We start from the raw sequence: 144,179 nt of genomic DNA on the forward strand, positions 1-144,179 counted from the left end.
ATTTGACACCTCATCTAATAGTCGTTAGATCAAAAAAGATCAATGACTCTGATTTGTACGCATATGACGCCGTTAATCTTTTTTGATCTAACGGCTATCAGATGAGGTGTCAAATTTCAAATTTGACACTGGTATCAAAGGATCCTACCTCATATATATATATATATATATATATATATATATATATATATATATATAAGTTAAATATTTTTACAACCACTTTAGATAAGGTTGTCTACAGCTACCCCATTTTAACTAAGTCTGACCAGTAAGACATAAAAATTGCATTTTTTTTCTCTTCGTAACGTCTATTGTTATAACTATGTCTTACTGGTCAGACTTAGTTAAAAAAGGAGTAGATGTAGATAATGTTATCTAAAGTAACTGTATAAATACTTTTTCCTATATATATATAGGGTCCGATTTTTCTGCAATCACTGCAGATAAGTTGTTTGCAGTAAGCCCAATACGACGTTGTTTTGGAGCGAAAATCATGGTGTTTTTGTAATTTTAATTTATTTCAAGGTTATTATAGTCTTTAAATTATAATTTTTTAATCTTTCAACCCCAAAACGACGTCATTTTGGGAGTAAATGCAGATAATTTATCTGCAGAAATATTTTTCTAGATATATATATATATATATATATATATATATATATATATAGGGTTCGCTTTTTCTACTGTCAATGTAGATAACTTAAAACGACGTCATTTTGAGACGAAAATCAAGGTATTTTTGTAAAGGTAATTTATTTCAGGGTTATAATAGTCTTTTTATTATAATTTTTCAACTCAAAACTACGTCATTTTGAGAGTGAATGTAAATAACTTATCTACATTCACTGTAGAAACATTAAAGCCATATATATATGTACGGGGAGAAATCTTTTCATTCCACTATAATACTCTTACTCTTATTTCAGCTATTGATTTTCGTCTATTCAACGGTCGTAATTATTTTTGGAATTAATATATAATTAATTGGCATAACTCTATAAACTATAAATGTTAAATGGATGGAAATCAACTGCTTAGCCTGAGAGTATGACTTTTTAGTCTCTCATATATATATATATATATATATATATATATATATATATATATATATATATATATATATATATATATATAAAAAAGGGGAGGGTTATATTTACAAACTTTTTGTTTACAAACTCTTACAAACTACACTATGTTCTATATATACAGAGATAGAGGTAGGATCCTTTGACACTAGTGTCAAATTTAAAATTTGACACTTCATCTGAGAGCCATTAGATCAAAAAAAAAAATCAACGACTCTGATTTGTAAGTATGTGACATCATTGATCTTTTTTGATCTAACGATTATCAGATGAGGTGTCAAATTTCAAATTTGACATGTCAAAGGATCCTGCCTCATATATATATATATATATATATATATATATATATATATATATATGATGCATCTAGAGCTTGCCCAGAAAATGTCAAGCTTTGGTTTAAACAACATCCAAAATATATTAAACCAGCTGATCCAGAAAATTGTACTTTCTTGAATCAGAAGGCCAAAATTACAGCAGCACTATCTGCTTCAACCAGCAAAGAAAGCTTTGCAAAAAATTTGCAGAGCATCCTCCAACTCCTTCAAGAAGAAGAAACTGGAAATTCTAAACAAAAAACTGGTTCACCTTCTCCATCCATCTCCTCTTCAGCAGATGACTTCTACCAAAATGAAGATGACTGTTTTGCCTTAGATTTGGCAGAAGATTGTTGAAGTAGCTGATGTCAGAATGACATAAGCATGACGTCAGCAGAAATGACGCAATCAGTGATGCAATCAGAAGTGTCGGCAGACACTGTAGTCAAAAATCTCAAAAGTGTCGGCAGTTACTGTGCACTCAAACTTGCACTGTTGAAACAGTTCCGGTTTCATGACCCGTACTGTAGAAATAGTGTTTTTTAGTCTATATATAGGATTTCTTCAGATTGTTGAAGGCATCCTTTTTATTTGCTGAGTTTAGAGAGATAGTCTAGAGAGAGACTGCGAGGTACTTCTGAGTTTTCTCTTCTTCTCTGTTTTCTCTTTCAATCTGTAACTGTAATCGTTATGTTTCCTTATGTTTGAATAAAATATGTTTCTATATCTGCTGATGTAAAATCAATTCTTCTCTTCTCATCCCCTCACGCTAGTGGAATTACCCCAGCGTTCACCTTAAATTTATTTTATGTTTTAATTTCTGCATTTTAATTTCAGTCATTTATTTCATATAATAGTCCGTCTACTTCACCATTATCCAACATTTCATTGGTGATCCATCCTTATGGAAAGATCGTTCTGCTGAACTCCTATCCAATCTTAAATGTAGAACCTTAGGTGACTTTCGATGGTATAAAGATACCTTCCTAACTAGGGTTTACACTCGAGATGATAGTCAACAACCTTTCTGGAAAGAAAAATTCTTAGCTGGTCTTCCAAAATCTTTAGGAGACAAAGTTAGGGATAAAATCTGTCATCAATCTCTAACTGGAGATATCCCTTATGAGCAATTAAGTTATGGACAATTAGTTGCTTATATCCAAAAGGTAGCTTTAAAAATCTGTCAAGATGATAAAATCCAACGTCAACTTGCAAAAGAAAAGACTCAAAATCGTAAAGATCTAGGATCATTTTGTGAACAATTTGGTCTGCCTTGTACTACAAAATCTAAAAAACATAAAAAACACGAACAAAAACAGGTTAAAACTTTTAGGAATTTTCGTAAGAAACCCAATTACAATAAAAGGTTTAAAAATGAAAATCCTAAGCTAAATACTGAAACAAATAAATCACAAAATACATCCAAACCAATTAAGCCAACTATTTGCTACAGCTGTGGTAAACCTGGACATATTAGTAAATATTGTAGGCTTAAGAAAAAACTAAATAACCTAAACCTTGATCCATCTACTGAAGAACAAATCAATAATCTTCTAATCCAATCCTCTGATGAAGAATCTGGAAAAGAATCCTCAGAAGACTTAAATCAAGTTCATGAAGATAATTTATCTTCTAGTGAGGACTCACAATCCTCGCAAGAAATTAATGTCCTGACTAAAGAACAAGATCTTTTGTTCGAAGTCATAGATTCAATCAGTGATCCCCATGAAAAGAAAGCTTACTTAGCAAAATTAAAATCATCCTTGGAAACCAGTTCTTCTAAATCTAAAAAGTTGTTGGTTCCTAATAAGTTTAATCTTAAAGATACTCTTAAAAAACTAGAAAAGAGTATTACTGTCAAACCTATAACTGTCCAAGATCTTCAGTATGAGATCAATATTCTCAAAACTGAAGTTAAGCAAATCAAAGAACAACAACAAACTCATCAGAACATCTTTCTTCAATTACAAAATGAAGAATCAACAGGAACGAGTATGGAAAATACTCTGTCTATACTCTGTCTTTAATCATCAGAACATCCATAAGGAAACATATATATATATATATATATATATATATATATATATATATAAGAGAAAAATATTTCTCAAGCTGCTTGAGATATATTTATCTCCGGTCACCCCAAAACTACGTCATTTTGTTTATTTATTTCCTTATATTAATTGATTCACTTCAAATGGTTATGATTTTCTTTTTCTCTCTTCCTTCATCACCGTTGATCCATCTATATACGGTTATGATTTAGTAGCTGGAGATAAAATTATCTCAAGCAGCTTGAGAAATGATAAGCCTTATATATATATATATATATGAGAAAAATATTTCTCAAGTTGCTTGGGATATATTTACCTCCGGCTAGCCTAGAACTACGTCGTTTTGTTTATTTACTTCCTTATATTTATTGATTCACTTTTGAATGGTTATGATTTTCTTTTTCTCTCACTTCTTTTATCACCATTGATCCATATTTGTACGGTTATGATTTAGTGGCCGGTGATAAAGTTATCTTAAGCAACTTGAGAAACGATAAACCCTATATGTGTGTGTGTGTGTGTGTATTTATATATACATATATATAATAATAGTGATAGGCTCCTTTCACACCGGTGTCAAATTTTGAAATTTGACACCAAATTTCAACGGTTGATTTTCGCCAATCAACGATTATCATTTATTCGAAATCAAACATATTGATTAACTATTAATTCCCAATAAATGATAACCGTTGATTGACGGAAATCAACAGTTGAGATTTGATGTCAAATTTCAAAAAACAAAATCTAGTGAAAAAAGTGTCTAATGTTACTTTAGATAACTTTGTCTAATGTTCATCGAAACAACGTTATTTTGGGGTTGAAAAATTAAAAAATTAAAATTATAAAGACTATTATAACACTGAAATAAATTAAAATTATAAATACACCATAATTTTTGCCCATATATATACATATATATATATATATATATATATATATGTATGTATGTATGTGTGTGTGTGTGTACATCGATGTTAAATTAAAAATTTTACACCAAATTCTAACCGTTTTAGTTTGTCAATCTAACAATTATAATTTATTAAAAATTGTTAATTACTTAATAACTATAACCCAATAAATTATAACTGTTACATTCATGAAATGAACTATTGAAATTTGGTGTCAAAGCATCATCTATATATATATATATATATATATATATATGGGGCAGGATATTCTTACACTGGTGTAAGAGTTAGAAGTCTTACACTCAATCTTGACCATTGATCCACTTGTATCCAATGGCTCACATTACTAAAAAATTTGAGCCCTTAGATATAAATGGGATCAGTGGACAAGATTAAGAGTGTAACTTACACTGGTGTAAAATGATCCTAATATATATATATATATATATATATATATATATATATATATATATATATATATATATATATATATTATAATATATTATAATAACCCTAATTTCATAATTTCAAAATGAGAGGATTATTAGGAAGACTTTAGGGTCATAAATGGAATAAGGATGAAATTCTAAGAAGTTTGATATCCATATTGATGGTATTTTACACAGGTGAATTTTTATCTGTTATTTTTTACTGCTAACGCAGTAACAGTCAGTAGAATAACTCCAATTTAGAAAATTAGAGTTAGAGATCTATTTTGATGATATGATTGTCATAGATGAGGTTAGTATATGATTTATTGAAGTTTGATACCCATATTGGGGTATTTTGGAAAAGTCACTTCTGCCTGGTATTTTGTACTGCTGTTAAGGAAGCAAGAACACTTGTAAAAAAATGGAGAGTCGTGTCCGACACAGCGACACGCACCGACACGGTGTTGGACACGCGGTCAACTTTTTTCGACACGTTGACCATTCCGACACGCGAATTTGACCGTGTTCGACATGGACAAATGGCATTTTCGTAATTTTTTTTAAAAAAATTTTAAAATTTTTTTTTAATGTTTTTTTAAAAAATTTAGTTTTTAAAAAAATTAAAATATATTAATAAAGCTTCCACCTGATCAATTCAATTTTATTTTTTTGTCTTTTTTCCCCTTAAGTAGATGAGATCATCTCAGCATCATTGTTGTCAATTCCTATCACGCTCTTGTTGTATCTCCTTCTCTCTGATCTCTCTATCTGATATTATATCTCTTTCTCATCCCAGTTCTTATTTTTTTTATTAAAGCTTCCATCTTTATAACGTGTTGATGGGTATTATTAATTTAGTTTCATTTTTTTGTTAAATTATTAAATATTAAATGAAATATACACTATATAAATTAAAAATCTTATTTAATATTAAAACGTGTTCCAACGTGTCGAAATCCATAATTTTTTAGGATTGACGTGTCAGAGTGTCGTGTCGTGTCGTGTCACGTGTCGCGTGTCGTATCGGTGCTACATAGACTGCTGTAGTAGCAGCTGCTAGAATCCCGGAACTGGAAAAATAATAACCCTAATTATATGACTTTTAAAATAGAAGGTTATGATGAAGACCTTATGGTCATAAATAAAATGAGAATGAAATTCTAAGAATTTAGATACTCATATTGAGGGTATTCCAGTCAGGTGAATTTTCATCTGTTATTTTTAACTGCTGACGCAGTAATAGACTGTAGAATAGCTCCAGTACAGTGAATTTAAGTTAGAGAGCTATCCTAATGATATGAATATCATAAATAATGTAAGCTCCTAGTTCTAGTTGCTCCTCTCTTGTGGCCCCACCATGATGGTGGGCATTATGGTTGTATTGTGTGAAAGTACGTGGTATAACGTATATGTCCATTCATTCACATTCATATAGATGTTATATGATTCTTGATGTTATGATGATGCATTGATGATATATGCTATGAGGATCCTGGCCAATGATCATGGTATGTAAGCTGCCTATTACTTGACTCTGGGAGCTATTTCATATTGAGGTTGTGTTGACTGTCTATGGCTTGACCCTGAAAGTCACACATGTGTAACTATCTATGGCTTTGATCCTGGGGTTACACAAGGATGATATGATGATGCTATTTTTATGTTGTATGCCTGTATTATATGCTTTATATCTGACTTGTCATGCAGGAAGTGGGCTCAAGGGATTAGAGGATCCTTTATGAACCTTGAGCTTACTGAGATGTTGTTATCTCACCTCGTTTGGGGACATCATTTCAGGTACCCATAGTAGTGGTGATGCTTCTAGGAGCAAGTCCCTCGCATTGGAGTAGTTGATGATGCAGCTGATTATTTTATATTATTTTTAGACTTTATGATGGCATGTTGATGTGTTAACATGCCTAATTATTCTATGTGGAGATTTATGTCATGTATTTATTTATGCTCAGGATTGTATACTGAGAGCCATGGATTATTTACTGATGTTTTCATGTTTTAGAATTAATATAGACTTGAGATATGCATTCAGTTAATTTAGGCATGGAGCCTTATTATTTGTATTGACCCAAGAGAGGATTGCAGTCCATATGAGACTTGCGAGCTGTCTGTTTAAATTATTATATTTATCAGGGAAACTGTATGTGTGGGACCCATGTTCCCAGTATCCGAAATACAGCCGCTATGCTGTCCATGAGACTTCATCAGGAATGACACTTGATGTTATATCCGGATGGTCAACGGCCACTAATACTGGAGTAGATGTATGTTTTAGATTTACGCTTTCGCAGTATCTCACGTGAACATTTTTAGAAAGGTTTTCATAAAATGTTTTGGAAAAAGTTTATTCATATTTTCATAACATGATTTATTATTCTTTTAAAATAAAGTCTTTTGTTGTGTACGCTAAGTATCATAATAATAACAATCGGAGTACTATGGGGTGTTACAGGAAAAAGATGAGAGAATGGAAAGAAAGACTAGGGGTGTTTGCGGTCTGGATTGGATCGGTTTTGGAAGCAAAACTCATCCGATCCAATCCCTTCGTTTGATCATGTAATCATCCATTCGGTTTAGATTTTTTTCAAATCCGATCCGATCCAATCCAATTTTTTCGGTTTGGATTGGATCGGTTTTCGGGTTTTTGAATATCCTAAAATTAGTTTTATAATTATTGTGCAAATAACATCTTTTGTATATATTGGCTTTGTAAATTTTTTGTTTTTGAAATACAAAAATATCATTAAACAATACTATAGTTGATGAGACGTGACTAAGTGTTTTCTTGGGTTTAGTTGATAAGTTAATGGGTCTTGGGTTTAGAAATTTTTGGGCTATGATTGGGGAAATGACCAAGTAGGCAGAGGAGAATTAATATATTGGATCGGTTTTCATCAACCCATCCGAAAACCGATCCAATCCAATCCAATTAAAATTTGCGGTTTTTTTTCGATTTTCGATTTTTCGGTTTTCGGTTTTTCGGTTCGGTTTTCGCGATTTGAATCGGTTTGGATCGGTTGATGAACACCCCTAAGAAAGACCAATATATGCCTAACAAGTCATAATTAGACCAATAATGTTAAAGTAAGAAGATTATGAAATCCGAGTACAGTTAAGAACATCGGTAAAAACTACAGTGCAATTAAACAGCTGTAAGTGGATCTGTGATCTACTAATCAAATTTTTAAGTTATGAACATGATCATTAGACAAAATTAATAATAATTACTTAAAGTTAGAGTCTTGGGAGTTTTCGGGTAAAAATTTGATAACAGTTCAAAGAAAAATTACACCAAGTGTCACTAAATGACAGAAAGTCACTTAATGACATGACATAAACCCTAAAAACATAAGGGACCCTTCCCCCTCATTTTTTATCAGCACCCTAGCAGCCCCCTCTCTCTCTCTAAGTTTGAGTTTTCAAATTTTCTCCATTTTCTCTCTAAGATTCCACCACCAAAACTTCATCAAATCACCAAACTTCCTTCACATCCTCCTCTTCAAGAGCATATCATTTTTGTTCTTGATAGCCAAATTTTCGTGGTGAATCCCTCCCCAAACAGCAGCGGTTTTAGAGCTTTTTCATGCCATGGAGATGTTGTTTCGAGTTCTCTTGGAAGAACACTCCTTGGTGCTTATTTCCTTGACTTTTAGTGTAAGTTTCTTGAATCTTTTTCTTAACAAATCCCACATTTGAGTTGTGTTCTTGAGTTTTAACTTTGAGTCTTTGTTAAAGGCATGTTCTTGGTGGAAATGATGCATCTTTGTTTGAGAAAAGTGGAAGCTTGAAGCCTTGGAGCTAACTTGAAGAAGTAAGCATGGTTACTTGAAAAAATGGTGACCAAAACTCTCCCACACCCACCTATATGATTTGGCCAACATGATTTCTTTATGGGATTTAAGTTGTAATTTGATAAAAATGAGTTCTTGATGTTAGAAAGTGTGAAGAATCATGAGTTGAACCAAGGATAATGTTAAAAATGCAACATCTAAGCTTAAGAACACTAATCTTGCTTAAGGATGGAATTTAAACCCTAATGACACTATCATGTCAAATCTTCCCTAATGAGTATAATTAAGATTTTATGTTTAAAATTTAATTAAATAGTGGATTAGTTGACTAATTAAGTGTAGGACTTAATTAATTAAAGAAAAAGTGAAGTAGACAAGCTAAAAACCTTCTTCATAGCACCTAAACAATTCAGCCAATTAGGGATCAATTAGGGTTAGTATGTAAAAATTGGTTTAAGACCTAATTAGGATACTAATCAAGGGTTAAAGTGAGGTGGATCATGCATAATGGATTAATTAACTATAAAAACCCTAAAATAGACCTAATGAGGATTTAGAAGCACTAATTATGTAAGTAGTGAACCTAATGAACTAAGACCTAATGTGACTATGAGAGAATGTATAAGTTACCTAATAATAGAAAAATCCTAAAATTAAAGTGACTTAGAGTTCCTAACCAAAGATAATTAGGATTTGCTAATTAAACACACTTGGGGTTAAATGACCAATTTTTAGGCTAAATTTGGGAGAGCATATCTCCCTCCACAGAGGTCCAATAAGGATATGCCATACATCATTTTGAAGCTTGAGATTTCAGCTATGCAGTATCAAAATTTGGTACCCTTTGAAGATATGTAGCATTCTCTAGGTCAGATTGAGTGGAGACTACCCAGGGAGGCCATGTGCAGGGGCTCTATGTGGCTGCATCTTCCACGAATTTTTTTCTACCTCATTTCTTACTCAAATTAGGCTAATGATATATCAAATTAAATCTGAAGGTGTCTAATTTACTTTATAAAAAGTTTAGAATAATTTGTTTATTATATTTTCCAGAATCGCAGAAATGGTGAGGGATGTTTAGGGCTCTTTTTGGAGTTGGCAGACAGTTTTGCTTGTCCAACTTCAAACAGTGATAACCAGAGCTAGAGAACTCCAAATGAGGTATGTGATACTTTGTTAGAAATTTAATTGAGTCTAGATTAAAATACTAAAAGATGAGAATGTTATAACAAGTGGGTTGCGCACAGTGACTAAAAAAAGAAGCGTGTACAATTATAGAAAAACCGTAAAAGTGTGATTTGGGCTAAGTGGGTTTATGGGAACCCTTAGTAACTTATAATAATTAATATTCAAGGTTATGAATGAGATATATTGATGATAAATGTCTTGATTAGTTTTAAGTTAAGTGGGAAATGCCTTAATCTAAGAGAGTTTATTAATGGACTACGTGTCTAATGAGTTATTATGGACTTAGGGAACAAATGAAAACCTTATGTACCTTATGTATGTCACAGCCATGAAAGATATATATGGCTAAGATGAGTTGAAAATAATATAAGTTATCTTAGTTGCCTTAGAGTGTAATTTTAAGTTTATGTAAAGTGATTAACCTATATGGTTGATTGTGTAACTAGTGAACACTTCATAATGCACTAAAAACATGTAAATATAGAATAAATGGTCTAGACTTGTAATGGGCATATTATTGGAATATAAGTATGAAATGTGAAATCATTAAATGGTTAAGTCTTGTATATGACATAATTAATTACTATGTAATTAATGATTTGAATGGTCCCCACTCTAGGTGTGCCTAAAGAACCTTGCACTTGAGGATTGATTTGGAGCATACGTGTTTATATTAGAGTGTGGGCTTGTACTAAGCTCCTGGATTTGGTTGCTTTTTTCTCTTGTGGCCCCACCATGATGGTGGACATTATGGTTGTATTGTATGAAAGTATGTGGTATAATGTATATCTGCATTCATTCACATTTATATAGATGTTATATGATTCTTGATGTTATGATGATGCACTGATGATATATGTTATGAGAATCCTGGCCAGTGATCATGGTATGTAGGCTGCCTATGAAATGACTCTAGGAGCTATTTCATATTGAGGTTGTGTTGACTGTCTATGGCTTAACCTTGGAGTCACACATGTGTAACCGTCTATGGCTTTGACCTTGGGGTTGCACAAGGATGATATGATGATGCTATGTTTATGTTGTATGCCTGTATTATATGCTTTATATCTAACTTGTTATGCAGGAAGTGGGCTCAGGGGATTAGAGGATCCTCTATGAACTTTGGGCTTACTGAGATGTTGTTATCTCACCCCTTTTTGGGGACATCATTTCAAGTACCCACGGTAGCTGTGAGTATTCTAAGGGCAAGGGCCCAGCTACGGATTAGTGGACTGATGTTGTTGTTCATTTTACGCTTTTATTTGATTATGTGGCATGTGTAGTGTGTTGACATGCCTAGTTAGCTTATTTTGAGACTCTGTTGAAGTATGTAATAATGCTTAGGAATATTACTATTTGAGCCTTTGGATTATAGATGTATGTATTATGAGTTATGTTAGATGCATGTGATGAGTGCATAAAGACATGATGTATGGATTTGTTAAATTGGGCACAGAGCCAGTATGTACTGACCCATTGAGGGGATTGCATTTCGTGTGGGACTTGCAAGTGGTTTGTTATTTAACTTGTTTATCATGTGTGATTGTGTGTGAGATTCTTATCTCCTAGTTATCTGTTAAACATCTGTTATGTTGTCTGTGAGACTCTGGCAGTAATGACACTTGTGGTCACATCCGGTTAGTCAATGGCCACTAATATTGGCTAATGGGATTAATTAGTAGATGTAGGCTTTAGTTTTACTTTCGCAATATCTCATGTGAACGTTTTTAGAAATGCTTTCAGAAAATGTTTTGGAAAAAATTTATTCGTATTTTTACAAGACGTCTCTTTAATTATCTAATAAAATCTTCCGCTGTGTACGCTATAATATCATGATAATAACAACCGGAGTACTACGGGTGTTACATATATATATATATATATGGTAAAGTCATTTCTACAGCCGCTTTACGTACAACAGTGACAAGTGTATGGTTATGATTCCCCATATTTAATGATTTCATTTTTTGTATGGTTATGATTTTCCATATTTAATGCTTTCACGTATATATATATATAACAAGTATTTAACTGTTGCACGTACAACAACTGCAGAATTGTAAATTATATATATATATATATATATATATATATATATATATATATATATATATATATATATAAAGGGGCAAGGTCCTTTGACACTGGTGTCAAACTTTAAAATTTGACAATAAATCCTAACTGTTGATTTTCGCTTATTATTTATCTGGAATCAAACTTATTAATTAATTATTAATTCCTAATAAATGACAATAATCAAATTTATTAATTAATTATTAATTCCTAATAAATGACAATCGTTGATTGGCGGAAATCAACGATTAGAATTTGGTATCAAATTTCAAAATTTAACTCCAGTGTCAAACGATTATATCTCATATATATATATATATATATATATATATATATATATATATATATATATATACATATACATATATAAGTAGGGTTATATTAACAAACTTTTTTTTTTACAAACTTACAAACTACACTATGTCTGACCGATAATACTCTACTCAATAGTGTATTACCGGTCAGACATAGTGTAGTTTATAAATAAAAAGTTTGTAAATATAACATTTCCCTAAATATATGTGTGTGGGGGGAGGTTTATACTTACTACTAGCTAAACTTACCACCCTTACAACCAATCTAATTACCGTAAAATTAGAATTAAATTCTGGCTATCTGAGGTGCAATTTCTGGGTCATGTTATTTCTGCTAGTAGTGTTACGGTGGATCCAAGTAAGATTGAAGCGGTAAGTGACTGGGAACGACCTAAGACTGTGACTGAGATCAGGAACTTTCTAGGTCTTGCTGGCTATTATCGCAGGTTTATAGAGAGGTTTTTTGCTATGGTATTGTCGTTGACCCGATTGACACGAAAGGATACTCCTTTTGTGTGGACCCATGAATGTGAGGACTGTTTTCTGACTCTTAAAGAGAAATTGACTACTGCTCCTATGTTGACTCTCCCTGATCCAGAAGGTGAGTTTGAATTATACTGTGATGCTTCCAAGAAAGGTTTGGGGAGTGTTCTGGTGCAAGAAAGGAGAGTGGTTGCTTATGCTTCCAGGCAGTTGAAGCCTCACGAGGAAAATTATCCGATGCACGACTTGGAGCTTGCTGCTATTGTGTTTGCCTTGAAAATCTGGAGGCATTTTCTATACGGGATGAAGTTTGTTGTGTTCAGCGATCACAAAAGTTTGAAATATTTGTTTGATCAGAAGGAGCTGAACATGAGACAGCGGAGATGGGTTGAATTCCTAAAGGATTATGATTTCGAACTGAAATACCATTCGGGTAAAGCTAATGTGGTGGCAGATGCTTTGAGTAGGAAGTCTTTCAGTTTGTCTCATAGGATGATGTGGGATAATGAAGTGATTGAACAGTTTAGGGATATGAGAATAACAGATTTCTTTGCAGGTAGGATTTGTGAAATTGAGTTGACACAGATTGAGAATGAGCTACATGAGAAAATTAAAGAAACTCATATACGAAATGACAGTATCAAATACTTGAAAGGTCAGAGTGGCATATCTGTGAATGAACATGGATTGTTGTTATATCAGAGCAGAATTATTGTGCCCAAGGAGCTAGCAGAGGAGGTCATGGTTGAGGCCCATAAAGATCAGTATGTTATTCACCCAGGTGCTACAAAAATGTATCGAGATCTGAAAGTTAAGTTCTGGTGGCTTGGGATGAAAAAGGATGTGGCAGATTATATATCGAGGTGCTTAATTTGTCAGAAAGTGAAAATAGAACATCAAAAAACTGCTGGTTTACTCCAGCCATTGGATATACCAGAGTGAAAATAGGAGAGCATCTCTATGAATTTCGTTGTTGGGTTGCCTCGGACTCATGCTATTTACGATTCAATTTGGGTTATAGTGGACATACTTATGAAGTCTGCATATTTTCTGCCAGTGCGAGTGGATTTCTCTATGGAGAAATTAGAAAAATTGTATGTGAATGAGATTATAAGGCTCCACGGGATATCGGTTAGTATTGTCAGTGATCGGGACCCGAAGTTTACTTTGTATTTTTTGGGAGGATTGCAGCAGGCTTTTGGCACTCAGCTCAGGCAGAGTACTGCGTATCACCCACAGACGGATGGTCAGACTGAGAGGACCATATAGACACTTGAGGATATGCTGAGAGCTTGTACACTGGAGCAGGGTACTGCTTGGGACAGGTACTTGTCATTGGTGGAATTCTCGTATAATAACAGTTTTCACTCCAGTCTGGGCATGGCACCATATGAGGCATTGTATGGACGGAGATGTCGTACTCTTACTTGTTGGACTGAGGTAGGTGACAAAGAAAGATTTGGTCCGGATTTTGTGTAGGAGACTACAGTGCAGATTGAAATGATTAGAGAAAAACTTAAACAGGCACAGAATCAATAGAAGAGTTATTATGACAATAGACACAGACCGCTAGAATTTGAAGAAGGTGACCATGTATTTGTGCGGTTATCTCCGGTTACGGGTGTTGTCCGTGCATTGGGCGTAAGGAAGCTGAGTCCTTGGTTCATTGGGCAGTATCAGATTATGAAAAGAGTGAGATTAGTGGCCTATCAGTTTGCCTTACCTCCACAGTTTTTGAAACTACACGATGTTTTCCATGTATCTCAGCTACGGCGTTATGTTCCGGATGAATCACATGTGGTGATACCGGACGATATTGAAATTCGGGAGAACCTGAAGACTCATGTAGGTCCTATTGACATACTCGACCGCAGCGAAAAGAGACTGAGAAGCAAAAATATTCCAATGTTAAAGATTCAATGGGAAGGACGTACACCCGAGGAGGCTACTTGGGAACGGGAGGATGAGATTCTCCGACTGTATCCTGAGTTAGCGGACAAGTATGATTTAATTTTGCAGACAAAATTTCTAAAAGGAGGGATGAATATAACACCTCGTATTTCTAAAACATATATTTATATATTAAATGTGGATTAAAGGGTAGAATTAGTGAAAATCCAGAAATTAAGGTTAAAATACAAAGGAATGGTAAAATGGTAATTTGTCAAACGCGTAATCTTAGGAAAGTAAAATTGAGTAGGAGGTCTCAAATGGGAAAAATAACCCTGGAAATGGATTCATAACGAAAAATTGATTGGTTAGGTAAGTTTCTGGAAATTTGGTTAATAATGTTTTTATCGGATAAAAATAATGCGGTACAGTTGCACCGTAAAGTGTGCCGAATGAATTTTGAGCTCTAGGTTTGGATATAAGTTATAAATGAACCATAGGAATAGGAAATATGATTTCTGGTGAAAATTGATAAAAATTAGTGTGTTTGGGGAAGCGTGATCACAATACGCATAACAGCTTAAAACTACGATTTTCCCGAACGACCGGAAAACTTCGGATCCATCTGATCAAGGAAAATTAAAGGACAATGGTTAATGTTAAAAATTAGAGTTTCTAAATAGTTTATGAAATTATGGACGTGATGTGATGTGGTTGTAAATGGTGTTTCTAAATATTTGAGTTGTATGTGTAGTGGTACATATGAGGTACCGTGTCTCTGGCTAGTAGACAGTTTGCCTTCGAGCGTTACGAACTTCCACTGGATAGGTCTCCATGAGGGGTTCCAGTTGACCTGAGATCATAGTGTGTCATCCGTTGAGGAGCACACTAGGAAAGTCTCATGTGTATATGGCTGAAAGGTGCCTTGGTTGATGTTCCGGGAACACTTCCTTGGATTAGAACCCGTAGGCTATATGTCGAGGCCAATAGGCCGGATGTTACGTGGTATTGGCATCGACCATTCCAGCTTCATCGTATTTTATTCCCTATGCTTCCCTACTTCACTAAATCCCTTGCTTTATCCCGTTTTTAACGTTGTATTATATTATTGATATGCATCGAAGTTAATCATTGGGTGGAGTAATCTCCAGAACCTCTGGGTTACTGAGATATATCCGTATATCTCACCCCATTTTGGGAACTTTGTTTCATGTAGCAGTGGTATCGGAGCGGCGGGCAAGAGGCCCGTAGGATGAGCTTGGACATAGAGTCTATTTTGCATTTTGTGGCCATTGGGCCTAGGTTAGACTTAGGACATGCACATTACATGTGATCTAGGATTTGTTATTTTCATCTTTGTTCATGTCACATTTTGCCTAAGTTTAATCATTATTGCTCATGATTGATTTTGAGGACTTATGTTGTATATTTGAAGGTATTGTAATTGTTGTAAAGAAGCACTGTAATTTGTAATATTGAGACCTTGTGTAATATTGAAGCATGTTATATGATGAAAGGGAAATAAGCCTATTCTAGGATATGATTTATGTTTTATGCCAAAAGAATGCATGCAAAGGAATTAATGTGATTGAAATGGTTTAAGATTAATAATTAAATTGAGAGTAAAGACCCTTTTTGATCCCTAAAAAAAACACGGACCCCCACTTTAGTCCCTTACAAAAATAAATTAGTTAGTTAGTCCCTAACAAATTCAAGGTGGACCAATTTTAGTCTTTTTGAGAGACTAATATGGGTCTTTTTTGAATTTGTGAGGGACCATCAATTCAACTAAATGGATCCACTTTGAATTTGTTAGGGACTAACTGACTAATTTATTTTTGTAAGGGACTAAAGTGGGGACCGTGTTTTTTGTTAGGGACTAAAAATGGTATTTATTCTTAAATTGATGAGTTGTAAAGTAAGCTATATGATATAAATTGTGAAGGGTTGTAAGAGCATCAATGCATTGCTGGTCCTTGAGTGCCACCCATGTTTATTAGGTACCATTTGAGGTTAGATAACACACTTTGCAAAGTGGGATATGTTGGAAAAACAAAGGAGACTCTGGCAAAATTTCTATAAAATGGCAGATTTTGAGTGAACTTTGGGAGAACATATCTCCCTCCACAAAAGTCCAATAGGGACTTTCCATACAGCATTGTAAATCTTGAGATGTCAACTACCTTGTGCCAAAATTTAAGAACCATAGGAATAGTACACTGCCCTGTAGAAGCCGTGGAACACAGACTGCCCAAAATCCCGTGAACTTAGGGGCTGTCAGTGTCTGTTTTTGGGAAAACTATACTCGCTTCGTTTCTGGGTCAAATTAGGTGCATGATATGTCAAATTGAAGCTTGAGGTGTCTAATTCTCTGTATAAAAATTTTAAAGTGTTTGATGGAGTGTTTTGTCCGGAATCTTGCAAAGAGTGAGGGCTGTTTGGAGCCCTGTTTGAGATTGAGTGGCAGATTTGCTTATCCAAATTCAAACGGTGATATCCGAAGCAAAATAGAACTTTTTGGAGCGTGTGATAGCTTGTTAGAAAGATAATTTAGTATAGAATAACATACAAAAATATGGGAGGTTCGCGACACGCAGATTTTCTGCAGTAACCAGAATACAGAACCATGTTCGGATAGTTATAAAACGTAAAAGTGAGAATTTGGCTAAGAGGGTTTATGGGAACCCCTTAGTGACTTGAGAGAAGTATTATATGATATCTAGGCAATTTATATTATGATTCCGCAATGAGTTTTCAGTTACGGTCACAACTTTTATTCATTACGCTTTATTATTATTTTAAATGCTCGCGTAATGAAAAGGAAAAAGTTTACTCGCATTTTTATATATGAATTGTTCTTATTGTAACTGCGCTTAACATCATAATCAATGTTAACAATACCGGTGTACAACGGGCTTTTACATTTTATGGTATCATAGCATTTTACTAGGGAACTCTGATTATGTATGACTGTATTTTGTGTTGCATAGCTATCTGTGAACTCTTTATGATTAATGTATATGTGATTCCTCAGTGTGGGTCTGATCAGCTCATTCCTTTGTGTTGCATGTACAGTTATTCGTGGTCGTCGTGGAACACGAGGTGCAGATCCTCTAGTGCCTAAACCGGCGACTGCAGTTCTGAACACCCTTTGATTTTCTGAACACTGGGCTTGATCCACTTCACTTCTCATCTTTTAATATGTTAAACTATACTCTTTCACCTTTTCAACAAGGTATCACACACCTCATTTGGAGCTCTCTAGCTCCGGTTATAACCATTTGAAGTTAGACAAGTAAAGCTGCTAATCAACTACAAACAGGGCACCAAACATCCCTCACCATTTCTGTGATTCCCAACGATTTACTAAACCAAATGCTCCCAAATTTTTATACAAAATACTAGACACCTTGATATTCAATTTAGAGGATCGTAATCCTAATTTGAGTAATAATTGATGGAGATAAAAAAAAATTAAGAAAGGACCTGAGACAACCCCTGCACATGTCCAGTCTGGGTAGTGCTTACTCCCTTCAACCTACAGAGCTCTATACAGGTCTAAATGACCCCAAATGTTCGGACAACATAGCTGACATTATAAAATTTGAAATGGTATATGGAACGTCCCATTTGGACATCTGTGAAAGGAGATATGGTCTCCCAAATTTGTCTTAAAAACTGATCATTTCTTAGAAAATTCGACGTCATCTCTTTTGTTTTATTAACCAATTCCACTTTATCAAAGTGTGCTCTAAACCATGAAATTGTACCTAATTGACAAGGGTGGCACACAAGGCTCAACATATCTTGGTGCTCTTACAACCCACATCACATTTGCATTATTTCTTATTTAATCCACAATCCATCATTTAATCATTTACAACTTAGTAACCATTATACCATTTGATACTCATTTCAATCACATGATTCAATTACATGAATTTATCAATTTGAATACCATCATAACCTAGAATAGGACATTGTCCTTCCATCACATACGTTCAACATTAATTTACCAAGGTTCATGGTGCTTCAATACATTAATCTATTACAAATATAACTACTAAATCAAAATGCTCTAAATGACAATAATTACACAATCACTAGACTTAGCCAAAAAATGCTACATGAACAACAACATGCATGGTATACATCACTCATGCAGTACAAAATGTTTATGCACAAAGTCTAGCCTATCAAATAAATCCCAAAATGCAAAATGGCATGTTGTCATCATGTTCTCCAACATGTGCTACTCCTCATCATCAACCAGTGGACCTCTTGCCCAAAACTCTGACACCGCTACATCTACTTGAGACATTGCCCCATAACCCAAAGATTCTAGAGGATCATTTTGCCCAGTGGTTCACTCAGATGTAAAATGACAATAACATAACTATAATCATATCATACAAATCACACGGCCCAATGGCCCACGACATATGGCATATCAATCGGGTCCTCATCTAAGAATGTATCCGTGAAATATTATTCAAGGCACCCACAACTATAACTCCTGAGACATTCCTACAGTGCTCCCCTCAATGGATCACAACTCTATGGCCCCAGGCCAACTGGAACTCCCTACGAAGGTCTCTCCAGTGGAAGTCCCCTACGACATACGACAACTATATACTGGCTAGAGATACAATAAAAACTCACATTTAGCATTCAACAAACACATGAACGATCATGTTATAACTTATACTATTACATCAAACAACTTGCAACCATTACCCTAATGGACATGGTGGAGCACACACGAGGATTAACCCCAGTACCAAGAGATTACCTCTTTGAAGCTCCCAAGCTAGGTAGCTTCAATCGCAAGTTGCTCCAAGCTTCACTTGTACAAGAAATGCCTACAACAAAAGGTTATTTCCATATCATTTAGTGCCACAATGATAACCCATTTGGTTATCCAATCAATCATGCATACAAGTGATTCAACACTTACCAATATCCTTTTGGTCAAGGACCAAAGGCAATCCACACGCTCCAAGCTTTAATCCTCTAGGATTTCATCCGAGGGAGGCAACCTATAATGCTCACAACACATGATCATCAATCCACTTGTTAAACAAATCATAATTCAAAACAATGCACTCTCCTCCCAACATATACCCAATTCGGCCATTAACGCCATTTAACAAAATTCATGTTGTTAATTTTATACAACCATTCCAGTGGTTTCCTTAGCCAATTATAACACCACAACCATCCCACAATTATATCAATTCAAACTTAGTATAATTTTTCCCAAGAAATCCTAATATGGTCGAATTGTTGTCATATATGTGGCTAGGGATTTTTCTTGTATTTTCAAGGTTCAAGGCACTCATTTAGGTCCATACTAGTTCATCTAAGCACCTACTAACTTAATTACTCAAGTCAAACATCCAATTGATCAATCTTACCCTAAATTCCCTTACATGGCCGAATGCACATCATCACCAAGCCAAGGGATTTTTCTCTCAATTCACATGCATGGCACACTTATACAATCCATTTAAACTTGATTCAAATCATCAACCAATCCAATTTCTCAAAATCATGTTCATCCATCCAAAAATTCACTAAGTTACTAACCTTTTTCACAATAAATTTTATGATCTCAATCACTCTAATTCATCATTCTAAGCAACATTTATCAAATGCACAAAGTCCATTTGAGGTCTCCAACTACCTCTAATCACCACACATAGGCTTAGGTTTTCAAATTTTGGTCTACAGGAATAGCCAACAATAGGTAGGGAAACTTACCATAATTCAATGTCCATGACTCCTAAGAATGTTCCTCAAACAACAACTCAAGCATCAAGCTCCAATGGCTCCAAATCCTCCCAATTTTCACAAGATTTAGTGAGGAATATATCAAAATCTAAGGACTTTCAAGAGGAATGGAGATGTGAGTTAGGTTCATTGGGTCATTTTCTTAAATTTTTATGTGGAACTTAAGTGGTTTTGGTGAAAGAATTGGAAGGCACAAACTTGCCCTTTCTGAAGAGGAGGTTTCGATTTTTGAGAGAGAGAATGAGGGAGGAAGATAATGAATAGTGGCTGATGCACATGTCGCTTAAGTAACTCAGGTGGGGTGAGTCCTACATGCCACCTCACACAATTCAAATTATTTCAAATCATCCACTTATCCCACCAATCTCCAATTAATTCCTAAAATATCTATAAAATCCAAAATTTAACATTCACCAAAGTCCTTTAATTACACTTGAACAGATGAATCCGGAGTTTTTCGGTGATTCACCAAACCTAGAGTACTAATTTCACTTGGCATATTTTTCGGTGCAACGTTATCGCAGTATTTTCATTGGTTAAAACATTATTCATCAATTTTTCAGAAAATTGTCTAACCACTCAATTTTTCGTTCTGAATCCATTTCTAGGGTTACGTTTCTTATTTGAGGCCTTATTCTATCATTTTATAGCTTAGGGTTACGTTGCTTACATGATGACAAAGTCGATTGGTGCAAGAAAATTTGATGACGGCTATCAAGGTGTCGGATTGTTGAGTACCGAGAGGCAAACTCTAATTGCTTACGGTTAAACTGATCAACCCGATGCATTAAAGTCGAAAAAGGGAGATTTGTTTGGGTGTATTCCTCCATTTAATGCTTGGTGGCTAAGCATGCACTTCATTTATGGGTGCATGACTCAATATATGCTCAACCACCTCAATAACTGTTACCCGCTTATCATTGATGAAGATTCTAGAAGAAGGTATAAGGTTTCTCTTCACCCTATAAATCATTTGAAATCTCTTTAATCGGAAAGCTAAGTAAGAGAGCGGAGAGAGCTATTGAAAGCTGTGAGCCTAGCTTGAGAGTGATATGCTCTGAAGAGAAGTTTGAGTGTGAGACCTCTTTAGAGAATAATCTGTATACCACAATTGTTGGTGATGTTTGAGTGTGCCTCTAGTGTGACTATGGAAGTTCGAATCTTTTGTAATCCTACTATTCATATTGGAAAAATTTATAAACTAGTGTCCATGGTTTTTACTTCTTTGTATTAGAGAAGGTTTTTCACGTTAAAAATCTGTTATGTTTTTTCTTCATCTCTCGTCTTTTGCATTTCTCTATTTTCTTCGATTTAACCGTCCGGTATTAACTTATGTGTGTCGATCTGTAAGATTGAATTATCGATTGGTAAAACTGCTTCTATATGAGTTATTTAAGGGACCTTGTCCTAACAGTCTTGTTGAGCGGTAAGCTCAAATTACTGATTAGTAAATTTCTTCCGTGTGAATTATTTGAGAAACCTCGTCCCAACATTCTGTACGTTCTTATTATTTTATTAAATTTTTAAATATGAATTCATTATAATTATTTTAGAAAAATTATTTGAATTTTTACTCATCAACAATAGATAAGAATCCATCAATTTTTGTTAAATTATAGAGACCAAAGTGAAAATTTAAATAATATGCAGTGATTTATTTGGGACATAACATAATTAAATAGGTCCCTATATTTTATTTGAGTTTTCAAACATGTCATATAATTTGGCTTTTCGACACTTTTGTCTTTTATTAATTAAAAAATAACTATTTTATCCTTGTCCCAAAACTATACATCATTTCTCCCTTATTTAATCGATTAAAAGAGTCACTTAATCGATTAAGGGTCAAAATAATACAAGTAATCAATTACTATATTGGTTTAATCGATGAAGTGTTGAAATGAAGCTTATATTATATTTTTGCAGTTCAGATCTCTAATCAAGTTGGGTGCACCAGCACAGAATCTTCACCAACCATGGTCAATTACTTTGCTCATTAATTTGATTCCCCTTCAATGTAGAGGTTGATCATCACTAGCAGAGAACATCTCACATAAAGAACACACTGTCTCATCCTGCATCTGTCATAAAAAAAATTGTACATACAGTCAAATCTTTATCTCTGAATAGATATTAGGAAAATAAATGAACCAATAAAAATATAGAAAAAAAATCCATATAGAATTAAAAAAAACACATACATTTGAATCGACAGAAAAAGAGGCAAAGGATATTGGCACAACCTGTTTCTCTCCCTGGTCTTTTTCTTGCTCCATAATTATCTCTCCGGCCACACGCTCCACCTTCAAAGTGCCACCACCCATGTTCACAGAGACGGCGTCACCAACCCTCTGATTCTTTCATGGATTTGCTTTAGCTTCTCTTCCACATCAAGATTTTGCACATCAATGATAGAAAGAGAGAAAAAATTTAACATATTACATTACATAGTTTACAAGACAGATTTCTCCAGCAAAGAACATCTCAGGCTAACATGTCATTATAATAAAAATATTTCGTCCACATGTCATTTTAATAAAAATATTTCATCGACGTGTCACACGCCCTTAACATCCTTCTCCTTAATGTCCATGCACGATATGTATATATCATCAAAGACCCACTTCTCTTCTCTTCATTCATACATCTAAGAAATTTCAAAAGCAAGTTCTTATTAAAATTTCTTCTTTTACACAACAATTAGAGTTGGGTGAGATTTTGTTCAATCAGGGCATAAGATCAATGGCGTCAAGTGTTAGGTGAAGTAGTTAGTTTGTATGCACTTGAAGAATAGGTAGCTGTTAGCTGTAGTATGGTAGTTTCTGATGTAGTAGGCTTGTTGTAATATTGAGTAGGTCATATGATGAGCGGGAGGAAGTGATACGGTTAGAAGTGAAGGTGTGTATAAACGTACAACAAGAATGAGAGGATGTCCCACATGGGCAAAGGATTACGTTCAATAATAGGTGTTTAAAGGTGTAAGTGGCATGGTATAGTTCTGTCTGGTATGGGTAGAAACGTGTTAAGCATTTGAGAGTGATTTGTAACCATGTGTAAGGGAATAGGGTGTTGGACTCTGTACGTGGCATTGTATAGTTAGTGTCTATAAATATAATGGATTGGTATACTGTAAAGGCATGCAATTGAATAATAAAACAGTTTGTCATTTGTTACTTCTATATAACATTATGTAATGTATCATTGGTGCTTTCATCACGGTGGATTCACGATCTCAAAATTCCAGAGGCAACATGAAGATTCAAGAGTTTGCTGATCAATTTTCGAGAAATTCTTCCTCATGTTTCAAAAAAAACAGAGGAGAATAATCTTTTTGATGCTCCACATCAACAGCATCGTGTGGTTCATCATCAGGGTGGCTCAGCGGAGGATCCCCGAAACGTGTTGAAATTTGGGAAATCGGAGATTCCAAAGTTTGAGGGAAAAGAACCAAATTCTTGGATTTTCAAGGCAGTGTTATTCTTCAAAATTCAACAAGTTCCAGAACAATGGAAGGTGGAGTTAGCGGGGTTACGAATGGAAGGAGTAGCTGCTGATTGGTTCCAATGGATCTTCAATGGTGGCACTGTTCGATCGTGGGAGCAATTTATTCGAGCAATTCGTGAACGATTTGGGCCATCGATTTATAAAGATGTGCGAGGGTTGCTGGCCAAATTGATGCAAACTGGTTCGCTTGCAGAGTATATGGCAGAATTTCAGAGGCTGATGAATCAAGTTTCAGTTATTAGTGACGACTTGTTGATGACATTCTTCATAGCAGGGTTACAATCGGACCTTCAAGGTGCAATTCAACTTCGTTGGCCATCTTCTTTGCATCAAGCTATGCAGTTGGCAATAGCTTATGATAGCCACCATATGGAGTTGAGGTCTTCCCTTACAACTCATTCAAAGAAGAATTTCCAGCGACCATACATGGGAGGCCAAACAGATAAAAGTAATTCAGGTACGTTTCCTGTTGTACCCGTTTCGAATTCGACATTGCCAGTTAAGAAATTATCTTCGGAGGAAATGCAAAGGAAGAGGGATTTGGGGCAATGCTATACGTGTGAGGAAAAATGGACTTCTAAACATCGTTGTAAATAAAAAATGCTTCTGTTGATTGGCGATGAGGATAATTCTAAGGAAGAACCGGATGAAGAAATTGTATGGAGAAAGGAGGATAATCATAATTCTTGGGTAGATGCAGCTTTACATTCTTTTTCTGGAAAAGTGTTGTGGAATTAGCAAGTGTACTAGTCAAACAAGTAATGAAATGATGAGTAAAGATCGTTCCCACGAGGATTTATGTTCAAGCACTGACTAACCATATATACTTAAGTTGAATTAACCAAAAGATTATTAATTGCATTGATTTCTTGTCACCAGAAATTTAGTTGAATTGCATAAAAACTTGATAAATAAATAAAATGTGATTATAATTTAAACAAGTAGTCAGATGTCAATTTCTCTCAAGCATGAATTTATGAATGAACCAATTTCCATAATGAATTATCTACTATGTGATGTTGATCAACCTTTTTCTTATCATCAAGATGTAATGTCTTATTACCCTAATTGATACATTAATCAGAAACCCCAATGTCTTGGTGATTCCTTTCTTAATACATGCATTAATTACTAAGGTCTTAAGATCACATCAGAATCCTAGCATCAATGTCTTGACTACTAGAACACTAATGATGAAGTTGTCAGATACAGAAACAATGTAAACATGTCTGTTCTACATTATTCCCTTAATAGGAAGAATTAATCAAGACAACTTCATACAATCACATAAGAGATAAACAAAATATCTAATTAACCATTCATAAATTCACACTTGAGTTCCATTGAATCAGACTACAAAGGACTCTACTTAGACATAATGAAAATATAAACAAGAGAAGAAGAAAGATCAAACTCCATTGTCATGATGGTTGAGTCTTCAGTCTTCAATTACAATTACATAAAATGTACTAACTAATACAATACTAGATCCTAAGAAATTTGGAAGTTCAGAGAGAATGAGGAGTCAGATCAGATCTATGAAAGATCTGATCTGATCTCCCCTCTCCTAGTGTCAGAGATAATAGGATATGAGATATGATATATTATATGTTAGAATGTGAAGGCCCTTGCCTTTTATAGAGTTACAAAATACAACTGAAAACTGCCATGGGCGCTAAAACGTTCATTGATGGGCGTTTTAGCGTCCATGTTTGACGGATGACCAACTGCTTTTAACTGATTCCAACGCTAAAATGTTTGACTTGGACATTTTAGCGCCCAAGACCAGAAACTTTTCCAACAGCATCGCGCTAAAACGTCAGTGTTGGACGTTTTAGCGCTTGACACCAGCAACTTTTGTCTTCAGTTTGCAGCAGCGCGTTAAAACGTTCTGTGTGGACGTTTTAGCGCTCAACATTTGAGCATTCTCCCTTTCTTCAGAATCTTCTTCTTTCTCTCTGCTGCTCCTTGAGCTTCATTTTCCTACAAAAACAATGTAAATTTTCAACATAAGCTTCAGAACTTGTATTTGAGAGATTTCCAGGACATTAACCTCTTTTCCATCCATTTAATCACACAAATTGATATTAATTCATGCTTAATAACCTGATAAACCAAGGGTTTATCAAAAAAGAAGTAGTCGTTCATTGTTGTTCTTGGCTGATGTAGGGGGAAAGGAAGTCCAAGTGTTAGTTGATTCTAGTAGTACACATAGTTTTATTAGGAGACAATTGGCAGAAGAACTTCACTTACCCATGCGGTGTGCCACAAAGATGAGGGTATTCATGGGCAATGGTGAGTTTTTGTTATGTGACAAGAAGTGTAGTCAAGTTAAATTATGGATTCAGGGTCATTGGGTCATCACCGACTTATATGTGATGGATTTGATAGAGTTACACATAGTACTAGGAATGAAATGGTTGGTAATGTTGGGAAGAGTCACTCATGATTATGGAGAAGGTTCAATGGAATTTACATGGGGAGATCAATTAATCACATTAAAAGGAGTGAAGAAACCCTGGGAGCGGCCACAGAGAGATTCAGTAGCAGTAACTTGCCATCTGTTGTCCTTACAAGAAAAGGAAGACACAGCTTCTGAGGTAAATTCTGAGTTATTACAGTTAAAGAATGAGATTCCTGCTATATTGTGGAATGTGTTGGTTGCCTGGCAAGCTGTATTTGTTGTACCAAATTCATTGCCTCCATTTCGGGAGATGTTTCATGCCATTAATTTGGTGGATGAATCGAAATCAGTTAAGATGAAACCTTATAGGTATCCTCACCATCAAAATGAGGAGATTGAAAGGCAAGTTTCTGAACTGTTAGCCAAGGGATGGATTCAACAAAGCCATAGTGCTTTCTCTTCCCCAGTTCTGTTAATCAAAAAGCAAGATAACACATGGAGAATGTGTATAGATTATCGTGCTTTGAATGCAGAAACTATTAAGGATGCTTTTCCCATTCCCACCATTGAAGAGTTATTAGATGAATTATTCAGTGCACGAATATTCAGTAAGTTGGACTTACGTTCCGGTTATCATCAAATACGGATGAAAACTGAAGATATTCATAATTCTGCCTTCCGAACTCATGAAGGTCACTATGAGTTCAAGGTGATGCCTTTCGGCCTCACAAATGCTCCTGCTACTTTTCAAGCAGCGATGAATAGGATTTTTCGTCCATATTTGAGAAAATTCATTGTTGTTTTTTTATGATGTTTTGATTTAAAGTCCCTCTGTCAGAGAACATGTGCAGCATTTGGAAACGGCTTTGCAGTGTTTACTACAACATCCTTTTTTTGTCAAACTGAGTAAATGTCAATTTGGAAGTGCAGAAATTTCATATTTGGGACATGTGGTTACAGCCACCGGTGTGAAGGCAGATCCAAGGAAAATTACAGCCATGGTAGATTTTCCAGTTCCTCATTCCATGAAACAACTCAGAGCATTCTTGGGCCTAACTGGGTATTACCGAAGATTTGTTAAAGGGTATGCTTCTATAGCCCATCCATTAACCGAGTTATTGAAGCTGGATAAGTTGGTGTGGGGCCTTGCTGAATTGACAGCTTTTACAACATTAAAGGAGGTTATGTCCTCAACACCTGTGTTGCAGCTTCCTGACTTTTCCTCCTTTTGTGGTAGAATCAGATGCTTCCAATGTGGGAGTTGGGGCCGTGTTGCTTCAAGAGGGAAAACCAATTTCATTCTTTAGCAAGAAATTGGGTCCACGGATGGCAGTCTCTTCCACATATGTTAGAGAATTATATGCAGCTACAGAGGCTATTAAGCGTTAGAGACATTATTTGCTTAGCTCACATTTTATTCTAAAAACAGATCACCAGAGTTTGAGAGAATTATTCAAGCAATCTGTTCAGACACCGGAGCAGCAGAAATATGTGTCCAAATTAATGGGTTACAACTTTACAATTGAGTACAAGTCAGGTGCTTCCAATGTGGTGGTTGATGCCTTGTCACGTCAATTTCCGGAAGAAACCTTAGCTACTTTACATGTTTTCTGCTCAGAACTGCAGTTAGACATTTGGGAGAAGGTTCGGCAAGAAAATAGGATGGATTCTGAGTTATTGGACATACACAAGGCATTGGATCAAGGTGTTCATCCTGATTGTGCTTTCAGCAAGCGGGATGGTATGATTTTTCACAAGAAAAGGTGCTGGTTAGGTTTTAAATCTGAATTGAAGGAAGGTCTGTTGATGGAGGCTCATTGCTCCCATTTAGGTGGTCATGCAGGAGTGCAGCGCACATTTTTGCGCATGTCTACTTCTTTTGCATGGAAAAATATGAGAGATGATGTCAAGAACTTTGTCAAGGAGTGTGTGGTGTGTCAACAAATTAAAAGTTCCACACAATTGCCTTTTGGTTTGTTGCACCCATTACCCATTCCGGATGCCATGTTTGATGATTTAACATTGGATTTCATAACTTCTCTGCCACGTCCCAATGGTTATACTACCATTTTAGTGGTTGTGGATAGGCTATCCACGTACAGCCATTTTGGAGCATTACCATCTTCCTTCACTGCTGGTGGCTCAACTATTTTGTGAGATGGTGGTCAAATTACATGGGTTTCCCAAATCTTTGCTTTCGGATAGGGACACAATTTTCATGAGTAAATTCTAGCGTCAATTGTTTACTTTGAGTGGTACCAAGTTGCAAGCAACCATCGCATATCACCCTCAAGGTGATGGCCAAACGGAAGTGACCAATCGTTACATTGAACAATATCTTCGCGTGTTTTGTTCGGAGCAAAATCACAGGTGGTATCAATTTTTATGTTGGGCTGAATTGCACTATAATACATCGGTGCATTCCTCTATTAATATGTCTCCTTTTCAAGCATTATATGGGAAGTTGCCTACTTTGGTACCTCCATACAACAAGGGTACTGTTAATATTGAAGCCATAGATACTATGTTGCAGCAAAGACAGCAAGTCCTCATTCAATTGAAGACTCAGTTAGAGCATGCCCAATTGCGGATGAAACAGAATGCTGATAGGAAACGACAGGAAAGAATTTTCAAGGTTGGAGATAAAGTCTTAGTCAGACTACAACCTTATAGGCAACTTTCGGTAGAAAGAAGTTCCAATCACAAGTTAGCCAAGAGGTACTTTGGTCCTTTTCAAATTGAACAGGTCATTAGTCATGTAGCATATCAATTAACCTTACCTGAGGGCAGCTTGATTCACCCAACTTTTCATGTTTCTTTATTGAAACCGTTTTATGGAAAGATGGAAGTGAGTTATGAGCCTCTCCCTAACTCCAACAGTGATAATAGACCCATTCAGCAACCCATGGCCTTGCTATCGTCTAGGCAAACAAAAATTTGTGGCAGAGTAGCCACTGAGTATCTAGTGCAGTGGTCCTCTACCATACTTGAGGATGCTTCATGGGTGGAAATTAATGAGCTGCGTCAAGCTTACCCTGAGCTAAACCTTGAGAACAAGGTCATTGTTGCAGGGGAGGCAGATGATACGGTTAGAAGTGAAGGTGTGCATAAACGTACAACAAGAATGAGAGGATGTCCCACATGGGCAAAAGATTACGTTCAATAATAGGTGTTTAAAGGTGTAAGTGGCATGGTATAGTTTTGTCTGGTATGGGTAGAAACGTGTTAAGCATTTGAGAGTGATTTGTAACCATGTGTAAGGGAATAGGGTGTTGGACTCTGTACGTGGCATTGTATAGTTAGTGTCTATAAATATAATGGATTGGTATACTGTAAAGGCATGCAATTGAATAATAAAACAGTTTGTCATTTGTTACTTCTATACAGTATTGTGTAGTGTATTAGGAAGGGTATATTCTGCACTCGGAAACGAACTTCAAGCAAGCACGAGCTGAGGCAGCTGCGAAACTTGCTGCTAAGGATCTTGAAGACGTTAATAAAGCAAAAAACAATGCATTGGGTGTTGAAAACCAACAACAACATGATCAACAAAGCCCCGATGTAAGTGTTTTCTTTCTTTAATTCTATATGGATTTTTTTTCTATATTATTTTTTTGGTTCATTTATTTTCCAGATAATTATTCAGAGATAAAGATTTGACTGTATGTGCAAAAATATTTTTATGACAGATGCATGATGAGACAGTGTGTTCTGCATGTGAGATGTTCTCTGCTAGTGATGAATCAACCTCTACATTGACGGAGAATCGAATTAATGAGCGAAGTAATTGACCAAGTTTTATTTCAACCCTTAATTGATTACACCAATATAGTAATTGATTACTTGTATTATTTCGACACTTAATTGATTAAGTGACCCTTTTAATAGATTAAATAAGGGAAAAATAATGTAAAATAAAATGATTACTTTTTAATTAATAAAAGATAAAAAGGTAAAAAAAAAAACCTAGCAAACGTTAGCCGCTTGGCAAGTAGGGACATATTCAAAACAAATTATAAGGACTTCTGAAAACTATTTTGGCCAGATTTACAAAATAATTCATCATTTTCTCAACTTTTATATATATATATATATAGGATTCTTTGACACCAGTGTCAAATTTTTTGTCAATTTTTTTGAAATTTGATACCTCGTCTGAAAGCCGTTAAATCAAAAAAGATCTACGATGTCTTATATATATATATATATATATATATATATATATATATATATATATATATATATATTATGACTTTAAGTCTTTCATGTTACAAGAAGATTTTTTTGTCTTTTGCTGACAGAAAAAAAATATAAGGCTCACTATATTTTTTTATAAAAAAAAGTTAATCAAATATTTTCTTGAGTCAGCGGGAGAATAGGTTCTCTAGCCCTATATTTTAATATAATATGACCAATGAAAAATGTAGTGATCTTTAGGCCTCGATCTCACATTTTTTTTTTGGTACATTGTCAGGTAGGGGTGTTCATCAACCGATTCAAATTACGGTAACCGAACCGAAAAACCGATAACCGAAAATCGAAAAACTGAGAACCGAATAAAAATCGCAAATTTTAATTGGATTGGATCGGTTTTCGGATGTGTTGATGAAAATCGATCCAATCCAAACCGATCCAATATATTAATTTCCCTCTACCTACTTAGGTCTTTCCTCCCATCATAGCCTAAAATTTTTTAAACCCAAGACCTATTAACCCATCAACTAAACCCAAGAAAAAACCTAGTCACATCTCATCAACAAAAATTTATTTGTGTAAAGCTTCATATCTCATTGCAAAAAAAAAAACTATATTATCATTTACTTTTCTGTTTTTTTTTTTACAAAGCCTATTATACAAAAAATATTATTTGCACAATAACCATAAAACAAATTTTAAGATTTTCAAAAAACCGAACACCGATCCAATCCAAACCTAAAAAAATTGGATTGGATCGGATCGGATTTGAAAAAAAATCCAAACCGAATGGATGATGACATGATCAAACCGAAGAGATTGGATCAGATGATTTTTGCTTCCAAAATCGATCCAATCCAGACCGCGAACACCCCTATTGCCAGGAGGTACCTCCCTTCAATCTTCTCCAGGCACCATGTCCTTGGGGTACAGCCCGTTTGGGCTAGCCCCTCATTGAAACAGTGGGTACACTAGGCTTTGCAACCGGAGAAAGGACGAGACTAATCCTCCAACTGAAGATTTTTGACATATCCTCTGGCCCTCAAAGATTTTCCAAGAATTTGGTTGAGGCAAGATTTGATTCCTGCACCAAGCAAACTCTTGAGAGCTCAGCTGCCAACTGAACTACCCTTGGGGGTTCGATTTCACATTTTTACTGCAGTACAAAATGTCTACATTACAAGATTTATGATTGATTTAATAGTAAGAGATTTGAATAATTTATATTAGGTTATGTATTTATTTCTCACCATTATATTAAAAAAAAATTATTTATTCCTTTCTCTATGCATAACCAATTTTCGCTATTTGTAACGTGATTTTCTACATGATTGACATTACACACTCACATGTTGACATTATTTGGGGCCATTTCATTATTCTATAATATTTCACAGCCACCTACAAATGTTATGTCACATTTTTATCTTAAGAGATGGATCTTTCGTCATTAACTCTTAGACTATTACTGGTCAGTCTTCCTTAGACTGTACATCAACTGATCAATCCATCATCTCAGACCGAATTTGTAGGATTTCTTTAATTAATCAACTCCATAAATGTTAACTCTATCGAATGTTAGAAATTTTGAACATGGAAAATTGTAATATATATATATATATATATATATATATATATATATATATATATATATATAGGGATATGATCAACTTACACCGGTGTAAGAATAATAAATATTACACCAGATTTTAACCGTTGATTTCCGTGCATCTAATGGTTGAGATTTATTGAGAATTAAAAATTAATTAATGAGTGAGACCTAATAAATCTTAACCATTAGATGTAAAAAGTTAATAGTTACACCGGTGTAAGTTGATCCTATCTCATATATATATATATATATATATATATATATAGGGATTTATTTTTCATATGTTCTAGGAAAAAAATTACCTAATATTTGTAGAAATAAAAGTATAAGTGAGACCCACAGGTAAGAGGAAAGAGAAAAAAGAGTAGTGGGACCCAACCTCTTTGTGTGTGTAGGAGAGTTGTTTATCTCATGTAAAATGAGATAAACATAACCATATATATATATATATATATATATATATATATATATATATATATATATATATATAGGTTTTATAAGAGTTATGTTGTAGGAAAAGTGATTGTGTAATGTTATAGAGATTCGTTTTGCGTGTCGTAGTTTTTTTTTTTTGCTTCAAAAAGTGTGGGCCCCATAAAATATTGTATGTTAAATGATAAATGCAAACTCATATATATATATATATATATATATATATATATATATATATATATATATATTTTTTTTTTTTGTTTTAAAAAAACTTGGTGGGCTCCACGTATGGCTTTTTATGCATCAATTCTCTGCTAACAGAAGAATTTATTACCCCCGTATATTAATTCTAAATCGGTTTTAAATCGATTTTCAACTAATTATACAGTCGTTTAGTATGAAAAGTTAAACCATTTCACCATTTCCATTCGTTTTGATTTTTTATGCTAAATATTTTCATTGTACTGAAATTGCTTGTCATTTTAAATTATAAAGCTTTATATCATTTTAGACGAAACAATATCGTTTTGGTGCATATGATGATTTTTATATTCTTTCTCATCCACTTTTTCTCTCTTCCTAATTTTATAGAGGAAATAAAATATAAAAAATCATCAAATATATATCAAAACAATGTCGTCTCATATAAAATGATATAAAGTTGTGTCATTTAAAATGACAAGCGTTTTATATATATATATATATATATATATATATATATATATATATATGTATATGTATATGCATGAGACTTAATTAAGTTACATTAGTATAAAAATAATAAATTTTACACTCAATATACGGGGAAAGATCTTTTGAGTTAGGTGTAAGAATAAGAAATTTTATTCATCATCTCAACCGTTGATTTCTGCGCATGTAATGGTTATAATTTACTAGGGTTTAGTAATTAATTGATGGATATAATTTAATAAATTATAATAGTTAAATGCATTCTTATCAACGACTAAGATATGGAGTAAGACTTTCTATTTTTACATCCGAATCTATATATATATATATATATATATATATATATATATATATATATATATATATAAGGGATTGCATACAACTTTAACTATTTATTCGTTTATATTTAATAATTTACATATCTAACAAATTAACATCATTAAATAAATAGAATCAATAACCACAATGGAGAATATAAAATTTATTATTTTTATTAATTTAAAATAGGAGAATGTTATACTTACTCTTAATTTAAAATTAGCATCATCCAACAATAATCAAATATGTTGTAATAGTAATAAACCTAAAATGATCATAAGCATAATCATCCCCTATAAAATACCCTACTATTTATACAACACCTAAGGTGAAAAAAGGAAACTAGGCTAAGATTGAGATTCACTGGTTAATTTTTTTTTATTCTGAGCAATGTTACACAAATTACAAGGAAAATGAAATTAAAATCGAATGATTGAAAATAAAAGTATTCAATAAAATATATATACGGGGGAGATGTTATTCTTATTATATATTTTCTATTCTTATTTCGTTAATTTAATAATTATACTTTATTAAAATTAATAATTAGTTAATAAATATAACTTAATAAATTATAATTATTCGAAATGAGAAAATCTTTTTTCTATGTAATTTTAAGAAAAAACATCTGTCCTTTTTAAATGACATATATCATTTCACTCTCTTAAAGAAAAGGACTTTATTTTTTTTGTTTGTGTGCACCCTCTTTTTTTTTTATCTATCTCTGTTCCTCACTTAAAATCACATCACTTTACGTTCTTTAATATCACCATATCACACCACACCGGGTTGCTGGACTCCAGCTTGAGATCGGCATTGGCTTCTTAATTTCTGACGAAAAGCATGAATGACGACGATTCAGTGAGATATTGAATTATTTGATCTCAACTGAAACAGCAATGAATGAATCAGAAGCGGTAATGGACAAGGTTGTGGAACAGTTGGAAAAGGTGAAGAGGGAATGGGAAGTGACAAACAGAAAAACGCAAGAGCACATAAAGGCAATCGAAGAGTATGGGAAATCAGGAAGAGCCAATGAGGAGAAAAATTCTCTTCCTAGATTGAATGGGATCGCTCAGGATGGTTTGTCACTCCTTTCTTCCTTCATCTTCACCCTCGATCTTCTCGCTCCACAGTTGCCCACTGAGCAAGACGTTCAATCTGCTCGCGCCATGCTTGAATCTTGGAAAACCCTAATTCAAAAGTACTCTCTCTCTGGATGTTACTTCTTTTTCTGTTATAGAAATTAAAATTATGTTTGTTTGTTATTGAATTCCAAAGCAAATTGATATATAATAGTTAATTTATTTCCGTTGATAGTGTTTAGAGGACCCGTTGTAAAAAAAAAAAAAAAAAAGCGCTATATTTTATCAGATGAGCCCAGGATAAATGTGACTTGTTTGTTAATTTCTGATGATAGGGTTTTTTTTTTTTTTTTTTTTTTTGAATAACAGTTTGCGGTTAAATCTGAGGAATGCCAATCTGCAAGCCAAGGCTAACTTGAGGAAAGCTGCTCAGGAGGAGGCAATATACTTACTTGATTATCCTTAACCTTATCGTTTTGCTGTTCTTATTTAATTCTTGGTGTGTTATTTGGAACATCTTGTCATCAATGACTACCATGTTGTGTTATTTGTGCTAGTGACATGGAAGATTATATCATGATCATGGACTCCATGATTTCTGCTTGTTTACGTTGATGGGTTGGAATACAATGTGACTTATTCTATTTTTTTTTTATGATGCAGAGAGAACTACTTCTAGGTGGTGGAGAAGAGTCCACGGTTCGCAGACGCAATTTACAGTATGTCCTTGGTGCCATATTCAGCTGGGGTCAAATTATGCTTGCTTTATTTATTTATTTATTTATCATTTAGTGCCATTTCCATTGGAAAATTCAGTTAGCATGCCAGGATGAAGTGTTTTATTTCTCAAATTTGTGAACTTCTTCCAGGACAAAAGCTGGAATGACATCTGCTGCAGAGAGCATCACAGAAAGCCTTCGACGTTCTCGTCAGTTGATGGTTCAGGTTAGTAGTTAGGATGCTTTCTTTTCTAAACTTAATTTTTGATCGTGCTCTCTAGTTGTAATATTTTATTACATATTATTGTTCTTTATGACTATTTTATGATGGGTTGATTAGCATACTCATTGTATCTCTGTCTTAATTAGGAGGTTGAAAGAAACACAAGCACACTTATGACTCTTGGTAGGTACATTTTCCTCCCTCTCCCCCTGTGTATATTGATGTGATTCTTTTATCTTTCTACTTCTACTTTATTTTTCCAATGATATTACGTTGTGTATTATATGTGAAATTTATATGAAGACAAAGAAAAATGTATATGATTTTTAGCTGTTAGAGTAATGCTCATCTATGAGTATTTCTATAGCTTGATAATCTAGAACTGTCCTAGCAGTTACAGCTGTGTAACTGCCTTAGCTATTAGAGCAGTTAGAAACAGTTGTGAGTCTTAGCAGGCTGGTTAACTATAAATGTAACAGAACTGACATGGTCTCATCAGCTGCACAATAACAAGTTCAGAATAGAACACTTTCAGTTCCTCTTCTCTCACTATTTTTCTCTCGTCACTTTCTCTCATTTTCTTGCATTTTCTTGGTATAACTTGATTTCTATCGTAGGCTGGCTAAATAAGTCATATTGGAAGAAAGAAGATTGCAGGGAGTGAGTTTCGAGTTAGCTGGAAGCTATCCCATTTATAGCTTCAGGCTGCTCCATGTCATAATTTTTGAAGTCTTCTTTTCTTTCAAATGAATCTTCTTGTCGACCCCACAATATTACAAGGCCCTCAAACTCAAACCTATCTATTTTATGAAAGCTTAATATGAAATTATTTACTTTAATCATTCATGTGAATTTTTCTCATTCTCTTTCTATCGCTAGCAGAATGTAGTACACTAAAAAGAAAACATCTTTCAATTAATTGAAAATTAGTAAAACCAAGATCATCCTCATTTTGCTTGAACAATGAGCATACTATGTGCTTGAATTAAGACCAATGGCTATGGTCAAGCTGAAGTTTAAGTTACTAGCTTACCATATTTAGACATTAACATCTGATGGCACCTATGCGTATATAATGTTGGAAAGAAATGGAAATCACAATAAACAAAGGACAACTATAGATGAACTGAAAGACATCTCATTATATTCTTCAATCAACTCAAGCAATACAGAATTCAAGTGACAGATTCCTAATTACTGGCTCCAACCTATCACACTGTGACAAGGAATTACAACTGAATCAAACAGTGAATACAAACAAAACAAATACAAAAGGAATAACAGTGACAGCGCAAAAAAGATAAACCCAAAGACCTCACTCGCTCTCCAAGACCAACATACTTAGGCCCCAAAGAGATCCCAAGAGATCTTCCCCAAATCCCCAATCCAAATCCACTTAATCCATTCATACCTCTCTACACGCACTCTCCTCCCTTTTATCCTATCAACTAAGAACCTTCTAGAATATTTCCCTAAATAACTAACTAATTCACTCATTCCTTCCCTTTCAGCCCATAAGCTCATCAATACTCCCCTTCCAAAACTCACCTTGTCCTTAAGGTGAAGAAAGAGGATAAGTGATGTGAGAAAATATCCACCCGGATCCCATTGTTTAAAGCTTCTTAACCCCGTTGTCATCCCCTTTCTACTGAGGTTAGCCAACTTCTTTGCAGTAGACTCTGTCCAAACAGCAAACTTGTCAAACTCAAACACTCCCATTGGTCCATTCAATGTGATGGTTTTGGTGGTAACCAATGCATCACTAAATGTTTTAACAAAAAATGGACCAATATGCAATCTCATCCAGCCATCAGGGATAGCAAATGCTGGCACGACCTTGTTGTTTGCATCAGGAGCAGATAAGGCTCCTTCACTGATTTGTTGACCAATTTCCTCTACCCAGTCATTAGCATTCAACTTTGACGTAATTCCCATCATGGTTCGTGTTATTGTTCTCAGTTCCAGCTTCTCCCATCGACTGAACAGTCGTCGCCGGTGACCATCTCTTCCTTTTCCAGCACTGGTTTGCGTGTTCCCAGGAGCTTGTCAAGAAGGTGGGAGTTTGAACGAACTTGGTTCGGCGAATTTACAGTGTCACACATGAACCAGAAGTTGTTCTGCCATTGTTCCGCCATCTCCTCCAGCAACAATCGTTGGAAACGCGCGCCGCAACTATCGCCGCCATTGACGTTTCCCATGGAGCCTCCCTGCGTTGACCCTTGCCCTTTTGTATCTTCAGCTGCTGCTTGCACAAATGTAGGGTTTGTTTCATTGGGCCAAATGTGAGGCCTAACAGCCCTATTATTCACACCTTGGAAATTATTAAAATAGTGGTTTGTATTGTTCGGGCCTGTGGCCATTGGCCCATTAGCGGCTTCCATAATATGTATATTGGGCCTAATTTCACCATACACCCTAAGGCGGCCCAAGTTAATCATCATCTTTGCCGCTATCTCTTCCTTTTCTTCCATCGCTTGCCCAGACATAACATCCACCATTTGAGCTAAAGCCATCTTCTCATCTTTGGAGACACAATTCAGATCGATCTGGCTATGGAGATGCAGCTTCGTCCGTTCTCCATCTTCTTTCTCTCCTCCTTCGTCTTCAACTATTTCTTTTTTTTTCTGCTCCTTCTTCTGCATCCGCGCTTCCATTTCTTTTGCTTCTACTGTCATTAGAGCTTCTCACTTTGATGCTTCTTCTTTCTCGCTTCTCGCTTTTAATTCTTCTACAAAACACGGATCGATGCGCTTTATTAACGAATGAATTGTTTTTTGAAGTTGATGAAAAGCGTCTTCAACTCCATCCATTCTTGCTTCCAAACAATCAAAGCTCCTCTTGACCTTCGTTAATTTGTATTCCATTTTTTTTTAGATCTAGAACAAAAGCATTCCTAGGATTGTAGTGCTTTGATACCAAATTGATGGCACCTATGCATATATAATGCTGGACAGAAATGGAAATCACAAACAGAGGACAAGTATAGATGAATTGAAAGACATCTCATTATATTCTTCAATTAACTCAAGCAATATAGAATTCCAGTGACAGATTCCTAATTACTGACTCCAACCTATCAAACTGTGATAGGGAATTACAACTTAATCAAACAGTGAATACAAACAAAGCAAATACAAAAGATATAACAATCTATGAAGCACCAATACGTCCCAAATTTTTTTTTCTACGTATTGGACACACGTCCCAGACGGACACGTTCTCGATACCCATTTTTACGTATTGGATGGGTCAACAATTTTGATACGGTCAATGGCATGTTTGTGAATTTTACAAAATTGAAGAGTGTTTTTTAATTGAAGATTTTGGCAAAAATACACCCTAAATCAAAATCTGATTCACTTCTATACTTACCTCGAGTGTCTATCGTCTCTGATCTAAATCGAAATTGAAATTGCTGAGAGCTCATTTCTTCCGACTCACTTCTGCCGATTGCCGTCTCTGACGACTCACTTCTTCCTCTCCTCGACGCGGTTCTTCCTTCTTTCCTCCTTGGCTTCTTGCATCTTTCCTCTCCTCGACACCGCGTCTACCTCTCTCTCTCTCTCTCTCTCTCGCTCTATTTGGGTGTGCCTTTTTTTTTTTTTTTGGTAAACTGTTTGGGTGTGCCTTTGTCTCTGTCGGTTTGTCTTTAACCTCACCTTTTTTTTTTCTTTTTTATTGTGCATTAATATTGTTACCAAAAAATAAAAAAAATTAATAATGTACCATAAAGGCAAAGATTGAAACAGCTGTGAGGTATATTTTTTTCTCCCTTTTTTTGTTTTTTCATTGTCCATATTAATTTGTAATTAACTTCTGTATCATCTGTAATAATTTTGCTTCTGTTAATTTTTATTTTTATTTTGTATAATGTTTATGATTTATGCTTCTGTTTTTATTATTTTAACCTCATTTTCTATCTTGGTTTTTTTTATATTATCTATTTCTTAAATTTTATGATTCAGTATTTTTGTATGGATAATCTTTTTTTTTTTGGTAGACAATAATCTATTATTTGTGTTTATGATTTTCCTTTTATTTTATTTTGTTAATGTGAAATACACTCTTTATATTAAAAATAATTTAATACTAAGACGTATCGAAATATTAGTATTTTTGAAGTAATGTATTGACGTCCCGTGTTGGGAACGTATTGAAAACGTCGTGTCGGTATCGGTGCTTCATAGATAACAATGATAATGCAGAAAAGATAAACCCAAAGACCTCACTCACTTTACAAGACCAACATACGTAGGCCCAAAGAGATCCCAGGAGATCTTTCCCCAAATCCCCACTCCAAATTCACTTAATCCATCCATACCTCACTACACACACTCCCCTCCCTTTTATCCTATCAACTAAGAACCTTCTAGAATATTTCCCTAACTAACTAACTAACTAATTCACTCATTCCTTCCCTTTCAGCCCATAGCCCATCAACATCCAACTGGCCTGAAATGCAAATAACCTGCTTCAATTTTGACTGCCAAATAACTTTTTGGAGTTTCACTTTTGGAAATTAATTTGCATAATTTCCAAACTTTTGACAAATATCTCTTTACTTCCAAAATGCCATGAACTGTGACTGAATTCAGTTGCCCAACATCAGGAAATTGAGAGAAATTAAGTGAATAATATAGGATTAATTTAATATGCACATGATAGACCACCTATAACTAATGTATATTCTAGGAGGAATAACGTGAAAAGCAGGGAATTGAAGCTTGGGGTTCAGGAGGAATGCAACAAGGAAATCATGAAGAATATTAACGATAGGGACGTATAGCATAATGAAATGTACAGGTGGCAGAAATATAATGGGTTAGAGGAGAAGTCAGTTGAGAGAAGAATATAAGGGGTAGTGGGAGGGGGGGTGAGAAAGTGGGGAAGAGGGAAGTAATGTTGGTTTTGGGGTGGGACGAAGCAAGATCCTAGAACTAGAAGTTCCTGTAGTGTTTTCATTTTTTTTCCTTTCTTTATTTCCTTATTTTGTTGAATGTGTATAGTGTCTCTGGAACCGATATCAACGAGATATCAATCCATAGACAGTGTACCACTCCCCATTAAACTCTGTTTAGCGAGGGTAACAATTCATACAAAAATAAAGAAAATATTGTATATTCCTTATTCTTTCGATTACAAGATTGCAGCAAAAATAGGTAATTAGGGAAGAAACTGTACAGTAAAGGCTGTAAACTAATCTTGGCCTAAGAAAAAAAACTAGGTACTGACTCTGTCTGTAAAACAGAATAAATATTGGGTACTGATTCTGTCAGTAGAGCAGAATTCTATAAGATTCAGTCGAACTAAAAATAACCTATCTATTCCTAACCATCAGGCTAAAAATCAGGAAATGATCACCAACACTCCCGCTCAATCTCAGTGGTAGATATCTATCATGCCGAGATTGGATCTCAGGTTCTCATAAGTAAGCTTTGCACTTGGCAAGGGCTTACAAAGGGATGGGTGTGCTACTCACTTGGTGCTCCCACTTATATCTGTGTGTAATTTTTATCTCTCAGCTTCTATTTTTCCTCTCCTCCTTTTATCCCCCGTTCCCCACTTTGCCGCTCCAAAAGATTAAGAGTAACTAAACATGAACTAAAATAAGATCAACAAATAGAATCCAGCCAGCCATGGCCCAAGTCCAGGAAACATGAAAATCATGAAAAACATATGAAGTTAAATATTGAAAAAAGAAGAAGTTTATACTAAAAAAAAAAAAGAAAAAGAAAAAAGAAGAAGTTGAAACATCCTGGCAGCCTGTTAAACTTCTATTGCATCAATTAGGTTGAACTCATAAACGTATATCAAGGTTCCTTGAAAGTTCGTTGGGCATTAGACTTGATAAGTTTGAAGCATTTTATATGAAAGGAATATTCTCAATCAGCCCAAGCCTTAGAACTGTAATGCTTATATGCTGCGATGTAGTTTTTTTCAGAGTAAACTGATGCTTAAGGATATTTTCAGAGTAAACTGATGCTTAAGGATATTCTAGCTATGAATTTGGATGTGTTGGAATCAAACTGTGGTCATAGATTTTATGCGGGTGATTTTGTCAATGATAATAATTTGCGTTTGAATTCCATGAGGTTAAACACTCGTTTACGGGATCACTTAGGCTTTGTTTGGGAGTGAAAAAGTGGAAAGAAAAAGGTATAATAGAAAAGGTAAGGAGTTAGAATGAAGGGATGAGAAATGACAATCTTTTTCTTGCTTAGATTTTTAAAATAAAGGGAAAGAAAATAGAGGTAGAGCATGTAAGTTGTAATTCCCAAATTTTTGAGAAACTCAAAATGGAGGCTTGAGGTGAATTGGGTTATACATATTAATGCTTAGATAAAGCACACAGAACTTGTTGTAAATAATAATTATTTAGTTATTATTTAGTCATTTATTTGTTGTATTGGGCCAAGCCCATTAGGTCAAAATTAGGTCAAGTATTATCTATAAATAGAGAACCCTTTGTACAGATTATTTACAATTCTATAATATATTAGAATACCCTTTTTCAAGTTGGTATCAGAGCTCTCGATCTGAGGGCTTTGCTTCCGCACATATTATCTTCTTTTTTTAACAAAACCCTAATTTCTTTGCCTCTTGCCGTCATCAGCCGCCATCGGAAAATTTTTCCGGGGACCTTTTGGACCAAGGGGACCATTGTTGACCTTATTTTTCCTCCGTTCTATCATTCTACGCACTGTTCATCTGCCACAAACGACCCAAACACCTCCGACCGCCTCCAATCAGATCTGTCTTCACCGTTTGGACCACTTTCCGGCGACTTTTCAACCGCGACCACCCACAGAGAGGTGCACGCTCACCGGACGACCACTCCAGAAAAATCTCAGCCGGAGAAGCCCCTCCACGCGCTCTCACGCGCCGCCCCTTTCCCGGCGAGTGAAGCCCACGCGCAGCTCCTTTCTCCGGCGCGTGGGGCCGTGTTTTTGGACCGGACCACCACCATTCTTCTCGTCTACTTGTCTTCTGTCTGGATCTGTGATTATTTTTCTGATCAGAGGTCATTTGATATTCTGTTTGGTTGATTTTATCGCTGGTTGTTAACTTTTTTTGTTAAAGAATGGCCGAGCATGATAGTTCTTCGATCTTATCTGATAAGAGCACACGTTCTATATCTCTTCTTGCTTCTTGCACTGATTTTAAAACCTTATGGATTTTGGATTCTGGTGCAACTGATCATATGGCTTGTCGTACTGAGTTGTTTTGTTCTTATCATCCTACTGTTGGTAGTCATACTATATCCGTAGCTGATGGATCCCATAAATCAGTTATTGGTTCTGGTAACATTCAAATTCAACCTTTCTTGTTTCTTAAAAATGTTCTTTATGTTCCTCAGCTTTCTACTAATCTTATCTCCACTCAAAAACTTACAACTGATTTGAATTGTTCTATCACATTTTTTCCTTCTCATTGTGTTATTCAGGATCTTACCACGAAGAAGACAATTGGAGTTGTTAATGAACAGGATGGGTTGTATCATCTCCTTCCAGACCATGCTAGCAAAAATCAGTTATTAATGACACGTCATCCTTCTACTGCAGAGTCTATGATTTGGCTCCATCACAAGCGTCTGGGGCATCCACCATTTAGTCTTTTGAAGTCTATGTTCTCCTCTCGGTTTCTCAATAAGTCGGTTGAGACCTTTCATTGTGATGTTTGTGAATTTGCAAAACACCATCGAGTGTCATTTCCTTCTAGCACTATTAAAAGCAGGGAACCTTTTTCTCTTATCCATTCTGATGTTTGGGGCCCTTCTAAAGTGCGCAGTGTTTCAGGTGCAAGGTGGTTTGTTTCTTTTATTGATGATTGTACTCGGATAACATGGATATACTTGATGAAAGACAAGTCTGAAGTACCAGAGATATTTATTCGGTTTTATCACATGGTTGAGACTCAGTTTGGTAAGGGTATTAAAAGACTCAGATCTGATAATGGTACTGAGTACGTCAATCAACGCCTGTCACAATTCATTTCAGACAGAGGTATGATTCATGAGCTCACATGTGTTGATACCCCTCAACAAAACGGGGTTGCTGAAAGGAAAAATAGTCACCTTCTTGAAGTTGCTAGAGCACTACTTTTCCAAACATCTGTTCCTAGTTCTTATTGGGGAGAAGCAGTGTTAGCTGCAAATTTTTTTTGATCAACCGTTTACCTTCACGGGTCCTTAACAATATCAGTCCTATTCATTCCATGACTTCCTTCTTTCCTTTTGTTCCCATATTGCAGAGCCTTCCACCAAGAGTGTTTGGATGTGTTGCCTTTGTCCATGTTCATAAACAACATCGGAGTAAGTTGGATCCTAGGGCTCTTAAGTGTGTCTTCCTTGGTTATACCCCTTATAAAAAAGGGTACAAGTGTTATCATCCACCAAGTCGGAAATTTTTTGTTTCTATGGATATCACCTTTCAAGAATCTGAATCTTATTTCCTGGGTCCTCATCGTCAGGGGGAGAGCAGTTCTTCAGAAGTCTCGTCCCCTTCCTTCTTTGAGTCTGGATCAATCTTCTCTTTTCCTAGTGTGTCTGCTCCTGGTGTGTCATAACCTTCAAATACACCTGAGATACGAAATTTTTTGACACCTGAATTGGTATATCAGAGGAGGAAACAACCCATACTGTCTCACCAACAACCTCAATCGTCTGAACCACTGGTAAGTCCTGAATCTCCTATTTCTTCTGAGTCTCCTGAATCTCTTGTTTCTGATTCTAATATTATTTCCTCTCATGATTTGTCTATTTCTTCTGATATCTCTAATGACTTACCCATTGCTTCTACTTCTGATGACTTACCTATTGCTCTTAGAAAAGGAAAAAGATCTTGTCACAAGAAAACTTGTTCCTCATGTCCCTCTTGTACTCAATACCCTATCTCCCACTTTGTTTCCTCTGCTAATCTTTCTGTGCAGCACAAAAGCTTTGTTTCAGCACTAGATTCTATTGCAATCCCAAAATCAGTACATGAAGCCTTGAAAGATAGGAATTGGGCTCAAGCCATGCAAGAGGAGATGAATGCTTTGGAGAAAAATAAAACATGGGAGATTATTGATAGACCCAACGGAAAGAAAGCAGTAGGGTGCAGATGGGTTTATGCCCTGAAATATAATTCTGATGGCACTCTTGAGAGATATAAGGCTCGATTAGTGGCCAAAGGTTACACAAACCTATGGCATTGATTATGAAGAAACCTTTGCTCCAGTTGCAAAGATGAATACAGTGAGAATCTTGTTATCCCTTGCTGCCCATTACAATTGGGATATAAATCAATTTGATGTGAAAAATGCTTTCCTCAATGGTGAGTTAGAAGAAGTCTACATGGAAATCCCGCCTGGTTTTGATTCTGTGAAGGGGGAAAATAAAGTTTGTAGATTAAAAAAGGCCTTGTATGGATTGGAGCAGTCACCTCGTGCTTGGTTTGGAAGATTTACTAAGGTTATGATGACCTTAGGATACAGACAGAGTCAAGGAGATCACACTCTTTTCTTCAAGCACTCCCAAAACGGGAAGCTTACTGTGCTCCTTGTATATGTTGATGATATTATTATCACAAGTGATGATTTTGTGGAGAGACAGATTCTGCAAACACGGCTTGCCTCTGAGTTTGAAATCAAAGACCTTGGGAAACTGAGATATTTCCTAGGGATAGAAGTAGCTCAATCAAGCAAAGGAATTTTTATTAGCCAGAGGAAATATGTTCTTGATCTTCTCAAAGAAGCAGGAAAGCTCGGGTGTAAACCCTCTAATACTCCTATTGAGTAGAATCACAAGATGGGCTATGAAGAAGAGAGTCCTCCAGTTGATAAAGGACAATATCAACGGCTAGTTGAGAAATTGATATATCTGGCCCATACTAGACCAGACCTAGCTTATGCTGTTAGTGTTGTCAGTCAGTTTATGCACGATCCAAAAGAAAAACACATGCAGACAGTAGAGAGAATTCTTCAGTATATAAAAGGTACTCCTGGTAAAGGATTGTTATTCCGACGTGATGACAATCTATCTTTAGAAGTCTACACAGATGCTGATTATGCTGGATCCGTGACTGACCGTCGTTCTACCACTGGTTATTGCATGTTTCTTTGTGGTAACTTGGTGACATGGAGAAGTAAGAAACAAGATGTGGTTGCCAGATCAAGTGCAGAAGCTGAATTTCGAGCTATGGCTCAAGGCATTTGTGAGTTACTGTGGCTGAAAATTGTACTTGATGATCTCAAAATAAAATGTGAGGGACCTATGAAGCTGCTGTGTGATAATAAGTCCGTTATTTGTATAGCTCATAATCCAGTTCAACATGATCGGACTAAACATATTGAGGTTGACCGCCATTTCATCAAAGAGAAACTTGATAGCGGGTTGATTACCACTCCATACATTCCCACTGGGCGTCAATTAGCTGATCTATTAACAAAGAGGCTTCCTTCAGACAGATTTCAAGAACTTACTAGCAAGCTGGGAATGATAAATATCTATTCCTCAGCTTGAGGGGGAGTGTTGTAAATAATAATTATTTAGTTATTATTTAGTCATTTATTTGTTGTATTGGGCCAAGCCCATTAGGTCAAAATTAGGTCAAGTATTCTCTATAAATAGAGAACCCTTTGTACAGATTATTTACAATTCTATAATATATTAGAATACCCTTTTTCAAGTGAACTTTTAGCAACCTTTTACTTTCTTTCAGCTGCCCCTACCATTCCATTTAGTAACTACAGAATTTTTGGGTTGAGCTTTTTATATGGTTTGACATAGGTTGAGTTTGATACTTTCTTGAGGATATTTTTGTAAGGTTCTGATAACTTTAGTAACTACAGATTTGCCTATTTAACTTATTAAGAGTTCCTTTGGCCTTTAAGAATAGGCTAGAGAACATGAGGGTGTTAGGAAAACCTATAATATGGTTAAGATATTTTAAATTTGGGGCCAATTTTTACGGGTCCGAGACTCTGAGTCTTAGAATAGCTTTTTTTGCAAAAAATGCAAGGGAAAAGCGGCATACAATTAACTCTAATCCCTATTCTTGCAAAATCTGGGAGTTTTGTGTACTGGGATTTGCTCTTTGACTTTGACGACTAATAACTAAGGAAGGGACTCTGGCCTTTAAGAACAGGCTAGAGAACAAGAGGGTGTTAGGCAAACCTATAAAATGGTTAAAACCATTCCCCATAATCCTGACTAGCAAGGGTAGTGGTTAGTGTAATCCTTATACGCAGCCTTATCATTACATATTTACAAAGAGGTTGTTTTCCAGAATCAAACCTGTGATCTTTCGGTCACAAAGGAGTAGCGTTACCACTTCTCCAAACTCGCCATCTTAAACCTATAATGTGGTTAATATTTTTTAAAATTTGGGGCCAGTTTTTTGAATCAGTTTTGACCACTAATAACTGAGGAAAGTCCTTTTGATTTTGGGTCTACCAAATAACAATGACGTATTTATACAGTTTTTAGCTACCTTTAGCTCTTTATATGTAGTAGATGATGCACTACTTTATAGCTTTCTCTTATGGGAATATGACTTTATGCAATTTAGCTTGTGCTGGTTTTTCTACCTGTCATTTGCTTTGATGCATTATGTAAAGATGCTTCTTCTTTGTTCATTGTCTGCGCTGGAACGTTTGTTAAAACTTTAGTTGAGCGATATTAGTTTTGGCTTGATGAATTGAAATATTGTTTTAATTAATATGATTATGAGGAATGGGAAATAACTTCGTTTGAATATTTGTTTTGCAAAATTGCTTGGATATATAGATCAATCAACTGGAGTGTTACAAAAGGCTGAAAGTGAATATAAAGGGCACCGCTCATTGTTGATGAGAACTCGAAATCTGCTCTCCACAATGCAACGTCAAGATGTCATGGACAGGTATTGAAAGAAAAAAATAAATGGATTTTATTCTCTGCCCTTTTTATTTTGTCTTCCTAAATCCTAACTGTTAACTCGTATTTGAACAGGGTGATACTTGGGGTTGGTATTTTGTTGTTTGCCCTCGCTGTTCTTTATGTTGGTTCCAAGCGGATTGGACTATATACGTTGCAGAGAAAGGTTACTGAGGCCATAAAGGCTAGTGTGGTGGGGCAGGCAGAGCTAAGACGCCAACCTGCTGCAGATGACATAAATCTTCATCAAGTCAGAGGCGATCGCGCTCATAATACAGAGGCTCCTTTAGATCAAAGAATACATGATGAACTTTGATACATTTTAAAGGACAGTATCGTGATGTCTAGGCTTGTTTATTAGGCTGATTTATTACTGTGTTTGAATTTTTCTTTATTTAGTTTTTTAATATAGAAGCCTTACAACATAAGAAAAAGAGGTTCCATACTTGTTGGCAGAGTGAAAATGTTTAAGAGAAATCTTCGGAAAGAATGAGTTCTCTTTGCTTGCAATTTCAGTGTGGTACATGTTTGTCCGCAGCACATCAACACTATTCAAAATCTGAAACATGAAATTTGACACAGCATTATATAATTACATGGGTGCCATTTTATTTTCATGATATATTTATGAAAATAAATAAACTTGTGATACAAGTGGGGTTCACTTGCACTGAATATATTATCATAAACTGAAAACTCGTATACTTTGAGGCCTAGCCGGGTAAAATCAGATTGAGTTTGAGGCATTTTCTGGTGCTAGTAACATGCTGATGATTAACGGTTGTTGTGTTTTTATCTAGTGGTAAATATTCGATCAACATAGATAAAGCAACTTTATTGTTGGGTTAATATTTATACTCCGAAATTTTGTGAGAACGATGAAGCTAACACAATATGGACAAAGTCACTTCCGAACCGTACAAGAATATACGAGGCTACGAGCCCATTTTCACTGTAATGGACGTAGATATTTCCTCGTCAAAAACAGAAAAAAAATAAGATATAAAAGGAAATAAAAATAAAGGTAAAGATAGTGTAAATGTGTTAATTTTTTCATATTTGGTAAAGGATATACCGAATGTTTGGTACATCTGTATTATCCAAAATATTTACAGAATTTACACCTATGTTGGTTTTTTTTTTCTTTTCTAGTGAAGCTACTGATGAAGGTTTTGGGAATTGGAGAAATTGTAGGGTATATTGTACGAGTAAATAAACCTATAGCAATGAGGATTATCATTGCTTTTTACAACTAATAAATTTAATCTTTAAATGCTAATTATTCTAGAAATATATATATATATGAAAAAATATTTCTACAGTCATTTTAGATAAAGTTATTTACAGCTACTCCAAAAACTACGTCGTTTTGATTAATGAAGGGTGTTTTTGTAATTTTAGGTGAGTTAATGAAGTGTGTTTCGGTAAAATGCATATGATAAAAAAATAAACAAAATTATGAAAATACCTTTCATTAATTCACCTAAAATTACAGAAACACTCTTCATTAATCAAAACGACGTAGCTTTTTGGGTAGCTATAGATAACTTTATCTAAAGCGGGTATAGAAATATTTACCCCATATATATATTTGTAGGAAAAATATTTCTCCAGTCACCGGAGATGAAATTATCTCCAGTGAGCTCAAAATAACGTCGTTTTGGGATTATAAAATTAAAAAGTTATAATGATAAAAATTAATATTACCCTGCAATATATTATAATTACAAAACAGCTTGATTTCTGTCACAAAACAGCGTCATTTTGGACTCACCGGAAATAATTTATCCCCGACTGGAAAAATCCTTTACGCTATATATATATATATATGATGTGATATTTGTTTAATAACTTGACTCATATTAAGTGTATCTAAGAACTTTTTGGACACCAACAATGTCATATCAAATACAATCAGAGATGCTTTTGTAGGGAAAAGTACTTGTACAGATTCAGTTTACGTAAATTTAAAGGTTTTATTACATAACCATAACATAAGTTTAGTTTTCAACACACATAATAATGGAGAGAGAGAAAGTAAAATGATGAAAGAGAAAGAAAAACATGTGGACCCACCTCTTTAATGTGTATGTAGGAAAGTGAAGTTATGTTATGTAAAATAATAAACATGAAACCCTAAATTTAATAGACTAAACCAATAAACAATAGACAATAAATCACATGACACATGTTTTTAAATTATGAAATATAAAAATAGGGTTTTATAATAGTTATGTTGTAGGAAAAGTGATTGTGTAATGTTATAGAAATTCATTTTGCATGTCTTAGTTTTTTTTTTTTTGCTTCAAAAAGTGCAGACCTCCCCAAAATATTGTGTGTGTAAGAAACTTTTTTGTGTCATATTGCATGATGAATGCAAATCCCATAAAAATAATAATAATATGTTTGCCTTCTACCTAATTTGCACATACAGGAAACACGAGTATTTCTCATTTAGAATTAAAAAAGATTTTAATTTTGATCTGGGGTGGGGGATTTTGGGGGAAGTGGGAGATTTCAACTAAGCCTCTTCGCGACATGGCATATCTTGACATTTTGATCGAGAGACCCTGATATAATTGAATAACCCAATATTAAATGAACCAAAGGTATATGAGAGCAACATTAAGCTCAAGCCCAAATAGGTTTTTGAGCACGAGAGACATTATTAGCACAATTCAAACACCACATGAATACTACTAAAGAAGTGACAAAATGGATAACCCAATCCACCGCCTCTAGTTCATCCTAAAATGATCTAATTTGCCCTGCCTCACTTTTGAAAATAGATTAATTTTTTTTTTTTTTAAATATTTCAATCGGTTCATTGCTTCGCAACTAATTCGATCCGGGGCGGGTCCAGGATTAAGGCTTTAAACCCCTCCCAAAGGTGGTACTAGAGAGATTCGAACACATGCTCTCACCCCACCTGCTTAACTCCCATGCGCCAACTGAACTACCACCATTTGGTGTAGATTAAAAATTTCAACTCTCCTTACCCAGTCTCCAACCTACCCGTCAACTTGCCAACATATTAGAAAAATGATTTTTTTTTTAATTATACTCCCCATAGATGTAAAAGATATCAAATGAAGACAAAAGAAGTGTAAAAAATATTATTACTATTTTTATAAAACAAATTAAAAAATCAACCTCCCTGGTTAATCCACCCTAAAATAGTTGAAGGATCACGGGGTCGGGGGTGGGGTTATTGCTTTGGCGGCTGCCCCTCCTTAAATTTTAGTTTTGCTATTATTTTATGAATGAAATAATATTTTTTAATAATAATAGGTTATTAGTAGTGATTGTTAGCTCTTTCTTCAAGAATACTTATAATAGTTAATATTTTCTATTAGTCTTAACAATACTTATAATTTTAAATTTTATTTTCACTCCTTATTATAAAAAAAGTCTGAGTCCACCATTGCCCTTAAATAGGACGGGTTCAAACAGGTTTCCAACCCGTTATTTGTGGTGGGTTAGATCAATTTTGTCACCTCTACTACAGTACATCGAGGAAGGAAAATAACCGCCCATTGAGCCATTTAGAAGGCACGACCGTGGATATTACTAATTTTGTCATCACGCTCAATTAGGGGTGGGTTAGATTTGGTTCAATTTTATATGCGAATTCAAAGGTTTTAATAGTTTGGTTTGAGAAATCTAACTGTTTTAAGGGTTTAGCTCAGGAACCAAACTGGATTTACTGTTTTACAAACTCGTTTTGACCGGGATTTTGGTTTCGAATTTTTCTACAATCCAGTTTTGATTCCGAAGTAGTTCTAAACGAGTTTTTGATAAAATAAAATAAAAAATGAACATAAAAATAAAAATATTAGTAACTAAAGAAAATAAAACTTGTTTGATTCTTTTGGTTCTGGTTTGAACAAAAAGGTTCGGTTTTTGAATCGGTTTGACATAAAATGATTTGATCTTTAAACCAGTTCGAAAAAAGAAATGATTCTTTAGATTTAATTTAGTTCGATTCACTGGTTCGGTTCTTTTGAATTTGTTTGGCACCCCTACGCACAATGCTCATTCCCCATTTCTCCTATGCGATATAACACCTCCCCTACCATCACTCCCTCGTTCCTTATCAAAAACTCTAACAATACAACAATAACAATAGCCACACAGTCACTTATTATCCACTAAGTGAAAGGTTTCGTTATCCACTAAATTCTCACACATCAAAACAAAATCTACAAATTTTAATTTTTTTATTTGTTGGAATTTAGTGGTCTCTCAATTTCCTCACTTTTTCTAATTCTTGCTGTTCGAACTGGATTCCTTCTTGATCTGATTGTTAAAGTTGAACTGTAGGTTTATGTTTCTTTACTTTTAAAAAAAAATTAAAAAATTCTACATGTTGTTATTGCCGAATATAAATGAGATAGGAAAGATGAATACAAATAGGATTAAGTCCTTGAGTCATTCACTCCGGATTTTATTTTTTTTAACTCCAAGCTTTAACGAAATGCTTGGAAATATCTAAAATAAAGAGCACTGAGAATTTTCTCTTATAACCTCTTATAACTTTTTATTATTGTTGGATCAAAATAAAATAATCGGTTCTCATTTGATGTCATTTTTTAACGTTGATTTAATTTTTATTCAATGATAATAAAAATGTTTGTAAGGGAAAAATATTGTAAATATAATCCTTCTCTCTCTCATATATAGAAAAAGTATTTCTGTTTTTGTTGTAAAAAAATTTCCTGCCACATTATCATAAAAGTTAGTGGGTTCCATCATAACGAGAAGAGAAAGAAAATATCAGTAGAATATAATGAGATCCATTCACTATGTCAATGTGGCAGAAAAATTTTATGCAAAAGCAAAAATATTAAACCGAAAAAACATTACAAGTTGAAGTTTTACAAGCATCTATGAGCTTAAATAAATAAAATGGGAAATTTAATACTTGAGTTTATGATCAAGGTTCAGTTTAGGGTTAGATCACAATTGCCCTGCAGAAATAATCAAACGGAGAAGAAAAATAATATTGATGCTTCTTCCACTTGGCTAATTGATAATGGAGCATAAACCACACGGCTAGTGATATTGAACTCCTAGCCAACATTAAAAATAGAATAGAGTAAATATCATTTTTGGTCCTCATCAAATTTCACGATACCCGCTTTAGTTCCTAGCAAATAAAAAAGCTATCTGTGGTCCCTAAGAAATTTAAAATGGACTCATTTAGTTAAAATCGTGGTCCCTCACAAATTTAAAAAAGACCCACATTAGTCCCTCAAAAAGATTAAAATAGATCCATTTTAAATTTCTTAGGGACCACGAATAGCCTTTCCTTTTTATTTTTGCTCTGAGGACCGAAAATGATATTTACTCTTAAAAATATTGACCCCATACCCATGTGTTTGCCAGATGGTAAAGAGGCTTGCCCTGTAAAATAGGCAGATGTGATTCTTGGACCACACTTAACTCTTCGTGATGTTTTATTTGTACCTAAGTTACATTGCAACCTGGTTTCGGTTGCTAAGTAGCTGAGAAACACAAAGTTAAGTGTTAGTTTCACTAATGAGTTGTGTGTACGTAATGCAGGACCCCATGTTATAGAAGCTGATTGGATAAAGAAAAGGGAGAATTTGTGTGTCAACACACTAAAGCTACCACACTTAGTTGTGGGATTAAGAATCTATGGAGTTGTTGTACCGGAGACTCGGTCATCCCTCACAACAAATAGTTTCTCTTCTTCCTTTTATGTTTAAAATTTATAAAAAAAAGTAGATGATGCCTATTAGGGTTGGCAAAACGGGCCAACCTGGCCCGACCCGGTCCAACCCGTATTCAACCCGAAAAAAACGAGTCGGGCTGGGGTTGGTTAAAAAAAAATGAGCCAGAAAACCCAACCCAACCCGACCCGAGTCGGGTTAGGGTTGACTCAAAAATATGGCTCGTGGGTTGACTTGAAAAAATAGCTCGAGAGTTGGCTCAAAAATTGCTCGCGGGTTGGCTCGTTTTCAGCCTATTTAAATGACCCTGTAGTATTAATGCACAGCTATATGGCTTCCATTAGCTTAAACAAAGTGTTACAAAATGAGAAATAAAAGTAAAATATTTTAGTTTCGAATTTTCTTCACAACAAATTTGCATCAACATCCAGAAACAATCAGAACCACTCGCTACCAAGTGGGTAAGATATTTGAAACAAACAGAGCCAGCACAACCTAACAATATAAAAATGGATGGGATGTGAGAAGATTAGGGACTTAGGTTTAGAGAAGGAAGAAAATGATGACAACATGTGTGGGTTTTGTCCATTTTTGTTTATTATATTTTGTATTTTTTATATAAAAAAAAAATTAAAACTGTTAGCTTGCTCGTATGACTCGCGAGTTGACTCATTTTTTCATGGGTTGAAACGAGTCGGGTTGACAGCTCATTTTTGTCAACCCTTCCCGATTCATTTTTTGAGGGTTACGACGGGTTGACTCGTTTTTGCCAACCATAATGCCTATGATATTTGTTATAGGAGAAGAATCTATTTATAATTTTTTTTTACAAATTACACTAAGTATGACATACACTCTTGATTGATTGAAGTATGACTGACCATATTTACTGTAGTTTGTAAAAAAAAAAAAATGTAAATACAAACTTTCCCCTTTGTTATATATCGGGCTAAACAAACATTTCTCCGGTAGCAAAAATGGTGAGACTAGTGCGCACCTTTTTGGCTGTTATCGTTCTTTAAATGGTCTCACGATAATTTTTAATCTAAGAACATTCTTGAACGGGTTTTTCCCGTCTCCAAGAAACTAGTTTGCTATGCTTAAGACTTTTTTTATTATTGGAATTCGGTTTCATTTAGTCCAGGGCAGATTATACACTCTTCAACTTTTAGCAAGGATCCCTCTTCTTATCTTTGTTAGTTTACTTAATTACGTTGATGACATTTCGTTGAGTCGTATATTGTTTTATAATTGGAAAGATTTAATTTCTGATTTGATTGACCAATTTATGTAGCAATTAAAGAGAATCCGTTATATGAAGAGATTGTAGGAATTATGTGCAGTTATTTTAACAGTTTTAATTTTTTGATTATTTGTATTTTCTTCCTTGATTCATGGCTGATTTGTAGCTTGATTTATGACTGATTTGTAACTCTTTGTATATGATGACCTCTATTGAGGTAGAAGATATAAAAATGAATTACTATTCTATAGAGTTCCTTGATTTTCAACATGGTATCAGAGCCTCTGTTATAATCCAGAAAAGGGACTGCGAAATCAGTCTCACATGTATCCATACTTGAAGTGTAATCCCGAAATCATCTTCACCTTTCTTTCATTATTCTATTCTCCCTAGCAAAGCAATGACCACTACCTTTGATGAAAGTCCCCAGCAGCCCACTACCAATGCTGCTTACTCGGGTACTGTTGGTAAAACTTCTTTTTTCCCTGCATGTTCTAGAGATGATATTTGGATAATTGACACTGGAGCTTCTGATCATATGATAAAGGATTCTAGTAAGTTGCATTGTTTTTTCCCTTCTTCCCAATCATTCATTTCTAATGCTAATTGTAATAACCTGCACCGTTAATTTAAGAAATTAATTAAATAAATATGATAATTAGGAAATAATTCTATAATTGACCCTAATAATTATGAGAAGGCTTATATAAGTATGGTAAGTGATTAATAATGTTGAAAGTCGTTTTTCTGACGAAAAGTGCAGATACCGGTTCTGCTCCACGGTATAAATGCGTATCGGTGAAGTATCCAAAAAATTATGAAAAGTGTGTATATATTACTAGAATAATATATAAGACTAGTATAACAAGTTTGAAGTCAAAATAATGTGAACTGGTGCCAGACTGATACTGGCTATGTAAAAGAGCATACCGAAAAGGTACTGCGAAAAATAAAATAAAAATCTTAAAAATCTTAAAAAAATGAGTAGGTTCAGAATCCTAAGTTTGGGATTAAAATGCTAAGCGTAGAATTTAGCGTTAATACAGTGCGATAAACACTTAAGTGGCCTATATAAGGGGTGGCACATGATCCTAGGTCAGAAAATTGGCATTCGTACGTGACCCTTGTGCCTCCACTTCTGAGTTTATGCTCTCCAAGCTTGCCACCTCCATTTTCTTCAAGAACAAGCCCAAGTGATCACCTTTCTCCATTCTTTCTTCATCTAAACACCAAAGCCTTGTGTGAGTGGGTCTTGTGAGGGTGTGAAAGTGCTTCCTTTTCTGAGTTTGGCCTCTGTGAGTGTTGGTTACGGGCTGAGTTCATGAAACTTGTTGTGGGAACCATTTCCTTTAGTGTGGGAGCTTCAAGGTGTGATCTTTGAAGAGAAAAGACCCTTCTTGGTGTGCCGTTTTCGTGCACTTTGCTGGTCTGAACTTTGAAGCTGAAGTGAGATCTCCAAGAGCACTTTTAGCTTCTGTTTTGAAGCCTTGGGTATGTTTCCTACCTTGATCATGAGTTTTCTTGGTTTAAAGGTTGAGTCTTGGCATGCTAATGAGTTAAACAAGTAACCAACCTGTATATGAACCTAAAAGAGTATAAAAATGCATGTTTGAACGTAATAATGGGTTAAAAACCCAACCTTAGAAGTGATATCTTGCGAAATGCAGAAACTGCATTCTGTCGCGAAATATCCGGATATGGGGTCTTGTGATATCCGAATATGGATATCCGGATATGATATCTGGATATTGGATATCCGGATATGTCCCAACATATATCCGGATATTCTAGGTTTTCGAGAACAGTAACGGTATTGTTCATACAGAATGGCATTTTGGGTTTGTGGACTCATGATTGGCTAATGTGTACTTCTGTAATAATTAATCTAAGTCAGAATCTAAGTGATTAAGGACTTATGGCTTTGTGAGAAGTCTAAAGACATGGAACGTAAAAGGAAAGCGTTGCCTTTATGTTGTATGCTTGTAGAATATGAATATTGATATGATTGTTGGTCCAAACAGATTGTGATCTTGCTGTTTGTGGACTTTGAGCTTGTGTGGACTCTTGGCTTGGATAGTTAGCTTGCGAGGTAAGCTTTCGTGTCCTCAGTTTAGCCATTGTTGGTTCCACCATACCCCATTGGGGGGTGGTTTATATGCATGATGTGTTTTCATGCTTTGATATGAAATGCTATTGAGCTGTATGTGCAAGTGTTTATGATATGCATGTGTTGTTCCACCTATAGGTAAGCCTGAGTATGTAGTGACATGCAAGATGGTGAGACTGTGGTGAGGTATAAACGGTGTTCCTTATACTAATGTGGGTAATAGACGTATATAAATCCTGCATTTCTCTGGCCAGAATAGTTATAACACACATGACATGATTATCTGCTGCACTGCATTGATTTTAGAACTGATATTGTATATTGCTTTTAGAACTTATATTGCACATGTAAGTGAGCTTGGGGTGGAGAAATCCTTGAGGACCCCTTGCCTTACTGAGATTTCTATTTAGAGATCTCACCCCACGTTTGGGGCACATATTTCAGGTTCAGGTAACTTGGGGGCTGATGCCGCGGGCGGCAGGAGGCCAAAGCTTAGTTGACTGTTGTTTATGTTTCTAGCCTATATTTATGGATTGTTGTTTTAGCCTGTTATCCTTATGTTGTTGTTTGAATTGATACTCTGTTGGGCTTTGTTGCCTTATTTGGTTAGAATGAGGATTGTCCATGCCGCTTTGTGTTGACTTTGCTGTTTTAGATTTGAGTCGTGTATTGTATCAGGATATTATCTGAACTACGTGTTGTAGATCTGAGACCTAGATACTCACCTATTTAATATCATGAGGTTATTCAGTGTAGATAGTTGTTTAATTGCAATTTACATACAAGCGTTGTTTTGAAAATGATTAAGTAATCAAGTTGGTAATTGATAATGACGTCATAATTGAAAATAAAAAGTTATTCCGCAATTTAAATTAAGCGCAGCTTAATACGATGATATGATAACAAACCGGATAAATACAGGGTGTTACACTAATGGTAGTACCTCTTCTATCACTGGTAAAGGATCTCTTATCTTGTCTGAACATCTTCATTTGACTTATGTTTTGGTTGTCCCTTCCCTTGAATATAACTTACCTTTTGTAGCACAACTTACTAGTACCTTGAACTGTACTGTCATATTTTGGCCATCATTTTGTGTGTTCCAGGATATTTTCACCCGAAAGACTCTCGGCTATGGTGTTAAGTGAGACAAACTTTATTATCTGGATGTTATCGGAAAGAGACATAATAAATTGGGAGAAGTCAATCATGCCTGTAGTGAAGATAAGGCTCGGGAAATAATTTGGCTTTGGCATAAAAGACTAGGACATCTCTCTTTTGGCTATTTGAAAAAATTACATCCAAGATTGTTTTCTAGTTTGAATATTGATGATTTCCATTGTAACACATGTGAACTAGCAAAAAACCATTGTATTTCCTATTCTCCTAGTAGTAATAAAAGTTCAATTCCTTTTGAAGTTGTTCACTCGGATGTTTGGGGACCGGCTGGTGTCCCTTCCCTATCTAAAGCTCGATACTTTGTGACATTTATAGATGAATGTACTCGAATGACATGGGTCATGTTGTTACATAAGAAAAGTGATGTCTTTACAGCCTTCCAAACCTTTCACCGAATGGTAGCCACTCAATTTCAATGCCAGATCTGAATTTTGCAGTATGATAATGGGACCGAATATACAGATAAATCTTTTGCGCAGTTCTTGAATCACAAGGGGATTAGACATCTGACCTCTTGTACTTATACACCACATCAAAATGGTTTAGCTGAAAGAAAGAATAGACAACTTATGGAGGTTGTTCGTGCCTCTCTCTTTGGCATGAACATGCCACGTTTTTACTGGGGTGAAGTTGTTCGCTCTGCTGCTTATCTGATTAATCATACCCCTTATAGTGTCATCAACTTTGTGACTCCTCGACAGAAGTTTGAATCGCTACTTTCTGTTCCCCACATTCCCAATCTTGAGCCTCATGTGTTTGGCTGCACTGTTTATGTCCATATTCCCAAAGTACTGCGTAACAAACTAGATCCATGTGCTAAAATGTGTGTTTTTGTTGGTTACTCTGATGTTCAGAAAGGATATCGGTGTTATGATCCCCAACAACAAAAAGTACATATCACTCTAGATGTCTCTTTTCGAGAATTTGAACCTTATTATTCAGGTGGAGTTTCTGGGTCTCCTCTTCAGGGGGAGAGTTACTATGAAGAGCAAGACCAATTAGCCACCTTGAATGGAGGAGGAACTGAAGCAACACATACAGGTTTGGAGAATGTTGAAGTCTTACACTCTGACTCTCCGGTAAAAGCAGAAATACCTTGCTTAACACCAGAAACTGAGGGATCTCTCCAGGACCACCACAATCCAACAAAACTGAGGGATCTCTCCAGGACCACCACAATCCAACAGAGGTAATTTCTAGTCCTACTCTTCTTGAAGAAAATATCTTTTAGAATGATAATCTACCCACTGAAAGTGTCATTGTGTTTCCTGATATTCCTACTGAAACCATGATTGATTCTGGTGACATAACTCTTAGAAGATCACATAGGATCAATAAGGGTGTCCCAAAGGTACTGTATGAACCTGACCCCAATGCTAAAACTAAATATCCTATTAGTAACTATGTGTCTAATCACAGGTTGTCTGAGTCATATGCTCTTGTTGTTGATCAATTGTCCAGTATATCTGTCCTTAGTAATGTGCAGGATGCATTGGAGGATCGAATTGGAAGAAGGCAATGAATGATGAAATGGAGGCCTTGAAAAAGAACTCTACTTGGGAGCTCATGCCCTTACCAGATAGCAAAAGAACCATTGGATATAGATAGGTGTTTACTGTAAAGCTAAAGGCAGATGGAAGCATTGACAGGTACAAAGGTAGATTGGTGGCAAAAGGATACTCGCAAAAGTATGGAGTAGACTACCAAGAAACCTTTGCACCAGTAGCTAAACTCAATACAATCCGAATAATTATGTCCATAGCTGCAAATAGAGATTGGCAACTACGACAATTTGATGTAAAGAATGCATTTTTAAATGGAGACCTCGAAGAGGAGGTGTACATGGAGATACCACCAGGTGTCAAATAAAGTTCTTTTAGTGAGAATAAAGTTTGTAAATTGAAGAAAGCCTTATATGGACTTAAACAATCCTTTAGAGCATGGTTTGGGAGATTTTCTTCTACAATGAGAAGATTCAGATATAAACAAAGCAATGTTGACCACACCTTGTTCATTAAACACAAGGAAGCAAAAATGACTGTATTGATTATCTATGTAGATGACATGGTCCTGACAGGAGATGACATAGATGAGATGAAACTTCTGCAAAAGCAACTAGCAAGTGAATTCGAAATGAAAGATCTAGGAGATTTGAAATACTTCTTGGGAATTGAGATATCAAGATCAAAACAAGGTATTTATCTTTCACAAAGGAAATATGTACTAGATCTCCTCACTGAGACTGGAATGCTCGCGTGTAAGCCAATAGAAACACCGATTGAGATGAATCATGTGCTTGGAATATTTTCGGATCAAAAGCTAGCAAGTATTATTCAGTACCAAAGGTTGGTTGTAAGACTGATATACTTGTCTCATACGACGCCAAATATTGCATATGTTGTAAGTGTTGTAAGTCGCTTTATGCACAAACCAAGCGTAGATCATATGAATGCAGTGTATCGAATTCTAAGGTACTTAAAGGGTGCCCTTGGCCGAGGATTGTTGTTCTCAAAATATAATGTCACAGGTGTTGAAGGTTACACTGACTCTGATTGAGCTGGAGATAAAACAACAAGGCATTCCACATCAGGCAATTTCACCTTCGTGGAAGGTAATTTAGTTACTTGGAAAAGCAAGAAACAGAAAGTAGTAGCAAGATCAAGTGCAGAAGCTGAATTTTGAGGTATGGCTCAAGGAGTATGTGAGCTATTGTGGGTTAACAGCGTATTAAAAGACTTGGGAATTTGTTATGACAAATCAATGAATCTCCACTGTGATAACAAGGCTGCCATTGAAATAGCAAATAATCCTGTGCAACATGACCGAACCAAACATGTGGAGATTGATCAACATTTTATCAAGGAGAAGCTAGTTCAGAAAATTATACAGTTCCCATTTGTTAAGTCTGAAGATCAATTAGCTAATATACTTACCAAAGCTGTTTCCGGAAGAGTTTTTCAAGGTGCAATTGACAAGTTGAACATGATTGACATCTATGCTTCAACTTGAGGGAGATTGTTGAGTTGTATATTTTTTATAATTGGAAAGATTTAATTTCTGATTTGATTGACCAATTTATGTAGCAATTAAAGGGAATCCGTTACATGGAGAGATTGTAGGAATTATGTGGAGAGATTTTAGGAGTTTTAATTTCCTGATTATTTGTAATTTTCTTCCTTGATTTATGGCTGATTTGTAGCCTGATTTATGACTGATTTGTAACTCTAATACTTTGTATATAATGAACTCTATTGAGGTAGAAGATATAAAAATGAATTATTATTCTATAGAGTTCCTTGATTTTTAACACATTTATCTTCTAGTAAATAATTCCTCTATGTGTGCTAAGAATATACTTACCACCACAAACCACCGTTATAACCAACTTAATCATCGTTGATTTTTATCAATCTAACGGTTATAATAATTAATTCCTAATAAATTTAATAAATTATAACTATTAGATTGACAGAAATCAATAATGATTAAATTGATTGTAAGGGTGATAAACTTTTGTGGTGGCAAGCATATCCTGTTAGAGAATAATATAAAGCCTTAAAAAGGCCCTCACCCAACACCTTAAGGTTTTTGGTTAAAGTGGTTTTTTACATGGTATCAGAGCTTTAGTGACCACAAGATCACGAGTTTGATCTTCACCGCCCCAACTTTCTAGTGGAATTAAAATAAACACAATGTACAAGATAAAACAAAAAATGGGCTTGTGCAGCACAAGGCGGACCAATAATGGGCTTGTGTCATATCCACGCTTCAAGCCCAAAGGGCTCTTGCGTGAGGGGGTGTGTTAGAAAATAATATAAATTATTAAAAAGACCCTTACCCAACACCTTAAGGTTTTGGGTTGAAGTGGTTCTTTACGTGGTTCCTCACCGTCCTCTACTCGTGAAATTAAATAAGCAATAAACCAAAAATTAGGCCTATGCAATAATCCACGCTTCAAACCCAAAAGGCTCTTACATGAGAGGGCGTGTTAGAGAATAATATAAAGTCTTAAAAAGGCCCTCGCCCAACACCTTAAGGTTTTGGGTTGAAGTGGTTCTTTACATATCTGTCCCATATTTTCATATAAAAGATTTTGGAACTCTAAAATATTTTCTTAGAATAGAAATAGCGTGTGGTCCAATTGACCTATTCCTATGTCAAAGAAAATACACTTTTGATATTTACATGAACTAGGAATGTTTGATTTCAAACCAACTGATTTTCCAAAAGAACATCTTCGCTTGCCCCTTGCTGATGGAAGTTATTTTCATGATCCCTCGTGTTATTGTTGCTTAATTGGTCGCCCTGCGTACCTTTACCATTAGGTTCCTAGAATTGTGTTATGCGTTTCATACACTATCTTAGTTTATAAACGCTCCTAAACAATAACTTGTTTTTATGTAATCCTGTGTGTTTTACACTTCTTAAAAGCAAACTCGGGACAAGGTATCCTATATTGCCAGTAGATAATAATATGCAATTGTGATTCAGATTGAACAAGTTGTACTATTACACAAAGTTCTCTCATAGGTTATTTTATTATTTTTGGCTCTTCTCAGCGTATATAATAAGAGAGCGCAACCAAATGGTGGTAGCTCAGATGGCGCATGAGAGCTAAGTAGGTGGAGGTGAGAGCATGTGTTCAAATCTTCCCAGTACCACCTTTGGGAGGGGTTTAAAACCTTAATCCTGGACCCGCCCCGAATCGGATTAGTTGCGAAGCAATGAACCGATTGGAATATTTTTTAAAAAAAAAATAAGGGCACGCATAACTTCAACTAATGATCATATGTTATTGGAAAAAATGTGTTATTTTAAAGGATGTAAAGTTGTGTCATTTTAAGTGAGAGAAAGAGATAGATAAAGGATAATAGAGTGGAAAAAAAGATGTTGGTCTCACCACTTTGTGAAGTGAAATGATATAAGTAGTGTCATTTTAAGTGAGAGAAATAGATAGATAAAGGATCATAGAGTGGGGGAAAAAATGGTTGGTCTCACCTCTTTGTAAAGTGAAATGATATAAGTTGTGTCATTTAAAAAGAAGGAAAAAGACTTTTTCCTGCAAATTTGTCATCATTGCATAAACCATGTATGCAAAAAGTGGATATGAATTTTTTATTGGAAAAGTAAAACACGCTCGACTTAAATTATTTTTGGGAAGTTTAGATAGTTTTATTTAAAGGAAAAATGTGTGTCATTTTAAAGGATGTAAAGTTGTATTATTTTAAGAGAGAGAAAGAAATAGATAAAGGAGGAGAGAGTTAACAAAAAAAATAAAGGTGTGGGTCCTACCTCTCTGTGAGAGTGAAATGATATAAGTTGTGTCATTTAAAAGGATAAACAATTTTCCCTTTATTTAATATCTGTTTGGGAAGTTTATTTTTAATTTCTCCTTCTTCTTTTTTTATAAACAGAAGCCTAGCTAAACATGTTTTTATAAAAGCTCATGTTATATAATTTTTTGTTTGTTATAATTAATAAAAAAAGTAAAAGCTAAAAGCTTCGAAAGAAGCTCTTTTAAGATATATACTAACTTTTTAGAATTTTCAGTTTCACCCATATTCTAAATTTATATTTATTAATTTTACTCTTTACTCTAATAATTTATTAACAAATTATTCAATTTTCCCTTATTCAAAACCCTCAGATCAGCTTTATATACAAATTATTTCTTTTCATTTTACATTGAAATTATCTATGATTTATGTTTTTGGGTGGTAGTTAGGCCTAATATTTAATCATTAAAATACCACACTGATACACAAAATTGATACCTTGGCTTCCTTTAGGGGGACAAAGACCAAAATGACACATTTTAAAAAATAAATTATCCAAATGCCATGTTTCAGAGTAATTTTTCTAAAATACCACGTTTCAGGACTCACTGTTAGTCTCAGCGGGTACAATTTAACATGTATCGCTTGGACAAAGATTGCTATCAGAAGTAACCAGTCCATGACATGTTGTTTCTGACAACAAGTCCTTGTCCGCGTGACACGTAGCAAAAGACAATGTCTTTCTATGCAATTGAGTTAGTGTTTTACCAAGTGTAACTTGGACAAGGACCCTCCCCTGGACTGACATGTCTTAAAATATGGCATTTTGGCAATTTTTCTGACACTTAGCATTTGGGCAATTTATTTGCCAAAATGTGTCATTTTGGTTGTTGTCCCTCCTTTATGACATTCCTATTAGCACAATAGAACTGACATATCGATTGCTTTCACAACTTTGGTATATGTACCCCATCAATCAGACCTTCTATACTAGGGGGAATAACACAAGGACAAGAACTAAAATGATACATTTTGAGAAATAAATTATTCAAATGCCACATTTCAAGATCTGTTGTTAGTCCCAGCGGGTCCAGTTTGTCACTTGTCGTCTGGACAAAGACTCACTGTAAAAAATAACGGGTCCAGGACTGACTCTTTCTAACAATGTTTCCTTTTCCAGGCAATATGTGAAAAATAGTAACCTAACTGCGTAAAAAGACATTGTGTTTGCCACGCGTTGGGCCGATAGGAACCCGTTGTCAAAAACAACAAGTCCTAAACCTGTTATTTTTTACAATGGGTTGTTGTCCAGGCGGCATGGAGCAAACTTGATCTGTTAGGATTGACAACTGGTCCTAAAATATGACATTTTAACAATTTTTTTCTAGAGAAATTTGACATTTGGGTAATTTTGTTTCCCAAAATGTGTCATTTAGGTGTTTGTCCCAATAACACATACATCTCATCAATCTTAGGAAGAGTTATATTATGGTCTTCACTACCCATGTCCCATCACTTCAGCATAGGTCCGCGACATGGGTCTTGCTACTATTTGTTCTTATAAATAAATAGTTATGTATATAATCTCCATCACTTTATTTAATACTAACTTGAGTATGAGAGTCTGAACAAGTATACTCTAGCAAAGTAGCAATCAAGAATTATCCTTTTCCCTTAATCCTAGTGGTTTGTTATTAGACTTGTTGTCTTTATCTTAGTTGTTTAAATTATCTTATGAGTGTTATTAGTTTTGAATTCAAATTAGAATTTCCTTATCTTTGTTTAATTTGTAATTCTATAAATTGTTAGCCCATTGAAAAAAATTGAAGAAGAAAATAATTCAAGTTTCTCCCTAATATCTTTTTTTTTTTTGTATAAGTATGAAAGATAACAAAGCAAACAAACTACTCAAGGACTGGGTTCTCTACACCCAAACAGTCATCTAATAGCAATTTACTACATACAACAGGAGGATTTCTATACCAAACTACGTTCCAGTCCAATTCAGAAGCATGACCAGCCATCCAATCGGCAACTTTATTCCCTTCTCTGTGAGTGTAGGATATTCCACCTTCCAGTTCCTCTCAAGAGCTTTCTTATTTCTGATTATCAACATATGACAAGGATGAAACTCAGTGCAACCATCCTGAGCAATCTTCAAAGCTTCCATGGAATCTGTCTCCAGAATCACCTGTTGGTAGCCCATTTCCCAAGCCCATTCCAATCCAATAACCATACCCCAAACCTCAGCCAACAGCACATTCCCACAACCAATCCTTTTTGAGAATCCAGCAATCCATTTCCCAGCATAGTTTCTAATTACACCCCCACAACTAGTTGAAACTCCTTTGTTACGACATTCTCCATCCGAATTGATTTTGATCCAATTAGGAGATGGATGTTTCCAATGACTACTTACCTCTTTCCTCTTTTCAGGAAGGAGACCAGCTTTCAACAGCATGTTGTCAGCCACCAATACATCCTGAACAAATTTCGAAGTTTGATAAACCATATCTATAGGCTGTTTCCTAGAATCATTAAAGATAAAGCTATTTCTTTCCTGCCATATTAACCAGCACATGACACCAAAGAATCTCCTCCAATCCATATTGGTTTTCTTCCTGCTTAAATTTTCTTCTATCCACTCTTTAAATCCACCAGTGTTGGGGTATCTAACATTTCTTCCCTTACAGCAAATCCTCCAAATTTGTTGGGTCCAACCACACTCTCTGAATATATGATTACAATCCTCCATAGGGGAATTGCATCTACTGCATCTGGCATCACCACATAAGCTCATTTTATTTCTTCTTTCATTTGTGAGTAAGTTCCCACCAATCAATAACCAGAGAAAAGCTTTAATCCTTTGGGGTCCCTCCCAATCCCAAGCTAGATACCACTTGTTACAATCATTTCTAGTCAGAGGAGAAATTAAAAACTCATAGGCTGATTTCACTGTGAACATACCTGTTGAGGAGTGGTTCCACATTACCAAGTCAGGACCATTAGCATCAGAGGGAGGATGAACATTTTCGATGATTCTGATGACCTCATCTTCAAGAAATTTGTCAAATTTAGACCATTGCCAGCTTCCCTCTTGATTCAAACAGTCAGCCACCAACCACTCTTTATCACCATCTGGAACTGGTTTTATCACCCCATCAATCAGCCTTCCCACACCTGGAACCCATCTATCCTACCGAAACTTTGCATTGCACCCATTACCAATACATATCCTTGACCCATTCTGAACACAGCTCCAGATTTTATAAATTCCCTTCTAAGTACTGGATCCATTCCTATCTTCTTTCAGAACAGGCATAAGGTCACTGCTCACCTTATATTTGCTTCGAAGGATTCTAGCCAATAAAGTATCTTTATTAGTCAACATTCCATAACCAATTTTCATGGAGAAGGCTTTGTTCACTATTCTTTGGTCTCTTAATCCTAGCCCTCCTTCCTCCTTGGCTCTACAAACACTGCTCCAGTTAACCAAGTGAATCTTCTTTTTATCAGAATTTGAGCCCCAAATAAACTTCCTAGTCACCTTCTCCACCTCTTTACAGACATTCACAGGAATGATGGTGGACTGCATTGTATAAGCTGGGAGGGCCTCCAATACATATTTTGCCAATGTGATTCTTCCAGCCAAAGAGAGAGAAAATTGATTCCATGAAGACATCCTACTATGCACCCTTTCCATTACATTAATGACAGATTTCCTAGAGGCTCTTTTATGACTCAGATTTACCCCAAGGTACTTGCCCAAATCATTAGTAATCCCCACTCCAAGCTTTTCACCAATCTCATTAGCTCTAGTCACACCCACATTTATTGAAAACATAACTCTTGATTTATTTTCACTGATTTTCTGCCCTGATGCAGCAGAGAAAATTGTCAACACCTGGTTGATGATAAAAGCTTGTTCCACAGTTGCCTCTGCACATAGTATGATGTCATCTGCAAAAAACAAATAGGATAAAGGGGAGCCCTCTTATTCAGGAAAACAAGCTTCCAAGCCTTAGAGTCCACAGCTAGTTGAATTAAGTGGGCTAGTCTCTCAACAGATAACACAAAGAGATAAGGAGATAATGGATCTCCCTGTCTAATACCCCTCTTTGGTTCAAATCCCTGGTTAAACCTCCGTTCCACAACAGGTTAATTTGGTAGTAGATATACAATTGCAAATAAGATCAATGAGACTGTTGGTGATACCTATATCCTCCAAAGTCTCCTTGATAAAACTCCAGCTAAGCCTATCATAGGCCTTCTCCAAATTCACTTTCATCACCATCCACCCCTTATTCCCTTTTTTTCTTTCTCATGGAATGGACCACTTCCTGAGCTATGATGATATTATCAACACTTTGTCTCCCTTGTATAAAACTGCACTGATTAGGAGCCACCATCCTAGGCATAAATTCCTTAAGCCTCTCAGTTATTATCTTTGTAACAGTCTTGTAAACTACATTACAAAGACTTATAGGTCTAAAGTCCTTCATATCCTCTGGACTCTCTTTCTTAGGAATAAGGCACACCAGTGTTTTATTGACCTCCTCCACTTTCTTCGGGTCCAGAAAAATCTCAGAAATCAATTTACAAACAGAATTTCCCACTATATTCCAATGAGATTGGAAGAAGACTGTCTGTAACCCATCAGGCCCAAGAGCTTTAAACTTTCCCATTTTGAAAATAGTCTTTCGGATCTCTTCATGAGAGGGAATTCTGGACATAACTTTTTTCTCTTTATTGCTTAGACCAGGGAAGAAGACTTTCACAGGATATTCTTCTAGCTCCTCCTCATCAGCAGTAAACAGATTTTCAAAATACTTTACAGCCATATTGATTAGGTCTTCTTTATCAGCTACCCAGTCTCCATTATCATTTCTAAGAGCAACAATTCTGTTGTGCCTCCTCCTTGCCACTGTAGATGAATGAAAAAATCTAGTATTCTTGTCACCATACTTCAGCCAATGACACCTGGATCTTTGAAACCATGCTAACTCCTCCCTCACAAGAATCTCCCGAAGTTCTATCCATAAGCTTCTTTGAAGAATCTCCATACTATGGTCATACCATCCAGATTGATAACTGTCAATGCCACTAAGTCTGGCATAAATTTTATTTTTCTTTTTGATATTCTGCCTATAAACATTATGATGCCACTCTCTTGCCTTCATTTCAAACCTACTCCTAGCATGATTCCAATCAGGTTGGTTGCTCCAGTTGTCCTTCACCACTTCCTCAAAGCCTTCCATTGTGATCCAGGAAGCCAGAAATCTAAATGGTTTATCCTTATCTTCCATCTTGTTAACCTAATCCTGAATTAATAGGATAGGTCTATGATCTGAGTTAAAATAGGGCAGATGAGATAGGATGCTATTAGGCCAGCTTAGATTCCAAGCCTCATTCGAACAAGCTCTATCCAGTCTTTCTTGGAGTTTATCCCTCTTCCATGTATAATATGGACCTTTGAAACCAATGTCACTGATACCACAGCTAGATAAGCACCTCTGCAAATCAATTAGGCTATTCCAGCAGACCTCTTTACCCCCAATCTTTTCAGAAGCATTCAATACTGAATTGAAGTCTCCTAAAACCATCCAAGGGCCAACAATCTCCTGAGCAATGTTCTCCAGGTTCAACCACAAAGTTTGTCTCTCCAATCTTCTTGGACTACCATAAACAAAAGTGATAAACTCAGATTTCATCTCCTCCAAATAGAACACCTTAGTATGGATATATTGATGATGAGCATCAATGATCTCCACCTTCACCTTATTCTCATCCTAGAGTAACCAGATACCCCCAGAGAATCCAACTGCATCCTTTTTGAAACTTTTAGAAAAGCCAAGCTTCTTTATTATTCTGTCCCCTCTACTTCCACTAATTTTAGTTTTCAACAAAGCCAAAATACTAAAATTGAACCTATATTTCATATCTCTAACTAAGGCAGGGAACTCCTTTTTCTCCACTCCTCTACAATTTCAAGAGCAAATAAACATAACTTTATTTAAAGATGGGGCCCACACCACCCCTTTAAAGGTTATTCAGAGTCCTAGAACCCCTTAGGGTGTTAGAATTTAACTCATGTACCTGCTGCTCCTGGTCCATAGTGGCATCATTTAACACAACAGACACATCCACTCCTTTACCCTTGATCTTGGCCTGATCTGTCTCTTCCACTGGACTACCACATCCAACAGACAAGTCTTTAATTCTGCTTCTCTGTTTGCCCCCTGATTCAGGACCTCCCACCATAGCATTAGGAGGGAGATTCTCCATTTCACCCTTTTTATGACCATAAGGCGCTCCTTTATTATTTTTCACTCCACTAGTTCCACTTTTACCTCTGCTCTCCTTTAAAACACCTTTCTTCTGTCTGCCAGTTTCCAGCCTATTAACCTTTAGAGAAGGACAAGGACTAGAGGTTTCAGAATTACCTCCTTTATTAGCTCTACTTCCCTCTTTAATCTCAGCATCCCTACTAGGATCATCAATAGGCTTCTTGGCAAGGTTAGCCTCTTCCTTAGTTTCAACCGTAGGTAGATTCGGAACAAAAGTCATAGCCTCTCCCATAGTGATATCCACTTTTACTATCACATGTTTCACCATGTCAACCACAACACCCTCTTCCTCACCATTAACCTTCTTCATTGGAACAGCTTTGGCTTTACCCCCTCTCTTTATTCTCTGAATAACCATCCAGTTGCCGAAAGCTTCCTCCTCCTTATGTTTCTCCCTAGCAATTCCAGCTGATTTTTCTTCCATTGGTTTCTGGCTTCCTGAATCTGTCCCCCTTTGTTTACCCTGATCCCTAATCTGGTTGTCCACACACTAGTCCTTTTTGTGTCCATACATGCCACACTTAAAGCATATTAAATGCAAGCCTTTATAGCCCACTTGAAACACTCTATCTCCAATTTTAAACTTCAACAAGAAGCTTCTTCTTAAATCCACCTCCACACAAATTCGAGCAAACTTTGCTCTCTCTGTAATGACATAATCTCCTAGCTCATTCCTGCGAAGGGAATTCCTATCTACTTAAGAGTCCTTCCAAACAGGTTACCAATTTTCCATAGGTAGTGAGCCGTATAGAATTCAATAGGAAGCCCAGGTACCCGTATCCATACCGCCAGTTTTGTTAAACCCCTCATCATAAGGATCAAAAATAGGACGCCATCTCTGGACCACAACATAGTGATCAGCCACGATCCATGGTTCAGCCACGATCCACGATCCTCCAGCACATGCAAATAATCCCCCTCATCATGGAATCTCAGAAGAAGATAGCCATTATCCAGATCTATCAACTTATAGGTCGAGACCAGATTCCATAACCTCTGTAGCCTTGCCATTAGGAACCGAGCCCCAATCCTTTTCCCCAATAGTTTGATAATTAGGGCCTTCCTCCATTGTTTACAGTCTTCCTTATGTTGGCTTTTAGAAAATTGGAGTGATGGACACAGTGGATCATCCTCAACATCTTGGACCAGATCCTCCTCACCTCCATCTTCCTCTTCTTCCCTTCGTTGGATCGCTCTCCAGTCGTCCTCCTCGCTCTCTGAGTTATTACCTCCACCATTTAACCTGATTAGCTTGTCTCTGTATGAGACAAACTTCTTCCCAGGCACCTCTTGCATGAGCACCACTTTCTTAAGGACGATGGATTTGGTGCCCTCACTATCACCAACTTCATGCTTTTCCAGCATTTCATCATCAATGGTCTCATCAACTATCGCCTCACCTTTAGGCTTCTTCATGCTTCTTTGGATCAGATCTTCTTCCTCCGCCGTTCGCTCACGCACTCCACGCATGCCATCGTCCTCCGATTCCAGCTCAGACTCTCCTTTCTCTCTATCTCTAGAAGTCAGTTTGTTATCCCAAGACACTGTTTTGCGTGTTTTAGTACTACTCCTCTCCCTAATATCTCTTTATCCTTATAATTCTCTCTCTTTAATTTCTCTATCTCCAATCTTTTCTTTTTATATTTTAAAGTTTATTCTCTTCATTGGTGCTTTCATTCACGGTCTCAACCTCCATTGTTGCACATTTTCCCCTTTGTATTCCTCTCCGTATTCGGTTCTCAATTTCCAACCTCCTAGTCAGAGTCGTGATGCAGCCATTATCAACCATCTTAAAGCTAGAATTCTTGCCATAATTGACCGCATGGAGATAAATTTCAAGCGCTTAAATGACCGTCTTCGTGAACAACAACAACACTTATGCGCGAGCAAGAGCGTGTGCAACGCCTTAGTATGTCGAGGATGCAGAAGGAAACCATTGCCCTCGTTGGAACCATGATCGAAGAATCATAATTAGAATCTGAAGCAGATCAAGAAGATCGAAAGGCTAACCAATCGCATTCAGAAAATGAGTCCTATGTTATTGTTGCTCCAACAACGAGAACAATGTTTGTCCAACCACATTCTAAATATAAGATAATCATCGTGCTCTGTATGTAAGCATACCCCTGCCAAGCTACGATGTAGTACGTGTGGTGCGAAGCAGCGACACAACTGCTATATGACTATAATATCTTTTGCCTTGGGTGGCAAGTGGGGACACAAAGTTGCGAGATCATTTGTTCCAAAAATTGGTTATGTTGAGTCCCAGTGGCGGAGCCATGTCCAGGCTGGGTGTGGTATTTGTGGGACTAAATTCTAACAAATTATATTTATTGTATATAATTATATAATTAATTATAGTTTGGTCCGGTTAAAATTATAATTTGGCCCGGGCTACAATTTGTAATTTGGCCCTATCTAAAACTTAAAATGTTTTTGGAGAAAGATTTGAGTAAATTGTATTAGGTTATGTGTTCAATTTTCACTTATATATAATTTTTTTTTAGTAAAATTAAACAATATCTAATATAAAATTATAACTCTTCTTAATGCGATATGCTCAGGTACTCTGTATTTAATATAATTTAAATATATTATAATTAACTAACTAAAATTTAAAAAAATAAATACATTTATAATTTTTTGGCCCGGGTTCAGATTAAATCCCGGCACCGCCACGGCTGAGTCCCATGAAGAATTTTAATTGATTGGTGATGTCAACACAGTAACAAGGAAGACATGACTTTTCTTCTCTGATCCCGGTGGAAACCAACCTCAACCTCAACGATGGGGTTGTTTTGAAGGGCGATGGAATGTAGCAATCAAGAATTATCCTTATTTTCTGTTCTATAAATTGTGAGCTCATTGAACATAATAAAAAAGAAGAAAATAAGTTTCTCGCTAATATGTCTCTCTATCCTTCTAATTCTCTCTCTTTAATCTCTCTATCTCCAATCTCTTCTTTTGATATTTTTAAAATTGTTCCCTTCATATACACCACCTCCTTTGACAATCGCTGCCAACGTATGTGGAAGTACCCCCAATATCAACCACTAGAGAAAGTTTATCAACCATACCTCGTTCAGTCCCTCCAATATAAAAAGAGCAAGCTGTCTAATGACTTACCCATCCAGAAGAAAATTTTAAGGTTTGATGAATGACTCATGGGAAATACTTTTCTCATGTCGTTGAAGATATCTATCTTATGTCAATACACTCATCGAAATTTGTGTCAATTTTTTTCTTTTTTTATTTTGTTTTAAATTATAGATTCCACATATTTATCTCACACACATAAGAGAACTATATCAAACAACTTGAGATCAATAAACCCCTGACCCTGACTTATATAGAGAAACTACTAACTTTGAAACAACCAAAATGCTTATTCAATTGCGGCTAAATCTTTGTTGGGCTACATGAAAAAAGTGCTACATGAAAAAAGTAGGAACACGTGAGTTTGATGGAAAAGACAATCTATATATACTGTTCTTAAATTTCTTTTGGATGGTGCGTTTGGATAGCTGTCTTGACTTTTTAAAGTTTTACATTTTTCACCAAATCAACACCATTAACAGTGTACTTCCATATGCTAATACAATAAAAACGGAAGGACAATAAAAGTGATTATTGCCTAAATTATTATGTCATATAGTAATATTTCTATGAAAGTGCAGGGAGCAGCACAACTTTAATAATATATGAATTATAAAATAATACATAAATTAAATATTTTTGTTCATGATTTATTAACTTGAAATGACATGAATATTTTGTTAGAATTTAATTTTAAATTAATTATTTTTAGGAATAAAAAATTTGATTTTGAAAATATATATTATTTTGTCATCAAATGAATGTATCATTTTGCTACTGAACGTACGTCGTTCAAATCATAACCTTATATTTTTTATAAATAACTGCAGAATCATAATTTTTGGATACTAGTTTTTCCTATTGACTTTTGTATATTTTTTGCATTTGCATCTTTTGATTTTAGTACGATTGATCAAATGTAGATTGATGTGACTGTTTTATGTACAAGAGTCATCTTAAGAATAAAGATAATACAAGATAATTCATTGTATTCTGGAAATTGTCTTAAGGACAGCATATATTGGGTTCAAAAAATTTGTTGGTGTATTTATATATTTTCGTAAAGCATGCTTTGATATTATTGTATGATTCAATTTTTTTGTATATATTTTATAGAAGGGGTTTATATTTCTTATTCCAAAGAAGAATAACCTTCTCATATTACAGATATATTAAATGACGGAGTTTACTTCAATTTTTTTTTTCTCACTTCTTCCCTTTCTTTCTCTCCTAATTATTGTGTCAACTGCAAAATAATAACTTCTCTCCTAACAAAAGAAGTTGTTATCCCTTTATAGAATCGCATGTATTGTTGAAGTGATATTTTTTTTACACTTATTTTTCTATAACATTTTCATTATACACTTAAAAGTAGTAAAAAAAAAAAAAAAAGTGGATTGTCCGTTAATGATGATATGGCTTTAAAAGAATTTGGAATTTTTTCCCCAAAAAATTGTTTATTATGGAAGATGCCTGGCAGGTTCCTCTTTCACGAGACTCAGTCAGCGATTCCTCGCCTACCAACACAAACAAATCTTATATTTGACGTGTGACACTGAAATGATGACGTCATCATGACACAGCAGCCGTCTCGGGCACTGCTTCCACGAAGTGGTAAACACGCATGATACGGATACCTTTCAAACGACGCCGTTAAGTTCAATTAGCCAAGACTTCTAGAAGCACGAGCCTCAACATGACAGTCAAAACTCAAAGTTTAATAATTTTTATGCAGTTATAGAATTAATATTACTGATAATCTTCCAGATAAATTTAAAAAAATCAATATTATTAAGATTAAACTTAACTTATGATTACTATTTTCCCTATATTAACTAACTTTAGTTGTTTCAAAATAATAATCTGACCGTTAATAAAAAAGTTAAAGAGTTTAAGAAAGAAGTTCTGAAAACAAAAAAGAATGAAGTTCATTTTGTTATTCTATTAAAAACATGATATTGATACAAAAAAATAAATAAAAAATTCAATAAATTATAATTGTCAAATTGATAAAAATAAATGGTTAAGATTTGGTTGTAAGAGGTTGTAAGCGAAAAGAAGTTAACCCCCTCTATTTTTATAAATAAAAACTTATGACTTTTAATAAAATATTATAATTTTTATTTAAACCTATAGTTTTTAAAGACCTTGTAAATTTTTTACATAAACACGTAAAATTTTTTATTTATTTTGCATAAGAAGGATAATTATTTTTAATATAAATTTTGTATTTTGTATTTATTAGTTTATTACTTTTTTCTTTTCATCATATTATTTTTATCTCCCAATGTCATTTACGTCCTTTTCTTTCGATTTTCCCGCTCACAATCTAAAATATTGTATACAAACAATTACAAAGGCTATTCAAAATTATGAAATCATGAAGAAAAGTTGTATAGTTAATTTCAGAGAATTAAGAAATTTCCAAAAAAGAGCATGAAAATAATTTTCTTAGGAAAAGATTATTGAAAACAAATAAGATGGAAGATAAAGATGGCTGCCATGGGAAAATCAAAGGCCACAGCCTCCCATTATTAAAAGAAAACGCTCAAAATACTATGGAGGGAAATTAAATTAAATTTAGGACAAGCTTAATAATGTAAAAACAATGGCTGGTTGGCCGTTTTTTATCCCTTTTTTAAAATTAATTTATTATTTTGTTTATTTTCTCAAATTATATATTAATTTGTCACACTTCTTAAAGTATATACCAATTTGCTTCTATTAGATCAAAATTTGACCAAACCACTAAAACAATGAACTTTAGCCATGCTCAAAACCGTAGGTGGATATATAAATATATATATAAAACATTTGTTTGAAAAACAATATTTGGTGATATATTATAATTAACAACTTTTTTCATATTATAGATTTCTATAAATTATAAAAGCACGTTTGTTTCTCAATAATTTTTTATTATGAGATGTAATATTTACAACTTATATGTATATAGATTACATTCATCAATCAATTAGTATTTATTTTGCACAAAGAATTTGTATATATATGACTTATTACTGTTGTCCGTGATTTAAGATTTTAATTATCTCCACTATTATTAAAAAAATTAAATTTATTTTAAATTTGTTCCTACTTATTTTTCCTAAACATAAGATTTTATAAGTTATTTTCAATTACTATCTTAAGTGTTGCTTTATTTTTACCGATTTATTCTTAAATGGAATCAATATATTGTACAACAATTTAAGATTAATTTAAACAAAATATAATTTTATTAATTTCATATTTTTTAATTTTTTGGCAATTGAATGTCATTTTTTTACAGAATTTTTTAGCCAAATAAGTATAATGCCTCTTATAATTAAAAAATATAAATTCTATACTTGGCTAAATTTATTTTGTAAAAAGTTGATAATTTTTTTAAAAATATGAATTTAATAAGGATATATTATTGAGAAACAAACATGCTTTTTTAAAATATATGTTCAATATATATCTTCATTTATATTAGCCACGATTTTTCTCAAGCTAGCTACAATTTTAAATGTGGCTAAAAATTAGTGTTTTAGTGATTTGTTCAAACAGAGACAAACTGATATATAATTTAAGAAAATAAACAGGGTTATCAAACCCAGTTTGAACCGGCTGGGTTGACCCGAAACTAGTGAACCCTGACCAGTTCGAGTCAAGTATTAACCGATCATCTGACCATGTATCAAACACGATGCCCGTCGAGTCATAAAAGTTGGTGGATCATAAAAATTGACAGGTCATGCATTTAAAAAAAATGAAAACCAAAGTTATCTCGTCTTGTTTTAAAAATTTGTGGAACTCCTTTCAATTTTTTTTTAGTTTTGTTTTCTAGTAGTATACTCTCCTATAATGACCTTAAATTTCAGTTTCAAAGATTGAAGCAATTTGCAGAATAGTAAATTAAGAGAATGTAACATATTGATTCCTTGCAAATCTGTTTTTATGGGAAGAGTTGTTGGTTATTGACTTGTAATTATTAAACATGGTTAGTTGAGGATACTTGTTAGATGAATTATATGTGCATGGTTATCAGAAACTTAAATTTTCTTTTTTCTTTGTTTATTTCTTTTACAATATACTATATATGGTTACCATATACGAATTTTTTATCTTTACAAAAACTATATATGTTCGCAGCCTTACATAACAGTTTTTTACATGTATTCGAGTATTTTTATAGATAAAATATAGGTTTTTATGTACTAACGGTCAAGCTATTCAACCAGTGACTCATCGATTGAACCAATGACTCAATACCTCGGCCGGGTCAATGATCAGACCGAGTCTGATAATATTAAAAATAAATAAAAGAAAGGTAAAACCGGTGTTTTAAAACTCGGATTCGACTTGCGAGTCAAATGGAAACTAGAGGGTGAAGCTGTTCTCTCTTTTAAATCGATTTTTTAAAAATTGGATCAAATATTCCATTTTTGACATTGACTCAAACCCAGCATATGGTAGTGAATAATGTTACCACTTATGACTTATCATTACGCTACCCTCAATTGTAATATTTCACTTTTCGGAAGAGTAGTATATTATCACTTGAGTGGGGATATTCTAACTACCAAAAATTCTTACTACTAACTTACTACTCATCATCACCATTGGATCAAAGAGAGAGAATGTTAAAAAGTTTTTGAAGAGAGAGAAATATTAATCTAATAATGATTAGATAATTAGTAAGTTGGTAGCGAAAAATTTTAATAGTGAGAATATTCCTCCATAAAAATGCATCTTATAATATATTTATTATATAATTTAATATATAATTCAATAACTCACTTACTCATTGTCTTGACTGAGTCAATCACCGTACCAAATTTAAAAATACCAATAAAACGGTTAATCAGCCAAAAACAAGTGAATTTTTATAGTATATAGTATATATTCTCAGGTCATGCGTGATGTCACTTGATGCCGCCAATAGAATCTACTGTTTTCTCCAAATCCGGAATAGGATCTTCATCCATTAGGTTCACACTTTTGACAAAATACTAAATAGAAACCACCACAAAAATGTCTAAAACGAAAAACAAAATAAAAAAAAAAAAAACACACCATAAATACCCAGCACAACAAACATCTTTCTTTCCCTCTTACTCTTACCAAACAAAAATAACCTAAAAGTCCCCTCCCATATTTTTCCATTCTTTCTTCTTCACCCTTCTTCAATGATCATTGGCCATGATCCAAACCATGTCTCGCCCAAATGACTGGCTCCAATTCTATAACCAAAATCTCTCTACTCACACACTTACACCTTCAATTCCTGTCTCTTCAACTGCCACCGCCGCCACTGTTACCCCCACCGAAGCCACAACTACCACCGCCACCACCAGCCAGATGCTGAATTCAAGCTCATCAGCATCCACCCATTTGAGCCCGGAAGGCCGTGTCTCAAAGGCCACACGGCGGCGATCCCGGGCTTCACGGCGAACTCCCACCACTTTGCTCAACACAGACACCACAAATTTTCGTGCCATGGTGCAACAATTCACTGGAGGTCCAAGTGCACCCTTTGCACCGACTCCATCATCATTAATATCATCATCACAACAACAAGGTTTACAAAACCTCATGGGTTTTGGGTTTGCCCCACGTCAAAACCCTCCTTTTAACCCAACTACACTCATGGTGTCACCTCCTAGGTACCATCTACAACAACAACAACAACAACAACATCTATATCCGCTGCAAAACCAACAACAATACATGTATAGTAGCACCATACAAGGTGGAGACAACATGTTTTTCCAGAGACTAAGCAACGCAAGACCTACAAACAATGTTGTCACTGATCATGATGAGGTTTTGATGGATCATGAACAAGAAGGACGTTTCTTCCCAAACACTTCTTCTTCTTGATTTTGATGATGATATGGAGAAAAGAAACCACCCCATCAAAGTCCTTCTCCGATAGGAACACGGATAGAAGTTTTCTTTGGTCCGCATGGTGAGGCCTGATAGTGACGTAAAGCAGACAAATTAGGTGCTAACTTGGGGAGAATTGTTGACCAACCAATGTAAAATATAGTTTTATAGTACACTATCTTCTTTTAGGTCTTATTTTATTATTATATTAATATTTTCTTTTCTTTTTTTCTTTTTAAATAATTATTGGGCTTTTCTTTGGTGGAATTGGGCTATGCTTCTAGATCCTTGGTTGGCGTTGCCAACACTTTTGTTTATTAATAATTACTTTGTTATTTATTTATGTGACTTTCAAGGTCATTGATTTGTGTGCTTGTTTCTTTCTTTTTCTTTTTTATTTATATATATTTCTTTAATTTAGAAAAAAAATTTAAGGTGCCACTAATCTTACTCCGAGAATAGTAGTCACAATATTTTATTTGATGACAATATTACTTGGGACCCCTTTTTAAAGGAGTATTGGCCCAATGAAAAGTCATTGTTACTGGATCAAAGAAAAGTTATATGATTGTTGGATGTGGTATGTAGGTTGCTATTTGCAAGCTAGCCTAACCAAATCCCACTAGCATATAACAAAATATCATGACATCGCAAGGAGTGCTAAACTTTCACAAAATATTTTACGTAAGTTGACTTGGTTTTTCTTGCTGTAGCATCCATGTAATTTATGATGGGTATGTTATGTAGATTATAGAGCAGCCCTCATCGCTTTGAACGAGATACAACGGAATTATGTAGATGGAATTATTTGTCTAGTTAATTGTATATGCCTTTTTGGTTTTTTTTTTTTCACATTATATTTTATAATTTTCTCTTGGCTTTGGAAAATGTCGTTTATCATATATAACCATTTGTATGTGGAAGACAGATTAGTTTGTTCACGGGTTTGCTAAATTTGGTAGCCTTTAGCTTGCTTAATTCGGTGCTGGTCATATGCGTCAGTATTGGGATGCATAGTAGTACGCACTAACCAAAAGAGTAGTGTTGGATGCTTCATGAAAGTTAAAACGGTAGGATATTTTAATAATATAATTGAATAATATGTTAACATAAAAGTTTAATAGGTAAAACTATGGTTATTTGGATCCATATAGTCTAGAGCTCAATAACTTGCATTATCTTTAGGGGTTTTCCTATTGTGGATAGAGCCGGCAAAATGGGTTCGGCTCGGCCGCCCAACCCGCCAAACGAGGCAGGGCGGGCTGAGTTTTTCAACTCATCTCAAAAGCGGGGCGGGCAGGCTCATTTTTTGGCGGGTTGATGGCGGGCATAGGCGGACTGAGGTGGGTAAGTGTAAAATAGGCTCAGGCTGGCGGGCCAACCCGCCCAACCCGCCAAACGAGGCGGGGCGGGCTAGCTCATTTTTTGGCAGGTTGATGACGGGGTGGGGCGGTGTAACACCCCATGTATACCCGGTTTGTTAACATATCATCGTATTAAGCTGCGCTTAATTAAAAATGCGGAATATCTTTTTCTTTTCAATTATGACGTTATTATTCTTAGCCAAGTTGATTACTTAATCAATTTCATAAAATACATCGCCTGTATGTAACGCAAATAGACATCTAACTGAAATACATCATAATATAGATAAAGTAAGTATCTAAGTCACGGCATTACAACACGTAATCCGGACAATATCCTGATACATTAATACAACTCCAAATAAAACAAGACATACTCAAGTCTAAGTGGCATGGACAATCCCCATGCTCACCAAATCAACAGCATAACTAACAGAGTCTCAAAAGAGAAATCCATAAACTGAATCCAAAAGCATAAGACAGTAAATAGGATCCAACATCCAAACATAACAGCGTAACATGCAACATCTATCAGCTAAGCTTTGGCCTCCTGCCACTAGAGGTCTCAACCCATGCATTACCTGAACCTGAAATAAGCATTCCCCAAACGTGGGGTGAGATCTCTAAACCAGAAATCTCAATAAGACAGGGGGTCCTCAAGGATCTTCCACCCCAAGCTCACTTACATGTGCAATATAAGTTCTAAAAGTAGTAATTCAACATAAGTTCCAAAACTCAATGCAGTGCAACATATATTCATGACATGTGTGTTATAACTATTCTACTGGCCAGAGAAATGTATGAATACGTCTATTACCTACAGATAGTACAAGGAACACCGCTTGCACCTCACCCACAGTCTCACCTTATTATATGTTCTACATACTCAGGCTTACCGTATAGGTGGAACACCACATGCATATCATAAAGGCACTAGCACATAACAACTCAATAGCATTTCCAAAACATCGAAAGCATGTAACACAGCATGCATATAACCATACCCCCATGGGACATGGTGGAACCACAACATGGCTAAACCGAGGACACGAAAGCTTACCTTGCAAGCTCACTATCCAATGCCAAGAGTCCACACAGCTCAAGTCAGACACACAGCAGATCATAATCAGATTAGGACCAGCAAGCATATCAACACTCATAACTCACAAGTAGAGACATAAAGACAACTTTTTCTTCTTACGATTTATGTCTTAAGGCTTCACACAAAGCCATAAGCTCTTAATCACTTGATTCTGACTTAATTCAATTAAAACAGAAGTTCAACTTCATCACTCTAGGGTCCACACACCCCCAATAGCCTACTGTATGAACAGTGCAGCTACTGTTCTACGAAATCCCAGAATATTCGGATATTCGTCGGGGGCATATTCGGATATCAATATCCGGATACCCATATCCGGATATCAATATCCGGATATTCACAACGAAATATCCGGATATTTCGCTACAGAACCCAGATTCTTCAGTTCGCAAAAATCCAAACCAAAGGTTCCATTTTTAACACTTCCAGAAGCTTAAGCATGCATCTTAAGGTCCATTTAGGTTCATAAGACAGTTGGTTACTTGCTTAACTCATTTACATGCAAAGACACCTCTTGTAAGCATTAAAACTTAAGATCAAAGGTGGAACAACTCACCCAAGGCTCAAAATAGAAGTAAAGGTTGCTCTTAGAGCTCACCAAACCACTCTTCTAGTACTGCCTTGTACAGAAAACGAAAATGGCTAGCAAGACTTGGTTTTTCCTTCACAAGGATGTCCACTTGGAGCTTCTACAACCAAGGAAAGGCTCTAACAACTCAAGACAAGGAAACTCAACCCACCCCTCACTAAAAACAGTGGCTGGAAGTCAGTAATCGGGTACTCCTCTCCCTCACAAAATCACACTCACACCCACTCAAGTGTTTAGGATGATGAAACCAAGAAAGATAAGGGAGAAATAGCCCCTAGGCTCTCAAGGAGGAAGAAGGAAGCAATGAAACAGTGCAAGAGTGCACTCAGCTACATAAGTCACGTAGGAGTAGTGGTTCTAGGGTTTTGTGCCCAATATAATGAGTGTATATATAGCCACTTAACCATAAAACACACAATATTAACTTTAATTGCTATGCTTAGCATTTTAATCCCAAACTTTGGATTCTTAACCTACTCAATTTTACAAGAATTATCATATTTTTCTTATATTTATCGGAGCACCTTTCCGGTACGCGCTTTTCATAGCCAGTATTAGTTTCTGGCACCAGTTCTCATTATTTTAACTTGAAACTCGTTTTTGCAAGTCCTATATATTATTCCAGGAATTATCATGCACATATTATAATTTTTCGGGATACTTTTTCGGTACGCATTTATAGCGACTAGCAGAACCGGTATCTGCACTTTTATTCCGAAAAGCGACCTTCAGCATTCTTAATCACTTACTATAATTATATAAGCCTCATAATAATTATTAGGGTCAATTATGGAATCATTTCTTAATTTTGCATATATAATTAATTAATTTCTTTTATTAACGGTGCGGGTTCTTACATTCACCCAACCTTTTTAGGATTTTGTCCTCAAAATCAGAAACATACCTGTCTCGAAACTCGGGGTACTGCCGGAGAAGCTCGTTCTCACGCTCCCAAGTACACTCGTCGAGAGTTCTTCCGGTGCATTGCACTTTGACCATCGGAATGATCTTGCTCCTCAGCTGCTTCTCGCCACGATCGAGAATCTTGAGTGGTCCGACGGGAGTCTTTAGGTTCTCCCGAACCTCCACATCATCAGGTTGCACCACGTGCGAAGGATCTGCTATGTACTTCTGAAGCTGAGACACGGGAAACACGTCGTGGATGTTGGCCAAGTTCGGAGGTAAGGCAAGCCGGTAGGCAACAGGTCCTACTCTACCAAGGATCTGGTATGGCCCAATATTTCGCGGGCTCAACTTCCTCACTCCGAGTGCCCGACCAACACCGGTGACAGGTGAAAGTCTCACAAACACGTGCTCACCCTCACTGAACTCCAGTGGACGATGCTTGGCATCATAGTAGCTTTTCTGGCAATTCTGCGCCTGCTTCAACTTTTCTCTGATTAACAGGATCTGTTGGGTGGTATCTTGGACAAAGTCCAAGCCAAAAAGCTCCTTGTCTCCAACCTCAGACCAACAGGTAAGAGTCCGACACCTCCTACCATACAGTGCTTCGTAGGGCGCCATGCCCAGGCTAGCATGAAAGCTGTTGTTGTACGAAAACTCAACCAACGGAAGGTACCTATCCCATGCCGAGCCCTACTCCAACGTGCAAGCCCGCAACATGTCCTCCAAGGTCTGGATGGTCCTCTCAGTCTGTCCATCAATCTGAGGGTGATAGGCGGTACTCAATCTCAACTGTGTACCAAAAGCCTGCTGCAGCGCCTCCCAAAACTGAGATGTGAACTTCGGGTCCCTATCACTGATGATACTCTCGGGCACCCCGTGAAGCCTCACAATCTCGCGAACATAAAGCTTGGCCAACTGCTCTGTAGTGAAGCTCACCTTCACTGGAAGAAAATGGGCAGACTTCGTCATTCTGTCCACAATGACCCAGATAGAGTCACAACTCGCCTGAGTCTTAGGCAATCCCACCACGAAGTTCATGGAAATACTTTTCCACTTCCACTGTGGTACTTCAAGAGGTTAAAGCTCACGACGGTCTCTGATGCTCAATCTTCACCTTCTGGCAAACCAAACACTTGGACACAAAAACAACAACATCGTTCTTCATGCCCGACCACCAGAAGTTCTTCTTCAGGTCTTGATACATCTTAGTAGCACCAAGATGGATAGAAAATTGGCCCTTATGGGCCTCTGCCATAACCTCTACGGTCAACGGACCTCGAGGAACCACGATCCTCTGCTGAAACAAAAGAAGTCCATCTTCATTTCAAGACACACCGTCTTGGTTCTTCACATAATCCAGACACTCTCTCTGAACTTGTGCCTCTTTGATCCTTTCTAACAGCTCATTCACAAAGTCTGCTGCTTGCATCTCGAGAAGTGCACTCCCACACGGAGCGGTCACTGCCAGATTTTGGAACTTCTCAACCACATCAAGAAAACCAAGTAACAAACTGGATGAGCTCCTGGGTTTCTGGCTCAAAGCATCAGCTACTACATTGGCCTTACCAGGATGGACTTCAACTCGAAGTCGTAATCCTTTAGGAACTCCATCCATCTTCTTCGCCTCATGTTCAACTCTTTCTGGTCGAAAAGATACTTCAAACTCTAGTGGTCACTGAACACCACAAACTTCAAACCAAAAAGGTAATGCCTCCCAATCTTGAAAGCAAACACAATAGCAGCCAACTCCAAGTCATGAGTGGGGTAGTTCTCTTCATGAGGCTTCAGCTGCCTCGAAGCATAGGCAATCACTTTGCCCAACTGCATTAACACACAACCTAGCCCCTTCCCGGAGGCGTCGGTGTAAAGCTCAATCTCAAGCGCAGGATCAGGAAGGACCAACACAGGTGTAGTAGTTAGTCTCTCCTTCAACTCCTGAAAACAAACCTCACACTCGTGAGTCCACACAAATGGAGTCTCCTTCCGGGTAAGACGAGTCAAAAGGAGAACCATCGTGGAGAAACCCTTGATGAACCTCCGATAGTAACCTGCCAAACCCAGAAAGCTCCTCACTTCCGTAACTGTCTTGGGCCTCTCCCAATCCAGCACGGCCTCGATCTTGTTCGGATTCACTGCAACTCCTTAAGCAGAAATAACATGCCCAAGAAACTTCACAGACTTGAGCCAAAACTCACATTTGGAAGGCTTCACATACAGCTTCTTCTCCTTCAGCACTTGCAGAACAATTCTCAGATGCTCCACATGCTCCTCCTCCGTCTTGGAGTAAATCAAAATATCGTCAATGAAGACGATCACAAACTGATCCAGGTACGGCTGGAAAATCCGGTTCATGTAATCCATGAACACAGCAGGTGCATTGGTGAGTCCAAACAGAATCACCAAATACTCAAAATGACCGTATCTCGAACAAAATGCGGTCTTAGGGACATCCTCCGGCTTCACCCGAATCTGATGGTATCCGGACCGGAGATCAATCTTCGAATACACGCAAGCACCCCTGAGCTGATCCAACAGATCATCAATCCGAGGAAGGGGATACTTGTTCTTGATCGTCACCTTGTTCAGCTGCCTGTAGTCGGTGCACAATCGCATTGTGTCGTCCTTCTTCTTCACAAAGATGACCGGTGCTCCCCAAGGAGATACACTCGGTCGAATGAAATCTTTCGCTGAAAGATCCTCCATATGCTTCTTCAGCTCTGCCAGCTCCGGTGGCGACATCCGGTATGGAGCTAACGAAATAGGTCCCACACCGGGCAACAGATCAATGGAGAACTCTATCTCCCTTTGTGGCGGAAACTCAGGAATCTCCTCAGGAAACACCTCGAGGAATTCCCTCACCACAGGAATGCTAGTGATATCCTCCTGTGTCCCACTCACCAAACCTCCCAGCATGACATATCCAAATGCCCCAGCTCGCAAGGCTCTCCTAGCCTGCAGCAAAGAAATGTACGGCGAGGAACTAGCTATGGAATCACATGGAGACATCATCACACCCTTGGCACAACAGTCAATCAATGCACAGTTCATGGACAACCAATCCATGCCCAGAATAACCTCCAAGTTAGCCATCAGCAATCCTATCAGATCTACCAAATACTCACGGTCATCCCACTGAAACACGACATCTCAATGTACAGTGGTAGAATCACACTTTTCTCCGGTGGCAGTGGTCACCCATAATGGTGGCGAAAGCACAGACATGGGCAACTCAAGCCCCACAGCAATCGAGGTTGCAACAAACGAATGTGTAGCCCCAGAGTCAAACAAGACATCAACAGATGATGCACCAATAGCAACAGTACCTCTGACTAGGTTCGGAGCTCGGTCTGACTGCTGACGATCCAGGGTATAAACACGCCTAGAAGATGGTGGCACTGCCGGTGCTGAAGTAGGTGGAAGGGGAACCATATGATGTGGCACTGCCTGCACTGCAGTAGCTCTCGCCGTCGACGACGGACAATCTCTAGAGAAGTGGCCCTTCTTGCCACACTGAAAGCAAATCAACTGGCCGGTAGAACACGGCCCAAAATGAGTCTTCCCGCATCCCGAACACTTGGGAGCAAGAGGTCTCGCTGCACTCCCCTGAGCAGAAGTCCTCTTAAACTGATTCGGCGCTTGCCGAGCCGCCAACTGCTTTCCCTTACCCTTGTTCCCAAACTTCCTGTATCTCCAAGAAGTGGAACTACCAGCTACCTTCGTCGCCTCAGCAACCTTGGCCCTCTTGGCCTTACTCGAGCTGTAGAAGTCCTCAATATCCTGACACTGCTGTACCAGTGTCCCAAAGTCTCTAGAAGCAGAACCAGCTAGGTAACCAGCAATATTCTCACTAAGTCCCTTGTGAAACTTAGCAGCCAAGATTGTCGGAGTAGGCCTCGCCATCTGAAAGTGTGCAAACTTCACCAGCTGGTTGAACTGGGCCAGGTACTTGTCAACAGACAACGAGCCCTGAACCAACCTGTCAAACTCCCCCTGCTTCCTCTCCTGTGCGTCATAAGGGAAGTAGTGACCCAGAAAACAATTCTCGAAGAATGGCCAAGTCATCACATGGCCCTGCATCTCGTAGACATGAGAAGTGTTCGTCCACCACTCATGGGCATCACCCTCTAGCATGTAGGTAGCGAACATCAGCTTTTGCGGATCAAAACACTGCATGACCCGAAAAATCTTGTCCAACGCCTGTAGCCAACGCGCTGCAGCAACAGGATCATAAGATCCATCAAAGGTAGGTGGCTTATGCTTACGAAAAGCATTTAGTCGGCGATCGATCTCTTCTCGTTCCTCAACAAAAACAGGGACAGTCTGCATGGCCCCCGTAAGGTGACTGCTATCACCCATCTGACTCTGACTGTCGTCCTGCAGACTGGGTGGAGGCGGAGGTGGTGCTGGTGGAGGTGGTGGCGGAGGAAAATGGCCAATAGCAGGACCAGTCCTCAACTCTTCCAACATGACTCTCATCATTGTCATGTTCGCCAGGAAGTTGGCCTCCAACACATCCTCAGTGGCCTTCCTGTTTGCCTCTCTGACGGTGTCCAGCATGGCCTGGTTTGCATTCTCATGGCCTCCTAGTCGGCTTGTCGGGCCGCCTACATCTCAGCCAATGCAGCCAGGACCGGGTCGGGTTGACCCTCATCAGTCTCTCGTGTTCTCCTGGATCCTACCATGATTCTGCACAAGTTACACAATTTGTGTGATTACATATGCATCATCATAACAAAACCCAACGGAGCAAACACACAAGACAGACACAACCAAACATCCTAATCATTGCAATACATACAGGTTTTCCCCTTGAACCATTGCTTTGATACCATAAAATGTAACTCCCCGTGTATACCCGGTTTGTTAACATATCATCGTATTAAGCTGCGCTTAATTAAAAATGCGAAATATCTTTTTCTTTTCAATTATGACGTCATTATTCTTAGCCAAGTTGATTACTTAATCAATTTCATAAAATACATCGCCTGTATGTCATGCAAATAGACATCTAACTGAAATACCTCATAATATAGATAAAGTGAGTATCTAAGTCACGACATTACAACACGTAATCCAGACAATATTCTGATACATTAATACAACTCCAAATAAAACAAGACATAATCAAGTCTAAGTGGTATGGACAATCCCCATGCTCACCAAATCAACAGCATAACCAACAGAGTCTCAACAGAGATATCCATAAACTGAATCCAAAAGCATAAGACAGTAAATAGGATCCAATATCCAAACATAACAGCGTAACATGCAACATCTATCAGCTAAGCTCTGGCCTCCTGCCACTAGAGGTCTCAACCCCGCATTACCTGAACCTGAAATAAGCATTCCTCAAACGTGGGGTGAGATCTCTAAACCAGAAATCTCAGTAAGACAAGGGGTCCTCAAGGATCTTCCACCCCAAGCTTACTTACATGTGCAATATAAGTTTTAAAAGCAGTAATTCAACATAAGTTCCAAAACTCAATGCAGTGCAACATATATTCATGACATGTGTGTTATAACTATTCTAATGGCCAGAGAAATGTATGAATACGTCTATTACCTACAGATAGTACAAGGAACACCGCTTGCACCTCACCCACAGCCTCACCATATTGTATGTACTACATACTCAGGCTTACCGTATAGGTGGAACAACACATGCATATCATAAAGGTACTAGCACATAACAGCTCAATAGCATTTCCAAAACATCGAAAGCATGTAACACAGCATGCATATAACCATACCCCCATGGGACATGGTGGAACCACAACATGGCTAAAACGAGGACACGAAAGCTTACCTTGCAAGCTCATTATCCAATGCCAAGAGTCCACACAGCTTAAGTCCAACACACAGCAGATCACAATCTAATTAGGACCAGCAAGCATATCAACACTCATAGATCATAAGCATAAACATAAAGACTACGATTTCTTCTTACGATTTATGTCTTAAGGCTTCACACAAATCCATAAACCCTTAATCACTTGATTCTAACTTAATTCAATTAAAACAAAAGTTCAACTTCATCACTCTAGGGTCCACAAACCCTCAATAGCCTACTGTATGAACAGTGCAGCTAATGTTCTTCGAAATCCCAGAATATCCGGATATTCGTCGGGGGCATATCCGGATATCCTTATCCGGATATCTCTCTTCCAATATCCGGGTATCCATATCCGGATATTCAGATCCCCATATCCGGATATCAATATCCGGATATTCACAATGAAATATCCGGATATTTCGCGAGAGAACCCAGATTCTTCAGTTCGCGAAAATCCAAACCAAAGGTTCCATTTTTAACTCTTCCAGAAGCTTAAACATGCATCTTAAGGTCCATTTAGGTTCATAAGACAGTTGGTTACTTGCTTAACTCATTTACATGCAAATACACCTCTTGTAAGCATTAAAACTTAAGATCAAAGGTGGAACTGTTAGTATATGGATGTCCTAGAGACAATCTTTGGATTAGATTAGGACATATGTAGACCTTTTATATTGTCACAAATAAAAGCACTATTTATCCTGTTTCATATTTTGTCTCAATATTACTATTAATATTTATATGAGTAACTGGATAAACCCCTTGGAATAAAATAGGTATCTCTTGACTATCTGTGATGAGATCACGATCATGAGCATTCAAGGATACTGCATGTTTATTCCTAATTTTATGTTCCTAGTCTAGAGACACTGAGAATGGGGATCAGTGATCTCGGGTAAGACTAGCACGGCTTATCTACTTGTATTTGGATGCAAGGTAAAGACCTCATGAGCTACAGATATGGAGATGTCTTAGCTAAAGTCGTGGGTGGACCTATAAGGGTATAGCTCGCACTGAACAGACCCACAAAGAGACTCTATGAGGAACTCTCACAGAGAGTATCATTAGAGTAGTCTCTTTATATTTGGGTATGTCTTTCCTAAGACCAGAAGTTATTACCAAGACTGTGTTCTAGAAGGCATGCTTTGATTGTTCACCTCGTCTGCCTGAAACATGGAGACTAATAGGTATATTGTTGGGCTTGTCCTGAAAGAACACAGGGCTAGGGTGATAAGCTGAAGGAATTCGTCAAATCTCTGTGAGAGATTAGGTTATCTGTAAACCGGAGAAATCGGGATGACATTTACAGGGACTCGGGAATCTATGCATAGTAAAAGAGATCATGAGATGATCTGCCTTTAGAGTCTGTAAATTGAAGATTCCCTATTTCGAATAAAGCTTACCCTAAACCGCAGGGGTTGATACGCTTCCTTACCCTAGGTTTTATGGGAGGTAACCGAGACGAAATGAAATATATATATGGCAACCAAATATGTGTAATAGGATGATCAAGTCATTAATCTAACTAGTTCTGGGGCAACAAAGCATTGCTAGTGCTCTGTGTTGTCATTAGATCGGTTGTTGGCTTATTGGGCCCAAACCCATTTATGTCAGTGGCTATGTTGGACCTAATGGGTCACACACTAACACCTAATTGTCTAGATGCTCTAGCATTAAAGGTATTGGGCCTTACAATTGTTATTAGCCCAAGAAGTAGTTTGGAACTCCACAGATAGGGTGGAGGGCGCATGGATCAAAGTAATGGGCTTGGATAGTCCAAGACATTACTAATTAATTTAATTAGTTAAATTAATTATCAAATGTTTAAATTTTGAATTTTGAATTTGAAATTTGAAATTTGAATTTTGAATTTTGAATTTTGAATTTGAATTTTGAAATTCGAATTTTGAATTTTTGAATTTGAATTTTCAAATTTGAAATTTGAATTTTGAAATTTGAAATTTGAATTTGAATTTAGAATTTGAATTTGAACTTAAAATTTGTGTTTGAAAGTTTGAATTCAAATGTTTGAAATTCGAATTTGAATTGGCTATGAAAAGTTGTTTCATAACAAAAGGATAAGATGAGATCTTGTTGGAACATATCAGGAGGAGATCTTTTGGACATAATCCAAGGATAATGGGGTGCTGATTTTGGCTAGATTTGATCATCAAAATCAGCTCCAGAAGATACGGTCTGTTGGGAGAATATTTGAGTGAGTTGATGCAACTAACTCAAATGTATCTGGTCACCTTTTAGGCTATATGGGGCGCACCATATAGCTGATTATATGATGATTCATGATCAGATTTCTGACTAGGTTTTGAACTTAGTCTCATGAGAATATTCTGGGATGTTGTTGGCAATTTTTGAAATGCAACAACTCCACTTATTCTCTCCCCAAGGGCGCCACTTTGATCAGATTTTTGGGAGAAAAATCTGATTTGTTTTTGAAACTTAAAAGGCTCCTCTTGTGTGCTTAAGTAGTAGTTAGTTCCTCCTTAGGTTTGTGTGAAAATCCAAGCCTTTCTCTACTCATCTATGCGCCCCTTGTGAGGTTTTCTCTTAGAACACTTCACTCTTCTAAACACTTTTACCTAGCCTCCTGCATCACACACTGAGCGCATAGCAAGCCTTATTGTGGTGATCAATCGGCGGCCTTACTGGAAGGAGTTCCTGTATCTAGACGCGGGTGGTGTGGATCAACGTTAGAGGGTCTGAACCCTTCAGACCTACCTTGATCATCTTGAGTTTTCACGAACAAGGTATGACATACGTCTTAAAGTATGTATCTTGATATGCATGTGTGTTCCGCTTGCGAAAAATTTTGTTTTTCCCTCACGCATGTTTCGGCCTTCAAGGCCAATTTTACTTTCAAGTGGTATCAGAGCCCGGTTACTTTACCATAGACGGGTGATGGTACCTTGTTTGTGAACCTGTTTCTCACGGTTAAAATTTCTTTAAAGAGTTAAAGATTCAATTTTTATGTATGGATTTTAATTTACAATACTTTAAACGGTTAAAGTTTTGTTTTTGTTTTTTTTATGAACATCTTAATTTGATTGCTGTGTTCATATATCCATATGTATTCATGGTTATCATTCTTTTCTTTATGAAAGTTTTAAAAGGAAACACCTTTTTGAAAGGTGGAGTTCGACCATGAAAGGTGTTTTGAACACCTTGATTGTTTTCTTATTTTTCATGAATTGTTTCATGAGCAAAGCATGTAATAAAATTTTTCGAAAATTAATCTCATATACATTAGTATATGGTTCGGCCATCAAGTGTAGATGGCTACATGCATGGTTTAAATTTTATGTTCTTTGAGAAAGAGTCAATAAAATTTGAGTTATATTAATGGTTGTATATAATTCGGCCAATTGAGAAATCTAAGAAAATTTTAATTTTAATTTTTTGTTTTGATGTTTAATTGTTAAATATCAAGACATATGTGAAAAACATATTATATGATAATATTTTGTACTTGTGAGTTGTCTAACATTTCAGGTGCAAAAGAGGAAGGGGATGGTCATGGTGCCCGAAGTTTAAATTTCGAATTTTAAAATTAATGTGTAATTTTTGCTCTTTAAATTAGAGTTGTAATTTGATTTTTAAATTTTGTATTTTAAATTTTGTCCCTCCAAAATGTTTTGGAGTTTCTTTAATTGTAATTAGAGAATTTAGGCTAGTGGCGTATAGACGACAAGAAGCCGTGGCTTGAGAAGCAAGATGGACAAAAGATCGAGCACCATGACTATCTCAAAATAAATTGTTTTATTTGCATGTATGTTTTGTACGACTAGCATGCATGAGATAGTGCATCACGATATGTATGCTTTATTGCTTATGACGTCTAGTATGCATGAATTGGACAAATCGCGTTTGTATGATTATTATGCACGTCCAATTTCGACTAGTCTAAACCGATAGATGTATGACATAGGTTACGACTAGCATGATAATATATTAATGCGTTTGATGAGACCTAATAAAATCCCTAAATAAAAGGAACCCTTAAAAGGAATAAATTATTAAGCATATGATTACCTCCCACCACCAATATTACTCGAACCTCCTCTACATAGTGGTGCTCCACAACTCAGTTGGGACCCACTGTTTTGTTGAGTAAGAGTAGTATTAGAAGTGTTAGACACTTAGGGTGCTGGTTAATGCTTAACTGAGGCATAAGTTGCAGGCCCAACCGGGCTTATAGGCTTAGGGTAATAATGCTAGGTTGGTTGCATGAGATGCACCACTAAGTGACAAGGAGTTGTCAACCTAATGTTAAGAGAGGGTATGAGATACTGTTGATTAGGATCAACCCATTATTTAAATTAATCTTGCGGTCTCAGACGAGGGTTAAAATAAATAATCGCACTCTTAATCTCACTAAGGTAAAATCTAAAAGTAGATTAACCCTAAGTCAAATGGTAAGGGTCATTGACTTAGATAAAATAGTGGGAGGGGCAATTTATTTAAAGTCTTTAATAAATTGTAACACGACAATATATTAATTAATCTTTCTTTACATTTTTTTTTCAGTTTTTAGTATGACTAATCCACTGTCACTGCGCTCAATACTTGATACGAATAAACTGACCGGTTCAAACTTTATGGACTGGTATCGGAACCTGAGAATTGTTCTTAGGGCCGAAAAGATTGCCTACGTTCTTAATGGTGCATTACCCGTAGCTCCTAGGGAAGGGGAAGATGGGTTCGCGAAATATGATTTCGAGGCCCACAAACAACACATGGATGACAATACGATGGCAGACGCATCATGTTGGCATCCATGTTGCCTGAACTGCAAAAGCAGCATGAGCATATGGATGCTCCCTCTATTGTCTTACATCTCAAGGAGTTGTATGACGTTAAAGGCAGGCATGAGAGGTATGAGGCCTCCAGAGAACTGTTCTCTTGCAGGATGTCTGAGAACATGTCTGTTAGCAGTCATGTTCTTAAGATAATCGGGCTGATTGAGAAGCTAGGAAATCTAGGCTTCTTGATGGATGCCGAACTGAGTAATGACTGAGTCCTGGCCTCACTTCCACCTTCCTTCAGTTAATTCATAATGAATTATAACATGCATGGGATGCTTGTGAGCTTGCCTGAATTGTTAAGTATGTTAACAACTGCTGAAGTGTCTATCAAGAAGGATAGGACACAAGCTCTTCTGATTGGTGGGCCTAGCAAGGCCAAGGGTAAGGGTAAGGGTAAGGAGCCTGCTAAAGGTGACTCCCTTAAGCCCAAAGGAAAATCCAAGAAGAAGAAGGGAAACAAGAAGGGTAAGAAAGCATTCAAGGACAAAGGCGATGCTGAGTGCTTCCATTGTGGCAAAAAAGGCCATTGGAAGAGGAATTGTCCAGACTACCTGAAGAGTGTGAAGGACAAGAAGCATGGTGATGCTTCTGCCTCAGGTACTTTCATGATTGAGATAAATTATTCTTGTGCTAATCCGACTTCATAGGTATTGGATATCGGTTGTGGTTCTCATATATGCAATATGTTGCAGGTGCTTAGGAGCCCAAGGAGATTGGAGAGAAACGAGGTGGATCTTCGCGTTGGCAATGGAGCAAGGGTTGCTGCTCATTCTGTTGGAGATGCCGACCTTATTTTGCCTACGAGCCTTTTATTGCATTTGAATAATTGTCTTTATATTCCGAACATTTCTAGAAACATTATTTCTATTTCTTGTTTAGAACAAGATGGTTTTACTTTTAGTATTAAGAATGGTACATTTTCTATCATTTTGAATGATATTGTTTATGGTACTGCTTCATTAATAAATGGATTGTATGTTCTGGAAATGGGAACTGAAGTGCTCAATGTAGCTGTGAAACGACGTAGGATAGATAATCAATCTTATCTTTGGCATTGTAGACTAGGGCACATAAACGAAACAAGATTGTCTAGGATGCATGCAGATGGATACCTAGATTCCATGGATTTGGAATCCTATGGACAATGTGAATCTTGTCTAGCTAGGAAAATGACTTGTCACAAGCCCAAGGGGCTTGAGATTCATAGGGCTAGTGAGTTATTAGAACTCATTCACACTGATGTTTGTGGGCCAATGTCTATGGAGGCTAGAGGAGGATACTCCTATTTCATTACATTTACTGATGACAAATCAAGATTTGGGTACGTGTACCTAATGAGATATAAATCTGAAGCCTTTGAAAAGTTCAAGGAGTTTAGGAATGAAGTAGAGAAACAGCGTGGCAAGATGATTAAGACATTACGATCAGATCGTGGTGGTGAATATCTGAGCCATGAGTTTCAGGATTATCTGAGAGAAAATGGAATTCTCTCGCAGTTTACTGCACCTTACACACCACACCAAAATACAACAGTAGTGTGGCAACAAAATCAATAATGCAACAGTATTAAACTAGGCACAAAATTATAAACAGTCGCTTCAAACATTAAATCCTTTTCATCTATAACCTTTTCATCACATATATCCTTTTCATCATATATCATATTGCGTATATAACGCCTTCATCACGCTCATAGCACCGTCGTCCGCGTGCCATCACAGTGGATATTCCACATGGCTCCAAAAATCAATGGTGAATTTCCAACTGTGGTCCTATGCGGACGGAAGCCAAGTGTCCCTTCTCCTGGTACCAGGCATGCCTATATGATGCATGCTCATTCACATGTATATTTATTTATACATATATCTCTGTTTCCAATGAATGTTCAATGTTGTATGCCATGCAATGCTTTCCCACACAAAACAGAAAATAAATGCGGTATGATGAAACATGCATAGATATATCATCATTCTCATAACATATACTTCATGCTTCCACATGAACATTTTACCTCATCATTGAAACTTCGTCAAACATTTCCGTAGGCAGAATACTTTCAATATAAATAACAGTATAATTATCATTCGCATGTGAGCAACACGTAACAATCTCATACACTAGTCAATAGTCACATTAGGTAATACCACCATACACTTACCTCACACGTCACAAATAAATTACCAGGCAGCAGCAAAAGTCCACCAACTCACGAAATAGGCGAACCTAAATACAAGTGCAATCCATCAGAATACGTTCCATGCTATCACTATAAATTACCAACAAGTTTCCCAAGCCTAAAGGCTCATATACCCCACGCGGCCATTAAGGTTCTCGCCCCAAAATATTCTGACTTCGAATTAATCGTTACCAACGTTTAACAGCGAGGATTTCTTAAAGTTTCCAACAAGGCAGAATCAGTTTTGACATAAATTATTCAAAACTTTATTCATCAATTTCCTGCTTCTCTACTCATGGTGTGCGCAAAGAAGAACCTAATTATCATGCTGTATTTTTAATTTAAGTAGGACCTAGTTTATATCAAATTTTACCAAGGCAGAATAGGTTTCATCAAATCAAAGAATCAAAGATAAATTATTCTAAAGCTTAACTAATCCATGAATGGTGCGCTTCAAGAGAGTCTAAACATGCTGCCCTATATATTTTAATTTATGCCAAGTTCAAGATATACTAAGGTATAACTAAACAGCCCAATAAATTATTATAAGGTCATTCATAGGTTTATTCTTCATGCTTTCAATCTAAAGTCCAGCGGTTTATTAAGGCAGCACCTAGGAGAGATACATTTTCTAAACAAAACTTGCTAAAGCTGTATTCATTACTTGGCCAAAGGTTTCAACAAAACAGAATGGGTTTTCACTAAACAAGACATCAAAGGTAATTATTCCAAAGTCCAACTAATTCAGTTATGGTGCGCTACAAGGGGAGCCTAAAAGCATGCTGTCCAACTAAGTTTAACATATGCAAGGTCGAATTAATTAGATTAATCCAGGGAGCAGCCCATCAATATTAAAAGGGAGCTCTTTTTCAAGCTCCAAAATTGATTCCTTGAACTTGGGGCGCAGAGGCTTGTTGTTCAACGAAACCCAAACCAAAACAAAGGGGATGAAAAGCATTCCTCCTCCTAGGATGCATACAAGACCGAAACAGAGAGGAATGGGATCATAGTTTACGGTTTTCATACCTCTTGAAGTAACCCAAGATATTCCCAAATCAACTAAGGTTGCAGCCACTAAGTTGGTGCTAAGATCTTCACCTTTCTACCCTTCAAGTACCACGCTATATGACTGCATGCAGGGGGACTAACCACTCTCCAAGAACTCAGGTTGGTAGCTCCTTGATGTTGGTGGTTTGGCGGCCTTATCAGAGAAAGAAGAGGAAAATGATGCTTAGGAGTTGTGCTATATGCTCAAGGAGCTCACGGTTTTGATAAGAAGAAGAAATGGATGATGGCTGATTGATTCTGATTGGAAGGAATAAGTGTACAGCTTGTTAGTTCCCTCAACTATGCACATATGGGAGGAGAAAACATCAGAATTTTAAGGCTGCTTGGTCTTGGCAATTAAACACTAAGTTAGGTTTGTTTCCTCACCTCACTAACGCACATCATGGACAAGATGAGATGTTGCTGACTTATAATAACTAGGACCAAAGACTAGTAAGGAGAAACTCAGATTTATTCCATAGATTTAGGTGCACCAAGGGGTAGTAGGCTGAATAGTAGGGCTGCCTCTTGACCACTTAAAACACATGCATGTGATTAAAGCTGAATAGATTAACTAAAGCAACAAGTCATCAGCAATTTTTCTGCCCCAAAGTGGCGCAAGGTGGCTGAATTGGTTGCCATGTGGAGATTACCACTCAATGAGGGGTTGCTTGGGGGGGGGGGGTTCTATGATGATGTGAGATTGAACTAAAGGATAGGGCTGAAGCATTTCCCCCTCCTTATGTCCTTGGGCCGTCGACCTATACATGGGTGTGAGTCCAATTTATTCAAATCCAATGCTTGTGTAGTTTTATGACCAGCCCATGAGTGAATGGGTTTCCATGTCTTTTAAATAATTTTAATTCCTTCAATATGTTACCACTAATTTATTTTTATATCTTTTAACTAAAATCTCACATGCCTAAAATAAATTCTCATCTATTATTATAATTCAAGTAAATTCCTAACTCAATATTAATTCCATCCTAGTAACCATATAATTCAAAGACCAAACAAATCTAATATATGTAATTCGAATTCTCACACATGCCTTCTTTATACCTTATAGTATTTTATGGATTTTCCCCAATTACATGGGATGTTACACTCTCCCCAACTTGTTTTGAAGTTTGTTCCCAAACTTCGTCTTATCATTCCAACATATGCTTAAATCTAATGCTTAACACAATTCTTCCCAAGGGAGGACCCCAAGCGGAACTCAACTTTTAGCAGATATATGCACAGTCAGTCCCAAAGGAGGACCCCAAGCGAACATCAGTGCATATAGAATCAATACGGAAATTACATCAAAACCTATCAAAGTAAACATATCAAGACTTATCATAGTTCTATATGAATGCATCTATATCATATATCTCCTACATATCATTCAACCTGACCACAGTTCGTACACTATGGCGGAACACAAAGTAGGAGCGAACCCCATAAACATAGCTACCAACATTTATAATGAAGCTCATAGCTCTAGCACATATTTTGGTTGGCATCTAAACAAATCCATTTCTAACACTTCTTCACTTTATAATTTTAATAACAGTATTAGTGGGGCCTATGTGAACATAATTTTATTCACCTGAATCAGAGTTGCAACGCAAGAAGTAGGAAATAATAGACAGATGGCTCCTCACAATCCCTATATCATTACTCACCCTTCATGTCACACTCTACTACTACTCAACCGATCATAATTTTAAAGGTCTCATACAAAATGCAATAAACAAGTCATCGGCCTACATCAAAGGTTCTTAAGAGTGTAGGGGTTCATTTAAACTGAAATACCATTACCTCCTATTGCTTGTGCGCTATAAGAGTCAATTAACTAGGATCTCCAATTTTAAATGTTTCGTCTTTGCAATGTACAAGTTACAATTTAAGAATGCCATTACTTCCTAACTTAATTCTTATTATGATAGCGATTCAGTTCACTAACCAAACACATCACACATTCGCATTATATTCAGACTTTTACATCAATTACCTTATTAAATAAGATCATAGGCAGGATTCTATACTCATAGCTTTCAGGAAGTCAAACAGTAAGACAATACACATCACATTCCAACTTTCAATTGAGGAAAATATTCATAAAATCACAAAACTCCTATCCTACTCTTCATACTTATCATGTAAAGGGGTACCTCTCATACAACTCGTCAAAACACCCACATGAGGAAACTTCCTCGAGCTTTCCGTTGTCCTAGGTACCTCGGGTGTAATTGACTCCACTGATCAGAGGATCCATTAACCATGTTAGGAATTTTCCAGTCAGTGACACATAATACCATCTTGAAATAGCTCTCAAATATAACTCACCAAAGCAAAACAAAGCCTTCATAATTCAAGTTCACAATAATCACATTTAAAATTCCAGTTACAGTGCATTCTGCATTTAAATGGACAAGTAGAAATTACAGTACAAGATCTCATGCAGGAAAAGCACCGAATTCGAAGTTCCTCAAGCAAGTGACTAATCATATCCATACAGGCAACAATACATCTATTTGGTGGAAACATTTCAAAAACAATAATAGCATATCATGATTTACACAAAATAAATATCAAACCTTTAAGCATGGAATTTACAGCAGCGTATTTAAGTCACAGGTTAAATATTGTTTCGATTACACAACAATTAGCCAAAATCAGGGTGCTCACGTCAAATTAAACTCTTACATCACACTACTCAGTTTTTATATTAGATGTCCAAGTAACGATGCAAGTATTACAGGAAGTTCTAACTAATACTAGCTCTAGTGGCACATAAAAGCAATTAACAGTTCCCAACAACGTGGACAGAAAGTAAAGAGGATTCATATTAATCTTTATCTAAAATTTGAGCACTTAGGAAATTACATCAAGAGAATGGTTTATCCCAAATTTTAGCCTAGAACAAGAGAATTATAACCCCACTGTTTTTCCGTGAATAGTTCAGTCAAATCATATAATGGGTAGGTGCAATTTCAAGGCTCGGTGTTTCTAGCATAAATATAGTTTTCTTTTTAATTCGAATGTAATGCAGTACAATGAGAAAGCAATGAACGTCACTTAGTTATTGGTGTCATGGCATAGACAATTTGTGCAAAAATAATTTTGAACAGCCTATACGTCAAGTACAGAGTATTTAATCAAAAATATACCTTTCCTTCTATTCATTTTAACTAATCAGAGAAGACCAAGTATAATTCAGGTGTTATTTTAACAGCATATATTTAAAATAGATTAGATCAATGACCAAGCATAAAACACTGCTCAACAGTTTCAATTTTAATTCACTCAGCAAGAAAATAGAATCATGTAGTTAAAAATTTACATGTGACCAAGTGGTGGACTATTTAAATGTAAATATTCATCAGAAGTAGCAGACTGATTTGACCAAGTTAATATTATGGTGTTCACAAAATAAACCAAACTCAAAATCCTACGTACCAGCAGACATCAGATTTTCGAACCCAGAATTTAATAAAACTAACAGGTATGAGCTCATAACAGTCAAAGCTTATAAACAGTTAATTTCTAATATCCCTATTTAATCTAGTTGTATCATTAGTGCAGATTATCCATATCCATACATGGTTAAACAAAATTCATAGAATCCAGTTAGAACCTTCTGATGCTTACTCGAATATAAATTTTGACACAAGGTCAATTAGCCAACATAATAAGACACGCCGAATAATGTGTAACTCCATTTAACCACGATTTACCCGTTCAGTCTACTGTATTCTAAAATCCAATTCAGAAAATCTTCCTTTAATTATGCAGTGAGTTCCCATATAATCTAAACCGATAAATTTAAACAATCACCACATAAAATATGTTACTATAATCAGAGACAATAAACCATATGTAAATCTAAAAGTGATCAAAATCAGGCAGGGCAATCCATCATGTATGAATTAGAATAACAAGTATCACTCACAGGAAGGGCATGGGTAAGAGTCAAGTTCCCTCCTCCACACATCACCGCTTTATTTAACAGCTTCTTTCTCAAGAATGATGTCTAGTGCCAATTCTCCATTAGAAAATTGGTAAGGGCTTAGGGCCCACATGTTTGAGCCTTAATTAATTCCAATTCTACTTTCTAAGGGTATTGACTGGGCCTACTTAGATAAGTGATCTGTCCCTACGTAAATCTGCCTCCGTACAGTTTTAAGGTCAAACAACGAGTCTTCTCAATGCTAGTTAACTGCATCTATTTTCAAGGTTATATCACTGCTACACTACTCAGTTATTGAATCTGACAGAATTAGTGAGAAGAACAACTGTTTCTACTATCTAGCAATATAATACAATCACAACACACAAGAATATGTCATGAGTCAGAATAAAACAGATACGTATCCTCAATCAACATTTACCGATGACATGTTATCATTCACGGCTTAAAACATAAAATATTTACATCAATTACATATATATGTAAAGCCTTCCTTACAATCCATAGAAATCGAATTTATAATCAGCTCCTAATGAGAGTAGCAGTTTAATATTTTCACACATAGCATTTCGAGCACCAGGGTACCCGAGGTCACCATGATTGTGCGCACACACCATAAGTGGCAGTGAGTTGATCAGGCTCACCCCTAGCATTGAAGTGTGCATAACCATGTTTAACGCCGGACACCACAAGTACCATCACACACAGAACATAATATAAAACAGCTAGCAACCTTCCAATAATCATAATATCAGTAGCGAAACAGTGTAATTCTAACATATATCGAAGCAACCAACTCACAGTTATATCCAAACAGCAATAATTCAGCAACTATACCAACAACCAACATGTTCAATCAGCAACCATTCAAAAACCAGGCACAAACAACAAACATTTCCTCAAATATAGGCGCACCTTGAATCAAAACTGCTCTCATACCAATTAGTGTATGCATCCAAGAGAGTTGTTTGCTAAGCGGATTAGTGTTCTTTAATCATATTTTAGAGACTTAAAATCACTTTTACAATGCCAATTAAAAACTTATAATTGAAATCGGGTTCGTCACAAAAATCAGAGTATACTTTCAAAATATCTCAACTACTGAAAATATAACTTTCCTGGCAGACCTTGCTGTCTTTAAAAATTCGTATAAAATTCACTTCAACGATTCAAAAAAGTATTCTTTGTAATATAGAAACTAGACATCTGGGGCTTCGCGTTCATATAAAATAATAGTAATTTGAAGGTCGTTTTCCCCTTGAAACATAACTCGTAAGGCGAGAGTTAAAATCAGTGAATTTATATCAAACGACCTGACTTGCAAAAATCATAATAAATCGAGCTTTCAGAATTTCACTGAAAGGTTTATATATAATGAAACTAGACACCTGGGGCTACGCGTGCATATAAATTATAAGAAAATCAGAGGTCCGTAGTCCCAGGACGCCAACCTACAAAATGCTCGCACAAACAGTTTTAACTTAGCTTCCAAAACGTCATGAATCAGTTTTCGTAAAAACGATTCTGAAATCTGTTTCAAAACACTTGCTGTTCTTAAAAGTCTTAAAACAGGATGCAAACATAGTTCACTAATAATTTAAACATCCACAATTAGTACAGTCATCCATGAAATTAATACAATCACAGCAGCATGCCCAACAGTAGAAACCAACAGCAAATATCCAAGTCCTCAAAAGCTTTTACGTCCTCCTGGCATTTTATAAAAATAGCAGCCACAAAGGGGTGAGAAAAATCCCAGTAGTGTGGCAACAAAACCAATAATGCAACAGTATTAAACTAGGCACAAAATTATAAACAGTCGCTTCAAACATTAAATCCTTTTCATCTATAACCTTTTCATCATATATCCTTTTCATCATATATCATATTGCGTATATAACGCCTTCATCACGCTCATAGCACCGTCGTGCGCGTGCCATCACAGTGGATATTCCATATGGCTCCAAAAATCAATGGTGAATTTCCAACTGTGGACCTATGCGGACAGAAGCCAAGTGTCCCCTCTCCTGGTACCAGGCATACCTATATGATGCATGCTCATTCACATGTATATTTATTTATACACATATCTCTGTTTCCAATGAATGTTCAATGTTGTATGCCATGCAATGCTTTCCCACACAAAACAGAAAATAAATGCGGTATGATGAAACATGCATAGATATATCATCATTCTCATAACATATACTTCATGCTTCCACATGAACATTTTACCTCATCATTGAAACTTCGTCAAACATTTCCGTAGGCAGAATACTTTCAATATAAATAACAGTATAATTATCATTCACATGTGAGCAACACGTAACAATCTCATACACTAGTCAATAGTCACATTAGGTAATACCACCATACACTTACCTCACACGTCACAAATAAATTACCAGGCAGCAGAAAAAGTCCACCAACTCACGAAATAGGCGAACCTAAATACAAGTGCAATCCATCAGAATACGTTCCATGCTATCACTATAAATTACCAACAAGTTTCCCAAGCCTAAAGGCTCATGTACCCCACACGGCCATTAAGGTTCTTGCCACAAAATATTCTGACTTCGAATTAATCGTTACCAACGTTAACAGCGAGGATTTCTTAAAGTTTCCAACAAGGCAGAATCAGTTTTGACATAAATTATTCAAAACTTTATTCATCAATTTCCTGCTTCTCTACTAATTGTGTGCGCAAAGAAGAACCTAATTATCATGCTGTATTTTTAATTTAAGTAGGACCTAGTTTATATCAAATTTTACCAAGGCAGAATAGGTTTCATCAAATCAAAGTATCAAAGATAAATTATTCTAAAGCTTAACTAATCCATGAATGGTGCGCTTCAAGAGAGTCTAAACATGCTGCCCTATATATTTTAATTTATGCCAAGTTCAAGATATACTAAGGTATAACTAAACAGCCCCATAAATTATTATAAGGTCATTCATAGGTTTATTCTTCATGCTTTCAATCTAAAGTCCAGCGCTTTATTAAGGTAGCACCTAGGAGAGATACATTTTCTAAACAAAACTTGCTAAAGCTGTATTCATTACTTGGCCAAAGGTTTCAACAAAACAGAATGGGTTTTCACTAAACAAGACATCAAAGGTAATTATTCCAAAGTCCAACTAATTCAGTTATGGTGCGCTACAAAGGGAGCCTAAAAGCATGCTGTCCAACTAAGTTTAACATATGCAAGGTCGAATTAATTAGATTAATCCAGGGAGCAGCCCATCAATATTAAAAGGGAGCTCTTTTTCAAGCTCCAAAACTGATTCCTTGAACTTGGGGCGCAGAGGCTTGTTTTTCAACGAAACCCAAACCAAAACAAAGGGGATGAAAAGCATTCCTCCTCCTAGGATGCATACAAGACCGAAACAGAGAGGAATGGGATCATAGTTTACGGTTTTCATACCTCTTGAAGTAACCCAAGATATTCCCAAATCAACTAAGGTTGCAGCCACTAAGTTGGTGCTAAGATCTTCACCCTTCTACCCTTCAAGTACCACGCTATATGACTGCATGCAGGGGGACTAACTACTCTCCAAGAACTCATGTTTGTAGCTCCTTGATGTTGGAGGTTTGGCGGCCTTATCAGAGAAAGAAGAGGAAAAGGATGCTTAGGAGTTGTGCTATATGCTCAAGGAGCTCACGGTTTTGATAAGAAGAAGAAATGGATGATGGCTGATTGATTCTGATTGGAAGGAATAAGTGTACAGCTTGTTAGTTGTAAGAACCCGCACCGTTAATTAAGGTATTTAATTAATTAATTATGCAAAAATAGGAAATGATTCCATAATTAACCCTAATAATTATTTATGAGGCTTAATAATCATAATAAGTGTTTAAGAATGCTGAAAGTCGTTTTTCGGAAGAAAAGTGCAGATACCGGTTCTGCTAGTCGGTATAAATGATTGCCGAAAAAGTATCCCGGAAAATTAAAGTAAGTGCATGATAATTACTAGAATAATATGTAGGACTTGTAAAACGAGTTTCAAGTTCAAATAATGAGAACTGGTGCTAGAAACCGGTACTGGCTTTGAAAAAGCGCGTACCGGAAAGGTGCTCAAAAAAATATGATAATTCTTGGAAAAATGTGTAGTTTCAGAATCCAAAGTTTGGGATTAAAATGATAAGCGTAGCAATTAAAGTTAATACTGTGTGTTTAAGTGTGTTTGGGCTATAAATACTCCCATTATGGGCACAAAACCCTAGGATCAGATTTCTATACGTGAGTTTGGGGCTGACCATTGCTAGTTACCGTTCCATTGGCTTTCCCTTCCATTTCTTGAGCCAAGTTGTGATCTTTCTTGATTTTCTTCACATTTCCACCTTGTAAACACTTGGGAGCATCCTTGTGGGAGTGAAAGGAAGGTCTTTTCTGAGTCTTAGCCACTGTTTGAGTCAGTCTTGAGGGCTGAGTTTGGAGGTTGAGTAGTGGAAGCCTTGGTCTTGCCATTTGTGAACTCCAAGTGTCTATCTTTGTGGAGAAATGAGCCAACTTGTTGTGCATTTTCGTGCACCCTCTTAGTCAGAATTGTGAGGAGCTGTGTTGAGCTCCAAGAGCATCTTCATTCTGAGTTTTGAGCCTTGGTATGTTGTACCAACCTTTAACTTGAGTTTTAAGGCTTAAAAATGGTACCTTGATGCATCTAATGACTAAAAGATGATAACTTGTTGTTGGGTAATGTTGAACACGCCTAGAAATGCATGATTAGGTGTTTAAAATTGGTAAAAAGGGAACCTTTAAGAGATATCTTCACGAAAATGCAGAAACTGCATTCTGTCGTGAAATATCCGGATATTTGTCGAACAGATATCAGGATATTGGATATCCGGATATGGGAATCTGTATATCCGGATATTGAATATCCAGATATGGTCCCGAGGAATATCCGAATATTCTGGGATTTTGCAGAACAGTAGCTGTGCTGTGTGTACAGTAGGCTATTGGGGGTTTGTGGACCCTAGTTTGATGAAGTTGAACTTCTGTATTTAATGGACTAAGCCAGAATCATGGGATTAAGGGCTTGTGGCTTTGTTAGAAGCTTTAAGACTTGAAAACGTAATAAAAAGGTGTTGTCTTTAATTTGTATGCATGTGGTATATGTTTATTGATTTATATTTGGTCCATATCAGATTGTGATCTGCTGTGATTGGACTTTGAGCTTGTGGCATTGGATAGCTAGCTTAGAGGTAACCTTTCGTGTCCTCGGTTTAGCCATGTTGTGGTTCCACCATGTCCCATGGGGAGATGGTATATGCATGCTGTGTTACATGCTTTTGATGTTTTGGAAGTGTTGTTGAGCTATTGTATGTTAGTGCCTTGTTGATATGCATGGAGGTGTTCCACCTATACGGTAAGCCTGAGTATGTAGAACATACAAGAGGGTGAGGCTGTGGGTGAGGTGCAAGCGGTGTTCCTTGTACTACATATAGGGAATAGACGTATTCCTACATTTCTCTGGCCAGTAGATAGTGATTACACACATGCCATAGATATCTGTTGCACTACATAGTTTTGGAACTGATAATGATATAAATGCTTTTAGAACTTATATTGCACATGTAAGAGAGCTTGGGGTGGAAGATCCTTGAGGACCCCTTGTCTTACTGAGATTTCTAGTTTAGAGATCTCACCCCACGTTTGGGGAATGCTTATTTCAGGGTCAGGTAATGTTGAGACCTCAGGCGGCAGGAGGCCGGAGCTGAGTTAGATTCCTGTTATATTATGCTGCCATGATTGGATGCTGGATTTGCATGTTGTTTATATGCTTATAGCTTCAGTTATGATTTTGGAGTTTTATGTTGAGACTTGTTGTTTACTATGTTTATTTGGTGAGCATGGGGATTGTCCATGACACGTAGTATTGTTATGTCTTGAGTCTTTTGAAGTTGTAATAATGTATCAGGATATTGTCCGGATTACTTGATGTAATGCCGTGATTTAGATACACACTTTATTTATATATTGAGGTATTTCAGTAGATGTCTTATTGCAATTTACATACAGGCGTTATTTTATGAAATTGATTAAGTAATCAAGTTGGTAATTGATAATGACATCATAATTGAAAAGAAAAAGAATCTTCCGCATTTTTAACTAAGCACCGCTTAATACGATGTAATGTTAATATTCCGGGTATACACGGGGTGTTACATTAGTTCCCTCAACTATGCGCATATGGGAGGAGAAAACATCAGAATTTTAAGGCTGGTTGGTCTTGGCAATTAAACACTAATTCAGGTTTGTTTCCTCACCTCACTAACGCACATCAAGGACAAGATGAGATGTTGCTGACTTATAATAACTAGGACCAAAGACTAGTAAGGAGAAACTCAGATTTATTCCATAGATTTAGGTGCACCAAGGGGTAGTAGGCTGAATAGTAGGGCTGCCTCTTGACCACTTAAAACACATGCATGTAATTAAAGCTGAATAGATTAACTAAAGCAACAAGTCATCAGCAATTTTTCTGCCCCAAAGTGGCGCAAGGTACAAAAGGATAAAGTGGCTGAATTGGTTTCCATGTGGAGATTACCACTCAATGAGGGGTTTCTTGGGGGGATTCTATGATGATGTGAGATTGAACTAAAGGATATGGCTGAAGCATTTCCCCCTCCTTATGTCCTTGGGCCGTCGACCTATACATGGGTGCGAGTCCAATTTATTCAAATCCAATGCTTGTGTAGTTTTATGACCAGCCCATGAGTGAATGTGTTTCCATGTCTTTTAAATAATTTTAATTCCTTCAATATGTTACCACTAATTTATTTTTATATCTTTTAACTAAAATCTCACATGTCTAAAATAAATTCTCATCTATTATTATAATTCAAGTAAATTCCTATCTCAATATTAATTCCATCCTAGTAACCATATAATTCGAAGACCAAACAAATCTAATATATGTAATTCGAATTCTCACACATGCCTTCTTATACCTTATAGTATTTTATGGATTTTCCCAAATTACGTGGGATGTTACACCCCTCCTATGCTGAGCCCTCTCGGCCCTCATCTCAGTTATGAGGGCCTGCAGCATAACCTGATTATTCTTCATCAGGTTTTCAGTCATAGTCCTATTGGCAGCCGTCACCGTCTGCAGAGCTTTAAGAACTGCAGTAACCAGATCAGGCGACAAAGGACCTTCACCTCGTGTCCCACGGCGACCACGTGCCCTACTCAAGATGCGTACATGTAACACAAAGGAATGAGCTGATCAGACCCACACTGAGGAATCACATATACATTAATCATAAACAGTTCACAGATAGCTATGCAACACAAAGCACAGTCATACATACTCAGAATTCCCTAACAAAACTGCTCCGATACCATAAATGTAACACCTCTTTACCGGACCGGTGTGTTATCAACAAATATGATATTAAGCGGAGTTACAATCACAACGTTTATTTGTAATTACGGGAAAACATTTTCTTTTTAATATCATTTGTACCTTTGAAATAACTGTGATCATAACTCAGAACTTATAGCGGAATTATGAATACATTAGCTTAATACCATGCAACTTACATTTAAACATGCTAAGTGGTTCCCATAAACCAACATAGCTAAAAACTTACTATATTCATGTTTAACACTAATTTTCTTTGCATTTTTATTGACTCTAAAAATTTTGATACCTATCAGATGCTCCTCATTCATTAATATGTTATATTTTTCTTCGTTAGCTACGCGTGAGTTCAAACCGCGCTCAATTTGGAGCATCATAGCCCAAGTTAAGAATTTTCCAAGAAATGGATGCTGAAATTCCTAGGACCCCCACGCTCTCATAGTGAGTCTCACGCTCATAGCGTGAGAATGCCCTAAGAGGCAGGGAGGTTGACGCCCATAGCATGAGACTGGCGCCCATAGCGTCAATCCTACGGCCTTCCCCTGATGGTTGGCGCTAATAGCGTCAACTTGACACAAAGAGCGTCGCAGTTCTGGAGCAAGCACCAAAACAGGGCAATTTGACCTCCTTTTGTATTTTATCCGTAACTCTAGTTATACTACTTTTATTTACACAATCTTGGTCTCCTTGGAAAGCTAAAAGAAAGATCTATAACTTTCAAGAAGGCCAAGAGATCCAATTCCATCATCTATAAGACGAAAATTGGCATCACCTTGTTTGTATTTTCAACATTTTCCAATTATTCAATCATATGCCTAATTTCTCTTCAGCACAACCAATTCATAAACCCATGAATCATTCATCAATTGAACTTCAATAAAGCATCATTTACATCATTTGGTCATTAAGCATAAACCAAGTGGCAAGGACAATCCCCATGCTCACCATATCCAAAATATGCACATAGTGATATACAACTTCATATCCAAAATAAAACACTATGATCAAAAGACTTAGAACCAATGTATGAACAACCAAAACATGGCAATATGATCACATGCAATCCAATGTTCATACTCTAAGTCCAAGATACAACATAATGCTAGAATGTGAAATCCTAAATGATCCTCCAAAAAGCTATACTATCCATATGCACTCCATGATCCCATCCTCATCTAGGCAGGCCTCTTGCCCGAAGATCCTCCATGCTCCTTTTGACCTGAAATGATGACCCCAAACGCGGGGTGAGATATACAAATATATCTCAGTAAACCAAGGGTACTATAGGATCACTCCACCCCATGGCTCACTCAATGTGCAACAAATAACATTATGTTAAGATGCATGACATACAATATCACAAACAATTGGGGACAAATCCAAGAACATCCACATCAGGATTCCGTTCAAGTACCCCATCATATAACTCCTGGGAACCTTCCTGGTGCCTCTCCCATGGATGAGACGACCCCATTGAAAAACCCAACTGGAACTCCTCATGAGCCCTATCCAGCGAAAGTCCCTCGTTTGGATCATCCTGGTATCGCTCCCAGAGTCGGCCCCAAGGCAAAACCCGACCGGAATCCCCAAAGGATATCTCCAGCGGAAGTCCAAACCAACACATATCTACTGGCCAGAGACCACAACATCTCACACACAAACAAGCAATAATGCATGAGAATACATAGTCACACAATGCCAAAAGCACAAAATCCAACCACAACCTTCCACTAGGTGTGGTGGAGCACACAAGGGACTAAACCCAAGTTCCAAAGGTTTACCTCAACTCCAAGCACGATGCTCCAACACGTATGCTCCAAGCTCAATCTTCCACTATCGCGTCCGTGTGAGGCAACCTATATTGATCAACAAGATTGATCATCAATCAATGCCACAATACATGAATTTCAATGTTTCACAATTATACAATTTACATCACCCTCAAAACTCAATGATCAACTTCATTAAATTCGCCTATCTCAATCATATTACTCATCAATTTACTCACCAACCCCACATCCTATGCATCAAGATATCATCCCTTGATTGCATACAATTTCACCTTCCCACACCATATGGTTCGAAATTCCTAAGGAACCACCCCACAAGGTTCCCAATCCAATTTCACACTCCTGCACATCATATAATCCTATTATTTACCTATACCAACACACAATCAATCATTCCCAACCATTACAATTCATGTTCACATCCCACATTTTCATCAATTTCCACCAATTTCACTAAGTTACAAAATCCTATATCACCATAAATTTTATTGCATAAATCATCATTATACATCATTACAAGCAATAAATTACAAAGGAGTAACACCATTAAAGGTTCCTAGCTACCCTCATTCATCACACATCATCAAACCCCAAACCCATTTTATGACTTTCATGAAACTCAAGGGAAACAAGAATTTCTTACCACCAATAGCTTGCAAATGATCCTAGGATTGATAATCAAGCCTTCCCTCAAGCCTAAGCACCACCAAAGCTCCCCAATCACCTCAAATTCGCTCAAGAGAGGTGGAGGAGGATCTCTTCACACACTCACTTCCAAGACTCTCTCAAGAAAGGAAAGGCACTCACAATCTCACTACAAACAACTTTGATGTTGGGACCTTTGTGATATAGTGGCTAGATTGTGTGGAAAAAGCAAGCAAAATCCTTGATCTAAGCTTCCATGGATGACGCACTCACGCACGGGAGAAGGAGAGGGAAGAGAGAGAAAGTGAGGGAAAAATCATGGTTCATGAGTCACTTAAGTCACTTAATCCTTAGGCAGGTCCCACACACGATTTAATTTTTATCAATCACCTAATTTAAACCACAAATTCCTAACCTACGTATTTTTCTCGTTCATGTCATTTTTTTCCCTAAAAATACTGACAATATTTTCGCGCTTATCGGTACAATTATACTGCAATATTTTTATACCGATAAAATCATTATTCATCAAATTTTTCGAAACTTTCCTATCCACTCGATTTTTCGTCCTGAATTTATTTCCGGCATTATTTTTTATCATTTGAGACCTTCTACGCTGTTTTTTCATGCCTAGGGACACGTGTTGGGTAATTTACTAATTTGCCCTTGGTACATATTTTGACCCTAATTTCAGGATTTTCGCTGATCCTACCCTTTTAACCCACATTATCACATAAAAATATATAATTAGAAATATGAGGTGTTATACCAAGACCTTCAATTTGATATTTCATACGCTTAATTTGAATAAAAAATTAGGAAGATATCAATTTTTGAAGATGCAACCTGAGACCTGATATGAATAAGGAAACAACACATAGTGATCCATTACAATTGTCAAATGGGCCAATCACAAGATCAAGGGCCAAGAAGTTTAAAGAAGCTCTTAGTGGGTTGATCAAGCAAATGTGGGCTAATCATGAAGACATCAAGCCCAAATTTATTCATGATCATAATTTAGTCAATGTCATCAATGCAAGGGAGGTTGAGTCAATTAATGCTTAGTGAGGCTGAAAGCATTTTCAATGTTATTAATGCTTAGTAGGGTTGATTCACATTTCCAACGTCATTAATGTTTAGTGGGCTGATTAGAGTCTCTTCCTTTTCCAAGTTGTCAACTTTATATTAGTGTCTTTTCATTTGTTAAGTCTTTTCCTATTCTTGGAGGGATGTTCCAAGTATAAATAAGGGAGGATATAACTCTTGTAATCAGATTTTGAAGTTATAATATAATAGAGAGGCTTATTCTCTTTGGTTCTTATCTAAAACTCTAAACTTATCAAGAAGTTTATTCTTGTGGCGTTCAAACGAGACTTATCACTCACCTTCTTCTTTCTTGAGTGTGGCGTCTTTATCCTTCTTATACCTTTGGTTCTTATCTTCCATAGATAACGGGTCAAGGTTCTTTATTTCTTGTTTTGAATTCCTGATTGTAGAAATGATCCTAACTAAATTGGTCTTGGGTCTCACTATTCTTGGTGAGGTTTATATCAAGACTAGTACCCAACAGGCCAGCTTTGGGCAGTCTCCACTCATTTCGATACACAGGGCGCTACACAACTTGAAATAACATCAAATTTTAGGAAAGTATAGCTGACATCCTAAGCTTTAAAATGAGGTATGTCATGCCTCATTTGGACGTCTATGGAGGGAGACATTGTCACCCAAAGTTAGACAAAAAACTGATCATTTTTTTAGAAATTTTGATGGCATCTCCTTTGTTTTATTAACTAATTCCCACTTACTCCAAGTGTGTTCTAATCTCCAAATAATACCTAATTGACCAAGGGTGGTGTTAGTATATGGATGTCCTAGAGACAATCTTTTTGATTAGATTAGGACATATGTGGAAACTTTATATTGTCGCAAATAAATTAAAAGCACACTTTATCTTGTTTCATATTTTGTCTCGATATTATAGTTAATATTTTATATGAGTAACTGGATGAACCCTTTGGAACAAAATAGGTATCTCTTGAGTATCTGTGATGAGATCACGATCATGAGGATTCAAGGATACTGGATGTTTATTTCTAATTTTATGTTCCTAGTCTAGAGACACTGAGAATGGGGATCAGTGATTTCGGGTAAGACTAGCACGACTTATCTACTTGTATTTGGATGCAAGGTAAAGACCTCATGAGCTACATATATGGAGATGTCTTAGCTAAAGTCGTGGGTGGACCTACAAGGGTATAACTCGCACTGAACAGACCCACAAAGAGACTCTTTGAGGAAATCTCACATAGAGTATCATTAGAGTAGTCTCTTTATATTTGGGTATGTCTTTCCTTAGACCAGAAGTTATTACCTAGACTGTGTTCTAGAAGGCATGCTTTGACTGTATACCTCGTCTGCCTGAAACATGGAGACTCATAGGTACACTGTTGGGCTTGTCTTGAAAGAGCACAGGGCTAGGGTGATAAGCTGAAGGAATTCCTCAAATCTCTGTGAGAGATTAGGTTATCTGTAAACCGGAGAAATCGGGATGACATTTACAGGGACTCGGGAATCTATGCATAGTAAAAGAGATCATGAGATGATCTTCCTTTAGAGTCAGTTAATTGAAGATTTCTTATTTCGAATAAAGCTTACCCTAAACCGCAAGGGTTGATACGTTTCCTTACCCTAGGTTTATTGGGAAGGTAACCGAGACGAAAGGAAATACATACGGCAACCAAATATATGTAATAGGATGATCATGTCATTAACCTAACTAGCTCTGGGGCAACAAAGCATTGCTAGTGCTCTGTGTTGTCATTAAATGGGTTGTGGGCTTTTTGGGCCCAAGCCCATTTATGTCAATGGCTATGTTGGGCCTAATGGGTCACACACTAACACCTTATTGTCATGACATAATAGCATAAAAGGTTTTGGGCCTAATAATGGTTGTTGGCCCAAGAAGAAGTTTAGATGCCCACCTAAGAAGGAAAGGGACGCATGTAATGTTGTAATAGGCTTGGATGGTCCAAGACATTATTAATTAATTTAATTAGTTAAATTAATTATCTAATGTTTAAATTAAAATTAAAATTATGAATTTTAATTTTGAATTTAATATTTGAATATTTAAATTATAATATTCAAATTTGAATTGGCTATGAAAGGAAGTTTCATAAGAAAATGAAAGGATAAAATCTTGATAGTATCTTGTCAAGATCAAATCCAAAGTATCAAGAGGAGATGTTTGAACATTATCAAAGATGATTGGGGGCGCTGATTTGGTGGCTTGATGATAGTCATTTAATCAACAAATCAAGGTCCATTCAGATTTGGTTAATTGTGGAAATATTTGATTTAGTTTATTCAATTTGAATTGCAACTAATCAATATTTTTGGAAAGAATTTTGGCTGATTGGGCGCACAAAAGGGCTGATCATATAATGATTATTTGATCAGAATTTTGACTAGGTGCAGACTTTGTTTTAAGAGGATAGAATAGGAGTTATGTTGACAAGATTTGATTTGCAACAACTCCACTCTTTCTTCCACAAATGGGGCGCTCCATGATCAGATTTTTAGTGAAAAATCTGATTCAAATTAATTCCTCTTTCATCTCCTTATATGTTTCCTTTTTGTGCTATTTTCTGATTAGGATTTTGGAAAATAAAAGGGCCATTCTCTCATACAACATGTACGACTTTTTGGAGAGATTACAAGCTGAAAATTCTCTCATCTAAACACCTTGAAACCTTGCCTCCTTCCTCTCCATAAGGGACGCCTAGCTTGCCTCTCTTGGTGTTTGTTGGTGGCCTTGAAGAAGGGTTCTTCCGTCTTGACAAAGGGTGGTGTGGATCAACATTAGAGGGCTTGTATCTTCAAGCCTCTCCTTGATCGTCTTCAAGTTTTGAACTCACAAACAAGGTAACATCATATTGTCATAAAGCATGATACTTGATTGCATGTGTAATTCCGCATAAGAAAAATTTTGTTTTTCCCTCTCACATGCTTCGGCCTTTAAGGCTAGTTACTTTCAGGTGGCACACAAGGTTCAACATACCTTGGTACTCTTACAATCCACAATAAACATTTACTTAAATCTTTGTTTATTCCACAAATTATCATCAACCACTTAATTGAAATATAAATTATTAATCATTTCAATCACATAATCCCATTTACATGCATTTCTCACAATTAAACAACATCATTACCTAAAATAGGCCTATTTCCCTTCTATCACATACATTCATACTTGATTACACAAGATCCTCAATATATCAATTTACATTTAAATCCACTATCAAATCTATTTCACCTTGATGCCAAAAAAACAATAAATACATAATCACTAGACTTAGCCCCAAAATGATACATGAACAAACCCTAGGCATGGTACATATCAATCATGCTATACTACATATTCATGCACTAAGTCTAGTATACCAAATGGAATCCCAAAATACATAAGGTGCAAAATGCATGGTGCACTCCAAAATACTCCACTCCATATCACTAGGTTGGCCTCTTGCCCAACACTCATGCAGCACCTCTAGATGAACCTGAAATAAGGCCCTATAACGCGGGGTGAGATATACAAATATATCTCAGTAAACTAAAGGTTTTGGAAGATCACTCCGCCCAATGGCTCACTCAGATATGCAATAGTAATAATACAGATATAAAGGGACATGCATAACAATACGACAATACGACATATGGCAATTTCAATCGGGTCCACATCCAAGAATATATCTCCGGGATATAATTCAAGAGACCCGTTGATATGAACTTCACCAAGAATAGTGAGACACAAGACCAATTTAGTTAAGATCATTTCTACAATCAGGAATTTAAAACAAGAAATAAAGAACCTTAACCCGTTATATATGGAAGATAAGAACCAAAGGTATAAGAAGGATAAAGATGCCACATCAAGAAAAAAGAATGTGAGTGATAAGTCTCGTTTGAACGCCATAAGAATAAACTTCTTGATAAGTTTAGAGTTTTAGATAAGAACCAAAGAGAATAAGCCTCTCTATTATATTATAACTTCAAAATCTGATTACAAGAGTTATATCCTCCCTTGTTTATACTTGGAACATCCCTCCAAGAATAGAAAAAGACTTAGCAAATGAAAATACACTAATTTAAAGTTGACAACTTGGAAAAGGAAGAGACTCTAATCAGCCCATTAAACATTAATGACGTTGGAAATGTGAATCAACCCTACTAAGCATTAATAACATTGAAAATTCTTTCAGCCCCACTAAGAATTAATTGACTTTGGAAATTGCTACTCATTCCACTCAACCTCCCTTGCATTGATGACATTGACTAAATTCTGATCATGAATAAATTTGGGCCTGATGTCTTCATGATTAGCCCACATTTGCTGGATCAACCCACTAAGAGCTTCTTTAAACTTCTTGGCCCTTGATCTTGTGATTGGCCCATTTAGAAATTGCAATGGATCACTAGGTGTTGTCTCCTTATTCATATCATTCCCTCCCTCTTCAAAAGGATTTGTCCTCAAATCTGCACCTACATCAAAAGGCCATAAATCAGGAACATTAAATGTTGCACTAACATTGTACTCACCTGGAAGGTCAAGCTTGTAGGCATTATCATTTATCCTCTAATCACATGAAATGGTCCATCATCCCTTGGAAGCAGTTTGGAACATCTTTGGACTGGAAATCTCTCCTTTCTCAAATGTAACCAAACCCAATCTCTTGGTTAAAAAACTACTTTCTTAATAACCTTAGTCAATGGAGCTGCTAGGCTACTAAAGTTCTTCACAAACAGTCTATAATAACTAGCCAGCCCATGAAAACTTCAAACTTCACTCACACAAGTAGGATTAGGCCAATCTTGAATTGCCTCTACCTTTTCTTCATCTACTTTTATCCCTTTAGAACTAACAGCAAAACCAAGGAACACAAGCTTGTTAGTACAAAAGGAATATTTTTTTAGATTGGCAACCAACTTCTCTTTCCTCAAAACATTCAAAACAAGTTTTAAATGCTCAACCTACTCATTCACGTTTTTGCTATAAATCAGAATGTAATCAAAGTATACAACCATAAATTTTCCAAGGAATGCACACAAAACATGATTCATCAACCTCATAAAGGTGATGGGTGCATTAGTTAAACCTAATGGCATAACCAACCATTCATACAACCCATATTTTGTTTTGAATGCAGTTTTCCACTTATGTCCTTCTTTCATTCTAATTTGATGATATCCACTACTAAGATCAATTTTAGTAAAAACACATGCACCATGCAACTCATCTAGCATATTATCAATTCTAGGAATGGGATGTCTATTGATGGGATGTAAATTCGTTCCCATCTAGGCCCATTTTGATGGCAAAATACCGCACGTTCCCTCATCTGATGCACAACTTCAGCATGAAAATCACTTGTTTTACACATTTGTGACAAAAACACAGTGGGGGAACGTATGGTGACGTATTCCTTAAAATATATTAAAAGGGGAACAGATTGAGAAGCATTTAATACATCTGCTCTACTTATTTAATGTCTCTGTACACTTTGCAGGAACGTAGATACAAAGTCTTCGAAAAGCAGAGGCGGTGCACCAACTAAGCACTAGGAAATGTGAAGAGCAGAGAATCAAGAGTTCTCATTGGCCAAAGAAGAAAGCAAAGCATGGGAAGAACATCAAAGAATGGCTAATCATCAACAAAGATTGTCCCATCCAGCAATTTGCACATCTTCTACACTCTATTGCCACCGCCATGCCCTTTCACGCAAGAACCAGCTCCAAAGGAATTACAAGACTGCCACTCCTCTTCTCCCTATAAATAGGACGTCCCACACACAAAAACATCATCGAATTCTGGAGGAATTGAAGTCCTACAGGAAGAAGATCACCTAGTAGTAGTAGCTTAGTTTTATTTAAGTTGTAACTGTAACTAAGTGACAACCCCTCTTTTCTTCTCTATATCAACCCTTAAGACTCCTCACGAGCATCAAACCATCCTTCTCCATTTTCAGTTTTTGTGTAAATTGTCTTTTAATTTAATATAATTGTTTCTTCTTTTTGTTTCCATTCGTTATCTCTAAGCTGAATCTCGGGTCTATGGGATTTCTGTTTCAAATATCAGCCATGGGCTGAACTATCTGTGGAACGGATAAACTACAAAACTCTTAAAGAACTATTTTCAAAACTCTTGACTAAAGCTTTTTGTATTTCTTTGGCTAAGTAAGCTATATTCATTGTGTATCAACGGAAATTGAACACATACTGATAAAGGAACTTCCATAAGGAAGGGATTTCAGACAGCTTAGCCATTGAGGGAAGGTAGTGTCATGGCAAAAACACTACTGGTCACCTTAGGAATAAGGGGCCAACTCGTCCATTTTAAGGTTCTGTACTAAGTACCTGTTGGAGTCAAGGGAGCCATAGGAATATGGAAACTTGTGAGCCATCTAGTCCATGAGCTGAGGAATCAGAGTTGGCAGATAAGAAACTGGGACAAAGCCAAAAAGTGCTAGGTCTTGAGTAGAGAAAATAGTTATTTAAGAATGGAGCAGTGAATCCGTTCCTTCTGTTAAACTGTTTTAAAACCATCCACTTGTTGTCTCTTCATTATAGTTATTTCTGTTTAAATATTTATACTTTATTTTAAGCTGTTATCTAACAAACTTCAATGAATATTATCTCACCTTCTTCTAATCAGGAAGGATCACATACATAACACAACGAGCAATTGTTTGTCATCAAATTGAACTTACTGTTTCTGAGGAACGTTGTCAAGACAGTAAGGAACGTTTGACCAGACAGTTCATTCACTAACTTTTCTTTTCATTTTCATTCTTTATAAAACAGTATAAGACAATATCTAGAGTTCTATCCTCGTAGGAATGATAATCTGGGCATTAATACACCCTTTATTACTTGATGTGTGCACTTGCGCACTTGGGTTGGAAGTAAGGGAGCGAATCTGTGTTCTGTTTAGAATAGAGGAACGTCCCCCATTATAACTTATCTTTTTCCACCATCAGCAAACCACCCAACATCTATACTTTACAATGATATTGTTGATGGCACGACCATCAACGCACATCCTCCAAGAACCATCTTTCTTAGGCACAAGCAATACTGGAACAGCACATGGACTCATGCTCTCATGCACATGCCCCTTTTGCATAACCTCATTAACTTGCCTTTGGAGTTCCTTTGTTTCTTCATGGTTGGTTCTATATGCTTCCCTATTTGGAATTGTTGCCTTTGGTATGAAATCAATTTGGTGCTCTATACCCCTTATTGGTGGTAAACCATCAGGTATTTCTTCAGGGAACAGATCCTCAAAATCCTGCGAAACAGAAACAATTGCACAAGGCAAAGAAGAATCAACTTCATTAGTGTTAAAGCAAGCCTCTTATACAAGAGTATAATCATAGGCTGTTTGAGGACCAATGTTTTGTTAATCTCACCAACTTTCACAAGGAAGTTCTCCTTTTTTCTCACTTTACTTTTATTTTATTTTCACTAAATCTGCTGTATATATAATTTGTGTTTATGGTTTATGAGTGAAGAGTCAGAAACAGACTCTAACCACTCCAGTGAAGTACCTGAGTTTCCCTTTGATCCTGAACTAGAACGTACTCTTCATAGAAGAAGAAGGAATCTTAGGGAAGAAATTCTTGAAAACATGGCTGATCATAACAATAATGAAGATATTCCTCCTGAACAAAATTTCAGAACTTTAGCTGCTCCTTTCAGGAGCAGACCAGACAGGGGAGTCATCCTCCCTCCTGTAGCACCCAATTTTGAACTGAAACCTATCATGTTTCACATGATTAGGGAAGCAGGGATCTTCAATGGACTCCCTGCGGAAGATCCTTACACACACTTCACCATATTCCAAGATATTTGTGATAATTTCAAAGCTGAAGGTGTGACAGAAGAAAGCATGAGAATGAGGTTATTCCCTCACTCCTTGGGCTTAAAAGCAAAAACATGGATGAAAACTCTCACCCCTGGATCAATCCACACATGGGAAGAGCTCTCTAACAAATTCATAGAGAGGTTTCTCCCCATGTCTCGACAAGCTGATGTTAGAGCAGAAATCTCTAACTTCAGAATGTTTTATGGAGAGAATCTATATGAGGCATGGGAGAGATACAAGGACATCATCAGGAAATGTCCAAACCATGGGGTAGAGAGTTGGGGAGTGTTGCAATCGTTTTATAAGGGACTTGACCATACTTCTCAATCTCATTTAGATTTTGCTGCATGAGGATATTTTTTTACAGGAACACTTGAATCAAGGTATGAAATCATAGAAGGAACTGCTGAAAGATGTCTCCAATGGCCAATAGACAGAGTGAACTTAGTAAGGAAGCCAGACATGCTAGAACTGGATAAACAAACTGCCATGGAAGACCAGCTAGCATCACTCATGAATGAAGTAAAGAACCTGAAAGTCAACCAAGCAGCACCAAGGATGGAAGTCTTGCAACTCACAGCAGCTGAAACAGAACCATGCTCAGCTTGTGGTGACCTTCATGACTCAACAGACTGCCCATCCGCTGCATTGGTATGTTATGCAGAAAATTTTGGCAATAGGAACTTCACCAGAGACAATCAGCAAGCAGTACGCAATACCAATTCCGTTTCTGGAGGAACTATATCCAAAGATCAGAACCATAACCCCCAATGGAGGCCACCCATGAACCAAAGACCATTCAACATTCAGAAGCAGTATTAGCAAGGCAGCAACAGTGGAACGTTTGAACCAAGGAGGAACAATTACGTTCCGTTCCACAGAGATGACCAACGCATCAATAGCCTGGAAAACTATGTCAAAGAATATGTCTCCAGGAATGATGCGGTGGTCAGGAACATTGAGTCCCATCTGGGACATATTGCTGCCAATCTTCAAACAAGAACACCAGGATCACTGCCAGGGGACACTGAAGTTCCCTCAACCACTTCTGAATCCACTTGAGAGGTAAGTACCATGTCTAGCTAAAGACATTAAACTAAGCGCTGACTGGGAGCAACCCAGTGTATGCATTTGCTCTCTGACAAAGTGCAGAGTTTTGGGGTGGTTATCTTCAACCACATAGCTCCCAAAAGGAGGGAACTTCTGATGTTCTACTCTAAAAAGTCCAAATAAGATACGTTCCGTTCCAGGAACGTAGTTTTGGGGTGGTCCCTGACCACACAATCCCAATTAATAAAAAAATAAATTTGTTTATATATATTTTGCAAAGTTATTATTTTAGTAAATAATAAGTAGTTAGGTGATAGGTTAGTATGTCCCATTTCCTTTAGTTAAATTAGATTTACAGTTAACACCTTTGTATGTTATTTTTTCTTTTTATTTAGTTGTTTATTTATTTATTTAGGAAAAGACAAAGGGAACGTTCCCTGGGTTAGGAGATAAGAGTGACTGGGACACCTGTCCCTGCTGAGTCACTTAAAAAAGGGTACGCAGCCATATCAAATTTGCATTCATTGCAAATCTTGAAAACGTGCTCAGAAAAAGAAACCGTCTCCTCAACCATTAAAACAGCTGCACCCTTTTCTTTTCCCTCTCTCCCACTTCCTGACCTAAATTGTTCCATCTTCTCGCACTCATCACCATCAGTAACTGGTCAGTAACTGCTGACAACTCGTTCTGTAACGTCCTCATTCCACTACCTCTTCGACCTCCTCTCCTCAACCTCCACGTCCCAGAAAACTCTTCGTTTTCCTCCTCCATTTTCTATTTAAACCCAACCTTTCCTTTCTTCGAGTTTTACTACTTCCATTTAACTCAGAAGTTGTTCTCCCTCTACATTGTGCCCTAACCTCCTTTCTGCTAAAAATGACTAAGCTATCAGTAAATGTGACTCCTATGGCCAGCCGTGGCCAAAAACCAGAGCTCACTGAACCCATCATCCATCTGTACCCAGAAAGAAACATATCCATGCAGCAGGACAAACTGGTTCTGCCACCATTCGTAAAGAAAACCTTGATCAACCTCAAGTGGCTTCGTTTTGCCACTGACGATCGAGAGATGAATGTCTCCATGGTGGGAGAGTTCCTGTACCAGACGAGGAGGCTACCCCTCAGAAGAAAACCACAAAGGTCACTCCTTCAAAATCCCCCACTTCTGCCCACGTTCCGGCAGGAAGAACTATCCCTCCTCCTACCAAGGTAAAGAAGGATGCCCTTGTTGCTACTAATGGCAAACAAGGCAAGAAGAAATCTTCTGCCAAAGCTCCCCCAAGAAAGGGGGAACGTTCGAGTCAGAGGCTGAAGAGGGTTATCAGCAGCAAAAGGCCAGAGGGAGCATCCTCTGAAAAACCCATCACCTTCTCTGACAAGGAGGATGAGAGTGATGACAATGAGCCTTTAGCAAAGGGGCTGAAGGCAGGCAAAATGTCAGCACCCAAATCAGCTGCTAAGGAGACGTCCCCAAGCAGTTCAGACTCCACATTCTCTGACATTCCGTCCCCACCATGTAACATCCCGTATAATTAGGAACATATGTAAATTATAATTAAGAATGTGAAGCATGTTTGAAATTCGAATTAAATTTTGAGTATGGGGTGGAATTAATTTAAGTAGGAAAATTATTTTATGTCGATAATATAAGTGAATATATGTGTGTACTTTAAAAGATTCATGATACTAGTTAAGAAATGATAGTATTAAGTTCAATTATAATTTATTGAGAAACCCTAATCCATAATTAATGGGAACACGAAATAATAAGTAATAATCTATTAATTGAGATAGTTGACTCATTAGGAAGCTAATTATAATGCCACGGTGGTTGTCGATGTTGGTCTTGAATTAATAATCGAAGTATATATAAGCTTGGAATATTTTAGGTACTCTTTATGAAAACACTAGTACAACTTAGTGGATACATAAAATCATATGATTTATGGAAAATTTTGGGTCCAATTCCCTACTGGGCCACGGCCCAAACTCACTAAAATAGGTGTGTAAGTCAGCCATATGTTTTTTTTTTTCTCCTCTAATGATACTTAGATTATCCAAGTAAATCTGCATGCATGTAAATTGATTGGCCAAGAGTTGACACATGTTCAACCTTATCCCTCCTAATCCTTGCGCATAGGGAGAACAAGTAATTCTGATTTTTATCTCTTGAAGTCACATCCAGAATTCAAGTAACCCCTTTCTCCTTGCGAGGCCGCACTCTTCCATAGAGGAGACATCATCATCTAGTCTAACATTCTGCCCTCCTTTAAACCATGCACAAAGACCCAAAGCTTGCTTGCTGCTTCCCTTCCTTATTCTTCAGTAGAAACCATGAGCCATTAGAGAGGAGAACCACCAGTTTAGCTTTCTTCTTCTCTCCTTTACTGATTCGGTCAATAGCAGTAACCTAGGGGACGGCAACAAGAGCGCAGCATCCACCCCTTCCCTTGTTCGGCCAGAGGCAATCTCTAGGAGCTAGGATTGAGTCACCCCATTGCATGCAGCTGAACACCCAATTTACTACAAGGAGGATCATTGTCCTTAATTCTGTCGTGTCCCTCATTGCATGTTAGAACCAGAGTGTGAGGATCCAAGCACCAGGCTTGGTGGCTGTCTCCCTAATTTTGGGCGAATTTTGCTGTGCATACAAAGAGGTATGGACCTAACTTCATGTCCCTTTAACCCCATCTGTTCGGCTACCGTGTGCTAACGGAGGACGTACTTGGTTTCTGTAAATTTCTCCACTGTTTGGTTAGGCCGCTGCATATAAATTAGGAGGTGCCTGTTGTCATATTCGTTTATTCTCTGTCCAGCTTTAAGTAAAGCAATTGGCCCTTAATACTTGTGAATATAAAGAATAAATTTTGAGCTTGGAAAGAAATGTCCCCATCGCTGGTTGGAATGGGTTGGATTGCCCCTTTGATTAGAAAATTTAATTGTCTTGGCATGTGTTAAAGAATACTGAGGCAGCATGCTGTTTTGTAATTAACCATAATTAAATGGTAGAAGAAAGCATGCTAAAGACTTTATTTTATCACACTTAAGCTTTGTCGAAGATGTTAGGCATAACAGAAATTGGAAGTATCAATATAATAGCTTAAAAACCGAACGGACATATCTTGGGGAACTGGGATTTTGGTTACTTGATAACGTATGATAAGGTAACCTTGAGTCAGAATAATAATTCAATTAAAAACCTGGGAAACCGATTATAATCCAAGTATTTAGGAGAATGGAAGTGCTATGCAATGTATAGGAAAGCATGAAATGAATTCTGACTTGTAATATTTGTATCTAGGTGTGCAAACCTCGTAGGGAATGGACTGTGTATTGTCTGAACTCATGTTATTTTGGTTTTAAATTGTCAAGGCAATTCTGCTATTAAAATTCGGAATTTCTTTGTTAGCTATTTTACCGCCATCTTGCGAGTTCCGTTTCTGGGGCTACGGAACTCCGAATGAGCTATATTTTATATATATGTGAAGCCCTAGATGTGTACTTTCTCTGCGTCAAAGAAAATTCTGGAAAACAGTTGAACTCGATTTTATAGAAATTGTACAAGTCAGGAATGTATAGATTGGCGGACAGTATGTCTTAGAAAGGAATGGAGAAAAGCTATAAGTATGGTGGAGGGTTAGACCCGCTATTATTCCTATGTTCCAGATGGTCCCTTTTTAGTCCTTTTCCCCTTCATTTCCCCCCCTTCTTCTTGTCCCTTTCTTTTTTACTTTTATTTATTTATATATACATATTTTTATTTTATTTTATTTTATTTTATTTTATTTGTGTATTTTTATTTATTTATTAATTTTTTAATTTTTTTATTTTTTTATTTTTTTATTTTTTATTTTTTATTTTTTTTATTTTTTTTTTACTTTTTTTCAACCGTTTTGTATCTTTCATGTGGGTTCATCTACCACCGATCCCAATTAATTTGGGATAAAGGTGTTGTTGATGTTGATGTTGATGTACAAGTCAGGAAGGTTTTAAATTTTAAAAGAAAAGTGTATAGTTTTAGCAAAGCTAATTTGTGAGCATGGAGATAGCTCTCTTTAACTTCTGTTGGTCTGTTCCCTTGGACTAGCTTTCGAACCTAGCCATGCATGTGGTAATTATCATTTGGGCAGAATGTTATAAACTCTTGGTCGCCCCTTAAGTCATATAGAAAGTGTTAGGTAGATTAGAATTTGATGCACCTTGTCGATGGTTGCAAACCGAATTAAATTGCATAGAGATTTATATTAATGTTAATTGTTAATCTTTGGCAAAACTAAAGTTAAATCAGAAAATTAAATAACAGGTATGCATGGTAAATTGGTTAGAAGTCTTGTATTGAAAGCCCGGAAAGTACATGCATTTTATTAGAATAGTAGATGTGAATTCTGATTGTTGGTACCCAATGTTTAGGTGTGCTAACTTCTAAAAGTGTGGGCCGATTGGTGATGCTTTGATAAAATAAAATGTTAAAGACTCGAGGTATGTGTTAGGCGATATTATCTGATGTGACTATTGACTAGTGTATGAATTGTGAATTGTTGCTCACATGTGCCTTATGATTATTCTGCCATAAATGATGAAATTATTCTGCCTATGGAAATGTTATGATTATGGAAATTCTGTTATGAAAAGAAAGAATGGCTTGGCAGTATGGCATCCAATGTACATGAAGTATATGTTATGAAATGATGATATATGCATGCACCGTACATCATACCGCACTTGTCTTTCTGTTTGTGTGTGACAGCATAGCATGGCATGCATGTACCAAATTCATGTTAGTCTTGAGTCTTAGAATAGTTATATATATAGGACCATGTGATTGAGCACGCATCATATAGGCATCCCTTGATATCAGGGTACTGGGACAGTTGGCGTCAGTCCGCATAGGCCATAGTGGAATTCCCCAAATGATGGTGTCATGCATGGAATTTCCACTGTGATGGCACGCGCACGACGGTGCTAAGAGCGTGATGAAGGTGTTATATACGCAATATGATATATGATGAAAAGGATATATGATGAAAATGTTATATGATGAAAAGGATTTCATGTTTGAAGCGACTGTATATAATTTTGTGCCTAGTTTAATATTGTTGCATTATTGGTTTTGTTGCCACACTACTGGGATTTTTCTCACCCCTTTGGGGCTGCTATTTTTATAAAATGGCAGGAAAACGTAAAAGCTTTTGAGGACTTGGATATTTGCTGTTGGTTTCTACTATTGGGCATGCTGCTTTGATTGTATTATTTTCATGGATGACTGTACTAATTGTGGATGTTTAAATTATTAGTGAACTATGTTTGCATTTTGTTTTAAGACTTTTAAGAACAGCAAGTGTTTTGAAACGAATTTCAGAACCGTTTTTACGAAAACTGATTCATGACGTTTTGAAAGCTAAGTTAAAACTGTTTGTGCGAGCATTTTGTAGGTTGGCGTCCCGGGGCTACGGACCTCTGATTTTCTTATAATTTATATGCACGTGTAGCCCAAGGTGTCTAGTTTCATTATATATAAACCTTTCAACGAAATTCTGAAAGCTCGATTTATTATGATTTTTGCAAGTCAGGTCGTTTGATATAAATTCACTGATTTTAACTCTCGCCTTACGAGTTATGTTTCGAGGGGCAAACTACCTCCAAATTACTATTATTTTATATGAACGTGAAGCCCCGAATGTCTAGTTTCTAGATTACCAAGAATATTGTTTTGAATTGTTGAAGTGAATTTTATACGAATTTTTAAAGACAGCAAGGTCTGCCAGGAAAATTATATTTTCAGTAGTTGAGAAATTTTGAAAGTGTACTCTGATTTTTGTGACGAACCCGATTTCAATTATAAGTTTTAATTGGCATTGTAAAAGTGATTTTCAGTCTCTAAAAATGATTAAAGGACTCTAATCCGCTTAGCAAACAACTCTCTTGGATGCATACAAGGGAGGGTGTTACACACCACCTGCTCACTCTCCACCAAGACATATCACCCCATAACCCTCTCCTAGGCAACAACAAGAAGAGGGAAGAACAGAAAAAGAAGCAGCATCTGCTGCGGGAACTACAGTGGCTAAGCAAGAGGCTCAGCCACAGAAAGAAAAATGACAGAGGAAAGGGGATTCTTGTGGAATCCCCTAAAAAGAAGAAAAAGTCATCCGCCCCCAGGCAAATTAGTCTGGAAGGGCCCCTCTTGTATCCTGTTAACCGTCCTGACACCACTGGGGACGAAGCTCTAGCCAGAGCTTTAGCAGAGGAAGAAGGGATGGTAGTCCCCCCACTGATGGAGGAACACACTGAAGCAATGCCCTCATCATCCAAAACACCAGAGGCTGCCACCAAACAAGCACCTGAAGCACCTCGGGATGTTGGCTGCAGACAGCAGCAAACCCAGCAGAAGTCATCCCCTGCTACAGTAATCCCCATCCCAGCTAGAAAGAGATCACAAATTGGGATTGTTGAAATTTTTGAGATGATGGGGAAGAAGATAGAAAAATTGCTGTCAGCAAAGCAATCCGTCCCCCAACTTGACATGACAAGCACCAATGAAGAGTTGAAGGCTCTAAGGGACGGATTGGATCAACTCTCCTCTGCCTTCAACACATTTCAAGAACAGCAGAAGGAAGAGAGAGAGCAACAGCTCAGCACCATCAGGACAACAATCCAAGGAACCAGTGTTGCATTCTGTGAGGCAACACTCCAAGTTGTCAAAGGAGAAATCAGAAGAGCAGCTGACTCCCTCATCCACTCCAACTCCATGCATAACTACAGAGCTGAACACCTGTTGATTAAGCTCCTCCTCAAGCACTCTGAAGAAAGAAAAGAAACCAAAGAAGCCATCAAGGCCTTTGGAACTTATCTGGAGAGGAGAATCTATGAGTTGGAAATAAGATTACTGGATGTTGAGAAGCAAGTTATCCATTTTCGTACTGGCAGAACCATGATGAGGTTCACCATCAATTACCTGGTTGCAGTCATCAACGATCTACTGAAAGTTGCTGAGAAATGGCTACCCGCAGCTGAAGTTTTAAGATTGAGAGATCAGCTCAGAAGGAGATCTCTGACACAAGAAGAAATTGATGAGGCTAAAGAAGCTGAAGCTGCCAAAAAGAACCTGGACAAGAAATGTCCCCAATGAAAAGGAGAAACCCTCCTAATTGTTAAATTCTAGTTTATTTTCAGTATTGTTTATTTTCTTTCCTTTTTTTTCGTTCCTTTGTAAATAAACTTTTTGCAATGAAAAAGACTTTTTGATCGAATTGCACGTACAGACATTTCAGTTATAGTATTAGGGTTGTACAATTTAGAAATAGTCAACAACACGAAACACAAAGTCACTGATTAATCATGCTTATTCTTTCTCTGAGTACTTGAAATAGAAAAAGTGCAGGGAATTTAATCCTCGGATTTTTGAAGGAAGCTGATCTGTGTGAACTAAAGCTGGTAAGGAACGAAGAAAAAGACCAAACACTCACTTATGAGAGCGTTCCTGAGGTGTCACCACAATGAAACTTCTAAACTTTCCTTGATGCTGCCAGTACTGCTGAAGAACAGATGAATTTCACTAACAAGGATCAAACAGAACCACACACTCACCTCCACTCCATCATACCCCTCCTGGTCAACCAAAAAGGACAAGGAACAGATCCAAAAATGAACAAAAAGGACAGAAGAAAGAAAAGCAAAGAAAAGGGGAACATCCATTCAAAAGAATATAAGAAAACCTTCCTCCAAAAGGGGAAAAAGGTACAAGAAAATGTGTTCCCTCAAACAGAAAAAGTCCAAGTTCAAAGGCACAAAAGCAAACGTTCCTTGACCCCATAACTCAGACCACCATTCTTCCACACTTCCATACACTCATCCGTCAAGGATCCTTGGAAGGGAAGACAATTGTACTTATAGGAAAACAGCAGAAAGGCAAGTTCTGAAGAATCACATCCAGGAATGGACAGAGCAAACACCAAACCCTGAGTGATAGTGAGACAGAAGATCAGCAACCTTCACTTATCTTGGAACAAATTCTTCTTACTTTTTACCTATGGAGAGTAGCTTATTTTTTAAAAAGCTTATGATTGCTCACTGGCTCAAGCTCCTTTCTGTTGAGCTATTCTTTGAAATTGGGTAGCCCAATACAATATTTCTGAGTTGTTTGAGGACAACCAACAGTTTAGTTTTGGGGTGTTTGATGGGACGTAAATTTGTTCCCATCTAGGCCCATTTTGATGGCAAAATACCGCACGTTCCCTCATCTGATGCACAACTTCAGCATGAAAATCACTTGTTTTACACATTTGTGACAAAAACACAGTGGGGGAACGTTTGGTGACGTATTGTAACTGATAACTCATATTTTGTTACACTTATTTATTACTCTTGGTTGGTATTTTTATGATTTATTTGAATTAAATAAAGGTCTTTTGGGTCAATTCACAATTCTAGATTTTAGTTGGGTTTAATTGATTTTTGTCATAATTTTCCAGATTTACACTACTTCCGTATTTTGACCATATCTCACTCTACAGATGTCCGATTGACTCCGATCTTGTTGCTTTTTGCAGCTAACAGATAGGGCTACAATCGCTATTTCATCTACTGAAGCCCAATTCAGACGGGAAGATGGTCGAAACTTGATCTCAAGATGACGTGTTTTGCTGGAATTTTATTTTGACGTTTGAACTTGTAATTCACATTAGGACCCAATGTGTTTAGGGCCCAAGGCCATGTTTTGTTATTTTATTTTATTTTATTCAGCTTTTATTTTATGTTTGGGCTGAAGCGGTGAAACCCTAGCCGTCCTGCGTGACGGCTATTTAAGGGAGACTCTAGGAAACCCTTCAGCAGTCAGTTTCTACAACAGAAAAGTTCTCTCTGAGTTTTTATTCAATTCTGTTCTTCATCTTTTTCTTCCTCTTCTTTTTATTTTAATCATGTTTACCTTAGCCATGCGAGGCTAAGAACCTTTTAATCAACCTAAGGGTAATGGATTCCATGGATTAGTCTTGAGGATCTGCGTTTATTTCAAATCAGTTTTGTTTCCCCTCCCAACTCAGATTGATATCGTGCGATCGTGGATATTTAATCTGAGGTTCGCGATTGCGATTATGGAAAGGGATTAATCATCAGATTTGATGATTAGGTTGATTGACCCTATGACCTTAAATTAAGCGGGCTCATACTCTGCGATTGTATGAGTAGAAGCATCATCTTTGATCAAATGCTAAGCGATCGCTTAGAGAGGGTTGTCAATTGGAAATAAGGATTCTGATTCGATTGACAAATCAATCACGATTCTGATATCCTCTTATCCGAGGAAAGACGTCCATGGAACCCAAACCTTAGGTTGGTTATTTTTAATTACGAATTTTACATACAATTTTACATTCTGCCTTTTTAATTATTGAATCAAAATCCAAAACCCCCTTTTTATTTTCTGTCATCGTAAGCGATTTTTACCCAAGCAATTTCCTTGAGAGACGACTTAGGGTTTGCACTTTACTACAAAATTTTCTGAACCCTAAAGAATTAATTTTTAATTTGCGCGAGTTCGACAGCTCGTGTCAAATTTGGCGCCGTTGCCGGGGAAATTGCATCGGTCTAAATCCTTTTCTGATTCTTGATCATCTTCTTCTTCTTTAATTTTCGTTTTTTTTTCTTAAAAAAAAAATTCTTCAATTTTGATTTTGATTTTTCTTTTTCTATTTCTGTTTCTATATATATTTTTTATTCTAATTAGTGAATATTAACAATAGATTAGATTTTGTTAGTATTTTGATTAGATTAGACTAGATTTTATTTTCAATCATTCCCAATCTTTTCATTTTTTATTTTTTTATTTTTTTTTTAAGATTTTCTTAGATATTGTTAGATTATATTATATTTTGTTAGATTTTGATTAGTTAGATTAGATTTTGTTAGATTTAGTTTCCTTTTATTTTTATTTTTATTTTTCATTTTATTTATTTTATTTTATTTTATTTTATTTTATTTTTATTGTTATTTTTATTTTGGTTCTTTTTGCTCTTTCTTTCCTTTTATTTTATTTTATTTTATTTTTATTTTTATTTGATTTTTTTTATTTTTATTTTTATTTTTTTCCTAATTCTTTATTTTTTATTTTTTATTTTTTATTTTATAATTTAGGAAGTTTTGTTATAATTTAGGAAGTTTTGGTCACAATAAAAAAAACATGGATAATAGAAGCTTAAGGCAATTGACTGCACCTGATGTTAAATATCAGTCTTTTTGCATTCGTTATCTTGATACTGGTTTTAAACTTAAGTCTGGTCTTATCCATTTGCTTCCCAAGTTTCATGGTCTTGCAGGTGAAGATCCATATAAGTATTTGAAAGAGTTTCATGTAGTCTGCAACACAATGAAACCGCAAGGAGTTGATGAGGAGCAGGTCAAACTGAGAGCCTTTCCTTTTTCCCTCGATGGAGGAGCTAAGGATTGGTTGTACTACCTTCAGCCTTCATCTATCGAGACTTGGAATGACATGGCCAGATTGTTTTTGGAGAAGTTTTTTCCGTCCTCAAGAGCCACTTCAATCAGAAAGGAGATAAGTGGCATAAAACAAGCAAATGAGGAAAACTTGCATGAGTACTGGGAGCGGTTTAAAAGACTTTGTGCAAGCTGTCCACATCACCAGATTCCGGAGCAATTGCTGATTGTCTACTTCTATGAGGGATTGCTACATATGGATAGGAACCTGATTGATGCTGCCAGTGGAGGAGTTCTTGTTAACAAAACACCCAATGAAGCTAAGGCGTTGATCTCAAACATGGCTGCAAATGCTCAACAGTTTGGAACGAGAGCCAATAGCAGTGCTGTGTACCAGGTGCAAGAAACTCCGACCCAGCCTTCAGCAGTGGTATCAAGTGCTGACAATCAGCGAATTGAAAATAGACTTGATGAATTGGCAACCATGGTGAGACAGTTGGCAGTTACCCAGACAGTCCAGACTTCTGCTCCAATGTTCGGCAATCCATGTGGCATATGCAGTGACCATTTTCACCCCATTGATGCTTGCCCTTCTCTACAAGAGGGCTCAATTCCTGCAGACCAGTCAGTAGCTGCAGTCTTTCCTGGGAAACCACAGTTCCAGCAGCAGCAGAATTATCCATTCTCCAACACTTACAATCCTGGCTGGAAGAATCATTCAAACCTCGAATGGAACCAGAATCAGCAAAATGTTCCATATCAGCAGAGTCAACAAAATTTTCCATACCAACAGAAGCAGCAGTTCATTCCACAGCAGAGACAAAACTTCCAGCAACCTGCTCCTCAACAGTTGCAACAACAGCCACCAGTGCAGCAACAAAACAGTGGCAGTGGTCCTTCTTTGGAGGACTTAATGAAACAGATGGCCACCAACAATCTGGAGTTTCAACAGAGGACAGAATCTACAATCCAGAATTTGAAGACACAGATCGGGCAATTGGCGACATCAATGAACCAGGCCCAACCTTCCAGCAGCTTCCTTCCATCCCAAATAGTTCCAAATCCAAAAGGAAGCGGAAATGTGAGTGCTATTACTCTGCGTTCTGGAAAGCAAATGGAGGAGCCAAACCAAGCTGCTGTTGAGTCATCTAAAGGAGGTGACACTAGTTCCAAGAAGCAGAGCACTGATACATCTGATGTCCATATCCCTCTGCCTTTCCCTCAGAGAGCCACTCAGTCCAAGAAGCAATCAGCAAAGGCTCAAGATAAAGAGATACTTGACACCTTCCGAAAAGTTGAGGTGAACATCCCTCTTCTGGATGCAATACAGCAGATTCCGAGATATGCCAAGTTTCTAAAGGAGTTGTGCACCAACAAGAGGAGACTGAAAGGAGATGAGCAAGTTAACCTGAGTCAGAATGTATCAGCACTCATCCAGCCTATGCCTAAAAAATGTCAAGATCCAGGGACATTTACTATCCCTTGTGTAATTGGCAATTCTGTTTTTCATGATTGCATGCTAGACTTAGGAGCTTCCATCAATGTTATGCCTGCATCTGTGTTTAAGTCTCTTGGTCTTGGTCCTTTGCGTGCTACTAGTATTGTGGTTACATTAGCTAACATGAGTAGTATTCACCCATTTGGTTTGATTGAGGATGTATTGGTCAGAGTTAATAATCTGATTTTTCCTGCTGACTTCTACATTTTAGAAATGGAGAGTGAGACTGCTACTAATAGATCACCAATTATACTTGGTAGGCCTTTCATGAGAACAACTAGGACCAAGATAGATGTTCATTCTGGTACTCTATCCATGGAATTTGGTGATAGCATTTTACATTTTAGTATATTTGATTCCATGAAGCATTCTAAGGTTCAGGTAGATCATTCAGTTTCATGCATAAAAGTGATTCATGATGTGGCTGATAAGGTTGATTCTGAATTGATTAGTGATTGTGCATTACCTGTGGATTATGACTTGCCTATTAATGTTAATTCTGAATGTGTACTAAATGTGAGGTTATGCAAGACTCCCCATTCTGGTAATGATTTTGATGATCCTAACTCTCATGGACCCAAGATGAAATGGGTACCAAAAAGTTCTTCCTCTGTTTTTAGTATGCAGAAAAGTTTGCGTAAGGTTGGAAGAAAGGATCAAGAGAAGAAGAAATACACACAGAAAAGAAAGCCCCCAAAGTTGCGTGATAAGCAGATGGGGAAGACTTGCACAATGATTGGCCATCACCTCAAAGTTGTTAATGAATGACCCCAGAAGCAACTTGTGGAGACAGAGGCTCTGCTCATTGATGCTACTTATCCTCCTTAGGGAGTTCAGGGAGTCTTCTTCCCTCTTTTTCTTTTCTTTCTGTTATTTGCATTTTTCTTTTCCTTTCTTTATTTCAGTCTTTGATTTTCATAGGTAGATTTTCCTTTTCTTTCTGGTAATTATTGAGTGGTACATGGAGTAGACTTCGATCACAGTGTTTGATAGCACAATCTGTTAGGCTTTGATCTCGATTCTTGGATTACAACTACCTGTTGATTGATTCTGTGCTGTTGATTGCATGACTTGGTTTACCCTTGTGAGGTTTTGAGCCCGCATACATGGCATATCTTCTGGCCATGCTTTCTTTCTTGTGTGTTTCTGCTCTTGATTGTTGTCCTCTAGAACTTGCTCTTGTTCTTTTTGAAACTGCATTTTTCACTTGCATGCATGAATATGATTGAGGCATTCTTTCTTTTCTGTACCCACTTTAGCCAGATAGTCGTCCCTTATATTATTATCCCTTGGCGAGCCCCTTTGAGCCTTTATATCTTTTATTTCTTAAGCCGCATTACAAGCCTAAGTGAAAAACCAATTAATTCCACACCCTGGAGTTTTACTGAGCATTGGTTTCATTGTGATGTTGTGTTTAAGTGTGGGGGTTTGCCCGAGACGGACAAAAGTTTAAGTGTGGGGGGTGACTATCTGATTCATTTCTGCTATGTGGTTTTACTTCTTCAAAACAAAAACAAAAAAAAGAGAAAAAAAAAAACAAAAAAAAAAAAAAAAAAAAACAAAAAAAAAAGAAAAAGAAAAAAAAGTGTTTATCTTTTCAGTATCTTTGTTTTATGTTCTTAGTTTAGTTCTTAACTTTTGCTCTTTGTAAAATTCTGGGGTGTTTAGCTTTCTCTTCCATATTCATCCATACCTTTACCTCAGCCCCATTACAACCCTGCATAAAGCCCTCTTGATTTGTGCATGCATGTGTTATGAGCAGGGGAGAAGTAGAACTTGAGCAAGCCTATGGTAGGATGATTTTCTTGAGTTGATTTGAGTGATATACTGAATTAACTGATACACTTGAGAGAAAAATTGAGAGCATCTTGTGAGGAACCATTTTTATGCAGTTAGCAGTTGCAGTTGAAGTTAGCAGGTCTTGTTATTCGAGATTAGGAAATTTCTGTCCTGATTGATTTACCTGTGGAAGACTTGTGATCTTTGTATATTTTTTGTATGCTTCATAATTGTTAGAAAGGATTGGTTGATCTTAGTCTTTGCTTTCAATTTTAGTTTGTTTTTGCCCAGGAGTGCAAAAAGATAAGTGTGGGGGAATTTGATAACTCATATTTTGTTACACTTATTTATTACTCTTGGTTGGTATTTTTATGATTTATTTGAATTAAATAAAGGTCTTTTGGGTCAATTCACAATTCTAGATTTTAGTTGGGTTTAATTGATTTTCGTCATAATTTTCCAGATTTACACTACGTCCGTATTTTGACCATATCTCACTCTACAGATGTCCGATTGACTCCGATCTTGTTGCTTTTTGCAGCTAACAGATAGGGCTACAATCTCTATTTCAGCTACTGAAGCCCAATTCAGACGGGAAGATGGTCGAAACTTGATCTCAAGATGACGTGTTTTGCTGGAATTTTATTTTGACGTTTGAACTTGTAATTCACATTAGGACCCAATGTGTTTAGAGCCCAAGGCCATGTTTTATTATTTTATTTTATTTTATTTAGCTTTTATTTTATGTTTGGGCTGAAGCGGTGAAACCCTAGCCGTCCTGCGTGACGGCTATTTAAGGGAGACTCTAGGAAACCCTTCAGCAGTCAGTTTCTACAACAGAAAAGTTCTCTCTGAGTTTTTATTCAATTCTGTTCTTCATCTTTTTCTTCCTCTTCTTTTTATTTTAATCATGTTTACCTTAGCCATGCAAGGCTAAGAACCTTTTAATCAACCTAAGGGTAATGGATTCCATGGATTAGTTTGAGGATCTGCGTTTATTTCAAATCAGTTTTGTTTCCCCTCCTAACTCAGATTGATATCGTGCGATCGTGGATATTCAATCTGAGGTTCGCGATTGCGATTATGGAAAGGGATTAATCATCAGATTTGATGATTAGGTTGATTGACCCTATGACCTTAAATCAAGCGGGCTCATACTCTGCGATTGTATGAGTAGAAGCATCGTCTTTGATCAAATGCTAAGCGATCGCTTAGAGAGGGTTGTCAATTGGAAATAAGGATTCTGATTCGATTGACAAATCAATCACGATTCTGATATCCTCTTATCCGAGGAAAGACGTCCATGGAACCCAAACCTTAGGTTGGTTATTTTTAATTACGAATTTTACATACAATTTTACATTCTGCCTTTTTAATTATTGAATCAAAATCCAAAACCCCCCTTTTATTTTCTGTCATCGTAAGCGATTTTTACCCAAACAATTTCCTTGAGAGACGACTTAGGGTTTGCACTTTACTACAAAATTTTCTGAACCCTAAAGAATTAATTTTTAATTTGCGCGAGTTCGACAGCTCGTGTCAGTAACATCCAACGTAATTAGGAAAATATATAAATTGCTGTGAGGAATATGGATACCTGTGTTAAATTCGAAGTATATGTAATACTTGCCTTGTCTTCGAGTTATGTAGCTATTTTCCCTAGTATGGAATTAATTTACGTTAGGGAATTATTTGATTGGACATGGTAAGTGAGTACTTATTTTAGGCATGTGAAACTTTAGTTAAAAGGTATAGAAATAAATTAATTGTAACATATAAAAAGAAAGCATAATGTCACTTAGGCTTTAAGAGAATTAATAATTTTGTGGGTTATTACCTAAGTTAGTAACACAATTGGGCTTGTATATTTTTTGTCCTCATCTCATGATAAGGCCGAATGTTTAGGGTCTTAAGGGGTGTTTAAGATTCAGCCCAATCATGTAATTATCCTTATCTCATTCTAAGAAATCCTACAAGGAAGCCCTTAATTGGTTAGTGATCACCACTTAGCAAAACTCTATCCTTGCTTTCCCTTCACATGTGCGCCTAGGAGGTGTAAAAAGGCAGCTGATGACTTGCTGCTCTATCCAAGCTAAAACAGCCTTTGAACATGCAACCAATAAGATGTTAGGAGTCAGTTTGCATGTCTCATGAGTGGGCAAAAATCTTACCCACTTTGCATCCTTGTAGACGCATGAGAGGAGAGAGACAGCCTAAAATTTTCTGACCTTTGATGGCTTTTAAAATCAGCCCTCTAAACCTTCCATTCATTCATTCCAAGCGCTGATTTAGGGTAATAGGGTGAAGCATTTGTCTTGTGAAACAGTATAGAACTCAGCTATACCATCTCCTTCCCCCTCCCTAAAATCGTGAGCCAAGTGGTGAGTGAGCATCCAGAAATAATTTCATATCATTCTTACCATTCTTGCTCGAATCATGGACCTCTAGAGAACCATTATCATCAAGCCTTCATCTATTTTCTTCTTGCTCAGCCGAAGCTTCATACAAGGAGGTAGAGTATAGTTTCTTCTCCCTTGCATTCTCCTACCACGACAGGTTGGTGGAGATGTTCTCTTGAATGTAGGTTCTAATCCAAGCACTTCTTTCCCCTCCTCTTGTGCGCGCGGCCACCATTTAGAAGGGCTGAACTTGCTGCTTCGTGGAGCTAGGAAGCTAAGGTGCTGCTCCTTGTCCATTTCGTGTTCTTTGTGTGCTTGCAAGAGGTAAGCACAAATTTCGAACCCCTCTTCACCTCTTCTGTTCAAGTCGTCAAGCATGTTCAGGAAGTAGTTCTTCTATATATTTTTTTATCTCCTTTTGTTCCTGCCATATTAAATTCCTTTGGACCCTAACTTGAAAACATAAAAATAAACTTGGAAATGGCCTCTTACTAAAGTGTGGGACTGTTTAGTTGTACCTTAGTGTATCCCAAGTTTTGCATGAATTAAAATAAATAGACAACATGTTTTAGGCCCCTATTAGCGCATCTTGGTAGTAGTAGGAGTTAGTATGTGAATGAAATATTCTGAACACCATTGCTACTGTTAGAAAACCGAATCTGCATAGGGTGAGACCTTGGGAATTTTTGCTGCACATGTTGTTTAAAATTTATAAGAGGACAAAAAATAAATTCTTTTGGAAGACCATGGAAATCGATTGTGAACCTTGGAAAATTGGTAATTTCTAGCAAGGAATGAAGTACTCTTAAGGGCATAATATAATTAGCACTAGGAGCCCTATAATTTGATGAAAGTGCATGATTTAGGAGTGTAGAAATTATTGGTGATTTATAGGGATAATTGTATAAAAAATTCTGACTTGATACGTTGACCTATTAGGTGCGCAAAACTCTTAAGACTTTGGACTAATTCGCTGCTTCCTGGTAATTTAATTGTGACGCGCGAGGTAAGTGTCTGGTTTTGTGACTGCTAGCTAGTACATGGATTGTGAATGTTGCTCTCATGCTTTGGATTCGGATTCTGTATATGTTATTCGTATGCTGTTCATGGACTTGACGTGCTGGAAATTCTGTTTTGGGAAGTAATTGGTGTTCAACATTTTGTTATTGGAAATCCATGGAACATATGATATATTGATTATTATTTTTTATTTTTTTTGATAAAAATGGAGGGCCAAGCCCAAAGAAAACTAAACAGTCAAACGCTGCAAATACAAACAAACTTGCTCCATCAACAAAATGGAGCTAAATTCTAACCAAAACTTCAACATATCATCAGGGGGAGAGGAGTGTAACCTCAACTCTTCACCCTTGAGACTAAATCCTAATTTAGCCAAGTAATCTGCACAAGAATTGGATTCTCTTGGGACAAACTCCAACTGGAATTTCTCAAAGGCCATAGCCACTTCTCGAATTTTGCCTATCAAGTATGAGAAACCACAAACTTCATCATTCTCCTCCAAACAAAGTAAAGCCTCTTTGCTATCACAGCCTATCCACACCTTTGAATACTGCATATCACTTGCCAATTTACAGCCATGATATATCCCCCATAATTCAGCTTCCAAGGAAGAACAATTGCCTATATTGTAAGAGAAACCACCTTTCCATTCACCTATAGAGGAGCAAAGAAACCCACCACTGGATCCTATATTGGAGGCTAGCTTACAGGCACCATCAACAAAAATTTTAACCTGATATTCATCAATCTGCTGTCCAGAATTCCCAACGAGGGAAATGCCATCAGCCCCTGCAGCAGAGACATCAAGATTAGCACTTCTTTTCATCCCATCCAAAAAAACCAGGATTGCATGCACTGGATCTTGAGGCAAAGAAAACAACACTCCATGAACCGTTGAATTTCTCCACTGCCACAAAAACCAGCAGGTCACAAAAAAAACCTCCTTCCAAGACCCCTAAAGCTTACTAACAAAAGGGTGAAAATGATTAATCTTGAACCATTCCCTTCCTTCCACTGCTAAGAAAGTTTTAGGAATATTATTCGAGAACCATCTTTCCCACACCTGCCTAGCTACCCCACAGTCCCTCAACACATGCATAACAGTTTCTGGATGAATCTTACAAGCAGGGCACATACTCTCTCCCCCATACCATTGTACTGTCATAGCTCGAACAGGAATTTTATTCAAACAAGCCAGCCATAGGAAAACTGCAACCCTGTAAGGCCCCCTCCACTTCCATATAGCTGCCCAAACTCGATCTCTTTCACCAGATTCAGGGAAATGACAGTAAGCATTCCTCACAAAGGACTTACTTGGACTACTCCAAATCCAGTACAAACTGTCATCTGGACCATCAATAGCAGGGGTTCTAATATTTTTAAGCTTATTAATGGTATTAGCATCTAACCACATAACAAGGCAGCTCCATCTCCAATCCCCCGTGACTTGATCAACATAATCACTTACTTTAAAGGATAGCTGAGAATCAGGAGGTTTATGTGCAGCAAGGTCATATAGACTCCTCTTCCACCCTCCCCACACATCAGACCAGAAATAAATTTCCTTTCCATTACCAATCTTCCACTCAAGGTGCTGATATAAGTCATTATGTCCTCTACATATATGCTTCCATAGAGGAAAGTCAGAAGTTCTTGAGATTAGGCAGCGGCTAGGATTAGCATTCCTACCATATTTTCCTAACAGCACCTTGACCCAAAGTCTATCATGATCAGTCATAACCTGCCAAGCCAATTTTTGCATAAATGCTTCATTTTGTCTTCTCAGATTCATGATTCCTAACCCACCACATTCCCTAGACTGACAGATTTGCTCCCACGATACATAATGGGTTTTCTTCTTAGTTTCAGAATCCCCGCAGATGAAGTTCCTCTGCAATCTCTCAATCTCCTGGCAAACATGCACAGGTAACATACTGTTTTGCATCTGGAAGGAAGGGATAGCTGAAATAACACTCTTGGCTAAGGTAATCCTACCTGCCAGAGATAGACACTTTGACTTCCATCCTTGCAGTCTACCTCGGACTCTAGTAATAGCATCAGCATAATGATCTCTTCTCACTCTACCATGCTTCATCAAAGAACCCAAATAACATCCAAGATTACTGACCTTTTTAAACCCACTAACAGAGGTGACCGAATCTACTACCTCTTGAGGAGCATTCCTTGAGAAATATATACAAGACTTCTCCACACTCACACATTGCCCAGAAATCTTAGAAAATTTCTCCAAACAATGAGTGATTGATTCCAGTTGAGACAAAGATGCTTCAGCAAACAATATAACATCATCTGCAAACATAAGGTGAGAAATATATGGACCAGACTTTCCAGCCTTTATTGGTCTCCAATGCTTAGCCTCCACCTCATCCATAATTAAATGAGTTAGCTTTTCCATACATAAGACAAATAGATAAGGAGATATGGGATCCCCTTGTCTAATGCCACGTTGAGGACTAAATCCAGTAGTCCTACCCCCATTCTACAACACCTCCAAATGAGTACTAGTCACACAGCCCATGATGGCTTCAACTAAATCCCCTGGCAGTTTCACTTCATCCAACACTGATCTTATGAACCTCCAATTGAGCTTATCATAAGCTTTTTCTAAGTCAATTTTGATGGACAGAAAGCTCTTCCTTCCCTTCATTTTATGCATTGCATGCACCAACTCTTGAGCAATTATTATATTGTCTTGGATTTGCCTTCTAGGAACAAAACTAACCTGATTGGGGGAAATGAGACTCCCCAAAAGAGGTTTAATTTTGTTAGCAAGGATTTTGCTCAGCCCCTTGTAAATAGAATTACAAAGTGCTATTGGTCTAAACCGCTTCATGAGACAAGGTCTCTCAATCTTAGGAATAAGAGCTAGCATAGTGTAGTTAATCTCCTGAATTAGCTGCGGCTTGTCAAGATACCCCCTCATACTTGTGAGAACTTGATCTTTAAGGATCTCCCAGTTCCTTTGAAAAAACAAAGCAGGGAAGCCATTTGGACCAGGTGCCTTCAATGGAGCCATCTGAAAAAAAGCAACTTTCACCTCCTCCATTCCAACACTTAAAGAAAGAGACTCCAACTGGTCTTCCTTTATTTCTGGCCAAGAATTACTTGTATGCAACCAAATAGGAACAGAAGTCTCTTCCTTGAACAGATTAATGAAGAAGTTCCTAGCCAAAGCAATAAGCTCCTCTTCCCCATTGATCCAGTGTCCAGCCTCATCTTGCAGTTTTAGGACTTTATTCCTTTTCCTTCGGATCAAAGTGCTGGTGTGGTAAAACCTGGTATTCCTATCCCCATCTCTAATCCAGTCTCCTCTAGATTTTTGATGCCAAAGCTGTTCCTCTTGATCCAGTATATCTGATAGCTCCTTTCTTAGCTTGGCCTCCAATTTCTCAAATTGCCTACTAGGATAGCTACTACTTTGCTTCTGAATACCATCCAATCTAGCTATAATTTTGTTCTTCTTGTGTTGGATAAAACCAAACACATTTTTATTCCAGTCCTTTAGAACTGGAGTGAAAGAGTGCAACCCATCACACAGATTTGTAGCTTGATTCCAATTAGCCTTGATAAGATTGCTAAATCTGGGATCAGCCTGCCAGGAAGCAAGGAATCTAAATGGCCGCTCTCTCCATCCTACTTCCTCTTTCTCCAATCTGACAAGAACAGAACAATGATCAGAAAACAGTCTAGGAAGTGTTAACACATCAGCATCCTGAAAACTAGCTCTCCAATTCTCATTTGCCACAGCTCTATCAAGTCTCTTAAATACTCTGTCCAAATGAAGGAATTTTGGACCTCTCCAGGTAAATCTATTGCCACCTCCTCCCAAATCCAAGACACCACAAGCATTCAGCACATTTGCAAATTGTATACACCTACTATAGTCAATGGGACCTCCTCCCCTCTTCTCCTCAGCACTAGTAATCTCATTAAAGTCACCTGTCAATAACCATGCCTCATCCATAGTCCTTCCAATCTGTTTTAACTCCTCCCACAACAGCCTACGCTTCCCTTCTTGAGGATTGGCATAAACAGCCGTCCAGAAGAAGCCCTTCAAACTAGCCAGCTCCACCCAATAATGAATAAATTGATCATGCTGGGAAATGAGAGAAATTTTAACATCACAAGAGTTCCAAACAAGCCAGATACCTCCTGAAAAACCTTGTGCTTCAACTATCAATTTATTAGAAAAACCCAAACTTTTAATTATATTAGCAGCCTTATTTCCACTCACCCTAGGTTCCAGGATAGCTGCCATCCCAACCTTATACTTCTTTCTAAATCTACTGAAGGTGCTCTTAAACTGTTTCTTAGCAGCACCCCTACAGTTCCACGTGAGAACATTCATGATGAACTTTGGTTTTTTTGCAAGATTACTAAGCTCTTGCAGCTTTCATCATTATTAACACACATATAACTCTGATTCTCAAAAAGATCAGCATCACAAATAGGCTCATAAACAGAATTAGTTAACTGCTCTTTTAAAGGTAAAGCTACCTCCATACCTGCACTATCAGCTAGCAGCTTTAACGAGTCACTCATGATTTGGTCAGGAGGTTCAGGTTCCTGCACCGGATCAACATCAACCATAGCCTCACCTGAAGATTTGTCTGAACTAAGTGCAGAATTCCCCTCTAGCCCATTAAATACTCCTGATAAATCAACTTCTCCATCCAGCTCAACTTTTTTCTGCAGACCAGAGCTACTTGCTCCCAAAGCGTGAGAGAATTCCTTACATATTCCATTTCCCTTACCATTCATGGCCTTAGCCACATACTTCTTTGATTTCACCCCCACTGGTTTATTACCACCAGTCTTTTTGACAGAGCTAGAAGCCACAGTTGAGAATAGCATGCCAATTACTGGGGAATCCACCTTGCTACCCGAGGAAATGTTCTCCTTATTCACACCAGGATTGAGAGAGCTGCTCACAGGTTGCTTAACCTGAACCCCTTTTGTGTTACCCTTTTCTCTATTAGCACCAGTTCTTTGACCCACCATGTTTTTCTTGTTAGAAATGTCTTCACCAAATGTTCTGTTGGCTCCAGACTCTTGCTTCTGCACAGCCTGTTGGCCTTTCTTCCTTCGATTAACTACCATCCATGGTCCCAAACCTTGACTGCCAGAATTATCTACAGAATTACCAGATTTCTCCTCAGCCTGATGCACAGGTGTAGGCTTCACATAATCTGGACAAGCCTCAGAATTATGCCCATACCTACCACACCTAAGGCAAATCAAATAAAGCCCTTCATACTCTACCCTCTTCCTACAACCATCCAAAACATACTCACCCCTCAAAGGCCTAGAGAGATCAATTTCGATGCACACTCTAGCAAATCTGGCCCTATCTCCAGTTGAAGTTGTACTGTCAACTTTGATTACTTTCCCAATCACCGATCCTAAATGATTTAGGAAAGGGAATTCACAGTACTCTTGTGGAATCCTTGGAAGTCGAATCCATGCTGCTACCTTATGGATATTAGCCTTCTCAGATTCAAAACAAGGTTCCCACTTCCTTGTGGCAAGATAATGACCCAAAATGACCCCACAGTCCACCTGTAATTGCAAGGTTCATGTCTTCCAAGCTACTAAAACGTACGGAGAAAAACTCATTGCCGAGATCAGCAACAGTGATGCTGCCAGATTTCGCCCACATCACCTCCAATCTCTTCTTCATAAACCCGACGCCTATCTTCTTGCCCAGCAGCTTCACTATCAGTGCATTTTTCCACCTTTGACACATTCTCGTTCTCTCTTCTTTGTTACTCCTTATTTCAACGGAGCCATCTTCTCTGATAATGGTCTGAAAACCCCATTCAGAGATCGCCCCCAAATTAGGATCTAAAGGCTCCAGATCCGGTTCATCCTCTTCGATCAGCCATGGAACGTTGTCGCCTGACACCCCGTTCTCAACTCCTGTCACCTCAGCAAAGGATCTGGACTTTTCAAGCATGGAAGATCCAGCCTGAAACTCCTTGATCGCATCGCGCATCACAACTTCCGTTTGGATCTCCTCGCCATTCTTCGATCTCTTGATACTCTTCCTCATCATGACTAGCGTGTCATTCTCACTGACTCTCACCTCTCCCATTGAAGCTACTCAGCTAACACAGAAAGCAAAGCCCTAGCAGACAGAAAAAATCGCGCGCGTAAACTCACGCGCCTAACCCATTTTCTTAAAGTTCAAGAACCCATTTTTCTTCAAGTTCCGAATGGTTAATGGTGTGGTATGACGTAATAGTAACCTATTGATTATTATTTAGTCATGCATACCTATATCATATTTTTAGTTGTTTTGTGTGCGGACCATTACATAGGATACCTGCATATTTTTCATGCTGATTACTGAAAATAATTATGAAAAGTAAGCATATGTTTGAGCACGCATCATATAGGCATCCCTCCAGTACCAGGGTATGGGACACTTGGCTTCCGTCCGCTTAGGTCACAGTTGGAGCCCTTTTGAGGAGCCACCCAGGATTCTCCACCATGTTTGTTAGTGTTACGTGCACCGTAGTGCTAGGAATGTACACTTTTGGCGTTATATACGCACCCTTTGGCGTTATATACGCACTATGATTATGCTTAGTATTTGACGGATTTGAACTGATGATGCGACTGTTTTATAATTCTGTATCTAGTTAGTACTGTTGCATTACTGGTTTTGTTATCATGCTACTGAGATTTTTCTCACCCCTTTGGGGATGCAATTTTTATAAAATTGCAGGGGGATGAAAGAGCATATGAGGACGTGGTTAAATGGATAATTGCTGTTAATTGCTGTTGTTTGGGCTTTTCTGCTGTTGACTGTTTGTCTGTTGGATGACTGTATTATTGTAATATTTTGGGAAGTTTGGATTACTGTTTGAAGCATTATTTAGCTATTGTTTTAAGGTTTTTATGGCCGGTTTGAACTTTGGGAAAATTTTGGAAACGTTTTGCGAAAATAATTTCTGAACGTTTTTAAGTGTTGTTTTTATAAACTGTTTTGCGAGCACTTTGCGAGTTATATTTAGTAGGGCTACAGACCTCTGAATTGCTTATAATTTATATGCGCGCGAAGCCCCACGTGTCTAGTTTCTGAAAGCAAAATTTATTATAATTTTTGCACGAAGACAAGTTTCTCAGGAAAATGATTATTTCAGCGAGCCATATATTTCACTAAGTTTTCACATTGTTTTAATTTCTTTTGACCAGATTTGAAAACGAAATTTT

General features: G+C 36.8%; 5 protein-coding genes, 1 long non-coding RNA gene and 1 other non-coding gene across 8 annotated transcripts; 4 read left to right on the forward strand and 3 right to left on the reverse strand.

Annotated features, from left to right (window-relative positions):
• Positions 1 to 34,277: 34,277 nt before the first annotated feature.
• LOC133313913 (uncharacterized) lies at positions 34,278 to 47,998 on the forward strand. Its single transcript, XM_061515328.1, has 7 exons — positions 34,278 to 34,703; positions 34,954 to 35,023; positions 35,248 to 35,303; positions 35,454 to 35,529; positions 35,673 to 35,709; positions 47,294 to 47,408; positions 47,498 to 47,998. Exons 1-7 carry the CDS (start codon positions 34,399 to 34,401, stop codon positions 47,736 to 47,738), a joined length of 900 nt encoding a protein of 299 aa, XP_061371312.1. The 5' UTR covers positions 34,278 to 34,398; the 3' UTR covers positions 47,739 to 47,998.
• Positions 47,999 to 64,910: 16,912 nt separating this feature from the next.
• Positions 64,911 to 67,211, reverse strand: LOC133313907 (uncharacterized). The gene is made up of 5 exons (XM_061515319.1): positions 67,139 to 67,211; positions 66,212 to 66,883; positions 65,891 to 66,103; positions 65,582 to 65,700; positions 64,911 to 65,483 (listed from the first exon to the last, which is right to left on the reverse strand). Exons 1-5 carry the CDS (start codon positions 67,209 to 67,211, stop codon positions 64,911 to 64,913), a joined length of 1,650 nt encoding a protein of 549 aa, XP_061371303.1.
• A 13-nt stretch (positions 67,212 to 67,224) lies between these two features.
• Positions 67,225 to 68,229, reverse strand: LOC133313908 (uncharacterized). Its single transcript, XM_061515320.1, has one exon. It carries the CDS (start codon positions 68,227 to 68,229, stop codon positions 67,225 to 67,227), a length of 1,005 nt encoding a protein of 334 aa, XP_061371304.1.
• A 9,294-nt stretch (positions 68,230 to 77,523) lies between these two features.
• On the forward strand, positions 77,524 to 78,518 carry LOC133313917 (uncharacterized). Its single transcript, XM_061515332.1, has one exon. The coding sequence runs from the start codon at positions 77,551 to 77,553 to the stop codon at positions 78,229 to 78,231; it is 681 nt and encodes a 226-aa protein (XP_061371316.1). The 5' UTR covers positions 77,524 to 77,550; the 3' UTR covers positions 78,232 to 78,518.
• Positions 78,519 to 118,929: 40,411 nt separating this feature from the next.
• On the reverse strand, positions 118,930 to 119,036 carry LOC133313919 (small nucleolar RNA R71). The gene has a single exon (XR_009751870.1). It is a non-coding gene; the product is annotated as a small nucleolar RNA R71 (small nucleolar RNA).
• Positions 119,037 to 121,997: 2,961 nt separating this feature from the next.
• LOC133313912 (uncharacterized) lies at positions 121,998 to 128,668 on the forward strand. 2 transcript variants are annotated; one of them, XR_009751868.1, is made up of 3 exons: positions 121,998 to 122,470; positions 124,224 to 124,292; positions 128,363 to 128,668. It is a non-coding gene; the product is annotated as an uncharacterized LOC133313912 (long non-coding RNA). The 2 variants fall into 2 exon arrangements; XR_009751867.1 differs by lacking the exon at positions 128,363 to 128,668 and adding an exon at positions 124,987 to 125,369.
• A 1,322-nt stretch (positions 128,669 to 129,990) lies between these two features.
• Positions 129,991 to 132,510, forward strand: LOC133313909 (uncharacterized). The gene has a single exon (XM_061515321.1). The coding sequence runs from the start codon at positions 129,991 to 129,993 to the stop codon at positions 132,508 to 132,510; it is 2,520 nt and encodes an 839-aa protein (XP_061371305.1).
• Positions 132,511 to 144,179: the final 11,669 nt, after the last annotated feature.

Source organism: Gastrolobium bilobum, unplaced genomic scaffold (assembly GCF_033153095.1).
Source record: "Gastrolobium bilobum isolate Gb01-03AN ecotype WA unplaced genomic scaffold, APGP_CSIRO_Gbil_v1 utg3533, whole genome shotgun sequence".
NCBI lineage: Eukaryota > Viridiplantae > Streptophyta > Magnoliopsida > Fabales > Fabaceae > Gastrolobium > Gastrolobium bilobum.

Excerpts from the sequence above, each read along its gene's own strand:
- LOC133313908 (XM_061515320.1), bottom strand. The coding sequence starts at position 68,229 with ATGGAAGATAAGGATAAACCATTTAGATTTCTGGCTTCCTGGATCACA.
- LOC133313917 (XM_061515332.1), top strand. The coding sequence starts at position 77,551 with ATGATCCAAACCATGTCTCGCCCAAATGACTGGCTCCAATTCTATAAC.
- LOC133313909 (XM_061515321.1), top strand. The coding sequence starts at position 129,991 with ATGGATAATAGAAGCTTAAGGCAATTGACTGCACCTGATGTTAAATAT.
- LOC133313907 (XM_061515319.1), bottom strand. The coding sequence starts at position 67,211 with ATGAAAGTGAATTTGGAGAAGGCCTATGATAGGCTTAGCTGGAGTTTT. Across the intron at positions 66,104-66,211 it reads AGAAGATAGGAATGGATCCA|GTGTGGGAAGGCTGATTGAT; the intron begins GTACTTAGAAGG and ends GATGGGTTCCAG. Across the intron at positions 65,484-65,581 it reads TGTTAGATACCCCAACACTG|GAAAGAAATAGCTTTATCTT; the intron begins GTGGATTTAAAG and ends TTAATATGGCAG.
- LOC133313913 (XM_061515328.1), top strand. The coding sequence starts at position 34,399 with ATGAATGAATCAGAAGCGGTAATGGACAAGGTTGTGGAACAGTTGGAA. Across the intron at positions 35,304-35,453 it reads GTTCGCAGACGCAATTTACA|GACAAAAGCTGGAATGACAT; the intron begins GTATGTCCTTGG and ends AACTTCTTCCAG. Across the intron at positions 35,710-47,293 it reads AAGCACACTTATGACTCTTG|ATCAATCAACTGGAGTGTTA; the intron begins GTAGGTACATTT and ends TTGGATATATAG.